This window comes from Emydura macquarii, unplaced genomic scaffold (genome assembly GCF_026122565.2).
Source record: "Emydura macquarii macquarii isolate MOO-44397 ecotype Brisbane River unplaced genomic scaffold, CSIRO-AGI_Emac_v2 contig_1483, whole genome shotgun sequence".
Classification (NCBI taxonomy): Eukaryota; Metazoa; Chordata; order Testudines; family Chelidae; genus Emydura; species Emydura macquarii.
Window position 1 is genome coordinate 6051603 of NW_027131620.1, and position 144179 is coordinate 6195781.

General features: G+C 42.8%; 1 protein-coding gene and 1 long non-coding RNA gene across 3 annotated transcripts; one reads left to right on the top strand and one right to left on the bottom strand.

The window, feature by feature from the left end:
- Positions 1 to 37503: 37503 nt before the first annotated feature.
- Positions 37504 to 121232, bottom strand: NTSR1 (neurotensin receptor 1). The gene is made up of 4 exons (XM_067554615.1): positions 120561 to 121232; positions 56852 to 57053; positions 43656 to 43746; positions 37504 to 37753 (listed from the first exon to the last, which is right to left on the bottom strand). The coding sequence occupies exons 1-4, from the start codon at positions 121230 to 121232 to the stop codon at positions 37504 to 37506; spliced, it is 1215 nt and encodes a 404-aa protein (XP_067410716.1).
- LOC137157325 (uncharacterized) lies at positions 99289 to 109072 on the top strand. 2 transcript variants are annotated; one of them, XR_010921060.1, is made up of 5 exons: positions 99289 to 99340; positions 102835 to 102918; positions 105466 to 105609; positions 106181 to 106279; positions 107854 to 109072. It is a non-coding gene; the product is annotated as an uncharacterized lncRNA (long non-coding RNA). The 2 variants fall into 2 exon arrangements; XR_010921061.1 differs by lacking the exon at positions 102835 to 102918 and having other exon boundaries at positions 99290 to 99340.
- Positions 121233 to 144179: the final 22947 nt, after the last annotated feature.

Genomic DNA, 144179 nt, shown 5'->3' on the forward strand with positions numbered 1-144179 from the left:
AACTGAGGCATTTGTTTGTTTCCACTCAACTTTGCAAATGGAGCACCGTCCCTGTGCAAACCTAAACCCAATGGAAATCAAGTGCCAATGGGCTTTGTACACATATTTGCTGTCGTGTGCATGAGCTGAGTGTGCAAAAATTGTATGTGTAAATAAGTGACACTGAGCCGTGTAGCCACAGAAGCTGAAATAAGCCCCTTTTGGCAATTGGATCAGGGTTCCCTCCTGTACATAAATCTGTGCAATTTTGGACCAGGTAGCCTAATACAATGTCTGTAAGTTGAGGAAATGTCAGAGCACATGATGTGCTGAAGGATTTAAATAATCCATCACTGAGCTTGTATAGCATAGGCATAGTATAGTGGAGCCTAGCAGAGAAGAGCTTTGAGGATTGTCCGGATAATCACAGTGCAGATATGAAGGCAATGTTGATTGTCGAATCAGTCAATAACGTGTAAATTACAACATATTGGACAATCTTCTTGATTTCTCTGTCCAGCTAGATGGACAATTTGTCTGTGTCACCAAGGTCATGAAAAACCACTTAGTCTATTTTTCAGGTCAGAACTGAAACCAGATCTCCACCCACTACAGAGATAGGTCATTGACAGGATATTTCTGTGAGTAAAATGCTACAAGTCATGTCATCTTCCTCTTCCATTTTGGCCTCTAGAAGTAAATCACATCGACTAAAAATCAAGCACCATCTTTTCTTGCTCCCTTTGAATCAATGACTTCTGATATTTCTAAATCTATTCAGCCTGATAGAAAATGAGCAGAAGCATTTGCAAGAGGCTAAGGAAACAGTAAGTTCCACATTCACACACACATTATCTAAAATGCAATTGTATCATAGGAGCACAAATGAGTACAATAAATTCTCATCCTGAGTGGCCATTTCGTTCTGTAACTTGCCAAATGCCAGATACCTGATTTAATGCAAATTGGGCCTGATACAAAGTCCACGGAAGTTAGTGGAAAGAGGCCAACTGACTCCAATGGGTTTTGGATCAAGTCCTTCAGGAGTAGGTCTTTTGGAAGGATACGAATGACACTGTTTTGGATAGAAGGCTATGTATTGCCTCCTGACATGTTGGCTCCAACTGTGACTCTGTACGTGCTAATATTTATGAGAACACACATAGGGCTCGTTATATGTTTGGTCACAGTTATGAACATAATCGAAATAAGCACTGATATAACTACCATGAGGCTGCCACTTCAGGATTATGATTCTTGAAACGATACAAGAACGAAAGCCTCATCATGCACCGGCACTAATCGTCAAAGCCGTTTGATTGTGGGAGCTTCAGGAAGCAGATTAAGTGGTTGGGTAGAGAAAGTGTGAGAGAGAAAACAATACAAATCAGGGAGACGCTAGGCAGGAAGACACAGAGCCTGAGGAGAGAATCTGATAATACCTAATTCTCATGTAGCGCTTTTCATCAAAGCACTTCAGAATCTTTACTGGGTTTACCCTCGTGACACCCCTCTGAGGTAGCATAGAGCTATTATGCCCCTTTTACAGATGGGGAACTGAGGCTTTACACAGTAAAAGAAGCCGCAGGACAGCAAGTCTCAAACCCGGGTCAACTGACGTAGGTTCACACTGAGAGGCTAAAAACAGCAGTCTAGAGACCCAGAGAGGGGGAAGGGTCTCAGAGCCCAGGTGCCAGCTTGAGTTTTAACTTCATTGTTATTTTCAGTCCTGACTGTAGCATGAACCCTGCCGGCTGGAGTCAGTTGACCTGGGCTCTGAGACTCGCTGCTGTGGCAGTTGTTTTGCCGGATAGACGGACCCTACGTGACTAAGAGACTAGCTTAGTGTCTGTCTAGCCCAGGGGTTCTCTAACTTATTTGATTGGTCCCCCCTTCTTTGTGTCTCTAGTCGTTTACGCCCCGTCCCCCAGGTACGCAGACGGCCGGGCGCTCAGCTCTGAAGGCAGAGCGGAGAGCAGAGGCTGCTGGCTGGGTGCTCCGCTCTGCAGACAGCGCCGTGCCAGCAGCAACACAGAAATAAGGGTGGCAATGTGGAAAGTGATATTCGTCAATGTCGCTGTTCCCAGCAGACTTAGAACCCCACTGCCACCCTTACTTCTGCGTTGCTGCTGCCGCCCCGGGGCTGACAGCCGGAGCCCCACTCCGCTGAGGGATTGAGGGGTGGGAAGATGAGCTGAGCCCAGGTGGCAGGGCTCCGGCTGTCTCCTTTGTACTCGCCTCCCGGGTATGCGTGGCCCTTCCGCACGAGCCCCCGCCACTCGGGGCTGATAGCCAGGGCTCTTAAAGAAAAAAAAGCACACAGCTTGTGCCTCCCTCAACACATTCCTGCACCGCCCTGGAGAGGCCCACCCCATAGTTTGAGACCCGCTGGTCCAGCCACAGTGAGTGTTTGTTTCAGGAGCAGAGCCATGGCTTCTGCATCTCCAGTATGCTGCATCCTGAGGTCCGGAAATATCATTTTTTCGACTGTGATAAAATGTTATTTAATTAAGATGCAGATTGAATTTTTGACTGGATGGGAGAACAGATGTGGTGTTTCAGCAGCCTCTCCCGCAGTGTTGCTCTGGCATTCCAGCATCCTTTTAAGGCACACTGAAAATAGTTAAAATCTAAGGGACAGTCAGGGGAGAAGAGAGAAGAATATGGTGAGCGTGTGTGTGTGTCTAGGTTAGGATGGGGAGAGTGAACAAAGCTGATAAAGGATGCTCTTAATTAGATCCAGGACATGTAATAAAATCAGGTAAAGAACAGGCCTTAGCCCTGAAGCCTTCATTCTTAATGGGAAAGAAAAGAGAGATTTGATGTAATTCAATGTATTGTTACATGTAGTCACTTTCCTGCTCTTCACCAACAAATACACAAGTGCCAGCTGTTTCAGCCAAAAGAGGAACATGCTAACTGCATTTGTTATCCACAGCAAAGTCGAAAGTCTGGCATTTGTATAACAAAAAGAATAAAAAAATGTCTGTTCCCATTCTGCATAATTAAATTCTAAGTTTAGAAACCTGACTTTCTCTCAGAATTTCCCCCAGGGTTGCCTCCAGCTGGTTGTTATGGCAGTGCATGCATCTCATATAAATTCTATCACAGTGACAGAAGTTAATTAATTTCCCCCCACCTTCTCTGTGAAAAAATAAAGCTACAAAGCAGTGGTCTTGTCACTCATACTGCACAAGATCCTATGCCACTGATGATATCCATTGGAATTTGGCTTCTGCGATCAGGCCTATTAAAAGGCTGCTGCTTCAGACTGGGCAAAGGAAATCTCTGATTCTCTGTGAAAGGCTAATGAAGTACTGCAAATATTTTGCTATCAGTTCACGAGCTAGTGTGTTGCTGACCATCTGAAAAGTCACCACACTCCATCAATGCACCAGGAGTAATAGAAGTTGCTCCGCTCCAAGACAGATATAATAGGAAACTTTTGTATGGTTATTAACTAGAACATGTCCATTATCTTAGTGCTTAATGTGTTATTGTCCTAAAATATATGGCAAACAAGTGATGATAAATATTAATGGTGTATGGTCATGGCACAAGAACCTAATACTATGGACAGGTTCTACAATGATGGGAATGGGGTAGCGTCCCAATCATGTCCCATAGTTTATGCAGTACATCCAGCATCCCATTTGTTTTATGTGGTTCATGACAGAGTGACGTCATAAAATATTTGGAAATGTTGCATGAGGTTTTGTAATAGGTGCACAATGCTTTCAGGACACCATTGCCCATCCTGCGTAACAGTGCCCGTGTGGTTTTATGCTGTGTGTGCTGCCACTTCTTCACTGGATCTCAATCGTTAATTGATAATACAAATTATTAATAACTAAACATTTACACAGGGTTTAACAGATGATAGATTAGTCATCGTTTAGGTGCTCATTTTCTGCTTATACAAATCCCGCCTCAGAACTCTCCTTTGCCATGACATCTACGAAAAAAGTTGACAATAGTTAGGCAGCTGTTGTGCAGAGACCACTGTCCTTCATGCTGACCAATATTCTTTCATCCCTTCCATCTGTCTAACTCCCTCTGTTGTATCTTGTTTTATTCTTAGATTGCGAGCCCCTGGGGGCAGGCACTATCTTTTTGTTCTATGTTTGTACAGCACCTAGCACGATGGGGTCCCAGTCCATGCCTAGGGCTCCCAGGGCCCACGGTAATACAAATAATGGACAACGTACACTGGTGTCACACCATTGACTTCAGTGGAGTTACTCCTGATTTATAAAGGCTTTTTTGGAGCTCACACTGACTTAGATCTCAGTAGCTGAGATATTGGGCTAATCATATAGTGCAGTCAGTGGTAATTTTATCTGTGCAAGAGCTGTGGAACTGAGCCAGGAAGGGAGAAGAATGTAGTTGGTGATTGCCATTGGTGAAATGTATTGTAACACAGTGAAGTTTTGTTTTTCATATAAATTATCTATCAAACCGTTTTCCAAAGGTAATGGCAGCTACAGATTTGCTACAGAATTAAACAGTAAATAAAAGCTAACAGAGAAAGCAGTGTAGAAGTGTTGGCAATGGAGAAAAGAAATGTCTGCAGAGCAGATCTGAAAAGAGATGGAGAAATAATGAAGTGTAACAAATAATTTTATGTAGTTCCTTCACACATGGCATCAGAAAATGTTTTGCTGAATGAGTGCAGAGTGATTTAGGCACAATTCCGAGAATTTTCTCTCTCATTTGCTGAGGTATTCTATTGTCAGGATAAAGGGGGAAGCCATAATAAGAAGAATAAAATATATTTCAAATGTATTCTTATTTTCAGTCCTGACTGTAGCATAAACCCTGCCAGCTGGAGTCAGTTGACCTGGGCTCTGAGACTCACTGCTGTGGCAGTTGTTTTGCCGGATAGACGGACCCTACGTAACTAAGAGACTAGCTTAGTGTCTGTCTAGCCCAGGGGTTCTCTAACTTATTTGATTGGTCCCCCCTTCTTTGTGTCTCTAGTCGTTTATGCCCCGTCCCCCAGGTACGCATCATGATGCAAAAGCAAATTGCACTCATAAGCCCTTCAGTGTCCACGTGCATACTCTGACATGTGCATGTAATCCCTCATTAGTGTGTGCATATACAGTGCATATACAAAACACATTGTGCACATACAATGGAGTTTGCATCTGCACACTTTTGCATGCAAATATCTGATAATCTTCCCCTTAATTGGAAGTGCACAGATCAAGGAATGATTTCTTTTCTTCTCATTTATGTAACAAATCTATTCTTTCCATTTTTGAATATTGTCTGCATTAAAACAATGAATTCAAAGCTATACAGTGGATTCCTTAATCATTTCTTGCCTTCAAGTGAAACCAACAAACTGCACACGTAAGTCACCCGCAGGGGAATTTAAAATATGCAGCAATATGCTGTGCAAATAGCTTGCAATCAAGAATTTCATTTTTAGGGGAATCCATAATATTGTCTCCATTATCCCTTTCATGAATTCAGCACAAATACTAATTCCAGCCTTCAAATCGAAAGAGATTTGGGGGTTTGGTGTGGAGAAATATGATCGGGAGGAAAAAGGAATTTTTTGGTATAATTTGTTAATGCTCACACATCTAGAACACAATGTTCATGTGACAGCTGCACAGCTCACAATTGACATTGCTTTTTGTCTTGGATATAATCTGGATAGCAGTGAATCATCATTAGCTGTACAAGGGAAATGATCACCTGCACAGGTGAAGGGCTGACGCCTGGCTTTTCTTTTTATGGTTGCTATTTGCTCATTACAAAATTGGCACCCACCTTTTTGTGCCTGCAAAATGAATTGTGGGTACAAATTGGAGCTGTTGTACTTCTAAGTGCCCAATTTACTTATGCAATTTTGGTGACAATGCACACAAATTAGAGTGCACATGGAACTTATTGCTCTGCTACCATGTCCCTGGATATTTTTCTCCCACACCCCTGTTCCTTTTTCTGGCCTTTCAGTGTTTTGTGACACACACAGAACAGTCTAAGTCAAGACACACTCTTCACTGACCCAGAGTTTCGAATTTTGCAAAGCAGGCCATACTTTTCCTTGGCTATGGGGACGAGACTCCCTGTAAAAGGAGTGAATAGTTGGCATGATCCACTAGTTCAGAGTCTGCCTTCAGAATAACTTAGATCAACTAGCAGGGTTTGGCATCTCATTTAATCCTCTTCAACAGGACATGCCTTGTACACAGATGTGCTATGGTGCATATTCCTACTCCTTACCCTAAACCTCCTTCATTGTCTACAAGGGCTCCAACTGGGTCTTAAGAAGCCTCATGTTTGACTGATGACGATCTCCTAGTTCATCCCCTTTACGTATGTCTTATGCATGTCAGTAGCTGGACTTCGTAGCCTGTGACTTGTATCTGAATCCCTTTCCTTATCAAGGCACTTCAGGGTTGATACATTATTACGTAGTTTACAAGATGGAAAAAAAACCCAGTTGATATAAGACATTTATTTGCTGTCACATTCAATATAATCAGAGTGACTCCCTGAAACCCCTGAGAGGAGGGGACTGGAATAAAAATTCATGAGGCCAGCTTCTGAGACATTGGTGAATAGGGCCTCCTCTCAGTCATTATTCAACAGATCCTTTTTCCGGAGGGATTGGGCGTGGGAGACCTTGCTGTGTGATTTGCAAAGAAGCTGGAAACGTCAGCTGGGCAATGGAATGACAAGTGATAAATGGGAGCTGTATTAATGAGCTTGGTGCTTTAGCAAAGGGCAAGAATGGCAACAATATAAATGTTTGCCAAGATGATGGATATGGATTCCATTAGACACAAGGTCTGAGCAGGCTCAGGTTTTCAGGCCTGGTCTACACTTACCAGAGAATTTGGTGGCAGTCAATGGGAGTTACGCAAGCTACGTAGACTTCATGACTTCCATTTTGTGTGCCGTCTTCACTACGCTGTGCCGACAGGAAATGTGTACCCGTTGATGCAGTGCTCCGCTTTTTCTGGAGGTGGTTTTAATAGATCGACTTCTGGATTGATTGAGCGGGTCTTCACTTCTGCTCAATCGATCCAGATAGATCGATCTGACGGCAGCAAATTGTAGACATAGCCTCAGAAGGTGCATGTAGGGAAAGCTCAGAGGTCTTTATTAGGGAACATATAGATGATAATGGTTTCATAATCATTAACTTGGCATCTCTATGTGAGTGAGCATGGATCACTTGGCAGCACACTCAAGCCTGGAAAAGGACAAGGTGGGACCTCCTAAATACTAAGTAAAACACAACTGCTAACAAACCCAGTGGGGAGAATAAATGTGTTTGAACCTATGCTGTTTCCTGTGGGTGAGACCTCCGTTTTTGCCAAGAGAGTCAAGGGAATTTTTTTCTCGTTGCACTTACAGTAGGGCCTTCCATGCCAGGGGAGCAGTCTTCTTTCCAAAGAGTAATGAATTATATCCACAGCACCAGGTGCAGGTAGCTAAGTCTCCTCATTCTCATTTGATGGAGAAATTACAGAAATGCAGTGGATTGCCCAGCGCTCAAAGGAAATCCACGGCTGAGCCCAAAATAGACCCTTAGGACCAGACCTTGGTCTGTGTGTGGGCTCAGCTCTCTTGACTCACAGTCTTATGATTTAGCCACACGACCTTGCCTGCCTATTCCACCCAGCTCTGGTTGTGAGGGTAGGTTTCATACAGGAAGCAGAGTCCTGCCCTGTCCTAAAGGTTCTGTGTAAAGCTGATTCTGGTACCTAGCCTTTACGTGGAACATCCAACAAAGGCCACTGCCACTCATCTCTGGTGGGCCTCATGGGATTTTGTTTTAAAGAGTAGGTGACAGGCTTGATATCCTGGATAACATTTTCTTCCTCGCTAAGGGCCCCATCCTACAAGGTGCTGAGTGCCCTTAACCCACGCTCCATGGGAGTTGAAGACACGCAGACTCTTGGAGGGGCAAGCCCCTCCCCCCCAAGGTTTTAAAACTCAAGGATGGATGTGCTTTGTATGTGCAATATTTAGTTACCCTTGCACGCCACTGCATACTTAGCTAATTTCAAAACCAAGCCTATGCTGGCTGTCGCGTTTACCTACCCAGCCTCTGCTCTAGAGCGAATTGCTTGGAGAGTTCTTTGGGAGGCTTTGCTATGAAGGGTGCAGTCTAAAATCCAAACTCTAACCTGGATAATGACGGGGCCTGCCCTCTCAGCTTGTGGTGAGGCTGGTTTCTGATGCCCACACCAGAGGGTGGATTTGCTGAAAGGCATTTGCTTTCCGGCACAGAACTTATAACTCAGATCCTTAACAGCTTCCAATATAAACTGAGTTTTCAAAAACAAAATCTGCCAGCTTGTCATGCTCATCCTTTTCCTAGGTGTGTCTCCCGGTAGATAACACCAAATGGAAACAGCTTACATCTTCCTGAGCTACTTCAAGGCTTGGATTATCTTTCTCCAGGAAAGATTTAAGGAATGTGATTGAAGCTAAGCACTATAGTAAACGCATTGATGCTAACTGTTAATGCTGGGGAAAGCAGTGAGTAAATTTTCTTCCCTGAGTGGCAGGTCAGGTATGAGCTCAAGTGTTTTAATTGGTCTCAACCTGTCGGAAATGTCAATGGTAAAACTGGATATTTGAAAAGAGAAGAAATCCTCTCTCCATCCTTTCTCCCAGCCCATCTCTGAGGGCTGGTTTGACATCCAAACATGTTTATTTCAGTATTCACTGTCAGCAGGAATGGGGGAGTGTGTGAGAAGAGGCATCCCACAGCTCTGATTCTTGGTGCATATTTTTTTTCTCTGGTTTGTTAGGGAATCATTTTGTTTTACTGCTTTTAAAATATGCCATTCATTTTCAAAGACACAGTCCCCTGTAGCTTCCAAGCAGGACTGATGCTTTAACTACAGTTTTGTCAGTATTGTACAAGCGAGGCGGCATAATCCATCAATCTAAATAAACGTCCCAAACGCCAGTAACATATGTTTTTGTACGGCATCTTTAATATGGAAATATCAGAGAACAACAGATGCAGCAAATGTACTTACACCATATGCAGCCTTTCTCACATATAGCTTCCATGGCTACAGTAATGGTATTAGCCTAGGGAAGTAAAGGGACGTGGGATGGCTTATGCATAGTAATTGTTTCTAACAGAGTTAAGGTTATGAAACAAAGATTGTTGTGTATGTAGCTCGAGCTGATTCTCTTTTCTGTTCTCTTACGTGTAAGCCTGTGTCTGGCTATGTACCGAGGAGCAGGGCTGTGAGGAGATTCAAGAGGGGAAATTTTAGAGTAAGAGATGCACTCTACTTCTGTCTTTCATGGAGACTTTATATTCGTTCTCTCTTTTTTTTTTTTTTGGCATTTTCCTTAATCTAAAACACAAGTAATCTAGTCTGAAACGCCCATTATTAGGGGAAAGATTATGAACCAAAGCCCAGAGATAAATGATGAGTCTTGAGATGGGCTCTGAAAGGAAGGAGTAAGACAAAGGGAGCTATTATTTTAAATCAGCATGTGAGATATCACCAACATTTGTCTCCTACAGCCTTCTTTGAAGAGAGAGAGAGGGAGAGAAAGAACGAAAGTTATTGGGAACCCTAACGTTGTGATGTAAAACATACAACAAAAAAGAAAATTTTTAAAAAGAGGATTTGCACAACCCACCAAAACAGCAACAATAACAAATGTAAGCAAAAAAAAAAAAAAAAAAAAGTAATAATCCACACCCACTGCCCTAAGACTGTTTGTCATTCTCATGGTATGTCCATTTTCTTTCCGGAGGGTAGGACAAAAACAAGTGGAAAACCCCCTCATATTAGAACAGAATCAAGTCAAGTCACTTGGAGGACAGCGGAAAAGCATCTCATAAATACATTTGGAAGCATTCGATTTTTATTGCTAAATGTTGTACACAAACTGACGATCCACTGATAACAATAAAAATGCACACATAGGCAAAGTAAGAAAAATGCTATATGAGAACTTCCTAGAGTTTGCTTTAAAGATTTTTACTTTGTATGTTGTGACATAGGATACTGACAATTTGTGTTTTAATGGTTCTTTAACTTTTACCTACAAAGTCAAGATGACAAACGAGGAAATTTCAAATTCAAACACAAGTGTTAGGCTCTAAGTCATGAAAACATCTCTACTTAGAGCAGCATTTAAGCATGTGCAATGGAACTTAAGCAGATGCTTAAAGTCAAGCATCCGCTTCAGTGCTGTCTGAATGATGGATTTAAAAATGTAGGCCAGATTTTTAGAGGTATTTAGCCACCTAGTGGGATTTTCAAAATCACCCAGGTGCCTAACTCATGTACCTGTCTGCATCTTTATGTGCCTAAAGACCTTTAAAAATCTGGCCTAAGTGCTTTCCTGAGTTGGGCCTTTAATTAGTTACAGTTTTTAAGATGAAGAACTATCAATATGTAATCTGGGCTACGTTTTCCTAACTAGCCCATGTTGTGGAGTTTTAATTGGGGTCACATGGTGGAACTTCTGTGCTTTCTGAAAGTACTTGTGTATTACACAAGGAGATCGTGTTTAAGAGAGCTGAATTTATAAACAGCCCAGCAACCTTGGGCTTCAAGGACACTTCACCTTCTCTAAGAATAATTCGTTCACCCTGCCACTACTTGGAAGAAATCTATAGTTTTGTGAGTTAAGGCAAAGAGGCGAACTACCCCCGAAAGTAGAATGAGTGTGTGAAGTGAGAAATTGGTGCTATTGGCTACGGTGGAATTGCTGATTAGATAATCTAGAATCCACTTCTGCAGTGCAATAGGCCACCTGGAAAATAAAGATTGGATTCCTGATAGATTTCCTAAGGTCCTTGTTGCCTTGGAAGCTGCTTCCCTCATTACCTTCTCAGCTTCAGATACTATAGCAGGATCATAGATGTAAAAGTGTCACGGATATTAATCAATTTCACATTTGCCTCTGCCCATTCTCTTGGCTATAACTTTTTAAATGTGTTTTATTATTTATATTACGGTATCCCCTAGAAGTCCTGCTCATGAACCAGGACCCTGTTTTGCTCTGCGCTGTACAGTCACAGAACAAAGAGGCAACATATGAAGACAGACAGATGGTGGGGAGGGGTGCAAGAAAGCAATGAGACAGTATTGGTCAGCGTGGTGGGCAGTGGTGTCAGTGCACCAGCTGCCTTGCTGTCAGCACGTTTTCTTGTAGGCATCACAGAAAATGAGATCTTTAAGGAGGGCTTTGAAGGATTATAATGTAATGGTTTCACGGCTGTTCCTGGGGCGTTCTTCCCTAGTGTAAGGGGAAGCATGAGAGAAAGTACTAAAGTTGCTTGCTTGAAAATGCAAGAGAGATCGTTCTCTGCTTTTGCTGGCAGTTTTGTAATTTCTCACAGCTCTGAACACGCTGCTATCACATTTTTTTTACTAATGACTGGGACCTTTAATGAGGAAAAACCATCTTCAGTGAAACCAAAATGAAAGCGGAGGACAACTTTTAGGTCAGAGGGAAAATGCTTTTGATAGCCTGTTGGTCAAGTTAGAAAGAAACCAAAATTACCTTGTATACGATTGACACCTGAAAGCCCCCTACTCATTGACCAAATTCCCGAGAGACAGAATATATCAGCCCCGTGTTGTGGCAACATGCAACTGAGAAGATGTTATTAGTATTCCGAGGTCAAACCTGTCATTTTGAATTAAACATTCATAAGGCCCAAGCAGAACTGAGACACCCCCTCCACAAATAATTGTATTAGTTTTGAATCAGCAATGGAAATAAAGGACAAACAATTATCTCCTTAAATCTTTCATCCTTTTCAGTAACATGGTGGTATAGAGCAACTGAGTTGTCTTTGTCTTGCTGTCTGTACCAAGGTTTATTAGATATTCTCCCCCGCTCCCCATGTAGAGTAGCCAATTTCGACCCCCACATTTGTGTCTGGAGTTAAAGGCAGTGTGCTTGGTTCAAGGCATCTTACTCTCTGCTGCCAAACACAGTGTGGGCCTGTGCACAGAATATCACCTCTGAAGAGAGGAGCGTGCGGGGGCTCTACCATTCATTTTAATCACTGATCCTCCCCGTCTCAATGAGATCATTTGCTTACAAATGGATGGCATATCGTGGCCAAAGGAAAGTGGAGTAGGGTAGGACATAGAGGAGAATGCAACAAAATCCCAGACCTGGAAATTCCCCTGCCCCATGAAAAAAAAGTTTTAGGGAATTTGGATACAGATCCAGACGTTGTATCTTGAGTCTATTTCTAGTCATTCACATTTTTTTAATCTATGCAGACATTAGGGAGAACACTTTATAATCTGCATAGCCAGGTTTCATAGCCAGCATCACTGATGATGAAAGACAACTAATTTATCCACAAGTTACCACTTCGTTGTTTCATAGGTCTTTCCTGATGGAGCTGCTTTCTGGAAGCTCAAGGTCTGATCTTGCAAACACTCACACACGTGAGTAACTTTATTTATGTGAGTAGTCCCATTGCTTACAGTGGAACTCCTCATGGTAGTAAAGTTACATGTCTAAGTATTTGCAGGATCCAGCCCTAAATACGGGGCTGATTCTAGCAATGGGTGAATAGGGTGGACGGCCTGGGTGCAGACCTCCAGGGGGCACTATACCTCTGTGTCACTGTTGTTTTTTGGCTCAGTTACTGTGTGTTGTGGAAAGTGGAAAGCACAAAAGTACTTTTGTAAAACTGGATGCACAGACAAATTAAAGACAAATAAAATATCAGCTGAAAATCAGCCTCTTTTCACTGCCACAGAAGGAAGTGCAATTTCAGATAAATTACACTTCAGTGAAAATAAGTTTGTATTTTATGGCAGGTTTCTTTGCATGGAGGAAATTTACTTTACAAAATAAATCATTTACACATTACCAGAATGAATAGATGCAAAACTGTGGAGAGAGAAGAACTGAATTTGATAATGTAGCATCATCTGATTGACTCTGTTACCTTGACTGAGCACAGCTGCTGTGACACAGCTATTTCATGACTATTACACTTTGAACAGTGAGATTTCAGCTTTTCTTCTGCATATCAGAAATTCCAATATGTCCTTTCCCTTCCAGCCACACCATCTTAGAAGATGGAATTTGCCACTTCTCTCAAGCTAAATGGGATTTGAAGCAATCAATTCTTAGAGGGGAGACAGAGCAAAGAAAAGCCAGGCTGATGTAGGTGGCTGAGAAGGTAGCATTCTTAGATTTCACATATTAACTTTCAATACATAGGGTCTTGAAGCTGCTCCCACTGAAGTCCATAATATCTGTTCATTTTGAAGGAAATCCACTCCTCCCATATAAATGCTAAAGTAAATCAGGTTCTGCATGGAAGGTGTGGGAAGACGAACTCCACCCCAGCCTATGGGCTGGAGCAGCAGCCTCAGCCTCTTTCTTGCAACTAGCATTGGATATTGGGGTACTGGATCACCTTAAATGTGGGTCTTGTGGCCATGCAGCCCACTGCACTGGCTTGGGTTCCAGAAAGGAGACCCTTTCTGTAGTGCACAGGGGTTGCAAAAATACCAGTTGCTTTCCCTGCAGCACCACTGTGCAGCCACAACGTGCACTGTAAGTGGTGCAGAAGGCCTTGTGTCATCTCTCCATACGCTGTCTGCACTTGGGCTCTCCTAAGGCATCCGGTATCTTTCATGGCACGTCAGCCCCAACATACGCATTATTTAATGGATATGCCAGATAAAAAAAATCTCCATATACATGAATAGGGGCTGGTCTCTGCTATGATGCTTAAACATGACTGTGAAGGATGTGGGGACTAATCTGTAATGATTTATGAGTACTGTATATGAGCTGGTTATTGAGATACTTACGGTATGGTTATATTAGGTTAGTGGAATGCTTACTGTACACCTGTGTTGGTTTAGTTTAACAGCAGGACTGTTAGGAAACTAGTAGGAAGGCAACAGATCGATAAGTAATTTCCAGGTAAGCATTTCAAGGAGGCTAAAAATATGCCTGGGCTTTTGGTACCACTTCCAGGCACCAGCAAAATCACACAACCTTTTTTTGCCACGGCTGGGAATTAACAGATTAAAAGGAAACTAAACAGTAAAAAAGTGATTCTCTAGCGAGGGGGGAGATAGTTGTCAGGGGCTGTTTGAGAGGAACAGGCTGACACAGAGACAGGTCCTGCAGAGGGGGCTGGCCCTTCTAAGCTTCTAGGGGGTGATAAGCCTTAGGTGAGAAAAACAGGCCTTTAGACTGTCTTAAAATCCTTTTTCTCTATGTTTTGCTTTGTTCCTACTGTTAAGATTAAACAATACTTTGTTTTAAGAAAGCTGTCTGGTCTCTAATAACCACTGGTCACAGGTCCTGCAAGGAAGATTTGTATGTGCTGAGCCCAGTCAGACCTGCTGAGAAATCATATTTGGTATACAGAGAACTGGAGCCTGAGCTGTGATCTAAGAGAGGGGGGATCCACCCCCAGGCAGGTGAAGATAAGAGGCCTAGTGTCTGAGGGGGGTGCTCTCAGAAGGACAAGAATGTGGTCAAAGGTGTAGTTAGCCCTGTGACTGTGACAGGGATGAAAGGAAGACTGGAAGAGCAGGGATCAGCTCTGTGACTTGTCTTCCTGGGAAAAGTTATGCTTAGCGGAAACAGCTCTGATTGGAACAAACACAAAAAATAAAATACTGTTGCTGGGAAAGGGAGAAATCTAGAAACAAATTAAGCAAAGTCTCAGCATTCCAGTGTTGCTGAAATCTGGTTTGGAAAAGTTCGGCCCCCCCCGTATATCCTGTGAAGTAAGGAAAGGGGAGATAAGGTTTCATTTCAACTAAATGCCTAACATTTTTTCTGAGTTTTAAAATAACCCTCTGATAACACCCGGAACAAATTTGCTTTGGGATGCTGTCAAGAAATACAATTAAAAATATATATTTCACATGCCAAGTACTACAGAAGGAAGTATGATTATTAACTAGAGACATATAGGCAAATGTATAGTTCCCTGAATATAGAGAAAATCATAATCCACGAATGCATTGCTGATACAGGGCACATCTACAAGAAATTAGTATATTGACTAGTTTTTCTTTGAAAGACATCTCTGTGTCACTGAGATTCAACATGGCTGTTTATTAGATCTTTACATCTCTTTGGTTTCTCTGTGAGATCCACAAAATACACATGGACACTGGTACATTCAATTATTCAATCTGTGCATGCAAATACAACATTTTTCATGCACAATCAAGGCACACGCATGTTTGCGGGCGCACCCATTGTGATACGCTTTCAAAATTTGGCCCTTGAAGCACTAGAATATGTATCTTAGCAACACAGAGCAGTTTATATGAAGCTAGGGACTTTTAGCAATGAATATTTATGTGACATTGTATCCTTAGAGTTGAATTGTATTTGAGATTGCACTTAGTCTATTGCAGTTAGATAACAGAAGGGGGTAGGCAATGTTGGCTTTAATAGGAATGGTGCCTCTTCCAAGTGTAGGTCCAAAGAAGAGAGTTCATCTGCAGTCAAATATGCAGTAGTTTTCATTTTTAAAAAACTCCAATTATAGTAACAGATTTATTACAAAAAAGTAGCAAAAACCAAAACCAAACCAAAAAACCCCAAACAGTCCAAGAATAACTCAGTCCTTAGTGTTAAGTCTTATGTTTTCTGCACACAAGGAACAAAATACTTTCTTTCAGTGAGCATGAATTTTATTTGATATTAAGGAAAACAACAAACAACAAATATAGGGTTTTATGAGACTATGTTACTGTGTTTTTGATTGTGAAACAGTCACCTGGAATTGACTTACAGCCCATCCCTACAGCAGACAGGCTTACGTGTCAGAGTGCAATAAGCAGAAAACCACAGAGTTACATAGCTGCATACAGTCAAATTTAATCTGAACAGCAGGAAGAAATATCCTTTCAGTAGAATCTGTTGGACTGAAGAATATTTGCCCTAAGGTCATAGGGGAAAACCTAGTGGTTGAGTTTTTTAAAACTAGACTGGACATAGCACTAAAGACTATCTGTTGGGAAGCATTTGCATTGATTGGGAATGGTGAATATTATGACCTAATGGACTTTTCCTTCTGTGCTTTAATGTGACTCTTTGAGCATACATGTTTTCCTTAATACTGGTATGTAAAGCATTAGTCCTGCATTGCATTATCATTTGTGAGGAATGGTGATGGATGCTCATGAAATGGAGGGGCTAAGAACAAAAACTCTATACATGCACAGTGCAGCAAGTGACTCTGGGAGCTGTCTCTGTACAGCTCTACTGTCCTGCTTCAGTTCTGACCTGAAGTGTCCTCTGCTTTTGCAGTCCTGGGCACTTGTGATCAACCCTCTTCCCTGCATGTTTCATTTTGATCACAGTCCTATGTTCTCTTTTTCTGGTCAGTGTCCAACAGCTTCCTTGCATAGTTCAGTTCTGTAGGATATAATGCAGGCATTAGCTACACCCTGTGAAATAAACATGAGAAAATAAACAGAATTGAAAATAAAAAGTCTAGAGACTTGACATTTGCATTTCCAGCCCCAACAAAACATTTTATCCATCATGTCTGATTCAGGATTAAATGTCAGTCGCTATTGCTCTAGTGCCTATTGCCAGAGAAATATATCCTCCCTGTCAAAGATTTGCAATGAATCACACACCTGCTTTTCATAAAATAGCCTTGCCATGTTGATCAAGACAACTAATGCCAAAACATCATGGCGCCTAGTGGAGGGTGGGTATGAAAAGATAGACAGAGTGGGAGTCCTGTAGAAATGGTGTGAGGAAAATGAATAGTGCAGGAAGATCACATATTTTAAATGAGTGGAGGAAAGATTTCAGGTTAGGAGGAGATATTTCAATTGATTAACACAAATCTGTGAAATCTAGGGAGAAGAATGAAATTGGAAGACAGCGTTTTTCATTAGATGAAGATACTGGTAACTCAGCTTTGTCCTCTGTGCCGGAAAACGCACCCAGCTCCTCTTGACAATAGAACGTATATAGAAACATTAAACACAAGTAGAGTATCATTATGCTTCTGCTTCTCCCAAGCTTTCCTATGACAACACTGCGTATCCTTTGTACTTCCTGTATATGTTTGTGCAGTGAAATCTCTCCTGGTGCTGAACACAAAAATTATTCAATTTTCAAAAGCAACTTCACCTTATCTGCAAAGTTTCTAGCCTGATGATGATGACTAAAAAAAATGGGGTGGGTTTGAGAGGGAGCAACGTGTTGTGATTGATCATTTGACCACTAACACTATTTCTCAAGGGGGGGGTGGGGCTTACAACACCTGTTAGATACTCTTATTCTCTTTCTCTGTGGCTCTACAACCAGGGTAGGTTGAGGTTATCATCTAGGGCCACTATAACTTCAGTTCACTAACTACATGCCTCAAGAATGTGAAAAATTTCACGCCCTACGTAATGAAGTTAGGTTGACTTAACCCCCACCGAAGAAGCAGCTAAGGCGATGGAAGAATACTTCTGTCAACCTAGCGACCGCCTTTCGAGGCGGTGGATTAACAGCAGTGACAGAAAAGCCCCTTCCATTGCTGTAGGAAGAGTCTACACTACCGAGTGACAGCGGCATAGTGGCAGACACACCCTAGGATGCAGTATGGGCTAGTTGCTATGTCACTAGACTGAGAATCAGGAAATTGGGAATATAGTTCTGGCTTTGCCACTGTTGGGTTCTACAACCTTGGGCCAGCTTCTCTCTGCCATCCCTCAATCCACCCTGTATCGGTTTTGTTTATTTCCAGGGTAAACTCTTCAGGGCAGGAATTGTCTCTAACTATGCGTTTGCAAAGCACCCAGTACAAGGGACATCCAATTTCAATAAAGTTACTTTACAGCCGTGTTAGAATACAAACCATGAAGAAGAAGAGGATGAGACGATTTTAGCTCGCACGCATGGATATGCCAGCTAGAAATGGGAAAGGTGAAGCACGCAAAGAATGTTTATTCTGACCTTGTTTGAAATTCTTTGTTGGCAAGTTTCACATTTTAATCCTTATTTGATGGAACTGGCGTCAGCAGCTCTAACGGGGCTGTGAAAATCTCTGAACAGCGAAGGGCCATTGTGATTGCCCTTGTGGTGCAGTGATTGCCATTGGAATATCTACAGTATGTGACGTCTTAAGTGGATATGTGCCATTGTGGGGAAGCTTTCGATAGACACTGGAACTTGCATAGCTAGTGGTGAAAGCAAAAATAGACTCACTTCAGTTTACAAGGTCTTTTCTGCTTCCTGTGTTTATTGTTTTCTAAGGCTTGTATGCACATAAAGGCTGTACTGGCATAGTTAAAGAAGTACAAATCCTCAGTGTGGACATAGTTACACCAGTATAAAAGTGCTTATAGCAGTATCACTTATTCCTGTGTGGGAAGGGGAATAAGCTATATTGGTATAAGACACCTTTATTCTGGCATAGCTGCATTCACACTAGGGACTGTACCAGTATAATTGTATTGGTAAAAATCACTCCCCAACCACCATATTTATATCAGTACCCTATCTGGGTGTGGACCTAAATTTGGAGGTGATGGTTTCTTTGAGTTCCTTGCTCTGCTTGACTCCTTTTTGGGCATTAGTCAAGGGGCTGTCATCGTCCTGGGACACAGTTCATTACACAACTTAAGTCACCCCGTACAGATGCCTCGTCTACAGATCAGCTTATATCCCAGGAATCAATGCATCCTCTTATGAATGGCCATTTGAAAATGAGGTCTGGAAGGGTGGTTGATTGCCAGAAGTCAGACTGTGTGAACACCGAGCAACGTTTGAAGCTTTTTAAGCAACTTCCTGTCACGTTCTCCATAAGAGCTGCAAAATTCCATCCCCCAGGAGGCCAAGCGTTCGAGAAGAGCGGGCAGGCCTTTTGGTGTTTATTCCCCCCAGCCTCTGTTAAAGTAAAACCTCATCAACTGAGCAGGCTGGACTTTCACAGATTGCTGGACAGCAACCCATGAACACTTGCTTGATCACCCTGAATCGTGCAAATTGATGATGGGATTAAATGGGAAAATCACATTCATGCGATTTCATCCACATCAAAGCAGAGATGAGCATGTGTCATGTGCGCACAGTGAGGATTCTCTTAATCACAAACATGTTCACTATTAGTGGACTCACACTGCAGAGAGAAAGACACACACACAGGAGCCAGCAGGCCTCTTCTTCATCACGGTTGTGGCGTGACACAGCCTAGGCTTTTGCACATTTTGTACATCCCCTGCCTAGGAATTGTGTGTTGTACTTAATGGAGGAACTCACTTGTTGATGGAAACATACGTGGCCAGATTATCTTCCCCAAGGCAGTTCAGGCAGTGCAAAGGAACCAGAATCTGCTCAGAGTTCTCCTTGTGGATGGACTACCTTCACTCTAGCAGGCTCCTTAGCTAACCCTTCACCCCATAATGCCAGTGAAGGGGGCAAGAGGGGGCATGTTGGAGTGCAGTGCAACTGTGCCATGCCAAACCTCAGTGCTGCAGGCTGCCTTAACTTACCCCAATGCAGATCAGCCCACAGGATCGGGGAGCCATCACTGGCTTCCTAACAAAATCCTCCCCCACTCCCATCGCTCTTTTGTGCTGAATGACTCTTTGTGGAGCACAGAATGTGGCCCACCGCGTCCAAACAGAATTACATTTCACTCTGAGCAGAATGCAAGCCCCTTGAAATGCAATGGATGAGACAGGTCGGACAGTCATTCCACTTTAGTGTAACCGGCTCCCCTGCCGTGCACAACCGAAAGGGTCTTTTAGAAGAGAAGTTATGATGCAATGATAAAACGAAACAACAAAAACGTGTTTGGACAAAGCACTCAGAAATGTATTGGCGTGAATCATCCATCACGGGTAGGGTGACAGGCTAGGGGTATGTCTTTTCCCTGTCAAGTGGCTCTGATTGCTCTGTTTGCCTGCCAGCAATACAGCCCAGGTGCTCCAGAACACACAAGCAGCTGGATAAACAGCATGGCCAAATGTTTTCTTTCATCTCAAAGCTGTGTCATCTTTTTTGCTTCTTTAAAAGACAGTCTTGAGGGACAAGGCTGGAATCCTCACCTGGCTTGCTGAGTGCTCTTGTATGCATGCCATGGCATGGGAGCTTGTGGTTATACTGGAGACCAGGGTCTTCTTCTCAGAGTCCCATTGAAGATGCGAGCAAGGAAATGGGTCAGCTTTGGAAATGAGATTTGCTCTTTGTCCCGGATGATTTATAAGCACAGCAGTTTTTGCCTCCATCTGACTTCACATTGAGAATGTGAACACTACTGTGTAATTAGCTGCATGACTGAAGTGTAAAGAACCTTATGCACCCGCACTGGTATCAGTGATGTGCTGCAGGAGCTCACACTGACAGCACATTAATATGCTTCTTGCTAGTCAAGTTGTATCCCATTCCCCTGTGCAGAAAAGAAGCACAGTCCTCTGCATGTTTGTAGGTCTATGGACCTGGTCTTCATGAAGCTGCTTGTAGGATCTAGTCCTTGACGGTTTGTTTGATGGAGTATGTGAAATATTCTCAGTTTGCAATAGCTAGTTCTATTTTTAATGCCTGTTTGTTGATTGCAATGAGGTTCCCGTTGCCACAAATATAGGATAAAGGCTAACTTCAGCAGTGCCTTGCCCACTCACCCTGGTACAGCTAAGGGTTCATTTATTCTCTGTGCTGCTTACTGATGAGACATGTCCCCAGTAGAAACCAGCACTGATGCCAAACGATATAAAATGATTGCAGAGGAAATCACCATATGGTTATTCCGGATCTGAGGCTGTTCAACATTTTCATCGCTGAGCTGGAGGTAAATATATAATCAGTGCTGATCAGGTTTGTGGATGACACATAGCACTGGCAGCATGGTAAACAAGGATGAGGAGAGGGCAGTCATCACAAATGATCTAGAGCGTTTGGTTAAACGAGGCCCATTTTAAACCAGCCAAATGCACAGTAACAAGGAATGCAGGCTGCACCTACAGAATGGGAGGCTGTCTCCTGGAAAGCAGTGGCTCTGAAAAGGATTTAGGTGTCTGTGACCTGGGGACCTCTGGGTGCCCACTGGAAGAGGGCATAGAAGGCACATAGTGTTCACCAGAGAGTGGCACGTAGAGTCTCTTACGAGAGCCAGCAGGCCACTGGTTGTCCTAATCATTGTGCAATGAATGTAGGGATAATATTTAAGTAGTTATGCATCCATACGGAAAATGATGTTCTTAAGTTCTTGGAGTTAAGGCAAGTCACCAGGAGGTGACATGGCTCGGACAGGTGCTTTTCAGGCAGGAGGTAAGGAACACTTATCTCCCTGTTTGGTCATATGTGTATTGTCTGCCACATAACAGAGACCTATTTACATACTGAGCCAACCGCCAGGAGAGGCTACAAAATCTACAGGTGAGAAAATCTACAAGAAGAAACAAACCAGCTAAGGAGTGTCCTGTTTCTGAACGAAGACAAAGGATGGGACATATATATCATGGGAGGCAAAGGAATACTTTCGGTCCTTCACCGAGGAGACAAGCTGACAGCATGTCTGTCTCATGAAAAGAGACCACAGCCAAGTATGGTGAGTATGTATGACTTTGGGTGAGTATTACAAGACATGAGATGTCTTCCTAATTCAGCCTAGCCTCTAGAATGCATGTTTGTGATTTATTTGATATGTAACCATTTGTTTTCAATACTTCTGCTTGCTACTACTTGAATCTCTGTGCTTTGTTAAATAAACCTAGACTTGATTTTAACTATTAACATATCTAAGAGCTGTGTGTTAAGCCGAGCGGTGATCTGAGGTGGAACTGGTAAACTGGGGTGTCTTGTTCCACTGGAAGCAGTGAATCTGTGACTATTGCAAGTGTCCAGTGGGACAGGGGCTAGACGTTCCAGGGAGATGCTCAGAGGGGTCAAGGGTTGGGGTGTGCCTATCGCTAACCTGTAGAGAAACAGCAGGGTTGGTGAGGCTTAGAGGGGAGCGCTTGTGTTGCCCCTGGCCAGTGGAGTTAGGAGCTGACCCCCGGCAGGCATCGGCAAGGCTGCCTCGTGCTAAGGGCAGGTGGCAGCGAGATGCTTTACAACTCTGGGTACTCCCAGAAAGCGTCACGGGATCATAGTTGACAAGCAACTGAACATGAGCTCCCAGTGCAACGTTGTGGCAAAAAGGGTTAATGCAATCCTTGGATGTATACATAGGGGAACAGTGAGCAGAAGTAGGGAGGTGATTTTACCTTTGGCATTGGTATCAGAACACTGCATACAGTTATGCTATGGACAGGACTGAGCATAACATTACCCCTTAACAAATAAATATCAACAACAATTCGGGGGGGTGGGGGGGAGTGGGGGAGAATATCTGGTAAGTGGTCCTTTCATATTTTATTATAAAAATAGGCATATTGATTTTGGATAAATATTCACCTTATCCTTCACTAAGAGACCACTCTTAACAGGGTGATAGTGGCAGCACACGAACAGCAAATATTTCCCCCTCCCATCTCTTAAAATCAATGTGAATTTATTAAGGCACCAAAATACTACAAGGAGTCTAAACGTTATATTAAAAAGCACTGCGCAGTGCACGGATAAATGATCTCCCCCCTTTCCATTGTAATGCACACAAAAATAACCGAAGGGCGATACCGTCCTGTGTTCAATCAAACTCAGGACTGGAGTCTTTGTTCCTTACAAGCACAAATGATGAAATGTGATTTCTGTTTTAATCTGGTAAGTGCCTCCAGCACTTAAGATTGGTGGCAGAGCTGCTACCATAATGAACTTCTTCCTTTTTTTCCCTAAGTGGTATTATAAAAAAAATTCTTTGTAGGAGGAACAAACAGAAACAGACCAAGTTACTTAAAGAACCATGGGCTAGATCTCCCAGCTTATCTGTACTGATTTACAGCAGCTGAAGAGCTGGATCCATATGTAATCTAACAAATGCTCAAAGTAATTATATGCCTTCTAGCCCATACTTAAGTACACTGCTGAATTAAGGCCTCAGATAAGATGCTCCCTTTATTAGCCAAGATAATTAACTAACCTGCTTCCTTGCCTGATACTAGTGAAAGGTTTTATTGCCTGGCACTTTTCACTAGCCCTGACTGAGTGGGTCAACCTGAGATAGGTTCCGAGTTCAAGAGAGTGTCACCCTGCAACTATTTAAGGCAGCCTTTCAGAAAGCTTCAGCCCAGGCACAAAATCTGATCAGACACTCTTTAGCATGAGTGTAATAAAGAGAAATGAGCAATGTGTTACGTGCCCATTGAAAACAAAAAGTCGCCCTGTCTAGAAGAGCTTACTCACTGCTGGTGTGCCCCCTCATGGTTGGGTATGGCATAGCAGGCTCGTCTCATCTAGCGCCTCCTACTGGCAGCCACTGTAGCCTGCGGTTGTCTGCCTCTTCTTATGACTCAGCCCTCCTTGGTAGTCCCATTCCATTGGAGGTAACTGAAAGTCCAGCATCCTTACATCAGGTCTGTGGCTCAGGACTCTTGCCTCAGGGCTTTAAAAAGTCCTAACCCCCTTATATCAGGGAGCTTCAAGCCACTTTCCCCAGGGATAAGCAGGGGTGTAATTTCAGAACAATTTGTGGAGCGGGAGTGGGGGCAAAGTCGCTGCATCATCTAGAATATTACATGTGATTATATTACAGCCTGCTAAGTCGGAGGGTGGGGAGAAGTGGAGAATATAGACCTATGAAAAATACCAGTGTTGTGGTGTTACAACTGTTAAGTTGATGTAACTGATTATTGGGAGAGGTGATAAGATTTGAACAGGGGACTTCTCCCCCTCCGGCAGAGTGGGGAATTGAACCTGGGTCTCCCGGGTGGGTGCTTTAACCACTGAGGTAGGTGGGTGGGGGCAGCCATCCCACCTTCTTCTTCAGACATTTTGTGTGGAGCGAGGCAGGTGCCTGACTCATTCCTGCAAGAAACGTCAGTTGCCTACATTGCCTGACTCCAGTCAGCTGGTTCCCATTGAGGAGCACTAAACAGAGCCCGGTACCTCCCACCGCCCAATTTTAGGTCACTGTCTCTGCAAGCGGGGCAGGGCTTAGCACCCCCCCGTTGTCAACATTTCCCAGTGGATAGCTCAGGCAGCTCCTTGCTGACATGCTGGGTTTGGTGGATCTCATTCTCGGGTGCCTATCTCTCCTCATTCAGCGTATAAGGAACCTAGGAGCCTATCTCAGGCTTTTTGGATCGCAATGTTGTCTCTGTGACTTTCTAGGAACCTAAAAATTAGCCATTGTAACACTGAGCGTCACAGAGTCCAAGTCCCTGCCTGGATTCTACCCAGCTTGACCAGGGACTTTAATTATGTTGTTGTTGTTGAAGCCTGGGACCAGTCAGTGATTCTGACAAGATTCTAATTCAATGTACTCCTATGGAGCAGGAAAAGTAACTATACTCTTACCAAAGATTTCACTTTTCTCTAGGCAGAGCCCCATATACTGAATGGCACTGGGATGTTTGGGTGACTTATATGGAGTTCAGAGGAGCTGAATCTCAATCTGAATCCTTCCCACGCTGTCAGATACCATTTAGGGCAAGAACATCCCTGGCTATCAGGCTGTTTGCCGGAATGGCTATTTTACTGTGTTTCTATCACTTCACTTTCTTACGAGGATAGATTGTTGGGTTGCTCAGCCTGCAACCTGAAGGACCATTGGACTTTTTGTCTAGTACTTACCCTTCGACCTGTTCAGCTTAGGTTACCTGAAAAAGAATTAAAACTCCTGCCATCATAACTTTCAGGGTCATTCGTGTGGCTTCAAGATACAGTCCCCAGGAAAGATCAGAAGAGCAAAGTAGATTTTTCATCCATCATGTCTGGATACCCCGTACAATCACTTGAATTACCTAACGCTAATCCCAGCCCTGCTCATTCAGTGTTTCCCCTGTACATTTATTTTTGGAATAACTTTTACAAAGAGTATATCTGAATCTGGGGCTTTTTCATCACACATTTCTGAAAGGCAGGGATGTGAGAAGTTCCCTTTCAACCCCTGAGTATTAAATTGCTGGAAATATGTTTCCTAGCATCTGTGACCTTTTTTGCATTTGGACATTTTATGGGAAGATATATTAGCTGAAGCGTTCCATTGGAAGGTTCGATAGCACAGGAGATAAGTAGTTGGATATGGAAAAATTGAGCTGACCGATTAATTATTAATTATTGTTATTTGAGCTGGGTGGCATTTTTTGCGTGAAACTTTTTTCAGTGGAAAAAGGCAGTTTTGGCAATGCCAAAATGTTTCTTGAATGCATGCCTATTTTGCTGAATATTTTAATTGGAAAAAAACTTCCAAAAAATTTCTGAAAAAGTTGAAATGGCCAGTTTGGGCATTTTCAAAAAGAAATGTTTTAATTTTTCGGTTTGAAATGCTTTTTTGTTGCAAAATTTCCTTTAATTATTTTTAAAATCAGAAATGTTTAAAAATACAATTAAAATGGAACATTGTGATTTTGTTGAAACAAAATGTTTCATTTGACCTGAAACTATATATAATTTTTGACTTTTTGAAACTGCCAATGAACTGAAAAATCCATTTTTTGCCCAGCTCTAATTTTTATTATTATGGTAGTTTCTAAGGGCCAACCAAGGTCTGAGGCTCATTGTGCTAGGCACTGTACATTCACATAGTAATAGACAGTTCACAAAGATCTTACAGACACCACAGAAGAAAGATAGGAAAGATCAGCTTATTCATTTAGCTTCTGATGTGACTCCAGAGAATTTAGTAGAAAGAGCAAAATAAAGTATTTTCCCTCCGCCCATTTTCATATTGTGCTCCACCAATATGAGAGCGGACATAAATTTCATATTGTATTTTACCAATATGAGTGATGAAAGAGCACATCAGAAATTTTCTCTCTCCCCCTGACAGAACATTTGTTTAATATTTATATAGAAGGGAATCAGCCAACACTTGTGGTTCTTTTACGGCAATCGAAATGTCTCCTCAAGGCAATACGTTCAGTGCAATTTGGTTTTTTTACAGCTTTGGTTTACAACCATTCTAATAGTTCTCAGATACTAAAGTGGATGATAAACTGCACGAAGCCACAATATGAGAGCAAACAAAGTGTTTTGTTCATGCTTTATGACACGCCTTTACATTTTTATGGTGAAAAGGGGGGCACTGCTTTCTCTTCCTTCAGACTTGGAAGTTTTCACAGACAAGCAGCCAAGTGTAATAAAATTCGCTGTATTTATAAATATAAAACAGCTGAACCAGCCAGTTTTTTCAAGAGAGAGGAATAAGTACCCATTTGAGGGACCGAAATGTTACAGTGAGAGTATTACCAGGGAAAAGTATTTGTGTTACATCCAGCCTAACGGGAACTCTTGTTGACTTGCCATGTTGAAGATCAACCACTATCCTTAGCTGACTTTCTATGGGAGTAGGCACTTAACTCTCTGAGGCCACTTTTAAAATTCCAGGCTTAAAGCAATATGGGAAGATGGCACCACTAATACAGCAACGATAAATAAAAAGTGGGTGGAGACTTGCACCCACCCAAGTTGCATAGCCCCATTGAAGACAACAGGACTTAGCATTGACTTCAAATGGGGTTTCACAAGGCATATGTCAGGACAAAATTTGGCCCAAGTGTGCTGGGACCATCAAAGCTGCAGTAGTATAATTTACTCTGATATCTAGTAGGTGAGATTCACTTGAGGTTCCCCAGTGGTGGAAAGCCTGGAAGGCAGCAGCAGGCTCCCCTCTTTTGGGACACTGAAGCCTCATAACCAAGAAGTAAATATTATTGTGCCCATTTTACAGATGGGCAAACCCAGCGACAGAGCAGTTCAAGGACTTGCCCAAGGCCCCAGAGCATGTCAAAGGCAGGGAAGGAATAGAAAATAGAAAATTAAGATGTTTCCTGCCTACCAGTCCCTTGTTCTTACTACTGGATGTACTGCCTCCCTGAGACTGGCTGGCAATGAAGTCACACCCATTGGTGCCACATATTTTAGTTGGCACACAGGTAGCATTTTGTATAATTTAGTTGGCTAGCAGCACTTTGGGCAGCGTATTTCTACAGGAGTTTTGTGCTTGAGTGCACAAATTCACTTCATGCTCTGTTTCATGTTTCACAGCCCACCCACGGCCGACAATAATAACTTCCCCAAGATATGCAGCCTGGCACGGCCTTATTGCTTAAATACCCTCATAAATGTACTCCAACCTGATCTGCAACTCAAATATAAATTCAATAAGGCAGAGGGGGATTTAAAAGCATTGTAAATAAAATAACTTCTGCATGCATGCTTATTACGTTTTATGGAGCCATTTACTACATTATAGCATTTGTTTCAAAAGGACAAGAAAAGTTCCCTCTTGTGAAGCATGCACATTGCTTTGATAATTTAAATGAGAAATATGGCCTAATTCCAAGTGTTCCTCGCTGCTACATACAGATTTTTTTTCTTCTGTCTCTATGAAAAGAAATAGCAACATTGAGTGGCCTTCTGGTTTCTTTCACATTGATAAGCACAATTCTTGATTGCATAAAGTTTGGCAATGCATTAGTACGGGAGAGGTTTGCATATTTTGAACATTGTTCTGTGACTTCCATGTATTTTGGCGTTTCATAGAATAGCGTGAATATGCTAAATAAAAGTGCAGCCACCATCTGGTTACTGGTGTAGGGTGACATTTTCAAAAGGGGCATGAATCCGGTCTCTATTTGTGCATGTACAACTTTGCCCAAGGCAGAGACCCCACAGGCTACATGGAAATCTCACTCCGACGGGAGAGAAGGGTTTTGTTTTATACTTGAATTGCTGAAAGAAGTTGCTGCCAATTCTTTATGCACTGTACCGAAAACTCATTTGTTAACAAAACTGGGTGAACACCAGAAAAATTGATTTGTCTAATAAATTATTAAATCTTTAATAATTGATGCTGTTGGAAAAATAGTTGCTTCCTACTATCCTAATCGTAAAGTAGCTGTGAAATGCTTTCTCCCAGTTTCAAGCAGCTGTCAATTTCAACCATGATTTAGAAGTTAATTTTCCAACCCTGATTGACTCCAGATGGTAAAGGATTTTATTTATTCTTCTAATCAGTTTTGTTGTTGCAGAAATCAAATTGTTAGAGTGGATTGGCTGAAAATATGAAGACTTTCCTGAGTGTTCTCACACCTTGCTGAGATAATGACACTGCTTCTTGAGAAGTATGGAAGAGTCAAGGCCTGTAGGCTACTTGAGGTGGAAAGTGGCACACCAGGCATTAGGTTTAAGGACACTCTTTAGCATATAGGGAAATATATGAGTTGCCACGGAGTAAACGTGTATTAGAAAAATTGCTACAAAAAGGGTAAAAACAGAGAATGAGATTGGGAAAAAAAACCAGTTGATCAAATAAATGAAAGGACAAGGAAAGTGTGGATGATCTGGTGTTTAAGGCCCTTGACGGAGACAAAGAAGATCTGGGTTCAGTTTCCAGTTCTTTCACAGAATTCCCGTGTGACTTTAGGCCAATGGTCCCCAAACTGTGGGAAATGTTTGGGGAGGGGCATGGCAGGACCCAGGCCAGCCTCTACAGGGGGTGGGGAGGGAACGCAACCCAGCTCCGCTGTCCCCCCAGCTTGGCCCCTGGTCACGGTGCCCGACCCCCACCTTGGTGTCCCTGCAGCCCTGTTCCCAGCCTTGGCTCCCAGCTCCTCTCACTGTGGCCCTGCTTCCAGCCCCAGCTAGAGAGGGTGGGTGGACAGGAGGACAGAGGTAAGAGGGCTTGAGAGGAAAAGTTTGGGGACCACTGCTGTAGGCAAATTGCTAACTCTTGCTATAGCTTGGCCCCCGCTACTGCTCTAAGTCAAATTTTCCTACCCACTTTAAGATGCCAGCAGCCTGTGGCTTTCAATTTCTGCCAGTCTCTGTAGAATACCCCATACTTGCAGTCTTGGGAGTGGGACGTTCAGGCTCACATTTCCTGAATAAATCTCTTCTTCTATAAAGGAGTTGATAGATTCATAGATTATAAGAAGACCAGAGGGGACCACTGTGATCATCTAGTCTGACCCCCTACATAACACAGGCCATAGAACTGCCCATAATTAACTCCCATTTGAACTATAGCAGACCTTTTAGAAAAACATCCGATTCTGATTTAAAAATGGCCAATGATGGAGAATCCACCATGGCTCTTGATAAATTGTTCCAGTGGTTAATTACCTTCCCTGTTAAAAAATTGCATGTCGTTTCTAATCTGAATTTGTCTAATTTCAATTTCCAGTCGTTGGATCTCGTGACACCTTTGCTAGATTGAAAAGCCCATCATCCAATGTTGTTCTTCATGTAGGCACTTACACGCAGTAATCAAGTCACTCCTTGACCTTCTTTATTGATAAACTAATTAGACTGAGCTCCTTGAGTGTATCACTGCAAGGCATGTTTTCCAATCCTTCAGTCATTCTCATGGCTCTTCTTTGAACCCTCTCCAAGTTATGAAGATCCTTCTTGAATTGTGGGCACCAGAACTGGACACAATATTCCAGTAGCAGTCGCACCAATGCCAAACACAGAGATAATATAACTTACGCACTCCTACTTAATACTCCCCTGTTTATACAGCTAAGAATTGCATTAGTCCTTTCGGCCACTGCGCTGCACCGGGAACTCATGTTTAGTGACCTGTCCTCTTTGTTACCACCCTCCCTCCACCTCAGTCTTTATGCCATCTGCAAACTATATCAGTGATTATGTTATGGTTTTTTCCCCAGTTCACTGATAAAAATGTTTAACAGCATAAGGCTAAGAACCAATCCTTATGAGACCCCACTAGAAACACACCTGCTCCGTGAAGAGTCCCTGTTTATAATTACATTCTGAGTCCTGTCATTTAGTCAGTCTTTAAATCCCCTTTATATGTGCCTGTATCACTCTAGCTTTTTAATCAAATTGTCATGTGGTATTAAGTCACATGCCTTAAAGAAGCCCAAGTATCTTACGTCAACACTATTACCGTCATCAACTACATTTATAATCTCATCAAAAAAAGATATCAAGTTAGTTTGGAGGGATCTATTCTCCATAAACTCATATTGATGGATATGAATTGTATTACTCTCCTTTAATTCTTTATGAATAGAGTCCCGTATCAGCAATTCCATTGTTTTGTCTAGGACTGATGTTAGGCTGAGCTGCAGCACTGAGTTAAAAGCCAGGTGAATTTCATATGCCTAGACCAGAGTTGAATGGGCCTCTAATGCTAGTAAGTAAGCTTTGCCATTAACCCAGATCTTCCACTTACACATGATCCTCCAAAATCTTAAATTCTTTTAAATTCTCTTTATTTCTTAAGGTCACTGAATGAAAAAACCAAAAAATCACCATACAATACAAAGGTTAATATCAGAAAGTAGCCTTTTGATTACAGTTTGGTCATAAAATACAGTATAAATAATGGCATAGTACATTTAAATAACACTTTAGATTGCTACACGGGGGGATTTCACATCCCACTCCCTTTCTTTTCCAGAGTAACTATTACAAATTAGACTCTGATGCACTCTTAACATTCATTATTTTTGACACACAACAGGCCACATAAAACAAAGCACGTAAAAATTCTGTATTTCAAAAAAATGTGTACTTTAATTTTCACCACAAGTACAACAAGTCAAGTTGCACAGCTTAAGGGATTCTTGAGCGCAAAGCCAGGTCATCATAATGAAATTTTTGGATTTGCTATTTTGCTGCTAAAAAAAAAATCCAGAGTAAAACAGATGAACTTGTTTAGCTGTAGTTTCAGAATGGGAAATACATTTAAATACCCTTTTCCCCCCTAACAGAATTACCATACAATTCCATAATTGGCAAAATATCAGAATAATACTCAAATTATTGCACACACAAACTCTGCGCTGTCATGCTGTGCGCATATGCCTCCTCTTCATGGAAGGCGTATGCTATGGGAATGAGATAGGCTAAAGGACCTTCAGTTTAAATCTGTAAAACAAATTGTCTGTAGCAGTAACACACCTTTCTTTTGTGTTTTGTTATACATTTGACACTATAAATGAAAAGATCCTGTTATTTTCCTATTTACAATGTGTCCTGCTAACCCCTCCCAGATGATCCTTCTGTTTAGTTCAGTTTTTAAAGGGGGAAGTCACTGAAGCGAAATCTCATGCACTTTACAAAAAGACAAGATTAGCAGAGCATTAAAACACTGATGAGTGCTAGACCTTTGGTGAGAAAATCCTGTCTGGGGGATATTTCTGACTAGCATAATGACACGGGAAATCTGATTTCACACACTGACAAAATGATGGCACTTTCAAGAACACTGCAAAGATAAATTAAATCTTAAAATTACATATAAAGAGGTTGCCTGGCAAAGTCTCATTAGACTCGAGTCTCTTTGAATCCATGCTAGCATTTCATATCTGTGGGTTCTAAGGCTTGATTGGAAATGAGCATTGCACATTGCTTGTAGGAAATTCAGATAGATTAATCCAGCATCTCACAGATGCTCTCTCTCTCCTCTGTCCCTATATATAATTTAGAAGTAAACAAGTATTAAAAATAATATGAAACAAAAATATTAAGGGTGAGTGAATTAATTTCAAACCCACCCCAACTTGATCAGTTTTAGAGTTCAGTTCATCCCCAAACCTTCTTAGGTTAGCAGAGACTGTGGTTAAAAAGGAGCAGAAAGAGAAAGAGAAAAATGCCAATAAAGATCATTTGTATGTACCATGCAGTCTGTATCATTTTCTTGTGCCAAACAGTGTTCTTATATCTGTAATTCACAGCACAGGCTTCTCTTTAGCTAGAAAAATTGTGTGTACTTGCTTTAAATTGAGGGCTTGAAACTGGCTGCGCACTCCCATGACTTTCAACAGAGTCCAAACCCTGGGTCTGAATATGCCAGAACTTTAGGGTCTGAAATCACATTCTGAGCTGGAACCTCCCACTGTTTCCAGGCGTTCAGATTTGGCCCGCTGAAGAAAGATCACGGCTTTTGATTAGGCCTGTCTCTGTTTTAGAATGCAGGACCAACGGTTTGTGAATGAGAAAAACCTTTGGGCAAATTCACAAAATCTCCTCAAGGGCCATCCCTTCTAAGAGCCCACAAAGGCTTATCCCAATGTCTTTGTTTTCAGTCCAGCTTTTTCCCATTTTAGCTCCAAAGCAAAGATAAACCTATCAGTTTCTCAGAATTACAAGGATTATCTGGGTATATCTCACTGGGTATATGTCATTGAGGGGATCTCGGACACAGGTGCACCTTGGTCCCTCCTGTTCTCTGCCTGTGGCACATAATAGTCTAGTCTCCTGTGGGCTGTAATACTAGGTCTAATTTCAGTTGTTGCCTTTAGTGTGCAAGTATTGGGTGTTGTTGGTAGCCTGTAATATTCAGGAGGTCAGACAAGATGATCTGGAGTCCTGTCTGGCCTTAACTCTATGGTTCTGTAACAATCCAATATTCTCAGTGCCTCTGCTGTAACTCACTAGGGAAAATCGAGGACAAGCACGTCAGACAAGACTGATTTTCATGCAATGATTTTATTCTCCCTACCAATTGAAGAATGGATAATCAAGTACATTTCAGCAGGACGGTATTTACCAGGAATATTAATGAAATTTAACATCTCAAGAATGATTTGGGGCTGGGTGGTTTCAAATGCACCTGAGTTAGGATGATAAATCCCACTGAAAGTCAATTGGATTTATTCTCCTAACATCCCTAGGTGCTTTTGAAATCCCACCCTGAATCGATGCAGCTTTTTAGGATTTAACCTAACCTTTGAGAGGTGTGGTTAAAACAATCCTGAGGGCACATGTGGGATCAAAAAAATGGACTCTTGTCCACTAGACCTAGAGTTCAGTATAGGAGGTTGTGACTCATCTTCCCTCTACTCAAACAATGTCATAGGGAGGGCAGGTTTTAGATCTGCCGGCTGGGTATTGTATGTGGTGGTTTGGTGAGATTCTGCAGGGAATATGTCCACAGCCAGTGTGCACATTACTTGCCTCAGTTCAAGTTATTTCTGCAGAGCTCTTAATCAGCTGGAAGCACGGCTGCGACACATCCTGCTACTATATCATTTCTACCTATCCCTGAGGGTAAGGCCCACCGACAGGTTGATGACTTTCTGTGTACTAACACTGCCTGTTAACATCAATGGGAGTTCCTTGGTAGCTGAATTTCCATGTTCTGTGCTGACTGCTGAAATTTCAGAATTATTTTTGTCCGTGTTAATTTTTTTCTAAGCATTCTAGGTGAAAAGACTAATCAGTTACAGGAATACAATTCTAGTCCAAGAAACAAAACAGACAGCTAAACAGGGATCCTGCTGGGATCCAGACCTGCAACTTCTAAGATTTTTGGTCCTGATTTTCAGCCTGGATTTAACTAAGCCTCTTTTATGGGAGCAAATATTATCTTACTGTCAGTTATTCCTGGCGCAATTTAGGTCATTTAGACACTGAATTACCTGATTTGGCAGCATAAATGATTTAAATTGTTCATGCAGCCAGAATTATTTGCAATTACAATAATGTTGTAGGCCCACTTAGGCTGAAAATTTAGTTCATTTCTGAGATGAAACAGATAGGCGTCCATTACTGTGTGACTTGTAAAAAATAATTTAACTTTGAAGCTCTATTTATCACAGAAATGCTATGAAAATTAATTATTCAGGGTAAGATTTTCAAAAGGAAGCTAGCTGAACATCTAAGGAAGTTCAGCACTCAGCTTCCCTATATTTCTATTGGCTAATGGGGATTTGCTTTTATTTTCTTTTTTTGAATTGGCCCTGATCTTCCTTAGCTGCTTCTGAAAAACTCACCCTCATTTTTGTAGATCATTTAAAAAATATAAAGCACTATCATAGAAAATTTCTTAAACTCTCCCAATACCTTTTTTAAACTTTCATAAAAATTTCCCTTACCTGTAATGGTCACACTTTATATTAAGGTTACATTTATAAATAGTTAATGAAATGTTAATGGGCGATGAATGGATATTTCAATAAATGATTGATCTATTGTTAAATATTGTTTCAGAGTCCAACAGGGCAATAGGTTGCTTCTTACTTTGGCTTATGGCCATCTATAACACCTTCGACTGATGTTAACCCATACTACTCATGTCTGTAACATGCTTATAACATCTATTGATTATTCATAAACGGTTTACAAATGAAACCTTCATGTAAAGTGAGACCATCCTACTTTTTGGTGTTTCTAGGTAAATTTAATAAGTTCTGTTTCTAACTAGATAGAAGTCCACTGTATCTAAACAATTTAACTCTAAACAATCTAAACAATTTAAATCTTTAAACAATTTAAATCTTTAAATTTAATTTAAATCTAAACAATTTGCTCATTCAAAAGTAATTCTTGCACTGCTTCTGGGCTTACCATGGGAGTAAAAGAAAAGGTGTGAAGCTATACTTGGAAAAGGAGACTAAAGCTTCAGGAAACCTTTTTGCTCGGTAAAGTTAAAATGGTAAGCCTCTTTCATTTAACGATTAATATTGCAATTAGCTGGCTTGTGTATTTACGTGTGTAACTGCCATTGACTCAGTAGAGTCAGAGCTATTCAGTTGTGTGTCACAGCCCCTACACTGCTATGAGCTACTGGAGATGCTATTTTAGTTCAAAGGTTAGGGGATTGTGCTGTTGAAGCAGAAAGACAGAAGTTCTGTCCTCACTGCCACGGGAGATTTTGAGTGGCCATAGTGTGCCAGCATAGCAACAACTGTTAGTGCCAAGAAATAAGAGTTCCTAGGTGACCCTGGACTAGTTCAAGAATTAACCTTGGCTTGGAATACTAGACAATCTTCCTTTTCCCCATGATTTGATGTGACTCGCACCTTTTTAAAAACGACTCTTCAATTTACTGCCTTTCAGTAGCCCATCCAAATTACCACAATTAATCTGAACACCACTTCCCGAAGATCACAACGTCAGTGAATTGTTCTGGGTTTCCTAGATTTTCCTTAGATTTAACTTTTTGTCTGACTGAATTATTGGACTGCTGCTCAAGTTTCTGATACAACCATTCGCCCAGGAGACAGGGTACCATGAGATCAACGCCTGGCAATTCAAGTGAATTTAACTATGTGCAGGTGGGCACAGGCAGTATAGTGTTAACTTGTGCCTGGGTACAGAGGAGAATACGAAGCGGCTGACTGCAAGACCTTGGCGCCAACTGCACAACTCCTGGTGCCCGTTCCCAGTTTCACGCAGCTCACCAGTGTAATAGCAGAGATGCTCCCTTAGCTTATTATTAGGTGGGGCCTGTGGTTTTGGTGTATTTTGTTGCATTAGGGGCTTGGCCGGTTGCAATGGGAGCATTAATTCAAACCCTAAACCACAGCCCATTCAGAGAAAAGGTTTGCAGATCCAAACCCAGGGTTAGGTCTGATCCAAGTCCCACTTTTTATCTGACTGCAGCCACAGTTCAAAACAGATTAGCCCCTCGTGGCTGGGCTGAATTTTTGTATTAAGTACTCGTTTAACAAAGAGAGTTTATGCCATATAATGGCTTGGATGTACTGCACCCTCTATTGGAACATGACTGACGGTAAGAGGGCCAACCCCCTCCTGTGGCCAGATGCCACTCTGTGGTGCCCTGCTACCAACTTCTCCCCTATTCAGGGCCCCTCATAACTCTCAGTCAGCTGGTAATTACAACGTTCCCCTACGGGGGTCTCATTTATTGAGCCTTTACATACTGGACCTCCAGGCCCCAACATCAATTCAGTCACTCTCTCCCCCTTTAGGTAGGGAGTCCCTAGCCCTTCTTCCTAGGAAGCTAGGAAGTCAGTCAGGTTTTGCCCAGTGTCAGGGTGGAGTCAGACTTTGCCCAGCTGGATCTTTGGCTTTCAGGCCCCCAAATCCTGCTCCCAGGACGGGTCTCTAGTAGGAGCTAAGCCCTGTACTCCCAGGCTTTATCTGACTGAACCTCAGCCTTCCTCAGCACTCTGATTTTGGCTTCCAGGCCCAAACCTTTCTCTCAGTCAGGGCCTTGACCAGAAGCCTCCTGATTACTGCCTCTCCTCTTAGTGTCAAAGTCTTCCTTGCAGGGTCCTTTTACTCTCTACCGTTTCCTACACTCCCATTCTTCTTCCTACTTCATTGCACCCTCTCACTGCTCTTTATAGGGCAATCACCCTGGTCTCTCCCAGGCGTGACTCACTCTGTAGTCAGGGTTGGCTAGCTCCAACCCTTAAGAGGCAAACCATGCTATTACCCTGGCTATTCAGACCCAACAGTTCTCCCTACTACCCCTCTAGTTTGTCAAGAGGTACCTGGTTTTTGGAACTAGGAGCCCTGAATTTGAATCATCTTGTTTTCTGTTAATCCTTCCGTCGTGTTGTCTGTGGCTAGAGATTGGTAAGCATCCCAGTTAAAAAAATGACAGGAAATACAGATCATTAGGTCGCAGAATAAGAAAACTGCTCTACAGTCTTTTGTGATCCTTGTACCTAGGACTTGAGTTTGCCCTTTGGGAGATCCCCAGACTCTCTAATAAAAACCCTGCAAATTGAGAAAAACTGGAATCAAAATGGCAAAGCAATCACCGATCTGTGCACCGCAAAATTCATGCAGATTGTTCTATGCCTCTCCTTCATCCATTAGCAACCCTCACTCGTCATGATCCAGAAATTTGCTCATCCCTTGATATGGATCAACTTTTTTCCAGTGGTGAAAATGGGATTTGGCTATGAAGCAAAGGTAAGATTGCCCTCTCAATTGTTTTGAACAACTAGATTTGCCTCAATTTAAGCATTCTAGACATTATCGTTATCATTATTTAGCATTGTTCATTTGTGTTATGACAGTGCTGAAAAGACCCAACGGGAATCGAGGCCCCACTGTGGTAGGCACTATACACACACCTCATGAAAAGATGATCCTTGCCTCCTAAGAGCACTGAATGGTGTTCTCCACGGTGACCCTAGGTGCCATCCGAATCTAGATAAGGCATTATTATTTTTTAAATTTAATTTAAATTGGCTGTTCTATTCAGCATTCAGAATGAGTTCTATAAATAACCACCTTGCTCCCTGAGTGCTACATTCCCGACTGATTCTGTTATTTCTGTTCCTGTTTCTTTTAACACCTAACAGACTACTACTCCCACCATCCAAAAACTATTGCTTTTCACTCAAAACTGCCTTGCTCCTCTTTAAAATCTTAACTCAGTACCACCAAGAGAAATGATGTTGAGCTCTTAGACTTTAGCATGGCGTCTCTGCATTCAGAAAAGATTGAAGCACAAGATGAGTTGCCTAAACTTGACATTTATAGGCTGAAGAAGAGTTATGGCTTCCCAGATAACACTGCATCTGAATCTATGCCACACTGAAGTTACACAATGCGTAAACATTCACAAGAGGCAAGGCTGATGCTTTAAAATAACCCCAAAGTTACTGGTAGAACAAAGCCTATTTGTTCCAACAAAAATCACTCTGCTAAAAACATTCGTGTGATGGTGACTATAGAGACCATGCATTAAGGTCCCAGAGGTCTCTCTCAAGTCCTAAATCCATGTTGAAATACATACTCTCCTTTGGCTTCACTCAGGTCTCAGTATATAGTTTCCCTAGTGACTTGGCTGGAAAACGTATGGTTGCTGGAGATGCTGTTGGACTTCCTGGTGAAAGTGGATCTTTTTTTCTTCTTCTTCCATGGCAAGCACAGGAACATGAGCGTAGAGAGGAAGATCTGACGGAAGTTTGCAGACACGAGGTTATAGAGGATGGGATTGATGGCAGAACTGACATAAAAGAGGACATTTGTCAACATGTAGAAGTAGTGATAGAAGCTATTAAGGAACCTGATGGAACAGAACAAGAAGAGAGAGAAAATCTGAGTGGGGTGAGGAGAGTATGAACAACTTACAATTGCATGGCTGGAGAAAATGGAAACCAAATTTTCAGCTGCTGGCCTCCTTAGAAACAAAGGGATTGCCATACTGGATAACACCTGTGGACCATCTAGTCCAACAGTGGTCAGCAGCAGATACTTCAGAGGAATGTTAAAAACAAACAAACAAGCCTAACAGTAGATATACATGGGATAATCACCTCCCCTCCGCCCCCCACACACATACACAAAGCTCTCAGCCTAATACCCTACTACTTAGAAACTGGTTTAAACACTGAAGCATGTGATTTAATATCCCACCAAGATTTGCTTTGTCTAACAACACACTTCTGAAATGTCAAACTCTTTAGTTTACAGCTGAAACCGTGTGGGTCCCAGGATATGAAAGAAAGGTGGGAGAGGTATCTTTTGATGGAGCAACTTCTGCTGGTGGAAGAGACAAACTTTCCATTTGCACAGACCTGAAGAAGAGCTCTGTGCAGCTCGACAGCTTGTCACTTCCAGCAACAGAAGTTGCTCCATCAAAAGATATTACCGCACCAATCTTCTTAGTGAAATTGTTTATCCGTTTTTCAACCATCTCTAGCCATAACCCATATATGGGTTCATCCTGTCCCCTTTTTAGTCAACTGCAAAACTTCCAGTGCTCATAGGTATGTCGGAACCAGACTATGGCCAGGAACTCATCAGCTTGATAACAAAAGGGTGGTTTTAGTGTGATATGCAAACACTTCAGTGGTAGAAGGCACAGGAATGTCTACAGACTGAAGAATTGTGTATAAGACACTGCAACTACCTTCTCTAATTGCTTATGAGAGTTGTCATGTGTATATGCCAGGCTTTTTGAAGTCAGGACAATTATTTTTAGTGGTGTGGGAGGTTGTGCATCATTCTAAGATTGTCAGCAGGATAACATGAATCCCTATTGTAGGGTTTTGCTCTGTGCAAAGGATTTTTAAGGGTTAAGCCACACAGACCTCCATAGAAAACCACTATGTATTGCCGAACCCACATCAGTGTCTCTGATTTAGTGGCTATAAATTGCTGGGATATGGCAGCGGCTCAAAGTAGCCAGAGGTGCACTTGTTTGGGAAAGTGCACATTTTCCAGACTGAAAGAGCTTGTCATTTAGTTACTTATGGTGTCAATAATTATAAAGAAAATGTGAAATTCTAGGAGCCCGCAGTGCTGGTGCCCTTTGTTCTGGCCAAGGGAAGTTGGTGTCCTTTCAAGCAGTTCCTTTCTAAATGTTCTTAAAGATCAACAAATGTTAGCTTGGTCTATTCAGTCCTCTTAACACACTTTAACAGTTTCCTTACTGTGGTTTATCCCTGTAGAAATGCATGCGATTTCTGACTCAAACACACAGAAAATCTTCACTGGTTCCTATTCACTAAGGCCACAATTGTCAAAAGTGACTAGCAACTTTGGGTGCCTTAATTTTTAGGTACCCACCATGAGGCATTGTAAAGGGCCTGTCTCAAGGGAGGTACCCACAAACAAGTATCTTTCGGAAAAACCTTGGTCTCTAAAAATCACGAATACTGCTTTATATTAAGATTCCCTTACTAAAAAGGTTAATAAATGATTAATAGATGTTTTAACAAACAGATAATCAATGGTTGTTGATCGCCATAGAGTCGAGCAGGTTGCTTATAACTATCCGTAACCATCTATAACACCTTCTACTGCTGTACTTATAACTATCTTTAACAAATCCTACTCATGTCTATAACTTGCTTATAACATCTCTCAGTCATTGATTAACCATTTATAAACAGTAACTTAATATGAAGTGAGACTTTTTGCCTTGTTTTTAATTTGCTTTTGTAAACATTAGATGGAAAAGGACCCTGGTTCATCTCAGACTGGGTTCCTCTTTGGAGCTTGTTTCAGGCCACTACAGGGCAATGGATGGAGGTATTTAGCCAACCACCATTCGATCATTCCCACAATAAACTGAATATAAAGATAATCTGAATTAACCATCATGAAACCATCCTGCTGGGAGGATGCCACCAGAGTGCAAGCCAGGCTATAAGAGGGGGTGGGATGGCTGGGGGATGTGTTCTGAGGGAGTGGAGAGATTCTTGTGGAGCAGGACAATAATCTGATGAGACAGCATTTTCAGTAGAAAGGATCCAACAGCTGGTCTAAAATCCTTGGAGTACTAATGTGGGAGGAGGTAGAATTTATAGGCATATATGGCTATGTTACATTAGTAGCTGGGGTGTGATTCCCTTGCCCGTTTACACATACTTGCAGTAGCTCAGTGAGAGCGAGTATAAATAGCGATGTAGCTGTGGTAACATGGGTAGTGGCAGCAGAGGCCTGGCTTAGCCATGCCAAGTACATACCCACCCATTTCAGAAGGGCGTGTACTCACACCACTCAACTGTGCCTCTGCTGCCACGACCAGCGCTACTGCAGCTCCACGGCTATTTATACTCCTGCGAGCTGGCATCGAGCTAGCACGTGGACGTGTACTTGAGCAGAGGAATCCGACCCCTGGCTTGTAGTGTAGATGTAGTATGGGACTCGTTTGCAGAGGTGTAGAGTGCTCCATCGCTCTACTGATCTTAATGGAAGTTACAGGTGCGGGGCATCCTTGAAAATCAGTCCTTATGCTCTTCTGCCTGAGCACAGATGAAGGATAAATAGACCTGCAATTGCAATATCTTTAACCAATCCCAAGACACAAACCTTAAACACTGTGTTAAGACTTGGTGGCTCATTCTAATCATTATAAGTACATCTTTGGTCCATAGCTAGGAGATATTAATTCAAAAGAAAAAGATTTCTCTTGTTCAGACACAGGCATATTTATTAATGATCTTATGTCAAACCCCTGTAAGCAATTAATTAACCAGCAATATTGATAGCTCGCCATTCCTACGAGAGCTGTAATTTCGGCATTTTCTTAAAATGAATCATGGCTTTTAAAAAATAGTAAAACGCAAATGGAACACATCAGCCTGTGTTAACCACTGACAAAGTTGTCTATCCCTTTTGCTCAAAGCAAATGTTATTGTTACATAACTGCTTGCTGCTTTGAGTGCTTTTCGTACAGTAAAGCAAACAAGAAATAACAGTTTGCTCCAATGCATGCCTAGAAGTATAGTTTCATGATGAAATGTAAAATCCAGTTGTTACCATGGCAGAATATACAATTTGTTTCGGTGGACTGCTCTACCGTAAATAACTGTTTCTTGTGCTTGGAATTTATGAAATTTTAATAATCTCTTAGTTTAGCTGCATTTTAGCATTGTAGAAGTTTCCTCTGCTCCCCTCCTTTCCTATTCACTGCAGGAAACAGAACTCTTTCCAGAGAACAGAGGATGTAAAATGGTTAGATTCTTCTCTGAACACATATCCTGCCATCTTCTCCTCAAGGAATCTGGGATTAGATTTTCAGAAAGGTTAGGTGCACAATTGCATGTGCAAAATGTATGCTCTATTATGTATCTGATTTGTATATGCAAAAAATTGGATAGTTGCAAGACTATATAGCTAATAGGATGTAGCTGCATGTGCTATTTTCATCTTTTATGTGAGCAATGGCAATACATGTGTATAATTGCACAGCTGTCTGCAAATCGGGCCATTGGCCCCTGCAAATGTTAATTCTGGCCATCTATCACTAAATTTAGCAAATAATCTGCTCCACTCTTCTCATAGACTCATAGACTTTAAGGCCAGAAGGGACCATCTTGATCATCTAGTCTGGTCTCCCATACACTGCAGGCCTCAGAACCTCACCCATCCACTCCTGTAGTAGGCCCATAACCTCTGGCTGAGTTACTGAAATGCTCAACTCATGATTTAAAGACTTCTAGTTACAGAAAATCCACTATTTACTCTCATTCAACCCAGCAAGTGATTTGGGCCCCATGCTGCAGATGAAGAATCCCCAGGGTCTATCCCAATGTGATCTGGGGGAAAATTCTTTCCCAACACCAAATACGGTGATCCTTTAGACCCCGAGTACGTGGGCAAGACCCAGCAGCCAGACACTTGGGAAAGAATTCTCTGTAGTAGCTTAGAGCCCTCCCTCTCTGGTGTCCCATCTCCAGCGATTGGAGATATTTGCTAATAGGGGTCACGGATTGCCTACAATGGCATGTGGACCATCTCATCATACCATCCCCTCCATAAACTCACAAATCTCAGTCTTAAAACAAGTTAGGTTTTTTGCCCCTTCTGCTTCCCTTGGAAGGCTGTCACAGAATTTCACTCCTCTGAGGGTTAGAAATCTTTGTTTAATGTCAAGTCTCAATTTATAGATGGCCAATTTATATCCGTTTGTTCTTGCCAACATTGGCCCTTAACTTAAATAATTACTCTCCCTCCCTGGTGTTTATCCCTTTGAGGTATCTATAGAGAGCTATGCCAACTCTCCATAGCCCTCATTTTGTTAGGCTAAACAAGCCAAGCTCCTTGAGTCTTCTCTCGTAAGGTAGGTCCTTTATTCCTCTGATCATCCTAGTAGCCCTTCTCTGCACCTGTTCCAGTTTGAATTCATCTTTCTTAAACATGGAAGACCAGAATTGCACATAATATTCCAGATGAGATTTCACCCAGTATAATGGTAATAACACTTCCTGATCTCTTCTGGAAAGACCTCACCTGACGTATCCTAGGATTGCATTAGCCTTTTTCACAGCAGCATCCCATTGGCAGCTCAGTCATCCTGTGATTGACTAATACACCCAGGTCTTCCTCCTCCTCTATCGCTTCCAACTGATACATGCCCATCTGATAGCAAAAATTCTGATTGTTTGTCCCTCAGTAGACCTTGCACTTTGCACTATTCACTTTCATCCCATTTCTATTACTCCAGTTTTCAAGTTCCTCCAGATCTTCTTATATGATATTGCGATCCTTCTCTGTATTGGCAACACCTCCCAACTTTGTGTCATCCACAAACTTTTTTAGCACACTCCCACTTTTTGTGCCAAAGTCATGAATGAAAATGTTAAATAAGATTGGTTCCAAGACCAGTCCCTGAGGAACTTCACTACTAACCTCCCTCCAGCCTGACAGCTGACCTTAAAGTATGTGACCCGTTGTAGTCTCTCCTTTAACCAGTTCCTTACCCACCTTTCAACTGTCATATTAAGCCCCATTTTCTCTAATTTAACTAATAATGTCCTGTGTGGAAATGTATCAAATACTTTACTGAAATCCAGGTAGATTAGATCTACTGCACAATACTTTGATTCAATCTACTTGTTTAGAAAATTGGTTATCTTCTCAAAGAAAGAGATCAGGTTGGTCTGGCATGATTTACCTTTTGTAAAACCAAGTTGTATTTGTATGTTGAAATGATGCAACTATTTTTCTGCCTGTGGATTCTCTCCTGTCACCTAGAAAATTCAACTTTTTGGAACTAAATTGTGTGTTGACATGGGCTGTTCCACCTTACAGCTAATGTCTCCGTGTCTTAGATATATACCAACAATCCACTTAGGATGGATGAAAAATGATCCAACCAAGGATTTCCTAGGGACTGTCAGAGGTGAAAATTGGTCACTGTACCAGTAACAGGTGGTAAATCTGTGGTTGCCAACAAATGCAAGCTAATGTATTCCATCACACACATCTTTGGGATCCAGCTGTTAAAAACCTGTAATAAAAAATTAAGCTGAAGGCAATTTTGAGACCTCATTAAATTCACATCTTCCCAATAAAACTTTGGGGCCAGATTCTGATTTCCTTATTAAATATCATGATACTTTGGTGATATTAGTGGAACAAGGTGGTACTCAGTGGAGTAAGGGGAGCACGATTTGGCCCTTAGATTTCTGTAGTGGCATGACACAATTACATTCTCCTTAAAAATAATGACTCACTCTGTCCAGTGATCTGAAGGAACATAGCAATACATGAGACGCCGTGCATGATAAGGAAGCCAACAGACCACAAAGGCGATCACAACAGCACCTGCAAGGTACAAAAATATCCATTGTTTTTAGCGTGCGGTGTGCTTTTCTTTACAGGCAATAAAAAGATCAGTTTTTGTGCATGTTTAACACTGTTTTACTTTTAAAAGCATCAGAATGCTCCCATGCATCATTGTGCAAATCAATAACAGCCCCAGAAGGATAACCGCGGCTTTTATCTTTTGTGGTCAAACACGAGTAATGGAAATAATGGAAAATGGTTACAAGCTGTGGGGGAGCAGCATGGTATAAATAGAGCAGTGGTTCCCAACCTTTTTGGCTCGAGGGCCACAGATACCATTTTTACAACCCTAAAGGGCCACCGGTCTCCGCCAGCAGCCCCTCTCCCCCACTGCAGCCAGATGGAAGGAGTTCAGCAAAGAGGCTGCCTCCCTCTTCACTGGTCTCCCCCTGGCTGCAACAGGGAAACTGACCGCACCCATCCTGTAGCCCTGTGCGCTCCACCTGGGTCCCTAGGCGGTGGCTCCCTGCTGCAGCCAGGGGGACGGGAGATCGGTGCTCCCTTCCCTCTGGCTCCAGCAGGGACCCCAGGCCTAGGGACCCAGCTGGAGCGCTTTGCCGTGCTCCCTGCTACAGCCGGGGGGAGGGGAGCGCTGATCTCCCGTCCCCTTGGCTGCAGCAAAAAGCCTGCAGCGGTCTTTTAACCCCGTGGCAATGCACTCTGCTGGGTCCTTAGGCAGCGGCTCCCTTTGCAGCCAGGGCGAGGAGAGCGGCCGGCCACTTTGAAAGCCCCCGTGGGCCACTTTTAGCCCACGGGCCACGGGTTGGGAACCACCGAAATAGAGGAAAAGAGATATAATGCAGGAGACGGCTATCAAGGACACTTCACATTGTTTAGGTCAGACTCTGCATCAAGCAAAAATCTGTCTCCCCGTTGAGTGTATTTGTATTTTATCGTACAGAAATCAGCACCACACTTCTTTCTTCCAGTGGCACATAGAATCAGGAATCATACGACTTCAGTAGTTCACAGCACACAGCTGTGTCCCAAGCCTATAAAGCCATGGAATTACCAGGGGTCCCACTGCCTTTGTGATCAACAAGTGATTTTTAAGGATGACTTTCGCTCTTTTTGTTCTCTTCGGACCAGCAGCTAGGGCTTGGTATTTTGTTTTCTGAGGCACAGAACTGTGGCTGGTAGTCAATCAGCCAGTCCATGTTGACTGCACAGATGCTGAATGACTCTTTTCCTATCAGTCCCCAGACAAGTTCTTTGTTCCTACAACTCACTTCTTTCAAGCCTAGGACAGGAAAAATAAACGGAGAACTTCTTAGGACGCAGCAGTGACTAATTCCTTTGGTCTAGCACAGTTAGCTCTCCTGCTGCTTTGAAGAGGTTTCCAAAGTGGAGCTGGTCTGTTTGCTGCTGTTCTGATGACGTTCTTAGGCTAACGGGCTCGGGTTTTGATTCATGCACTTACCTTTGGTTATAATCAAAGAACCATGATCATTCTAGTGAGTCTCGCCGATAAACAAGGGTAACGTAAGTGTAGCTGTTGGATCTGCAGTCAGACGCTGAGCAACTTTTATGCACTGAACAATAAGATCTCACAGAGTGGAGTTTGTCAGGAAAAAGACAGTCAAATAATCTCTGAATAGATGATAAGGCAGCAAGAGGGACCAGGAAATCAAAGTGGCTGAGAGTGCAAGAGTTCTGGAGGGTATTTCCTCATTGAGCCAACATCCTCTCCTGAACAGCACCTGAAACTCAGCCAGAGTAGCATCAAGCCCACGAAAGCCATGGCTGAAATGTGGTTGCACTTGTATCTGGCCCATCTACAGTTCTGTCAAAAAAGCAGCATACGTCTGAGATTGTTCAAAGACACCTGATGATGCAAACACCCAGCTCTCATTCATTTTCATCTCAGCCTAACTGTCAATTGTTAGGCTCTGAGGCCATGGCATGGCTGTCACGGAGTTACTTCCCTTTAAATGTTCTGAGCAACTGATTCATCACAATTAAACCACTTCCAAAGACCATCCTCTACGTGCCTTGAGAGTTTCACACTAATCCCGCCCCCCGTGTCAGCAATTTCCTCCCGTACGCCTCCCCGCCTCAAATGGCTTTGGAGAGGAATAATAATCACACTGCATTTCAGTCAGACCTAGGAGATAACCTCTGCAATGACCAATGATAATCTTTCCCCACCAATGGCTGAGGCATAATTCAGAGGTCCTGATCCTGTCAAGTGCTGGGCGACTCCCCTCACCTCTTTGAGGCACCTACTAGGACGAGGTCCTGAGTCAGAGGCAGAAGCTGGCCCAGCAGTTGCAGAAGGACTTATGGAGGCTGATGATTGACTGGAAATTGTCTCCCCTTTCGCTCCAACCCCCTTCCCTTATAGTCGCCTCACCTCAGCCTCACGCTACACCTGCCCCTCTTATCCTTTCTCATCCTGGCCTGTTCCTGCCACCTTCCTCTCTTCAACGCTTGCCTCCCTTCCTTTGTCTTTCCATCTACTAATCCCTTCCTAAACCCCACCCACCAAATGACATTTGCCATCACCCCTCTTGTCTCTTGGCTTGTGTGTTTCCCCTCCCCCATCCCGGGTCTGTCCTGCCTATTTAGATTGTAAGGTCTTCGGGGCAGGGGGCTGGCTCCATCTCTGTGTCCAGGTTGGTTGGGTTCTGGACACTAGCATCATAAACATGATTAAATAATTTTAAAAAAGAAGCCAGGAAAGAAATTGTTTTTTTTCCCCTTTCAAGCTTTTAGCCAAGATGCAGCAAATAATGGAAAATGAAATGCAACATTAATGAATCGTGAACGAGAAAGCCCAGTTGGTGGGTGCCTTTGTTAATCTATTTTTTATTTTGTTTTCAAAATCAGGGATTCAAGGAAAAGATTTCTTTTTTCTTACAATGCGTATTTCCAACGCTGTGTGAAATGACAGGAGTCTGGCAAAATCCCAGCAGGAAACCTCAGTCAAAACAGCATAAAATAACGGCCGTACAGCAAATCAGAGCTAAATATAACCATCGTATTACTTTTCATCCCAAATGTGCTTTACCGATGGTAAGGGCCAATTTGTTCCTGGTCTTGATGCGAGCTCTTGTGGGGATGGGAGACAGGAAAGATCTCTTTGCGGCCCTCATAACAGCCTGCTGCAGCTGCAGGCTTGGTATTCAGGGAGGCACCCCTTTTTCCAGGGTGTGAACAGTGCTCCAGAGAGTGGGGATTTGTTCCCAGCTCCCGTATCTACACCTGCACAGAGGGGACTATACTGCGCCTCACGAGGGGACATAGCAGCAGGCATGTTCCTTCTGAGGAATGGAGAGCTTGAGGAGGAATTCTGTCTTCTGAATACAGAGTAATCCTCCAGAAGCTCTCCCGGGGGGCAGGTCACTCATATCACCCTGTACAATGGGCCTATACTGAGAGGCACAATGGGGCCTACAGGAACTGACTGTCTCCATGCACCTATGGAGCAAGCAAGAAAGGATCGTATCTCCATTTTGTGGGTGGATAAAATGCAGCAGAAATGACTTGCCCAAAGCCACCAACAGAATCTGCCTTTGAGCTGGTATCAGAACCCAAGAGCGCCTGGCTCACAGCTCTGTACTCAGAACATGGGGCTATGGTCAGTGCCAGCCACATGGTTTGCAGTAACAGGGCTCTAGTGGGAAGGAGTAGGGGAGAGACTCACTGCCAGAAGGGAAGGTCCGGCCACGTCAGCTGGCATGTTTGTGTGAGGGCCCCCATGTTGTCTTGGCTATGCCTATGGCCAGCCAGGCCAGCCAATGGACCCTCTAAAGCAACAGAGGAAAGTTCATGAAGTGTAAACTGAGTTAGAAAGGCCCAGCAGCCCCCATTACAGACGAGACTGAAAAACTGAAGTTCAGGAATTAGCCAGAGCTTTCTTCCACTGGGTTTGAGCTGGGGGCATGACTATGATCTGGCATCCAGGCTCAGTGGAGATGATGTGTGTTTGTTGGAGGCATGGGATTTTCTTAATTCGAAGTACAGCTACAAGATGCATTGAGGTTGGCAGAGGGGATACATTTGCAGAGGTTAGCTGTATGCCCCTTGGGCATTTGAAGACCTTTCACAGATGCTGCGAAAGCCATTCATTTGGGAAAGGCTTTTTGGGCAAGGCAGGGGGTAAGTTCCGGAGAGAAAGCTAGGAGGTCTGTTACTGGTCCTTTGGCTGAGTGACATCATTATTTTAATGTGATTATTTTTTTGCTGCTGTGTGGCCACGGGTTTGCGATTGCAGCTCTAATGAACTGTTAGGGCACGCAGAGCTTTGTGATTGAAATCTAAAGAAAGAATAAAATGAAGAAATCCTGCCTTCCTGGATCCTGACCATAGGAGCTGAGGGAGAAGTAAGGCACCCTAGCATCTTATTAAAATCATCATCAAAGTCTCCAGGAGGATGTGAAGTCATTTCTTCTCAGCGGGAGGCAACTGGTGTCAGTTCATCTTAGCAACGCTGCCTGGGAACATTGCAGCACACGCAAGAAAAGGATGTTTGAATAGCTGTAAAGTTGGGAGTGACCCTAATAACTCCCAGGGAATTTGCAGGACTGAGATCCCATCTTCAACTCACGCTGTGGTAAGAGAGAAAAAAAATCCAGTAAACAGAGACATTTTGGGGAGTGAAAAGCAACGCACATCAGTCAGGCCTGCTTTCTCCTGTAGAGTTGGGGCTATTTCCCTCAGCTATGCCTTTTCCTTTATTTAGCAAAATTCACTCAAGCATGAGCTATAATTACTGCTACGCTCCTTCAAGTTTCCCAGTCATTCTGGACTGTAGCATTCTGCCAGCAGCAGCTGTTCAGGACCAGCTGTATTGTGGGCTGCCCTCCACAGAGCAGAGAGAGAATTAGACTACAGGTGTCCTCCAAGCCCATACAAGATGGACTGAAATTCTGTGCCCAAGTCTCTGGATTCTACAGCACGCTAGTGCAGCAGCCTGGAAATGCCGTGACAGCTCATCTGAATTGAAAAGTGGAGCATTTTTATGAATCTGGAAATGAATGATTTCATCATTGATGTGTCCTCTGTGCTATTCTTTTTTACATTAAATTCAATGTTTTTACGCTGCCCCCGTGTATACTAACAACGTATAACGGCTTTGTAGAAGCTGTCAGGAAGAAAATAGTGTTGTAAAGAGCCTCCAAAAGGTGTTACTTGTACGTATGCATGCGTTTACATATACACACCTATACATACACTTTTCAGGTGCTAACAGCTATGTGCATGCTTTAAAATGGTTCCCAATAGATTCTTTTGGAGCAAAGTTGAACACTTGTGCACGCACTGGTTTTAGACTGATTAAGAGACACTCACGGTTTGATTTTTTTAAAATCCCTGATACGTAGCTGGGCTGCATCTCAGAAAACAAATCTCGACTGTGCTATTTACGATGTGTGGCTTTGTGCACCTCACCTTCGAAGGCCCTGCTCTGTAATTGTCACCCTTAATCCTTATGTTTCCACTTTATTATATCATCTTAAAACCTTTCAAAGGGCTGAAGATCTTGAAATCACAGAATGTTGCCTCCATCAGCCATGGGGGCTGAAGTCTCCAGGACCTGAGTTTACGTGAAAAACCTGTTGCAGCAAAGACTGTAACTTGCTGAAATTAAGCTTTAGTTTTAAAAGCGTGTTTTTACTTTCGTTTCAGTCATTTTTGTCCTTACTCCTTGTACTCGATATCACTTAAATCTATGACCTTTTGTTTAATAAACTTGTTTTCCTCACCCTATACGTCAATTCAGTGCTGTGGTTGAAATAAGATGTTTGTCAAACTCCAGTTAAATTAATGAGCTGCAGCGTATTGACTCTCTGAAAGAGCCGTGAACTTAATAACTCCTGTGAGCGTTCCAGGAGAGGGCTGGACATTACAGTGGCAGGTGGTCTGGGGGAAATTCAGGACTGGGGTGAGTGTTGGGGGGTCACACGGCAAAAAGCAACTGAGCAGTGGAAGCAAGAGTGTGACCTGCATGCTTGCAGGCTGTTGGTGTCAGGCTGTGAGCCATTACAGCATAGCATTTAAGACACCCATAGTTGCAGGGCAGGTGGTGGCACAGCCCCTTACTGGGTTGGGTCGAACCCCAAAAGAACACATTTATATAAGCCATTTTCATCATCAGATCCCATAGTGTTTTACAAAGAAGATCAGTGTCGTTATCCCTATTTTACAGATGGAGAAGCTGGTCTCTTGCCCGACAGGCCATTAGCAAAGCTGGCAATGGAACCTAGCTCTGTTGAGTCCCTGTCTGGCATGGAATCCGTTAGGCCACATCTGGAGCTCCTTCGTGATGGAAGGCGCTATGCAAAGGTTAGTACTAAGATTTTCTCCAGGGCCCCCACATGGGGGGCGGGGGGGAGGGTACACTTTACTGGGGCCCAGAGGCCCTGCCCAGGCTACAACCCCCATTACCATGAAGAACAAAATGTTCAGGAGATTGTATGTGTGGGATGAGGGATTGTGGTATGTGTGTGGGAAGGGGCCTGTGTTACAAGTTTATACTGTTAATCGTTTTCTATTGTGCCTGGGTTAAGGTGTGGAAGATGCTAGATTGTCTGAACGGAGCCATGCTCCTCTAAATATTCTTGCCTCGTCTGCAGCAAAGCATTTACCACCCTGAATCACAAATGCTTTTATTGCAGAAAAAAACCCAAGACAATTTTACTCAGACTGTATTCTGCAAAACTGAGTCCCACAGGCTTCAGCTAATGTGGGTTTGAATACAGAGGGTGAAATCCAAGGGAAATGGCAGCAAAGGAGTGTCTCTTCGAAGATGGGAAAATGGGGCCTTCAAACTCCAGGAGGGCCAGCGATGGTGCAGGTCTTCTCTATTCTGTATCTTTGTACAATGCTCAGATATTGTTCTCGAATATTGTATAACAGACCTGCAATACATTCGCCTTTGAGAGGCACATCCAATTACTAGCTGAAAGCCCTTGTTGTCATACAGGTGTAATTTGTACAGTTTTAAAAAAAACGCCAAATAGCTGAGAGCTTAAAAATTGGATGTTAACAGGCTGAGTATCCCTGTTATGGTGGAATATCAGTTATGATGTTGTAACCTGGTGATATTCTGAATAAAAAGGCTTTCAGCCATGTTTGTAGCTGTTTCCAAGCTTGTAGCTTCAGAGTTACACACAGATAGAGTGACAATCCTGAAATCTTATTATGTAGGCTGTGGAGCAACTTTATCTGGCTAAATGTCCATGTTACATTTCAACTATTCGACTCAGTTTCCACTCACAAAATGGTATTTCAGTGGTGTTAATGAACTAGAGTTTGGGTTGCTCAAACTTTTACTTAGAAATGATGCTTTGAATTTTGTCTCTTTTGTGCCTAGGAAATAGTTTGTGGACAGAGACTGATTTCCTTAAAACACATATATTATGTCTGATATGTTTTCAATTGTGTGGAAAACCAATTTTCAGACTTTTTTTGTGTGTGAATTGTTCCTGCTAGTTAATTTATTACTCGTTATCCATGGCGTGTGGATGGATAGTCACCTACATCACATGACATTGTTTCCTGTCCCTGACTGGATTATGGAAACTTTTGAAACGGGAGAACAAATAGAAAAGAGGAACTACAGCACTTCTGAGCACAAATTTTCAGTAATCTGTGCACAGACTAATGAACCTGCAGGACTGATGGATGCTTGGCATCTGTCCAATACCTACAACAAATAACATGAACCCTTGAATCAGAGATGACTGAGATCCATACTTGCAAAACTATTCATGGTTCAATTTTTTTAAAAATTATTCAACGATTCCTGCTAAAGTGAATCTACTGAATGAGGAACTATCCTGCCAACTGTAGAAGATGAAGGGATGTTTCATTTAATTGGTTGATTTTCCCTGAGTGCTTTATAATTGCTTTAATTAAGGAGCTTTCTCTGTAGAACAATGCTTCATCCTCTGCTTGCAACCAATCACATTTTTGTGCAACGGCCATCGAGAGACACACAAAGCCTGGCTCTGCCGACTGTCAATTTGTCTGACATCATTCTCTACTTCGGCACTTGGCTCGTGTCCCTTGAGAACATAAGAATGGCCATACTGTGTCGGACCAATGGTCCAGCTAGTCCAGGATCCTGTCTCTGATCGTGGCCAGTGCCAGATGCTTCAGAGGGAATGAACAGAACAGGGCAACTTTGAGTGATGCACCCTCTGTTGTCCAGTCCCAGCTTCTGGCAGTCAGAGGTTTAGGGATACCCAAAGCAGGGGTTGCATCCCTGACCATCTTGGCTAATATCCTCCATGAACCTATCTAATTATTTTTGGACCCACTTATATTTTTGGCCTTCAGAACATTGCCTGGCAACAAGTTCCACCAGTCGACTGTGCATTGTGTGAAGAAGTACTTCCCTTTGTTTGCTTTAAACCTGCTGCCAGTTAATTTAATCGGGTGACTCCTGGGACTTGTATTATGTGAATGGGTAAATAATTCCTTACAAATTACTTACCAAATATATTGCTTACGTAAAATAGATCTCAATAATCTCTCTGGCAGTCAGAGAGTAGGGATGTGAAGGGGTGATGGCGTTTCATTGCATTTGATGGAGAGGCTTCAGACTTGCTCTCTGATTGACACACTCAACTTTCTCGTATAGACCAGGATGCAAGGCTGCCCCATGCAGGGGGCAGGCTGTCCATACAACATGAATAATTTGAACCGAACAAGCAGCCTGCTATTCTGACCTTGTCCGTCTCTCAGTTTTCTATAGAGATTCTCTGTGAGAGCGAGCCTGTTCAAGGGTACCAAAATTACCTCTGTATTTCATAGGTGAATTTACCTCCTATACAGCCACCCAGTTAGATCCAAATTTAATGCCCACATTCTAATCCCTCTGGGCTCAATCATGAATCTGGCTGTGAAGCTGCTAAAGGGGGTGGGGGAATGGGTGTAAAGAGTTCCCTTATTCTCTTGCTTGGATTACCCACAGTGCCATATCCTGCCTATGGGGAAAGCAGGTACCACTGGGCTTCTAATTCCTATTGCCTTCAATAGGGCCAGGATTTCATTCCTGGTAGACAAGGTCTAACAGACATCATACCAGCCAAAGCATTTCATCTTCAACCAATCACTTTTTTTCTGTACCATTTTTGAACTGATTCTATTTTATTATTTCCCAGTTTATACTTCCAGATTCCTCTTCTTTTCCCTTGTCCCATTAAGTTAAGACATCAAATCTGCCATAGTTCAGTTCCATTTCCAGGTTCAGGATCTTTGATTTGACCTGTATCTGAACCACAGCTCTGCATAGAAATAAAGGGAACAAGGCAATCTCTGCACTGTCTCAAGTATTATTGACTGAACCGTTTTCCATTAAAATGCTGTTGGCAATTTTGCTCTTGGCTTCATTTATAAACTCTACCGCCAAGAGTGCGTACATGTGAGCCTATCTGCTGAATAGATTTATGGACTCTGTGTACAGAAAGCAAGAAGATAAATTGTGTTAGCCATGGTTAGATCTTTTTAGGCACAATGGGCAATCAGAAAACTCTCAGCATCCCTTCAGTAGGCACCCAAATAGCCTAATTTCTCCAGGCAATTATCATGAATGCACATGCAAACCGTTGGTTAGACATCTGACTGGTCCTATGTGCTCCTAGTCATGACAATTGTCTGTGCAACTGCAACAACTGTGTGTGCAAATGGGAATCCATTATTGCACATGAAAATCTGCCTGGACATGCTTTCAAAAGCTGGGGCTGGATGTTTACCTGACACATAGTGAAATTATGCAGACTCCTAAGTGCTGCAAAATCTGTCTGAAAATCTTGCGAGGAAACACTTTTCCATGAGAATTCTGATGCATCCCACTTTAGTATGGTGGCAGAAATTGTCTTTCATGTGGTATTTTGGCTGTAGCTGTTGAAGAGTGTCTGAGTCCCCCTCTGCAAAAGCTTGTGGGACCAAATGCAGGGAAACCTAGCTTTGTTGTGTACATTTGCTCTCCCAGCATGGCGCCCTGCACCCAATGTGGAGTCGCACCCTAAAAGAAGGGGAACAGCTCTAAGTCATAGCAGGGTCTCTCTCTCTAGGTACTCTGCCTGTGTAGCCTGCTCAAAGAATGCACGGATTCAGCACATCTCCTGGCTCCTGTGGTCACACGTCCTGTTTGCTATTGTCCGCTTATGGGGCAGTGAATGCGAGGTTGCTGCCCCTTTTTAACAAGGCATTCTAGATACGCTCTGGTTTAAAGAGGCATTATTTCATGGGAGTTCTATGGCCTATGCTATGCAGGAGGATGATCACAGTGGTTCCCCTGGGGCCTCAGAAGCAATGCATCTTTCCTGGTAGAGCGTCCACGGCCAGTTGGTTCCCAAGGTACCCAGATGGGACCAAGTTTATACTGCTGTATACATGGTTAGCCCATGGAGGGGCCCTATTATCCCAGATACTGTGTCCTCATCAGATCTTGTTTGGTAGTTTATTGGCTCCCTGCATGGCCTGCAAACGGAGTAGCTCATTTTATTGGTGTAATGGTTTAGGGTCAGACTGTGGCCTTGCTGTGTATGGGTGCATGATGTCAGCTGGGACAAAGGGTGCAAAAAGCAGGATCTGTGCAGCTGCAGATGCAGTCTTCATGTTTGCCTGAGCACAGGGAATGTGTGGGGCTGGGGCTGCTCTTCACCCCAGAGGGAGCAGAAGAGGATGAGGAGGAGGTGTGGGTAGTGGACGGGTCCATGACCCTTAAAAAGCACCTGCCACATGTGTGCTGGGGAATTCTGGAACATACACTGAGTTGGATGCCCTCGGAGACAGTGCGACTCAGTAAAACCTTCCATGCAGGGCTGTACCTATACGGCACAACTATGCCCTGAGTGGCGTTAGACGGACAGATGGAGCCATTCCCGATGCTCACTGATATCAAGTGAATGCTGGAACCTTGTCCAGCCACAGAATGTGAGCTCCAGAGCAAAACCTCAGTGGAGGCAGTTTTAATAGTGGGGAAGGAGTCTTTTTATATCACTGCCAGTAAGCAGTAAATGAAAGAGAAAGTAACCCTTTCCCCCAGGGAGGAATTATAACACTATCCAATCCTTCCCATGTAATTAAAAAACCAATCAGTCCTCAGGGACTTAAGCAGTCTCCTTCGAGACCTCGAGTCATAAAAGTAGAAATCAGTGAAGAAGCAGTGAAAAAATGGGCCATCTGTTCCTGGTGAAATCAGTGGAGTTGTGCCAGAGATGAATTTAGCCCTAATGTCTCCATTAATAGACTGTCCCTATTCAGACCAGTCATTTGGTAGTGTGCTGTATTTCAAGGCAGTTTCTTTTACTCAGATTATCTTCATTAACAAGATCTCTGTCACTGTACATAGGGTCAAGTGTGTTGCATTTTCACCAGCAGATGCATGTAAAATAACCTGTTTCATAAGTTATTGCTCTGATATGAAGACTTCTGTATCATATTATTTGGGTTATTGCCTTTTGGAATGAAGATGTTGTAATCTGGAACTGTAATAACCAGAGATGCATTAGAGTTTAGACTGACTGACCTTCATTTATGTGCAAGAGAAGAACTCTGTCATTATTGAGAATACGATTTTTCCTGTAACTGGCTCCCTTCAGGCTTTCAACTCTGTAGCCATAGTTACTTCAATGAGGTTGCAGAATGTTAAGTGTATAAAGTTGTGTGAAGAAGATTGTATTGCTAAGAAGGCAATGGAAATTGTGACATTGTAACATTATTGTTTCTAATGTGCTGTGAAAATGCGTGTCAGCTTTTGCAGGTGGAAAAGAATATTTCATCAGAAGTTTGAATGAATGAAAATTCATGATTTGGTGCAGAGTTTAGGATTCTGCCATTTTCACCAACAGAAATGGTGAATAGCACAGTTGAATCCTGTATCAAAGCTGTGAATATCTGTCAAAGTGGGTGAGGTAATATCTTTTATTGGACCAACCTCTGTTTGTGAGAATTAAAAGATATCACCACACACACCTTGTTGCTAGAATATCCTGGGACTGACACGGCTGCAACAACACTACATACAATATCTGTCAAAGTCTCTTTTCACACACACAGACATTTTAAGTGAAAAACTGATTCTTCTGCACAGCTCCAATAAAGTGAAGAATATTTTCACAGCTGTTATTGATTTTACTATGAGGGAAGGAAAATAAATTGGACTAGGAAATACCATGGGGTGGATTTTGAGAAGGTTCTGCATGCAAAAACTGAATTGTATTTGCATGCGTAATTACTGTGATTGCCTATACAAACAGCATTCATTGCACATACAACTGAGATAATTGTGCACATGTTTTGCATACACTGTTGTGTCCATAGGCTAGCTGAAGTACAGATCCAAATCTTTGACTGTACAGATTATTCTTAGCATTTTGCTGCTTAGCTCTTCTTCTGTTGGTAAAACCACAAGTTATAATTAAAATGGCTTCAGTATTTTGGCCCTGAATGATTCAGGAAAGCACACTTACTTTGTGCGGCATTTTAGCACATGCTTAACGTTAAGCACATGTTTAAGTGCTTTCCTAAATAAGGATGGATTTAAAGATGTACTAAAATGCTCCCACAAATTACCTGGCAACTGTAAAACCTTATGTTTGTCATCCATTCGCTAGTGATGAGACACAAACCAAGTAACATGTTCAGCTAGAGTCAGTCAAAAACTGGGAAAACGTTTATGCAGGAAATTCAGAAGCTACAGAGTTTCATTTTTCCATTTGCCACGCGTCAGCTTTCCCAAGATTGCAGATTTGGAAAAGTTAGAGTACGGCAAAAGGAAAACGAAAAAAGAAAAAGAATGAAAAACTCTCACAACCCGAGTCAACATTCATTGTACTCATTCAGTGACAAACATGAAAAAAAGGGGAAAGGAAAAAAGAAAAAGAAAGGAGAAAAACAAAACAAATACATTTGAAAATTTGGGGGGTTGATGAAAAACTGGATAGTTTTGTAAAACCAAAATCTTTTTGTGGAAGTTTTTGGTTTCAAAAGAAGCCATTTTTCATCGGGAAAATACAAAGGTTTGAATGAAAAATTGCAACCAGAACTAACTCTGTCATCTGTTATTCTACCAGGTATATCCCAGAACACGTCGCTAACTCATACAATGCTTAGCATCACAGGTACATACGCAGGACTCTCACTCCATGCTTCAGAGCTTGCACTCGGCTGGGGTCCATGGACATGCTGAGCATCGTCTGCTGTCCTCCAATAATGCAGACCTGGTTTTCTTGTGCCGCTTGCTTGAACATGATGATGAGCTGGTTGGCAATGATGCTGTTCAGAACAGAAATGACGACCATTGGAAACACAAAGGAAATGAAAGCGTTGACCTGCAGGAGATACAAATAGCGAAGCCATGTGGGATTTCAGTCAGGAGATCATATTTTATTTCAGACGATATCAGATAAACAGCATGCAATGGAAAGCTTTTCCATACACTTATGCTACACATTTAGCTTCTGGAATGCAGGGCTTATTGCACAGCGGGGAAACTTAAAGAGTGGAATAAGTCACTCAGGTGACAGAAAATTGGATGCAAGTGGCTAAATCAATCTTTCTCCAGTTATGGTGCCTTCCCCCTATAACAATGTAATATATTGATTGAAATAAGCCATTGATCTTTTTATCCACATGACTAGCAGGATATTTCTCATCTTTCATAGCACATGGTAGCTCTTATCAATGTTTTCTGAATAGCAGCGTATTATTGTATTTTTTTCTTATCATGGGAAATTTTTGGGCTCATTTTTTTTCTTCCTCATTCAGAATACTGGCCTTTCCTTGTAGATTTAATGACAAGTTTTTTGTTAGCTGGTGATCAAATTATCCAATAACCCTTGTGCTCTAAAGGATTAAAATTGATCGGAATAAAAAGTGGAAGCTGTACGGTTTTTAATACAAATTATTTGGTTCCTGGGGTTTTGATAAAATTAAATGGAGGATCCAATTAACCAGTGATTGACTCAAGTGGAAGGCACCGTTAACAACAAACAGAAACAGGCAGTCTTTGTGCATTCTCACTGTGGGATCTACAAACTCAGCCAGGAAGTGAGTTAAACAAGCAAAATCTTCGAGAAAATTAGAAGCCTCTCCATGTTAAGGATGCCCTTTTACTCCATGCCAAGAATCAGTGTGACGGGGATGCAGCCACTTTATATTGCCACTCCAGTAACTCAACAGTCTGGCTCATCTGCATAGCACAGTGAGAGAGAAGGAGCAAGAGAGAGAATGTATAGTGGCATGAAACTTTTGAGCTGACACCTGACGAGTATATAGCAGACTAACAAGTCCCTGCCCCACTCCCACAGATTTGAACAGGAAAGCTCATTAGGTATTTCCCACCGTGATTATTATGGCCTGATTCAAAACTTGCTAAGGTCAATGGGAGTCTTTATAATGCTAGACTATGGTGATTGTGCATTTGTAGGAACTGAAAATGTTATAGTTCTAGGTGTAGGTAGTTCAGATTTATATTTAACCCTACATCATCTGCAGTATTGCAAGAGAAATACACAGTTTAGTATCTATCACTTTTGGATCTTTTGAAACCTTTGTCCAGAAAGCTCAGATTTCTATGTACCCTTTTATATTTGGTGAAACACAGGACGGAAGATGAGCTACAGTGACTGCAAGGAAATCATTTAACCAAGGGATTTTGTGGACCTCATAAACCACAAGAGCAGTGGCTGAGTAGTTTATGTTATCCATAAAGAACTGTTTCCATCTTAGACTTTTGTGAACCACAAGCCATGAACCTTAAAAAAATTAATGGATGCAACAGTTTTAAAATTTCAAAACATTTACACTATTTAAACCATTTGCTACAAATGACCAAAGCCATTAAAACAGTTTTGTTAAGATTAGAAATTATAGGGATTTTTGCCAGAGACAAAATTAGCTTTTTAACAGAAATCATTCTAACTTCATTTCCCAAAATGGTCAGGTCTCCATCACATCTGAATGGTCTAAAAAACAGAAATCAAAACCCATCATTTGAAAATCAAACAAATGGATGATAACTTATTAAAAGAATGGTTTTCTATGCAGTTATTTCCACCAGCTATATCTGAATCTATGTCATGGTGACTACCCACTTGGATGATGAATGCATTATTAATAGCATGAAGGGATGGACAGATAGACACCAACTAGTTTTATGAATTATGTATACCAGCAGTAATGGAAAAAAATAAGTACAAATATTTGGATAACAGGTACACTGCAGTTACCTTTTTGGTCCATAAATCTAAGAAAGATGTAAGTCTTGTTTCGGAGAAGAGAGAAATAATTGTTGTTACCCACTTTTCTTTAGCTAGACTAAAAACCTGTATGTAATGCATAGCAATTTGCTACAAAGCCTATTGTACTTTAACCAGCTAAAATAACCAGCTGGGTTCTATCGCTAACAATTCACATGATGAGAAGGTCTTTCTTGGCTAATGCTAGCAAAAATAATAGTTACTCTATGGTCAGTTTCTTGAGGAAACTCCTAGACACACCTCATTAAGACTATCTGCTAATTGCTTTTGTTCTGAAGATACTGTCATTTTCTAAGAAAGTCTCCTGTATCTTCTAGAAAAAAGATATCTAACCTTGTTGGTACATTATACACTGTTGGACTTTAAAAGTGCCTCACCTTTTGAATTCCACCCCAAAACCACAAAGTGTTCTGTAAATATTAAGGGGCTGATTCTCACCTGGTCCAAATTGACACAATTCCATGGAAATAAATGGAGCTGTGCAGATTAACACCCATCAACTCATGTAAGCTTCACAATACACCTCTGCTGTAGGGATAAATTTCTGACATAGAAAGGTAAAATGACTTGCCCAAACTCACACAGCAAGCCATTGGCAGATCTAAGAAAAGAACCCAAGGGTCCTGGCTCCCATTTCTGTTTCTCTAACAAATGGATACATTTCTTTCTTACCTGATGCATATTGACTGCAGTCAACAAAGGGAAATACTTTGCCTGCTCACCTGCGTTTCAGAGTTTACTAACTTTCAGCTAGACATTTTTGCCCTGCTTGTAAATTGGCCATGAACAGAGCAATCACACAGGAATCATACAACATCCTTACTGAACTCTTTAAGTTCCTGCTTCTTTGCTTACGCTTAATTGCTATTACACACTCTTCAGAAAGCCTGAGAAGCTCTCTGAAAACTTACTGACTTTCCCTTTTAAGAATTTATAATGGCAAAACAAGAAAATCAGATGTTTCGTGGAAGGCAGTTGATCCTGACTATTTTGTTTCTTTCTCGATTTATACCAAGGCTCTGATGATAAAAAAATTATAGATCCAATCAATGCTTCCCCCAGAGGCAGAAGGTTTTAATTTCTGTCCAAAATGATTTACAAGCACATACTCCTGAAAGCAACAAATGCTGCTAAAAGCCTATTTCCTTCCTCCTAGCCTCAAGTATTCTGTGGCTTTATTCTAATTGGGTTTCTTTTGAATCAAATTCTGTGAGCTCACCCCCAAAACTGAGCTGAGTGGGGGTGCAGTGCCACCTCCTTTTCAGGAGAAAGAATGGCGTTGCTTGTAATGCCCGATCCAACTTTCACTGAAGACAATGGGAAACTTGCCGTAGTCAGAGATGTAGATCTGTATGTATCTGGCTAGCACGTGTGCATGTGTGTTGGGGTCTATGCATGCAAATAGTGCTTTGGGCATGCATGTTGGGGCTGACATGCAAGGCGAGAAGCCTTTGAACATTTGGCTATAAGTGATTTAATCATTTCATGGAGTTCATTCAATGGACATGGCAACTCATTCAAATGTTATTTAAATAGTTCTCCAAGCATACATCTTCTTTAGGGGCATGATCCATGGATGCCAACTGCAAAGCTCCAGTTGAATCTGACAGAGGTCGGATCCCTCCGCCCTATTCACGATACTGATGAACGTGAGCACAACGCACACTAACTTTTACGTGCAGCACCGATGCAGCATTTATACCACTCTTCCTCGAAGCTGCATAAACATGCCAGCAACTGAACTTCCATACTTCTGCACCTCTGCTAGCAGACTTGTGTCTTTCATCTGACCTCATGCAAAGGTCTCCCCTCAGAGCAGGAGCTAAAAAGAAGTTTGGCCCACTGAGTTTGGATCTAAATTGAATCTGGACTCAAATTTGCTCCCAACTTCAGTCTTGGGTTTGTTTTGGCTCCTCATGGAAATAGCAGCAGGTGGCAATGTACGGTCCTCAGTCTGAACACCCTCGAGATTCAGGCTTGTTTGGATGTAGAATTTAATTCAAGGTCTGTGTCTACCATTACCAGCAATATTCTGATCCTATTCTGCTCTCAGTTACGTTGGTGTAAATCAGGAATAACTCCACTGAAACCAATGGATTTGTGCCAGTGTGAGAGCAGAATCATACTCAATGTCTCCACTCGGTATCACACTCTTAGTGCCATCTTAGCTATAATGTTTTGCAGAAGCACAAAGCAGTATATGGAAAGCGTCCATGCTGGCCTGCTCATGAGAAAAGAAACTCTCTGTCTGACTACTAAATCCCCATTACAAATCCAGCATGTTTGCCACTGGCGAGAGAGAATGAAACACTAACCCACTTCCTGCTGCTCTCAATCCTGTAATCAGTGTGGTCCCAAGCGCAGTCCAAGCGCCTGCTGATAGCATTTGTGAGATGGGCTTGTTCCCCAGGACCTGACTCATCTATGGCCTTTAAAGAATAATGAACACGTGAACTATCATTCCATTCAACATTTCTCCAGTATCAGCCTGGGCAGTAATACTCACACAGATGGGGAAGGTTTCTTTTGCACTATGCTCCAGAAAATGCTGAGAGGAAAAATGCTTTATGCCTGATTAATGTCAACCAACTAGGCTGGGGCACTGAAATTACCTCCTGCCTTCCACTCCCCCTCACCGTAGGAGCTGAGCTCTCAGTCACATAGAACTCATGGCCTAGCATATCAGGAGGCAGGATTGTCTAATGACTTGGTCCCTGACCTAGGCTTCATGAGACCTGGGTACAATTCCCAGCTCAGCCATGAATTTCCTGGGTCACCTTGGGCAAGCCACTCAGCCTACCCCATGCCTCAGTTCCCCATTTGTAAAATGGAGATAAGATGACCCTACTTCACAGGTGTGTTGTAAGGGTAAACTTATGCACTTGTATATCTATGTTTCCTATTTACTGTATCATTCTACCTCCGCATCTGACGAAGTGAGCTGTGTCTGACGAAAGCTTATGCCTACAAAAATTAAATTTGTTAGTCTTTAAAGTGCCACAGAACTCTCGTTGTTTTTAATACCTGCTCTGACTCACTGAATTCTTAGAAATACAGCCTCCTGAATGATGTTCCCTAGCCAATACAAAGTGTTTGCTGCCACATAACATCAGTCTTTAAAGTTGCATATATGGCCTGTGATTTCAATAGGAATCAGGCATTAACTTGTTTAGGTGCTTTTGAAAATCCCAGTAGGTGCCAATTTGTATTTTAGTGTCTAAATACCTTTGAAAATCTGGCCTCCTTTCTTCCTGTGTATTTGTACAATGATTAACACAAAGTACAAAGTGCTTAATCTGATAGGGTCTTGTTACAATTCAAATGATAATGGAGTGATTTGTTTCGTCAACCTTTTATTCCCTTACTTTTAGGTGCACCTGAAATTGACTTTTCTGACACATGATTTTCTTTTAACTCCCTGTTGCCAAGTGAGTTCTTAACTCCCACAAAAACATTGACACATTTAACACCTCACAGCGGATTGACACAGAAGATGGATTAACTGGGTTGGGGCTTCATATGCTTATGAGAAATAATACAGATGGAAATTTATAAAAATTAAATCAAATTTCAGATAAAAATAATAAATCAGCCCAACAAAACCACCTCAATAAAATCAGGCTTCTCCGAAGTTTGTTTGAACTCTGTCCATGCAGCGGTGACTGGGTTGCACAGAAGTGCAGTGATGTAAGCCCAGTCACAGCTGCATGGACAGACTAGCAAAATCACAGAGAAAGCAAATCAGAGCCCCATCCATCTCTGTTGTAGGGACTTTTCCTGTTATTGCCGTTGTAACGCTAATGCTTTCATATTCAAAACGGAAACTCCACTGGGTCCTTGCTGAGGTTTATTCGAAAGCATTCTGTTTTTGCATAATCTTCCCTCAAACTGTTCTGCTCACCTGGGTTCCCTGGGATATCACTGAGGCTGACTTGAATTTATTTGCAACATCCATAGCTAAGATAGACACATCACTTCACTTAGCGACTCTGCAGGACTTAAATGGATTCTGTAAGTTAGAAGCCCTGAAAAGTTTATTATGTAGCCCCCTCTAGTTCCAGGAACAGCACACTGTAATAGTTGGGCTACTCTGGGAGGGTTCTGCTTTTATCTTGGTAAACTCCCATTTCTCACACTAACTCTGCATTGGGCTTCCTGTTTTTGAAGGGGAGAGGGCTAAAGAAATCCCTTTGCTTGGACTTATTTTACAGGCATACCCATAGAGAGAGAGAGAGAAGTGGGTTGCAGTATTTACACCCAAAGGAAAATGAGTGCTGCTGAGCTGGACTGGGAGCACCTGGGAACTGAATCCTGCATTAATGGGAGTGCTTTGGTGTGATTACCATGATACATACTCCTACCTGGAGGCAGGACTAAAACCTGCAAGGGGAGTGTGTGGCTTAGCTGCACAGTGATCTGCCCAAGCCCCACCCCTTTTTTTAGGAGTAGGGGAGAAGCACACAGAGGGTTTGAAAGTTTCAGCTGGTCAGTCCAAATGGTATTCCCAGTGCACAGCCTGACTCACAGCCATATTTAACTTACACTGGAATGGAACAACCTTGCACAAGGACTTGGAAGACCATTGTCTCTAAACCAGCGACAGCTCATTCACAAGTCGTTTGGCCGACTGCCCTAAGCAACATAGGAACCAAGTGCAGCCTGGATAACACCACCAGGACCAGCTGTTACACAGGATGTTTATCCCCCATGATGACACTTAAGCATTGGCCTCACATATGGCTCCTTCTCTTGCCATGTATGTGCCAAAGGAAGAGAATGCCTCTGCATGAGGGAAAAATAAAGGAGGGTGATTTTCAGGCTCTACTGGTTGCTGATGAAAGAGATGCACCTCTGGCAGCACCAAGGATTGGTCAAAACCATGGAAGAGGTCAGAAAGGAAGATGGTAATTCGCATGATCATTCTGTCAAGGTGATAGGCAATGGCACCAGTGGATTATGCGGTGAACTTTTTTGCATGATATTATGTGTTCCTTCCTATGTGATCAGAATCTGTCTCTAAGGAATCACATCTCCAGATAAACCTGCCCAGTTATTATATATTTTCCCTTTTAATAGCCTGCAGCCACAAAACCTCTTAGCTGACAATTCTGAACATTAAGCACTTTTTCCACTGATGCATATGGAAGTTCAAAGCTGATCTACAAAATGAGGAGCATTAGCTGTCAGTGGAATTCTTGGCTTTCACCTTAAACCCTCTTCCTCTTGATTTCTGTGACATTTGGAAACCATTTGCATCAGACAAAGTGGGTTTCTGCCCACAAAAGCTTATGCCCAAATAAATTTGTTAGTCTTTAAAGTGCCATAGAACTCTCATTGTTTTGCTGAAAACAGACTAACACAGCTACCCCTCTGGAACTTGGAGACCGTTGTTATTTTTAAAAAAATACAGAACGTCATTGTCCTACTACTGTTTCAGGAAATGTAGACGGCCTGGTAGGAAGATTGTGATCTGACTAAGATAAGTCAGCTTCTCTTTATGGGAGCTTGATAACAACATGACACCCCAAACACCTGAATCGTATTTAAGTGACAAATTGCAGAATCTCTTTACAAGCTTTATAAAAGCTGTCCCATTGGTTCTGATTTACAATTTCCTTCCCCCAGTAAAGGGTCTCGTAAGTCAACACACCACATAAAACTGATTGTATTTTTAAACAAAATCTTCAGAATGGATCTGCAGTTCTTTGCAAATTCTGTTTGCCTGAGGATTCTTCTTATTTACAGTTCCAACCAGCTCGGTGTCATTTGGATGTGGATAGCTTAGGCATACAAATTATGGGTGAGAAAAGCCAAAAACCATGAGCACAGAAGCAAGTTGGCTTGAGCAAAATCATAAATGGGGGATTGCTGAAAATAAACAACTGTCAAAATAGACAGAGACAGATGGATAGTCGGAGCCTGAAGTTAGGATAAGTTTTTCATGGCAGAGATTGAGAACCCATCAGGTCACAGTAACAAAGTTCAAGTGTGACTCAAGAGAAAGATTTTTTTCCCCCCTTGTTACATGATAACACATGGAGGTCACACAGAGGCAAATATTTCATTTTTCAGAGCAGTCAATGCTATGCCTTCTGACACAAGGACACAGCTGCCTGCCATGTCATCTGGCTGACCATAAAATAGGAACAAGGAATGGGAAATGGCCAAAATGAAGGATAATTTCCAGCAGTGAGCTCTGAGACTGGGAGATAGCCAATTTTCTATCTTCTCTCTCTGGATGTGGGAAGTATGATTGAAATAGAATATGCTGCAGCATGGTGTGGAAAACAGTGAGTTGATAGGAACTTACCTGAACAGACAGTTTTTCTGTGCCCACATTTCCCCACATCAACTATCCCTTCAGGAAGCCTTCGGCTTTGACCTGAAACACACATCTTGAAGTGTGAGAGAGAAACTGTCTGTTAAGCTCTTGATTTTCTGCTGGTGAGGACCTTGTAGCACAGAGATGCTCTATCAATACATCAGGAAGGCTGTTATATGGGGTGTATTGATCATCAAAGGAACTTACACAGAAAAATGATAGACAATAACACCATATCTCCCATGGGTGGACACTTTTCACAAAGTGAACAATCCACATCTGACCTCTCAGTCCTCATCCTCAAAGGAAATCTGCACAACACCTTCAAATGACGAGCCTGGGAGTTTAAATTCATAACTTTGTGAGACACTAAAAATCATGAACTTAATAGAGACACTGGATTTATGGCTTATTAGAAACGTCTATAACCCACTACCCCCCTTCCTTCTTGTGCTATGACTGTGGAGTTGTTAACTAGCCACCTTGAATGGTCTCTTACAATATGTGTTTCCTCCTTGTGTTAAACAATCTGTTCCACCTGGCATTTTGCTATGATACTCTGAATACCTTTCCCAGACCTGAAGAAGCGCTCACTGTAGCTTGAAAGCTTGCTTCTCTCGCCAACAGAAGTTGGTCCAGAAAAAGATATTGCCTCATCCACTGGGTCTCTTGAATGGGAATATGGACCTTCTGGAACCCTTAGGGTGCTTCTCCATTATTGCCTTCAGCAATTCCCAAGTGGCTTATTTTTGAACTTTTTCTTATTTAGCAGCTCTTTTTAGCACAAATTTGTCAGGTTTTATTTAATAAATATTGGAACCGTGTCCAGGTCGAAAACACTGATCTGAAAGGCTGGAACAATGTGCAGGCATCACAATCTTACGTGATAAGAGCTAGAAACAAAGAAGCCTGAGATATTCAACCGGAGTCTAAGAAATACCAGCAGGCACTTGCATAGTGGAGTGAATTAGGGCAGTGGCATGAGTCTTTGCGGAGCCTGCAGACCTGTGCGCAAATCCTTATAGGTTAGAAATGGAACCAAGTCACCACATTTGCACATGGACTCAAAACTTTAAAGGGGTGGTTGGATTTAGGGTTTTGGTCTGGATCCATCTTGAGTTATAACTTATGTGAACTTGGTTGTCTCATTCCTAGTGTTTGCTTGTCAAGAACACCCCAACGTGGTTGTCAACCTCTGCCCCAGGACTACACAAGGGATTGCTGTAGGCCAGGCTCAGTGTCCATGGTCATTAGGTAATTTGTGTATGTGGAAGCTATTTTTGGATCATCCCATTCCTATCAGTCCATTAATATTATCAGAGAGCTATTAATAAATGTCAACACAATTTGTTGATTATAATGCTATTAACATACCATGCTATTACGATGCTATTACATTGCTATTAATTACAATGCTAGTCAAATGTTATTAACAAGCAATGGAACAAATTTACCCAAAATACAGAAACAAAGAATTTCAGTCTAGTACTGTGCTGACCTGCCAAACAGTGATGCTTTGTAGAAACCCACTGGTGGGAAACATTCAGAGCTGGGATTATGTAGGAAACTATTTAAAATAGCAGAACATAAGTATATTTAATTCTGCCTTGGCACAAGATGAACTAGGTGATCTCTTGAGATTCCTTCCAGCCCTACATTTCTGTGATTCTGTCCCTCCCACCCCCTTTTGGAACATGCCACTACCTTGTTGTGTGATCTAAGGAAAAAACACCCAATAGCTTCGTGCCTCAGTTTCGCCACCTGTAAAACATTGGCAATAATACTTTCCCATATTTTTAAAGCACTTCGAGATATAGCTGCAAAATATTATGGTTAGTATTATCCTCTAGGTACTAAGAAACTATAACTAAAAAAAATGCATCGGTAGCATCCATATTTTGCATCCTACACAAGACTATTTGGAAAGCTTGAATTTCTCTAGAGGGATCTATGTAGTTCAGAAGAGCTATTCTAACTGTTTAGCTCTGCATAGACCAAGAGGGCTCAGGTGCAACTTAATTCCACCCAAGTGAAACCTTTTCAATGGAGTGTTGAATATCATCTGAAGACATTTAAAATAAAGGTTATAAGGTTGTGAAACATTGTTCACATGCATGGCTATCTGATGTCAAAATGTTATAGTCTGCTATGAATTACAGATGTAACCTTTGAAGTCAGCATATGGCAGAGCAGTGACGCTAGGTGATAGCATCACACTGCGTCTCTCAAAGAGGCAAGAAGGGGAAATCAGCATTAGTTTTGTTTTTGTTTTTTCTTATTTTATCAGGAGGAATTAGTCAAAGAACCTTCCCACAGTTATACAGCAAACTGCAGAAAATATTTTAAGAGTAAACTAAGGGCCTGATTCTCTTATCACTTACACCAATGCAAATCAGGAGTAATTAACCCCCTTGAAGTCAGTGGAATTACACGAGTGTAAAACCGATTTAAGTGAGAAGAGAATCAGGCCTTAAATGTCTACACTTCAAGAAAAGGAGACCAAGCAAAAAATATGAGTGTTCCCTTTTCCCAGCTAGACAAATTCTCAAAGCTGTAAGGGGTGGGAAAGCTCAGTAAGAATCTCTGCACATTCGTGTGCTGATTCAGATCCACCTCCATTTGAATAACTCCATTGACTTCACTGACTTAAACTGGTGCAAGTTTAAGAGCACCAGGATGAAGGCGTAGAGTTGTACGTCTTATATTTCAACAGTGGTAGTTCCATTATTTTTTTAAATGGACATTTGTAGGCCGTTAGCTAGGATCGTAACGCTAGATATACTTCTACAATGGAGAGTTTGTCTAATAACCTGACACAGCAATCAATATTGACAGTCATATCCCTGCCACTTCTGTATAATGACTAAGCAAAGCATGCCAACCACAGCTGGTTGAAAGCAAGCTTTAGGAAGACGCAACACATGGCGCTCTTCCGCACACCCTAGTGACCAATTTGGAATGGCGTCGCCGGCTCATGGACTGATTTTAATTTGGATTCGCAGGGGGAAAGAACAGTGGTTTAGATGAAGGATCGGACAAAAGCCTGAAGACAACTTGCAAAATTGGCTGACAATCGGAAATCCCTGAGCCACAGCCTAGTCACAGGGATTTGAATGGAATAACTCTCACTGCCATCAAACAGGCCAGGATTTGATTCGTTGTCTGGCAAACATCAGTCAAGCTTTGCTATAGGTAATTCCATTTGCCAAGCTCAGTCCGGTCACAAAGAGCTAGGACTTCAATGGCGACTCAGGCATTGCTGGATTTTCAACACTTTTCCAACTGAATTTACATGGTTCCTACCACATTAACAAATACAATTTGCACTAAAGATGGAACCTCCTCACTGGGTTTTGTTAGAGAGGATTTTTATGAGACTGAAGATATATTGTATATTCACTCTGGCTGGTTGCTTACATTCAGGTATTTTAGTCTCTTTTTGTTGACTGATGTTTAAGTTAGGTTTCACTTACATTAAAAAAAAAAAAATCTGCATGTCGCTGTGGAGTTTAATGGTGTCATGCAATATTTCCAAACCTCACCTATGCGCTTTAAGCCCTACAGGAACTACCACTTAGAAGATAGGATGTGCTGCACAGTAGGCCTTGTTCTATATGGCTGGAGACGCAGGGGATCCCTGGATGGTTAAAGAACCCCAACTTAGTCTGAATCTGTTATTCAGATATCTACTCTATTGTCTCCAATTGCTGACTGTAGGAAACAGCTCAGCCTATGGTTACCACATAGGTCAGCTCCATAAGTGTTTGGCCAATGCACACAAATATGAAAAGGTTATGGGGGAACAACTTGGGCCAGTGGATAGAGAGCAGGATTGGGTGTGGGGTAAACTGGATTCCCTCCCTAGGTGTGTCACTGATCATCTGTAGTCGGTGACCTTGTGTGAGGCACTTCACCTCTCTGAGCCTTCTGTAAAATGGAGATCAAGGCTCTTGGGTCTGCTTTGTAAAGGGTTGTGAGGTAAAAACTGCTGTATGGGGCTAATTATTGTTCAAGGTTACAGCTACTGCTATTGTGCACATGCATATAGTCTGTTAAACTTTCTATCTGCACTTGGCACAACAGCTCAGCTGGGAAAGAAGCCGTTTTCATGACAGAAAAGGAAGACACCATAACAGCATCAGGACTCAGGCCTGCTCCTGTGGAATTTGAAATTCAGATCACAGCATCAGAAACTGAACGCTGGCTACAAAGATTTCGCAAACAACCCATCTGGTGTCTGTTTTCCACCTGTCTGCTCCACACACATTAATTGCTTTGGGATCTGCTTCTGATCCATTGGTGGGATATGACGGGTCCGTGTACATTGAATCTTCATTAATGTGACTTCTTTGTTGCAATACAGTGTTGCTTTACTGGTTACTGTGGCTTATCACTTTATACCCAGGAGCAACCAATGACGGAGTGACCTGTTGATGTCAGTTCGGATACTGATGAAGAATACACAATGTGGAGTGTTTTTAAGAACATATGCATCCTACTTGATGAGAATTCAAAACAGTTAATGATCTAGAGAAGGAACATTAATCATACACAGAGCAGACAGAAATGAACTGCTCTCCCACAAAGGACCCAACATGTGTTGCTGATGAACACATTCTGCCAACCTTCCCAATCATAAGTCTCCCTTCATAGAGAAATCACGTGCCCGTATGAAACAGCAGCTCATGCGAAACAATGTCAATGTACCTCTTGCTAAAGAAAGAATTTGCAAAGCCATCAAAGCACTGAAAGGTGGTAGCATTCCTGGGCTTGACTGAATAACTATCAAAGTATTTTCACACTAATCACAGATAGTGGCAATATTATGGTATGATGCTAATTATTATGAATCATAAATGATGGTAATATCTGAGCTACGGGGGTGATTAATTAAATTGATCTTATTTTGCTTGCAGATATGCTTGAAGACTATAGGATATTATCAATACATTCATTAGCCCTGACTTTGCTTCTCAAGGTCTTGTGGATAAACTAATTGCTTACATTTGTTCCATTATTTTGGGCTGAACTGAAACTTTCTTGAACATTTTCCCTTTGGCAATGAAAGCCTTTGTTGCTACAGCTGTTTTACAAACAGCCACACTCTAGTTCAAGGGGAAAGGGGGGGGGAATAACCATGCAACTTCAAATGACAAATTGAAATTATGCTTTAAATAATACATCAGTGCAATTGGCTTTCACTTTTGTCTGCACTCACTTTTGTAAAGAGGTCATTACTCTTCACAATTCATTTAATTTTCTATCTTAACTCTGCTATTTGCTTGCTATCTATATATTTGAATAAGTGTTCATATCATGGCCAGTGCCATTGACATTTAAATGATCTAGTCTTAATCCAGATCCCTATGGGCTGTGGAGTGATAAGACTATTTTACATCTTTCCTTTCTTCCCTTTGAAATAGGTAGAGAAAATCAGTAGCATATCAGATGGGGGCCACCTGTCAAAAAAAGAGCTAGCCTAGTTATTGTGCCCCCCCACAGTTCTGGCTAATTCTGCTTTGCTGACGGTAATAGTGATGTCCTTGTCAAAACTGAGAAGAAAATCCTCCCGCTTCCTATGCTGTTAGACATGATTGCAAGCTTTCAGTGCAACTGACACACATTTTTATTGTGTGGGCTTTGTAAACTGAGACTGGTTTAGAAGGAGCAGCCATTCCTGTCTTAATGAGAACAGTGCAGACTTGTTGCATGTATTAATGGTGTATGTTTGTGTAAATAAATCATAGCAGATGTTCCCTCAGGCCCAAGCAGGGAATTTTGCTTCTTTAACGTTTGCTTGGTATTCCATGGTTCTTTGATTCACGCTCAATATATTCATTGCAGTGAATGAGATTCTATAATGCTTGAATATTTTCTCACAGAGCAAGTCTAAATGAGCAGGCTGCAATGACAGTCAATTATCCTTATTTCTTTTTTCTCTAGTCATCTGTTAACATCAAATCTCTTCAAATCTTGGTGATTGCAGCCGATGGCTTTTGCCTGCATGTGTGTTAGAATATTTAGAGGGCCCTTGAGAGTGTTAGAATAATAAGTCAAATGTTTGTGCTGTGAAGCGAAAGTGCAAAGTTTGTGTGTTCAGGCAGAGCATTCAGGGATCTATGCTGCATAAAAGCCAGGAAACTGTTAAACTGGAGTGATGGTAGATTTCTGTGGCTTCCCTCACTTTCTCAGAGATCCACGATAGATGCATTGTATAAATGGCAAAAAGAAATATGGTCTACATGGTGGCCATGTGGAAACACAAGGAGGAGTAAGACCTAAATCCAGGAATATAGGAGAAACTTGGTGCTGTGCACCAGCTACTCCTCACAAGGAGGTGAGCAGGGTGGAGGGGCCTTGGCTTCATCCTTTACATGCCAGCTGCACAGCTGAACTGGTTCGAGGTCGGGGGGGGGGGGGGGGGTGGGTAGTAATTTGCTGCGGATATCGGTTGTTCCCTTACACTGGACATTCAGTAAAACCACAAGTAAATTAGTAAGTAGCAATTTGCTGCTGGCGTGGGACATTTCCTTACACTGGTCGTCGTATAGTAAAATCACAATCTAGCCCTAAACACAAAAACTTAATTGTTTGTTTCACTCCCATGCCAGCCTCGGGACCGGATTAAAGTATGGCCCTCAGTTTGGGCAGTCACTCAATGAGATCAGAATCTCTGGCTTCATTTAAAAAAAAAAGTTTCTAGGTCTCAGAGCGGCAAAGAAAAGATGAACGGAAGGGTAGCCAGTGTCTGCCTGAGTGTGTAAGCAGCCTGGAACAATTGTTTCAAAAGGTATGAACTGACCCATTCATTGTACCTCTGAAACTTGCTGCTTCCACAAGGGGCGAAGCATTGCATATATGTTGGGGTGGGGAGCCTGGGATTGTGTCTAGAGCCCTTGATTGCTTTAATTTGGCTCTGGTCATTCGCACTGGTATAGTAAATCAAGCTTGTGCTGAACTCCTTCTGCATGAAGTTTGAAGCAGAGATGCTAAAGAACAATTCAATCACAGGGAAGGTCCCGGAGGAGAGTTACTAAAGAACAGGAAACAAAAATTGACATTGGGCCTGATTCTGATCTCACAGACCATGCTGCAATGAAGAGGTTACGCCAGCGAATCAGTGGAGTTGCACCAGTATTAAACCGGTATAAGTGAGATAAGAAAATAAGGAAAATGCAAGATCAACTCCAACAATACCAGGGATGTTTTAGCTGTTGGTTTGCCTCCAGGAGGAAATATTTTGAAGCTATTTGAAATGGTTCACAGATGACTCAAAGTCACATTAATACAGCTGGCAAAATAACCACCCTTCAGCTTAAAATAATTAGCAGTTGACAAATAGTTTGAATTTTGAAACCACCAGGGTCTTTGGTTAACACTAGCAATTTTTATTAAAAGCAGCAATTAAAACTCAGTCTCTATGGGGCTATGAACCTTACAACAGATGTTTGGAGTTTTGCTCAATTAACCAGGCAAACTCCACCAGTTCTTGACTGGTTTGTATTGCCAGGCCCTGCCACAGCTGAACTGAACATCTTTGTTTTTTACAAGAAAATTGCTCATGGCTTGGACTACTGGATATTAGATGGTGCAAAGCCATGGGCCGAGATAAGTACGTGCTCTACTCCAAGGGCAGGCCTACACTGGAAACTTTTGGCGGTACAGGATTGTAAATGGGTTTGATTTTTAAAATATTTCTGTACTGGCAAAAGTCCTAATGTAGATGCAGTTCTACCAGCATAAAAGTGCTTTTGCCAGTATAGTTTATTTTGTTTGGGGAACTGATATAAGTTTTACAATATATGCAGCAGCACTTTTTTGCAGGCATTAGCTACATGAGACAGGTTTGCTGGTGTAACTATATATATAAACCCTTTTCTAACGCAGAGTCGATCTCATGTCTGTGTTCAAAGCCCAGTGCAAAACTCACCTTCCTACAGAAGCCTGGTCCACAAGAAATCTATGCATGATTATCTAAGCCCTAGAAACTCAGTGCATAGATACTGTGGTGATTGGCACCCTATAAATACCTAAGGCAGATAGATTTTGCTACAGTGATTAGCTATAGCCTGGAGGAATCATGGTACTCATCACTATGCCAAGGAAATCTGTGTCTGCTCTAGGACAAGTTAGCATTTTAAAACTCTCTTAAGTCCATGTTTCTGTGATAGTCCTTCCCAGGTGGACATTCAGGTCACTTTTCTTGTTAGGTATCAACAGTATTTAAAAGAGACCTGTCTCTTAGAGCTGTTCTGTAGCTTTGAAAACCTAGCCAACATCTCTAAGACAGGAGTAGCCGTCACTGGGTGTAGGTATCCCATCTGAGTTACCTTCCCATAGCTCTGCCTCTGTTGTACTTGAACTGTATTGTCAAAGACAAATCATGAGGTATAGGCCTGAGACAGCATGGTTTCCTTAGCTGATTTATGAGCGTGGAATGATCCCTCAACAAGGGGTTTCTGGGCCTTGTTATGAACTTATGAAACATAAAACACTGCACCTACTTCTGCAGAGTGATATTTTTGACCAAGGAGAGCGCAGTGGTACTTAGATGAGTGTCTCTCCTATTAAGGCCAAATCCTGCTTGCCTTAGCCTCATAAGAAATGCTGCTATAGTCAAGGAGTCAGTGTGGGAAGTAACACAAAACTGGTTGTGATCCTCCTGGTGTCTCATGTGCTAATTGCTAACTGTGGATCTTTTTCCCCAAAAGGACAGTTATTACCATCCTGAATGCATCTACGAGACTGTCAGACAAGGGGTTTTTCCCTCTAAAGACTCTCTACAGCTAAAGGGCAGGGGAACAAGGGATGCTGTTGAAATGAAAGCCTTCTTTTAATACTTTACCTTTTACATACTTTAAACCATTTCACCTTCTGTTCTATATCTTTAATAAAAGGTTAATAGGATTTTAATGGCACACCATAGCAGGCCAAGTCTCTGTATACCAAATCCCAAACCTTGGTTAAAACTATTTAATGATGGACAATAAGTGAGTTATGTTAATACTTTTGGCCCATATATTCCATCTAAATTAATGCAACAAAGTATACAGTATGTATAATATTCATCCAATGGTGGATGTTTTGGTAAGCTTTATATTAACAAAGTTTTATTGTTGCTAGCGGTGTGCAAAGGTTCAGAATTTGCACCCACAGTCTTACCAAAGGATGTAGTAGATTCTCCATCACTTGAAATATTTCTCAGAGATATGTTCTAGTTTACACAGAAGTTATTGGACTCAATGCAGAAATTACAGGGTGAAATTCTATGGCCTGTGTGGTACAGGGGCTAAGGTGAGATGATCACAATGGCCGTTTCTGGTAGAAAAGGGTGAATTACAGATTTGTTTTGGTTCCTGGATAAATCCTCAAAATAAAAGAATAAATTTTGTTTAGGGTTCAGAAGAAACAGAAATTTTTCAAAATCTTCAGTGAATCAAAACCTTAAAAAAATAGCTTTGGGTTGAATGAAACCCTTTGTTTGATCTAAAACAAAACATTTCATTTGTAATTCAAGCATTTATGAATGTTTACATTAAAAATTATGTTAAAGGAAATTATGAAATGAAAAGCCATTTTGAATAAAAAAATCAGAACATTTTGTTTAAAATTTTTTTAAATGAAACATTTTTTATTTTTTTTAAAAGGTTTTATTTCCAATTAAAACAATTTTGCAAAATCAACACAAATTTGTGAAATGTTTGGGGATTGCTGAATCTGCATTCTTCTCCAAAAGGAAGTTTCGGTTGAAAAATTTCTCCCACCTCCTCTTCCTGGCCATAAAACCTATGAATCTATGAAAAAGTTCATGTGCTTTCCTAACTTCTCCATACCAACACAGTCTGCAAAACTGGGGTGGAAAGTTAGCGAGATTTGATTTTCCAAAGAGATTTCCTGTAAGGTCAGAAATAGTGTTAGGATGGACTCTTTCAAGCAGTTTGGGCACTTCCTGTCCTGGCCATCATCAGTAAGGGGAAAATCCTGTGTCTACTTCCATAGCCATGGAGGATCCCCAACAGTAAAACCTGAGCAGACCCATTGTGCAGGCAGGGTCAAGTCAATATTTTCCCAGCATAGTATGAAGCTATGTTGCACTCAGGCTCCCTGCACAGAGTGTGTCTTACTCTACCTGTTAGGTTCCATCTGCAAGAGGAAATTAATCATTCGGGGAAACCATCGTAACATCTTCTGCTAACAATTTTCCATCAGGGGCTACCTTGCATACACTCCTCCCACCTGGACATCAGGCGTTGATTACTTTCACACAATACTTCCCTCAGTCTCTGCTGTCCTCAGTCAAAGACCATCCAACCTGAATGTGTGGAGAGCACCTCGCACATGGGGGGGTGCTACCATAAACAAACCACTGCAGCAGCAGCTGTGGAGAAAATTACAAGTTATGTTGGAACAAGTGACTGGCATGACAGCCAGTGGGAACCTGTTGTAACAATGCCCCAGCCACCACATCCCCAATGAGCTTGTGACATTTCACTAAGGGGATAACCATCCATTGCATTATCCTCTTGACAGTGCAACCATGCAACATCATGTTAATGCCCTGTACCACTTCCCATATCTACATTCAATTGCAGGTTGCCCGGGTGATGCTGAATTCCATCTGGATTACCAGCGGGTTGCCTTCTGCAGCAATACCACCTGACTGGCTCCTGTGCTGGATTGCGATTGATTCATTCAGAACCTCATCTGCAGTATTTATTTGACATCACATCCCTGCTGAAAGCAGCCTTAATGGGCAATGTTCTCTTCCGTGTATGTTCCACAGTTTTATAGGGGTATCATATGGAGCAAGAACCTTGCTTCCTCCTTCTCTTCCCTCCCCAGCGACCAGAACTGCATCTATCTACATGAAACATGATCACTGCATTGTTTTTCCACCCTCCGATACCATTCTTACCTCCATCCAAATAATCTGCTTATTACACAAAATAAGTTCATTAAAATTAATTTATTTTTGTGACACATATTTTGGTACCAGGATCTTTCGGAGGTACCAAAACAATTACGTTCAGCTCCTTTGATCTCTAAAGAAAGTTTAGGATAATGCAGTCATGTTGCTGCAAAGCATTTTCCACTGATCCATGTCACTTTTCAAATCTCACCTCCAAAGCCATTTTTATTTGCATAAATCTGAATGAAAGTGACAGTACTTTGGCCATTAGTGCAATTATAGGTCTCACCCTTTTCCACTGGCGAATGAAGTGCATCAACAGCAAAAGAGAGAATATTGGAGGGCTGAAGCTAAGGAGGTAGAATGGAAATGAGTCTGCTATGGAGGAAAAAGAATTCACTGTCATTTTAATGTGTTGATCACATTTTATTTTCTGTATTATAAGATTAAAGTATAAATGGCTCTGACAAAAAGCAGGAAGGGAAGGGTGAATGCACAATTGCTTGGGACATGTAGGACCAATTTTTTTAAAAGGAGGCTGAAGGTCCATGCACAACTGTGCACTTACTTTTGAGTGAGCAATTACTGTGATTAAGGGAGCAAAACAGGTGGCTGTACATGCAAATAGATGCTTAAGTGTGTATGTACTATTTGCATGTGAAATACGCTGATCTGCATAGGAAACTGAGATAATTACTCATGCAAATGTGCACAAACCTCAGGCCTACTTTTTAAAAAATATGCCCCGTTGGCCTTTTATAGTAATGTAAATGTGCTCTTCACAGCTGCTACTGCAGAATCACAGCAGGTGTCAGCCAATGGCAGCAAAACTCCAGAAGCCATGCTGCTGTAGAGATGAGAGACCGGTTAGTTGTGTCGAGTTTTAGGATCTCCGTAGATCTTGGTTTACCTACAGATTTCAGAGCCCGGAGTCCCGTCCTCATTCCAGAGCCTGAAGAAACTCCACAAGTCAACCCACAGGAAAGTACACAAATTGTACAGAAGAATATGGCTTTGTGATTGGAAGAACTTGCTGACTGAACTGGGCGAGCAAGCAGAGTGTGCCTGGGTGCATATGCATGTGTTTCAGACACAGCACTCTTAAATTTGGCCCAAACTGAGAAGAATACAGACTAGAGAGAATCATGCCAGCTGATTGAAGAATATTTCTGCTTCTCATGGTGATGATGAGGCAGTGTTAACTGGTTAAAAGCCTCCTGCACTGATCGGTTCCCAGTGGGACTCAGTCAGGTGTCAGAGCGACAGATATGGAGTCTTAACAGGTAAGTAAAAGAAGTGGGAGAGGAAAACTAATGCACTGGAATCCTTATGAGGTCTGAAGGAGTTACATCACCCTTTAGGTTAGGAAAACAAACCCAATGCAAAACAGATGCCAGCAAAACCAGTAGCTGCACAAGGTCACATCAATGAACTGCAAATAACAAAAAATAAAATAACAATAATAAATAACAATAAAATAGGTTTTATTCTGCAGCCTCCATCCCACTCCCATTTTCCAAAAGGAAAAAAAAAATTTTTTTTAAACATAATTCATCCATGGAACTCGTTGCCACAAGATATCATGGAGGAAAAGAGATCGGTAGGATTAAAAAAAAAGATCAGTTATTTTTGTATGGATAATGAAAATATCCACATTAGAGATTAAAACATTAATAAGAGAGATAAGCCCTCTTGCTGCAGGGTGTAATCCAGCTACTAACTCCTTTGCATTAGGAAGAAACGTCTCCTATGGGCAGGTTCATTTTTTACTACAAAATTTGCACCTTACTCTGATTGGAGGCATTGTTTGAGGTGAGATATTAAACTAGATGGACCATTGGTCTGATCCAGCATGACATTTCCTATGGTCCAATACTCCACTGAATTCAATGACAAAAGCTCAACGGACTTCAATGGTGTAGAAATGGTATCCTGTAAGAGGAAAACGTAACTTGCTTTTCCTAAATGCATTTTAATTTTTAATCCATTTAAACTAAAAGATGGAGCAGAACTCATCCTCTGAAGCCAAACACCCCACAACTTAGGCAACTTTAGAATCAGAAGCCAAAAACTGCATCTTGTGCTTGTATGGAGTAGCTAGTGGTGGTGTGTAAGGATCTGGGATGCAGCTGGAAAGAACCAAAATCATTCTCTATTTGACAAGGTGAGTTTCTGCATGGACTGCAGCTTGCTGCAGTTTACAGAAGGCCCTTGTTGCTCTGTTATATGCTATATGGAAATGAAAATAATATACTTTTTAAATATAAACTTTAATGCAAGGGCTCATCTCTAACTAAAACAATGGCTTCCCCAAAACAGAAATCGATGTTGGCTCAGGCATAAAACATCCCACTCAAAACAGTCTTGGAGACAGAACCCTTGTGGGGAAGAGGTGATCTAGCACCATCAAGTATGCATCCAGGTTTTTCCTGCTAATTACTTAGCTAAAAAATATGCAGGCAGTTTATTTTTTAAATTAAAATTAATTGTCATCCTCTTAAAACATTTGGCTTAAAGGGTGATAGTACAAATGTGTTATTGTTCTGGGGAATTTTTTGAAGACTAAAGATGCTAATTTCCCAGAGTTATGATGGGTAATCAAGAATCATTTCACTGATTTATTCTGTAAAGGAAAGGCTTTACACTGTTTATGATATTTAAATTACTCCAGATTTGCATGTCCAATATTGTCATAGCCGCAAATTGACTATTTAGGTTTTTAAAAAATTTTAAATGTATTTTCTCCAACTAACAAATAGCTTCAGGGCATGCAAATACAAAATGGAAATGCCTTTGTTTCACTGGCAAATGACATTTATAGTTTTTGTTGCTATTTATCAGTTTGCATGCCAAAAAACTGATGGTGACTACTTCCCTGATCTCCTTCATTAAGGCCATTTGTAAAAGGCTTGTGCTATTTGGAAATTGCTGGACAGCTTTGCTATAATTTTAATGTTCGTCATATCCATTACTGACGGAAAAGAGAGAAATTCGATGCCAGTTTCTGCAACTTACAGATGCAAATCAAGACAGAGCTGATAATAACCAATGAGAAAACCACAGCCGCAGGCTATATTGTGGATTGTGCATTCTATTTTTCACTATTGGCCAGCAATTTAGCAGTTAGCGTCCACATTTACATAAAGAGGAAGGGTTGTATTTGACAACACAGCCTTCATGGGCACCAAATGCACCTTGGCAAAGATGACCGACATATTTTGGAAAATTAGAAACTGCGTCGAAACGATGGTTACAAAGCAACTTGAAAAAGTGTCCTTAAAAACTCTGTCAGTTTAGGTTTGATGCTGAATGGTGGTGAACATTTACGTCTCTCACTAAAGTCAAGGGAGATGCAGTTGGAAAGCACTGCTTAAGATCAGAACTCCTTCTCATCATCCAAAGCACTTTACAAACTATGGGCCCAAACCGAAAGTTCTCAGACCCAAACCCATGTTGACATCAGCAGGACTATTGCCCAGATAGGGATGCAAGGATTGGCTCATTACTCACACAGGACCCCTGAAATACAGCCATCTCCAGAGAGGGTCTGCATCCACCACATGCCGTAGTCTAGTTCTGCGCAACACGGGTTGGCTGGGTGGCTGGGGAAGGAGTGGGGGGGATGTGGCTACAGGATCTGCTATCTGGTTCCTCAAGTTCTTCAGCTGTACAGGAGTGTCAGGCAGTGGCGTTTCAGTGGATGCAGCTGCAGATGCTGTACTTGGAGATAAAGGGCGGTGGTGAGCGATGAGTTTGGGCTGTTTGTCTCCATGAAGGCGGGCTGACTGCGGTTTTGGGCCCCTGAATGGGCTAGGTGAGAGAGGTCTGTTTGCTCATGTCTCCATGTGCCTAGGACCTTTGGGTCTCAGATCAGACCCAATATTTGAAGTCTCTGAGTGGTTAATCCCTCTCTGTCAGTGAGAGGGTGGATCTAAGCAGTAAGACTAAGTAAATAAATCAGTTGCCAGGTGAACCTTTTAAGCACCAACAACCCTTTAAAAACAGAAGCATCAGATAAAGGGTGTTTCCAAGAGCGGGGTGTGCAGGGCGGGGGGCGGCTGCACACCAGGTAGCAGAAATGGATGATGAGAGAAAAACTATTGTGAACTGTCTTGGATGTGCCCTGTTTTCCTTTCTGCTGGAAGACAGAAAAGACTTCTGGTGTATAATGCAAGCTGGTGACCCTATGGAAGAAAATACATGGTATGGAAACACAACTTTCCCCACTGTGTAGTGTCTCAGCAAATGAAGACTTCTTGGACAGTCAGATTCAGAAATTGTTGCCACAGATGCCACAAGAGGAAGGATCAGTGATACAGGAACTAGAGAGAGTAGAAACTACAGAAGCGGAATGGTGATTTGTGACCAAGAGGGGAAAAAGAGCAAGGAGGCATTATCAGATATCGAGCAAGTCAACCACAACTGTGTTTGGAGGAATGGAATAGAAAGCTACAGGCGGCATTCTTCATAGAAGTCATTGTGTTAAAAAAGCAAGCAGTTACCATGGCGTCTGCTGGCTCCCTTGACACCTTCCAGGAGCAGTGGGCACTGTCCGGGGTTTTCTATTCCGTGTCCCCTTCCGGTTCCCTCCATCTGACCATTTGACCCTCATGCCCCTTCCTGTTTTCTCATTTGTTGTCCCCCGCAATCAGTTGAGTCCTGGTTCTGGTGGCTCCTCCCCTTAGGCTGGGGGAGGGGCCTTTAGCGGTGGGCGGGCGTGGACTCAGATAGTACCAAAAGAGGTTCTTCAACTATCTTAAGAAGGCACGCAATTGTCATCGGCTACTCCACATTAATAAGAATGGACAGAGGATTTAGCAAAGGACACAAGGATGTGCCGTCTTTCTGGGACAAAAATAAGAGATAACGGAAAGATCGGGTGGGACAGTGAACTCGTCTGAGAAGTCTCCACTGGTGATGATACACATTAGAACCAATGAATGGCATCACGTGGAACTACACAGACTATAGAAAACATCAGGGATCTTGGAAGGGTGCTGAAGAAGAGGAAAGTCCAACAAGGTCTTCTTTCCTTCTGCTTCCATGAGGAAGAGAAGGCAGAAGGCAGAAAATACTGGAGGTGAACCATTGCCTGCACAACTGGTGTGAAGCTGAAGGGGTTGTTTTTGTGGAACATGAAGCCATGTTCCAATGGAAGAGGGAGTTTATGACTGGGACTGCTTACATCTCACAAGGGGGAGGGGCCCTAATCTTCTCGATTGGAGACTAGCTGGAGAAGCCAGGAGAGCATTAAACTAACAATGCTAGAGGAGGACCCTCAAGAGGCAAATGCAGTACAAATGCCAATGCAGAGGCTCACGAACAAATCAAACCAATGTGGAAAAGAATGTGAAGAGAAGAAAGTTTTTAGTTGCTTATATTCCAATGCTAGGAGACTGTGCAAGAAGCAAGATGAATTTGAAATTCTCATTGATGAGAAGAAATTTGATATAAGTGGCATTACTGAAACCTGGTTTGTATGACTGGAATGCTAAAATACCAAGTTATAACTTATATAGAAAGACAGAGTGAGTAAAAGTGGTTGGGAGGGTGGCATTTTACATTACCTGTTTGGATGACTCAGAACCATGGGATCTTTAATGCATATGGAGCAATGTGCTAGCTAACAAGGCCCAGGAGGGTGTATTGGTGGGAGGTCTGTTACAGACCACTGACTCAAACCAGAAAACTGGATGATTTTCTCCCTAAGCACCTGTCTGAAGAGTGTGGAAAGAAAAATTATGTTACGTTCCAGCGGGGTAGCCATGTTAGTCTGTTTTCAGCAAAACAACGAGAGTTCTGTAGCACCTTAAAGACTAACAAATTTGGGCATAAGCCTTCATGGGCAGAAACCCACTTCGTCAGATGCAGGCCCCAGGCTGCTAGTAGTAAAAAATCATTAGTTTCTAAAAATTATAGATAATTTTCTCACACAAAAGGTATTAAGCCGAACAGAAAGTAATTCTAATTTGGACCTCACTATGACATAAAGATTAATTAATCACTGTTCTAGAAGTTGGTGGTTGCCTAGGAAAAAGTGATCATGACCTGTTTCAATGTGGGCAAACAGGGGACAGTCCTGATTTGTAACATATATACTTGGTGCTTCACAAGGGCTAATTTCCCAATTTCTCTTGAGGTCTTCAAATCTAGACTGGATAACTTTCTGGAAGGTATGCTTTAGCCAAACACAAGTTTTGGACTCAATACAGAGGTAACTGGGTGAAATCTAATGGCCTGTGACATACAGGAGGTCAGACTAGATGATCTAATAGTCCCTTCTGGCTTTAAACTCCATGAATCTACTAATTCGTCCCCCACGATATCCGGGCACAGATAGGCCATGACATACTACACACGCATTGAACAGTAGTTGTCTATGTATGCAGGGACTCCTGTGTACTCCAGGCAGGAGCACATTTGCATCATGGAGCCGGAATGGTCAGCTGGGCAGTTGCTAGGCGAGTGCTCCATTGCAGTTGCTAGGTGAGCGCCAAGCAAACAGGAAAAGGAATTTCAAAAATTCACAGTGCTTTAACAAGGGAAGGGCATGTATCTGTGTACCTGGCCACAGGGCAGTGGCGTTCACAACTGTGACCAGAGCAGTCATGGTGGGGCATTGTGGGACACGTCCTGGAGGCCACTAAGATCGATGGAAGTAACGCAGTGTCTACACTGACACTGCATCGACTTAACTGCATCAATATTAGCGCTATGTCTCTCATGGAGGTGGAATTATTAAGTCAGCATAGTGGATGAACAGGACCAACATTTTAATGTAGATGCTAACGGAGTTAGGTCAACATAAACTGCTTTGTGTCAACCTAACTCTGTATGTAGACCAGACCTACGTAACTAAATAGCAACCACTGTAATCCCCATGAATAATTCAGAGCAGCATTTCTGTATTTGTACTTTGACTAACACAAGTGTCTGGTCTCTTCTGCACCATTTCAGTGACCAAAAAATGAGTTGCATTTCATATCAGAACATTTTAAAGAGGAGTTCATTTTATGCTGGGTTTTTAGAGAACGGGATTTACTTTTCTGAACATGAAGAGGCAAAGAATTCAGTCTGACCAGCTGAGAACAGTGAGATATCTCTATCAAATGCAATCCAAGTGAGCCTGCCAGGCAAATACCTTTGTACACATCTGTATCAATAAAGGGCAAATTGGTTTTCCAGTGAAACATTCTTCTTCTCATTTCCCTGCGTGATCATTTCCTCAAATTTCATGTTCTCTGATACCTTTAGAAATGCAATTAATTTCACTGTTTTTCTTCCCAAGAACAAGGCAGGAATGAAAAACCGGCAATTTTCATTTTCATTTATTTAAAATCTATTTATCTGATAAGTTGCAAAAAGAAATAAGACTCATAGTGGCCCCTTCTGTCCTTAAACTGAGGAATGATTTCTAAGCCTAAGAAGATATTGTTGCTACTGGGAACCGTCAATGCTTTAACTAAACACAAGACACAGTTGGTCTAGTGCCAATGGATCACAAAAACATTGTAAACTAACCATTTACCCCTTGTATTTCAAGAGAGGGGAAATTAGTAATGAACCACAAAACTAGTGATAGACACCACCCATCCAATTTGGATCCCAGTTTGGCTTTGGATACTGAAATTTCCAAACTTCTGGTGGTCTATGGATCTGAGCTTTTGGGTTCAGGCCTCTCTCTACTCAAAACCAGGAAAAATTCACCTGGGGGTGAAATTCTTGGTCCCATTGAGGTCAATGGAAAAGCTCCCATTGATTTCAGTGGAGCCAAGATTTCAACCCTGAAGTTTAGGCCAGAGGCTGGCTGATGTCTGAGAACCTTTCATGAATCAAAGCAGAATTTCAGGTGACTTTTTGAGCTAATATTGGATGAAAACTGGACAAAATTTGGTGACTTGGTCAGAAATTCACATTGGGTTCATTTGAATCCAGTGGTGGACTGATGGGGGGAGCAGGAGGGAACCAGGCCCCTGGGTGCTGCTCGGGGGTGGGGGCGCCATCCAGGTCCTTCACAATGCACAGGGGGTGGGGGGCATAGGAGGCTCTGAGGAGCGGCTGGACAGAGCCCAGGGGCAGGCAGGGGGCGGGAGCTGTGGGTGACCAGGAGGAGGAGGAACTCCCCCCTTGCTACTGCCCTGGCTGGGGGGTGAAGCCACCCCCCCCCCCAGTAGGGAGAGCTGGCGCCAGATCTGATTGGGCTGTGGGGCTGGAGCAGGAAAGGCAGGTGCCGCGTGGTAGGTAAGTGTGAGGGGAGAGGCGGCAGAGCCCAGCCAGAGCTGGGGGCAGGGTTGCCAACCTTGCATTTTAGTTTTCACTGACATGAAGACTGAAGCTGATTTATTTTACTGACATGGTAAACTTTTTACTGACATCACTAAAAATACCCTAAAACAACACAATAATGTCACAAAAGTGTGTACTTGCTCGCGATATTCTGCACACTGGAATTTGGAATTACACAATTGTTTCAGCTACAGTTAATCGATCGATCAGGTTCTTTGGGCGTGTGCAATAATAGTAAACAGGAAATCGATAAAGTCGTGGTCAGTGTAGTTTTATGATACAAGAAGCAATTCTGAATGACAACAAGCAATGTCAAAATACAAGATGTTTTATTTCTACCCAATTTCAAAGACATTTTCATTTATTTACGGATCTACAGAGAGTGTTAAAATCGTACATTTTTATACTGACTGTCTGTAAATTTACAGATGGTTGGCAACCGAAGCCACCGCCATGAGTGCCAGAAAGTCCCCAGGGCGCAGAAGGAGGAAAGCAGCATGTCCCCACCGCAGGTACAGATCACCCGGTGCCCGGGGCAGCTGGGAGGTGGCGCCATCTGGTGGGAGCTGGGGACCCCTCCTGTCCTACGTGGGGGTACGTGAGGCCTGGCGGGGGGGTCGCATTGGCCTCAGAAGCCCTGATTCATAATGTCCTGCTCTAATATCTAGGTAACACTGCCTTCCCGAAGAGCAAAAACAAAGCTTACAGTGTGGAAAAAACATAAAAACAGGGAAGCTGGGCATATAGATATCAAAAGTTGAGAGTGCAGTTTAGCCACAAATCAGTGTAGGATGTAGATGAGTATATGCGGAAGGTTAAGTACCATTTCCCAAGGGGTAGCTAGAATCTGGCCCAATCTCAATTTACATGTGTTTTTAAATGAATAAGCAGTAGCTCAGAGATGTGTGAGGAGGCTCTGTTATTCTCAATCTGATGTTAATTCTGAAGCCTAATGATGGGAATTTAAATATCAGCATTATAAATGGTTTCACTGGCATTGCGTTCAAGAAAGAAGAGGGCCGCTGACCAGCGGATGTCACTGTATGCCCAGCGCACAAGGAAGAGGAGGGAAATTCAGACTGTGAAGAACGGCACAATCTCTGGTGAGTAGCAGTGGTTTGACATGTCAGGTCGGCAGGGCTGGGTTTGTGGGTGCAGCTTGTTTTTTGGGTGGAGCTTAGAAGGGCAGCACTTGATCCACCCCCTCATTCAACCCTTTCTTTTAATACGGTCTTGAAAGTGTTTACCAGCTGAAAAGCAGAGGTAAATCAGCATGGAATTGCTCATCCCTTCATCGTAGATACCCCTACAAGGAACTGGTGTGTGTCTCTGTGGTAATGCTGGTAGCAAAGGCAAGTGCTGAAATGAATCAATTCTTCCATTTAACTTGAACTGAATTACAGGCTCAGGGAGCCATCGCTTGATTTTGTTTGAACCAGGAATTAAATGTTTTCAAGACTCAGGTCCCTGCTGGGCCTTTGTTTACAACCAGCCTGTGAGTGATATTGTCAAAGAGGAGGAAAGACACCCACAGCAAAGACAAATTTGTGCCAACCCATGGGAATTTCCTGTGCATCAGTTTTACTGTTACTGACAGCATCTCTCTTTCAGGGGCTTTTCTAGTCATTCCCTGCTTACACATACAAAGAAGTGCAGCAGACTCTCCCCAGTCTAGACAGCCCCACTTCAAGAGCCACTTCAGACTTGTCTTTGTTTTGCTTTAACCACCTTTCCCCATGTCCTTGATCCACCTGGTCTCATGGCCTTTGTCTCCATTTATCCTTCTCCCATTCTTCTTATTCACCTCCAGCCTCATCACTGCCCCTTTACACTGCTGATGCAAGAACCTCCTCTTCTGCTGCAAAACTGCCATCCAAAAAAATACCTCATCGTGCCCATTGATGCAAATCTCATTTGAAAACTTCTTTCTTCATCCTTGCCTATAGCTCTGATGTTCTTTCCCCCATGCAATGCATTGTTTCACTCTGGAAAAGCATGTAGGGCAATGGGGCTATGCCCACTTACACCAGCTGAAGATCTGGTCCACACTTTGCATGAAAGATGCATTGTATTTTCTTATATTGAAAGACGCACGTTGGCGGCTGGTGTCATAATAATCCCTTTCCCTCCACGCCTTTTACAATTTATGCAAATTCCTGCCAGTCGGTACCCACTAGAAACAAAGCAGCAAGCTCTGCAGTAGCCTTTATTATTATATGATCTGAAAACTCATACGCAGAGCTTTTTTCCTCCTGCATGGAGAAATGACTTTTTACTGAACATTTGCACATGCACCTAGTGCGAGCAATCACCAAAATCCTGAAGTCAGAATTTAAAAATGCATTGAAACCGTTCGAAGGCAGGAGACTGATTTTTGGCCCATCCGCAAGCCCTGCCCTACCTCACCACTATCTGTAAACCAGGGAACATACAGGAAAAAAGGGGAATGATGACTAATGTAACGATAGACGCCCCCTAACAAGAATAAAAAAAAAGGGCCTGATCCAAAATCCATTGGTAAATGGAAAGACACCGACTGATTTCAGTGGGCTATGGATCAAGTTGCTATATTGTTGTGTATCTGGATTATCTCACTTGTGCAGTGATTTGTTAGGGGGGTTTTTGCTGTGAAAAAGGGGTTTCTGCAAGGAAGAAGTTGGAGAAATGTTCATACTAATAAATCTCTCGACCTTGTGTACATAGTAGAGACAAGTGAAAGTATTTGGTTGTCAGCATTGGAGAAATATGAGCAGAGAGAGAGATACATTAAGACTGGTATTTTAAACAAATTTAAATGACAGCACACACAGAGTGGATTGCCCCTAAAGTACATTTTGTACCTGTATCTACTTAGATAATACTGTATCTACTTAGTTAATTTTGGCAAAAATACATTGTTAAAAAAAGAACTTGACTCCTTTCCATCTGATGTCGATCTTAATGACACAGTCCTCACTGGAACTCTGTGATCCAGCAAGAGAAGGGTGTGAAATAGACCTGCTTGAGTATTTAGATGACCTACCTGGTATTAGGAAATTTATAAGGAGAAAATTGCATACTGTCTTACTGTAATGTGAGGTACAAATGGGTTTGTTTATATACTGCATGGCAAGCATAAAAAAAAATACAAAGAAGAGCTGACAAACGTCCATGTATTATAAGGATCGGTTAATAAACTGACTGGTCCTAACTGGCACGATTAATCATGATTAATCAAGAGGAAATCTTGTGTCACCTGGACTCTGAATTGTGTTTTACATACATACTTCTTATGACTTGTGACCCACTGATCGGAGTGTGTTAGAGATCCCCTTTTATGCCCTCTCCATAGAGGATGGGAGTTTGTTTCAGGCCCTATCTACGAAGCCTTGTTGTTTAGCTCAGGCTGAAGTAATTAATGTTTTATTTTTTGGGGGGGGGGAGGGAGGGGTTGGCTCTAGAGGTTCTTGGTTCAATCTCCAGTATGTCGGCCATGATGGCAGCCATCAACAACAGGATCTACTAATAGCTACTGGATAGGTTGGAAACGCAGCATTCTGCCCACCTCTAGGTATGTAGAAATGTTACATGGTCCGGGAAGAGGGGGAGAGAAAATGCTGACTCAGCATTAAACAGGTGTGCTGGAGTGTTAGGAACCCAATGATTTTCATGGACACATCATGGCACTTCATAACTCAGAATTTTTGCAGGTTTTCCTATTGCAGCCTTATTTCCAGCCCCTCAGCCTCCATTAATTTTTGGTAGGAAACTGCTATAAGAAACTCTTAGATTTGAGAAGATTTACACGTTCTCTCTACATTTAGAATTACCCTTAAAATGGTAAAAGATCTAAGTCAGTTACTGATTTTGGCTCCTAGGCGGTCTAGGTTCCTGGTGAAATATAGAGTTAACAGACACAGCTGCTCCTCTCTAGTGTGACTACCACTAGGAAAGTATGAAAACAAAAGCCAGGAGCCATTTATCTTAATACAAGAGCCAGGAAAGAGAACCTCAGCAACTGGCGACAAACTATACTAAAAGTTGAGAGGAGGGGGAAGGACTGTGTGGCCCAGTTACTGCTCTACTCTACAACAGAACCATAATGTTCTGAATTCGAATGAAGTAGAAACCGCTATAGAAGCATAATCCAGACAGATGACAGCTGACTCCTGAATAATGATAACCTTGGAGACAATCATGACAACCAATTATTTAATAAAAAAGAAGTGGCATTTTTCATAAGATGACTTTTACTGAGGAAGTATTAGGCCCTTTTAAAGGTATAGCTTCTCCAACTAAACCCTTCGAGGTACAAACCTCCAGGATCTCAGTCAAAACCCCTGTTGATGGCAACCCCAACTACGCTCCTCTGACAAACGAGCACTGAATTATGCTAACATATTCATATTGTTTGGTTTGGTTTCACTTTAATATCTATGATGTATATGACATAAGCTGGCGATCGCTCAGTTTAGTTCCTAACAGAGGTGGCATGCAAATCAGAATAATCATAATCCAAACTCCCACAGTCCTTGTCACAAAACCCACCTTCACAATTCAGTGTCATTTGATATTGCTGTTGAGAAGCTAACGATTTAATGGATCTATGCATTTAACTACCTCTGCAGGTCTAGAGGTATTCTTTCCATGAGGCAGAGTGATGGGAAGCCAACAATTTACATTGATCTTGTTCGGTGGTCTGTCAATCTGGCACCGTTCACAGCTCCTAAAACCAATTAAAAATGAAAGGCCAAGACTTTTAGAAAATTACCGGTGATTTTAGGGTGCCCATGTTAAGACACATTAAGGAGACCTGATTTTTCAGAAGTTAATCAATAGTGACTTCTGAAAATCTAGGCCATAAAGAAGAATTAATGAAAATAATATTAGAAGAAAGTAATTGTATCTGAAGTAAATGAGAAGAAAAAGAATTTGACTTGTCCTTGCGAGGGATTCTAAGAAGCCAGGTCCATTTTAAATGTAGTTTACAGACATTAAAGGGCTCATTAATCACGACACTGAGAAGCATCTAAGCACTGTCTAAAGCAAGTCCATGTGACCTGCCTGCTATTTTGAGAGAGATTATATTATGTTACTATAGCATCTCAGCAGCTCCTGGTATTTGTTAAAACTCCTCTTACCAACTATAAAAAGCCTCTTTATTGTTTTATAGTTTATTTGGGGAACTGAATCAAATTTGACTGAATTTAGTACACATGAAAACGAGAGGCTGACTGCATGGCAGCTACTGCATGTGATTTAAGCTTTTTGGCTTCACCTTCACCTCCCATCACAATTTAGTCCCAGCCTCTCTGTTCTTATCTTGCTTACACAGTGAAGGGCTCCAAATGAGACCAGAACCTATTACAAAGACTAAGAGAACATCATTATGGTCACTCAGTCAGAGAACGAAGGAAAGAGGCAGCATGGTCTTATGAACCGAGCCAAGTTCTAGGAGTGAGGAACTACTAAATCTTGCCACTGACTCCCCGTATGGCCTTGGGCAAATCACTCAACCTTTCTGTGCCACAGGTTCCTGCCTGTAAAATGGAGTTGGATAGGATGTAAATGTCTCTGAGGGGTGCTGTGAAGATTCACCTAGAGACAGTGCTTGTAAATCCCTCTCAACATATGGGGCCACATCCTCAACTGGTGTAAACTGGTGACATCTATGGAAATGGCAACAGATTCCAGTGGAGCTATGCCATTTTACACCAGCTGAAAATGTGGCCCATAAAGCGCTGTACCAATGCTAAATATTGTGACCTGCGTGGTAGAGGCAGACAGAGACCTCACACAGCAGCGCCTACCTTGGAGCTGGCGACAGACAGCACCGCGCACCAAAAGAATCTTGTTCCCTTCCCACAGCCACTCTCTCAAACTACATCCACCTAACAGGGAAGGTGTAGGTCATTCCCATATTACTGAGGCTCTCAGAAACAAACTTTCAGTCAAGAAAGGTCTCCTCCTTACACCAACCCTTAGCTTACAGCCTACATTTTCAGATAGCGGCATGCACATCTGACTGCCTAGGTTGCTCCTGCCTTTACCAGAATTGTATGTGCAGCTGCAATGATTGCATATATAAATAACCGTTTATTGATTAGCATTTCTTTCATGCTCATCACACATTTGTGGTCCCCATCCCACAAGGAACTTTGTATGAGCCACTCTTCTCTCCTGCCTTCAGCTGATTGAAGACAAGTTTCACTGAAGTAGCATGGCAATGACATGATGATAAAGCACAACTGGATGACTTTGTTTTTGCTGATGACATTGTCCTGCTTAGTTTGACACATTTCTTAATGGAAGAAAAGATATAGTTTTTGGCAGATACAGAAAAACAAGTTGGTTTGTTCATCAACAGGGGGAAGGCAAAATATATGGCTGTCAATGTCCAGAAGTAATATTAGAGTGGACGACGAAACACTAGAAGACGCAAGTCATTTTAACTACCCAGGAAGTAAGATGTGCAGTGATGGTGACACCATGCTAGATGTCAAACAACGAATATCAAAAACAGCAAACAACTTTCATAAACCTGAAGTTATTTGGAAAAGTAGCATGATTGGCACTGACACAAAAATGTAAGTCTTTAACACCACCATGTCTGTCCTCAGATGCATGGGAATCTACTACAGAATATTTTAAGAAGATCAACTCATTCCAAAGTACATGCCTATGGAATTTCTTTAGAGTCCATTGAGGGAAAGTTTCTTGCAAAATCAGAACTTATTAAAATTGCTTGTCGTTGTCTGTGCATCCAACCTCCTCAGGTCCTTAAAGTGGACTCTGTTTGCAGGAAAGAATGTTAACTGTTGACTGTCAGGCTTCTGTGAGATTTCTCCCCCCCCTTCTTTCCCCCACCCACACTCTCCCTCATTAGAATGAGAGGTGAAGATTGGAAACGTTAACGTGTCACTGGCACTCAGACATGTTCCTGGGTTGTGGAGGTCCAGTCCTCAACTATGGATCCTTGAGGCTTTGTGGTTGGAGTGATGATCTTAATGCCATTTAAAATAATTTCCTCTCTGCCCTTTTGTCATGATAAATGATTGATGTGCATTGGTTTAAATAATGCAATAGGCTGACTCTGCAAGCAGTGTAAAGCAGTGGGTGGGAGGCAAGGTCTGAGAATGATTTTTGTCTCCCAGAGCCTTGGTTTCTGAGTTTTTATTAAAGAATCAGAATTGTTAAAAATGCCTATTATTTCCCTACAGCTGGCAAGTGTTAAAACAGAGGGCAAGAGATGCAAAAGGAAGGAAGTTGGCTTCCCTCATAAATAAGTCAATGTATTACTCCTGCTAGACTGGAAATAGAATGACAGTTCTCCCAGATGCTGATACTTTGCTTCTCTTTCACCTTCTGTAAACTTAAGTTTGCTAAAAATACCCTGTAAAATCAAACATGCTTCAGGGCTACAGAAACACCTGGAAGAGCAGCAAGGAGAAATTCAAATGATCTGATTCTAGCTACCCAGCTCAAGGATGGCAGCGTTCGCACTGCACTTTATTCAGGACCTGCCGCTGTTGTCATTTTAGACGACTGGCTCTTTATTCACCACCTCCACACTGATGCTCAGTACTGGCTCTCCTTTGTCACCTCAGGTTGATTTACATGGCATTCAGGGAGATGGAAATGGTGATGGAGCCCATCACTAAGCGTGGTCTGTGTGCATGTCTCTTTCAGCCTGCTTCTTTTGGAGTAAACCACTGCATAGATGGTCGGTGATGAAGTGCAGAGTTGTGTCCTGCCCTCCTTTCCTAATCTGCTTCTTTCTCTCTCTGAAATGCACTGTTGAGGAGGTGGGGTTTTTGCATATGTCAGTCTGCCACCCTCACTCTGTGATTGCCGACCACCCATCATTATTTATGGACTTCACTCTTTTTTGGTTTGTATATTGATGTTTGAACACAGTGCAGCTAGCCCCTTTTTTCCATGGACAGAATTTACAGTCCCCCGGCAATGAAAAAAGAGAGCTAATGAAAAGAAAAAGTTAATTGACGTTATTCTTGCACCTTTAAAATGAGAAGTAACCAAACAAAACTCAGTTCACTTTGGATTCGTGTTGACGAGTAGGTCCCCCCCTTTCCTAAACACAGCTTGAGTGCAGTTAGTAAGTGCTGTCGCAACAAACAAGGTCGTTCTGCCTTTTCTCCTGCAGAAATTAGCTAAATTAATTATGAAAATGTCACCAAGACCCAGCCCACTTTCTCCCCCTCAGTTTGCAATTTAATATCCAAGATGCATCAAGGCAAAGAAAACACACCACCAAAGTGACAGTCTGATTACTGCTTATTCTCAGTTGATACTGTAAATTGCCAATCTGATGCTATTCCTACTTCTCAAAGAAATGAAGGTCTTCAACCTCTCTCTTTAAAATCCCAACTAAAATGTATTAAACAATCACGTTTTAATGAAATGGAAATGAAAGGGCTACACAAGAGTGATGGTGTTCTGCTGCAGTTGGTGGCTACCAGCCCCATGCAATTGCTTTGATGTTAATGCATGAAGGAAATGATCAAGCATCACTGGTTCCCCAATCCCATTTTGTCTCCTTTGCTCACTCACACTGGTGTGAAGCAGGAGTATCTAACTTTTGAAGCAAACAGCCTGACACTGCTGCAAAACCAGCGTACATGAGCTCAGAAGCAGCCCCTGGTTCCACCTTTAGTGTATTGTTCAGGGCTATCTCTCCTGGTTCAAAAAGCCAAGCAAGTTTGATCTGCGTTATAAAACTAGTGTAGGCAGAACCTGGTACAAACCTTGAGAGGTTCAGAAACACCTCCTAGATCCGTCACGACTGGATGAAAATTAGAGATGAACCAAGTTCGCAAAAGTGGATTCCCTTCCTGGGATATGGGGGGAAATTTGGGTCGAGAACCAAAGCATCTTTCTTTATAATGGACTGAATCAATATCCTGGATCTAGTTTAACAAACTGGTTGTCCATCTAATGGCTAGTCCACTCAGAAGATGAGCGCCAATTTGCATCAGTTAAGAGTGACTCCTTTAGCTACAAGGCAGATATTTGTGCTTTTTGATGTAGAGAGTGCAGGGTTCAATCCCTGCTGACTATTCACAGCAGGGGTCATTACACAAACAGTCCAGAATTTTAAAGAAGCTCAGATCTGGAGATACACAGTATCCAGACATTCTAGATAGAACCTATTGTCACTGCATTCAATGTAAAAAATATGGAAACCTACTCTGAATCTTGGTAAAAATCACAAATTCTGCTCACAAAAGAGAAGTTCATTGACTTTCTCTCTTCAGCCAAAAGGGGAAAACCAGGTCACATCATTAATTCAGTTTAATACTAAGCATTTCAACTATGTCTAAACAGCACTAATAACACACAGCCTGATGGGATCTCTGTTTATTTTATCAGTGAGTTTTCACTCTGGAATTGATAATGTGACTCCAGACAATCTTGTTTTGTTCACCTTGAAACAGTATAAATGCATAGCTTTAAATAACTGGTAGCTGTGAGAGACCAGAAAGCTGGAATGAACTGCTTCCATAATGTCTTATTTGTATCGTGATATGGCAAAGATTTGGTGCAGTAATACCTACAAAAAGGCAACATATCGATTTCTAACTGTGAGTTACCACAGGTATATCCTGCTCTAAGTACAGAGTAAAAGCTGTGATCCCTATGGGGTAATTCCTGGCAAATGATGTCTTTTTAAATTGCAATTAATGTACTTTTTAATATTTTCCAAGCTATATTTTTCCTTTTCCAGCCCAATCAACTCCACTACAGCCACTGTCACAGTTAGAATTATGAATGCAAGGCAAAAGCTATTCTTATTTTCAACCTTATCTCCGGTCTCTCAGGATAATAGCTATGCTTTTCCCAGCAGCCCTTGCAATGGATTCTTTGTGATTCAATACATAAAAAGCAGCTTTCATTGAGATTACTTATCTTCATCTAACCTTCACAGAATAGCAAACAGTTGTATGAAAACACAATAAAAAATAAGCACTAGCCCTGGTTGGAAATTAATTTTCAAAATCTTATTCATTGGTATTTGTCAATACTAATTACAATTATAATACAAGTTCTAAAACTCTGAGTTTTCTCTCCATCTGCATCTCTGAGCACTACACATCAGTACAGAGTATAGAGTAAAGACAATTCAGATTAATCAGCTTGTTTTCTGTATTACAGCTACCTTTACAATAGTGCAGAATTTATTCCTTTGGCAAGTCTGCCAGGAGATGTAGTGTCCACAAGACGATGGATATTTTATTATGGCTACAAACTACTACTATTTTAACAACCTAAAGCTGTTTGGATCAGGGACTTTCTTTTACTGCCATATTCATTTCTACATGTCTCTAGAGTCTATCACAATGGGTCTATGAGCAGGGCTCCTACATGCTACTGCAATACAAATAAATACATACACATAATAATTAATAATAAAATAATAATAATATCTTTATGTAGTGCCTTTGCAAACCATATGCACTAAAGGGCAGCCATCTCTGGAGTGTGTGGTGAGGCAAGAATCACAGAAATGTATGGCTGGATGGGACCTCGAGGTCTCCTAGTCCATCCCCGTGTACTAAGAATTAAGTAAACCTAGTTAATCTCTGACCAGTGTTGTTCTAATCTATTCTTCAAACTCTTCAATGACAGGGATTCCACAACCTTCTTAGGTAACCCTGTTCCATGCTTAACTATCCTAATAGTTATAAAGTTTTTCCTAATATCTAACCCGAATCTTCATAAAATGAACAGGCACTGGAGGGAATGACTTCTAACGAAAGATGATCTGTTACAGATGGTCTTCCAAATTCTCCTTCTTAGCAAGTTTTGAGTCTTGGGAAGACATGCTGTGTTACTGTCAGCTTTGTATTATACAAGGTTATGTATAGAGGCAGCATCAAGAGAGGGAGCTGTGTTAGAGATTACACTTTCCTTTGGGCTCTGGTTAGAGTAAGACGGAGTTGCTCTCTGGGAACTGGGCATTGGTGTTGGGCTGAGCATCCTGGAAGAAGGGATTACCCTGCATGCTGTTTGACCACTTCATGTCAGGACTGGTGTGTATGTGTAAATAAAGCAAGTTACTTCCAGAATATACCCATATTTCATACAGCTTATTTCTCCTCCACTGGGAAGCTGACATGCATGGCCTCAGACATCTCCTACTTCATGACAGAGGGGCGATGCTGATGTCAGAATGGGGCACTGGTATCAGACAGGCAACAGTATGAATAAATATACAGGATGGCTGAATAATAACTGAGGGCTCTGAAAATAGTCATAAGTAAAGGCTTGATCCAATGCTCACTGAAGTCAATGGGAGTTTTCCCATGGATTCCATTGTAGCTGAGCAGACCCTAATCCTGTAGTTAGCCTGGTGGGTGGATCCCTGGCTCTATGGAGAGTTCATTGCAGGATCAGTGTCTTAGAGTAGTGGCTAAGGGCCATAACAACCTACAAAGAAACACCAAGGTGAGAGAGGAATTGTTGCAGGGAGAAATTAAGAAAGGGAAATTTTAGACCAAATATCAGGGTCAGTTGCCTGCTAATGAGATGTACTGGGCGGTAGAATAACCTCCTAAGGAAAGTGGAGGAAAACCCCTGGCAAAAATAACCCTGACACCTAGGACATTTTCCTGATTGAAATCTGCTAAGAAGTACGTCTCTCTCAATTTCTGTAACAATTCACCCCCAACACATGAATCAATGTAAAATCCAAGCCAGATCAATGTATGTGTTAATGTAAGTGAGCTACTCTCTAAGAGCATGATGATTGTACAATGGAAGCAAGAGAGAAAGAGAAATTTTCACCATCGGCTGGCAGGAGACTGAGTCTGTCCTTGGGGGATCTTCTCCCGGATAAAAGGCCGAGCCTGGAGGTTATGGCCTTTAGGCAACATGACGTCTCCAATGAAAGCTGGTGTTCCCCAGGGTCATGAATATCACTGTGAAATGTATGTACAGATAAAATATCAGGGAACCTTGCACTTGTTGGACTATATTTGGGGGCAGGGAAGACTCCCAAGTCCCAGGCATCCTTTACTGCGGAAGTTAAATGACAGCGGTTTTCCTTCGTGAAATAGCGGTCTCAGCCAGGCTTGGCTGAAAATGCTGACAAGAACTTTTGGTGAGATAAACTTCTTTAGACAGGAGGTTAACCTGTGAGTAGTTTAATCTCTAGACAGCGTGTTATGATTTTGTTTTGTATATAACTGCTTGTTCCCAATCGTCTTATTCATCACTTGAATCTGTTTTTTTATAATAAGCTTATCCTTGTTTTCATTATAAATTAACTAAGTGTTAACCAAAGTGCTGGCCCCAGGCCAACTGACAGCAATTCCAGGCCCCTGGGCAGAGCAGTCAGTGGCCCCCGCCTTCCTACAAAGGGATGGCTGAAGTTTACGACCATGGGCGGTGGACGAAGCTTCCTCTCGGGAAGGCTAGCTCCCTGTCCCACTGCTTCCATCCACAGCACTACCCACACTCTGCCCCAGGCCCCGTCTCCTCCCTGCTTGCTGCCATATCCCTCCTCCCTCCACTCAGTCCCCCTCCCCTCTTCCACACCCCCCTTCCATCAGGTGGCAAAGCGACAGTGGGGGGGCTGAGCGGGAAGGAGGGATGCGGTGGCAGGGAGGCCAAGTAGGGAAGATGGTGTGTGGAAGAGAGGATGGGGGTCGAGCAGGGAGGAGGAGAAAAGACGGACATAGAAAGTGGAGGGGCCAAGCAGGGGTGGAGGGATGCGGCAAGCGGGCTGCGTGGGGGAAGGGGAGGGACCAGGACCTGGGGGGGAGCAGGAGTGGAGTGTGGGTGGGGCTGCGGGCAGAAGAGGTGGAACAGGGAGCTAGCCTCTCCAAGGAGAAGCTTCACCCATTGCCCTTGACCAGGCCCTTTTAAAATCGCTGGACCCCATGGCAATCGCCCCCTTTGGCTTCCTGTCGGCAGGCCGGCAGGGCCCTGGAAAGTAGTTCTTGTGCAGCCAGAGGCTGGTGGTTTCAGGGAATGGATCCACAGCAGCTTCAGACAAGACAACTCCACGGCTAGGGCAGGTAGTGGTGAGGTGCCGCACAAGCCTGTGTACCCTGAGGGAGCACCACACTCAGTTTCATCCCATTGCTCCTCATTACCCCACTTGCCCTGGACTGATTTCTCTGCCTCCTTGGTGTCAGCACCTCCATATACTGGTAGATCATTATCATTACAACAATCTGCATGCAGCTGGGAGGGAGGAGCACAGGCTGCAGGAGGGAAGAATCTGGAGGAGGTACGAGGAAGTCAGTCTGTGAGCAAATGGCTTGAATGTTAAACCACAGCTGATTTAATAGGCAATCTAGTTTTACAACCATGGAGTCCTCTCATGTTATTACCCAGCATGTGGCCATGAAATGATCATTTCCTCCACACCTTAGTCCTTATTTACCTGCTTCTCTTTTTAACAAACTAGCAATTAAAAAAAACCTTTTCTCCTTAACCTCAGTTTGCATGGTACTTTGCTGACTCGTGGCTTCCTCCCTGCTCTAAGTACTCCAGAGAGTGTAACAGAAAATTTCCTGTTACTGTCTGGGGCAAAACCTGAGACTCAGGAATCACAGAAATGTTAGTCAAGGTAGCCTCTAGTTCAAGGACAATGAGACATGAACTACACTAAGTAAGGGTCAAGCATGAAAAAGTTTTTCACTAGGAGGGTGGTGAAGCACTGGAATGGGTTACCTAGGGAGGTGGTGGAATCTCCCTCTTTAGAGGTTTTCAAGTTGTGGCTTGACAAAGCCCTGGCTGGGATGATTTACCTGAGGTTAGTCCTGCTTTGAGCAGGGGGTTGGACTAGGTGACCTCCTGAGGTCCCTTCCAACTGTAATATTCTATGATTGGGGAATTGCATCATGGGCAGCAATTAAATATATGACAACTGGTACAACAGAAAGTGATGCTAAACTGAACATGAATTAGCAAGATGCTGGAGTCTGCCCTGATTAAAAATCAAAATCTTCTGAATTAAAATGACCTGGATACAGATTGGCTTTCTCTTCCTATTGCAACTACATCTTCACTGAACCAGGAATAGCTGAAAAAGCCCCTATTTTTAAGTGCATGTAATGGTGGGAAAAAAATCATTCACTGGGCTGAAATTTCTCATGCTTATTCTCACTGTGAAATGGACCTTCTCTAGGAAGAGAAGGTAGTTGAACCTCTCTGCTGCATTTTGGAGAAGCTGAGAATAGGCCACTCATGGCATGAGTGGGAGGCAAGCTCATTTGCTAAGCCTACCCCCGAGCTGGAACTCAATAATGCAGCTGAAATCTCTGCCCTTTGAACAAATCTCTCTACCCCTGAATAAACAGTTTCTAGCATGTCTGTTCCACCCTCCCCGCCCTTTTCTTTTCCTTGCCGGCTTCCTGACCACTTTTCTCTTAGAAAGGTTTAATGTCATCATGTTAGAGAGTAAACCAAAAACTTACTCCATTTCCCCATGCAAATGAATAGTCACCTCTGTGGATACATCTCAACAAGCTTGTTTAAAACCCCACTATATGGCTTTAGATATTGTTTGTGTGAGAGGGTGGGGTGTTATCACAATAACTTCAGGCTTGGTTGAAAAGTCTGTTTGTTCACAGGAATTCCTTTACCAGACACCTACTTCCTATAAAGGGGATCTACCCCCCCTTAGGGAGGCTTAATTTAAAGAGTGCTCTTCTTACTGATTGGGTCAGGCTGAATTGTAGGAAACAAACACTCGGACGCAGAGAATTGTGGGAAATGAACTCTCTAGAAAAGGAAAGGGTTTTCACACCTGTTTTCAGTCTTAGTCTGATTGTTGGAGGGCTTTGTTTCTGCTGAAGCAGAGGGGGGAACTACCTAAATATATCAATTCTGGTAACAAAATGGTTTTATGTTTGCTATTGAAACAGCTGTCTTGAGGTAGTTTGTTTGTTTGTAAATTTTTCATGTGGGGTCTAAGCGGTAAGTTTCTTTGTTAAACTTGGAGACAATAGGCCTGTAATGGTCCACCAGTTAGAAATGGTTATATACTTTGTACTGCACCCAACAAGGGCTCAGCATGTTATTAACTAGATGATCTAATAGGTCTCTTCCCCTATAAGTTCTATGATTCTAGGATAACGGCTGCCAGAGTTATCTAATGCTTTCTTATCTTGCCCGGTAGGAACGTACCTATCTGTCATGATGTTAAGATAGCATAGAAGAGAGAGCTCCTTTACTGCATGATGACTTCAGACAGCATATAGTAGACCAGGAAGCTTTTCTACTACTCCCCCGCTGTTACACAGCTAACTTCAATTCCACAGCCCAATATGCTAAATCCACTGTGGGTATGTGATCAGGGCAGAGATCTCAGTGACTGTGAGAGCTCTGCCTTCCTGTTCCAGAGTAGGGGTGGTGACTAACTGCCTTACACCCCACCCTGGCTCTGAAGCAGTAGAGGGCCTTAAAAAGAGTCAGCAATGGCCTGACTCCTATCTCAGAGCAGAAGAGGAGGCTGCTGGTGGCCATATCCCTTTGTAGTAGCAGAAACCTTCTGGGGTGGCTGTTAGAGCACCTCATCCCATCCAGAATAGGCGGGAACTTTTGCAATGTGACTTTTAGCTGTGTTTCTCACTGGGACACAATGGAAGCTCCTGTCGCAAACTGGGCATCAGCCCAGGGGTCAGGAGACCTGTGAGATTGACTCCGTATTAACTAGGCCAGCTCATTTACCTTTGCTGAACCACAGTTTCCCCATGGAAATAACTCTTCACCATCTTTGTAAAGTGCGTTGAGATCTGTGGCTGAGAAGCCCTATAAGAATGCTAGGTAGTGAAGACAGAACTGATACCGGCATATCTTAGGGACTGAGTGGAGTTGCTGTTCTGATTATTTAGACTGTAAGCTCTTTGGGGAAAGAACTGTCTTTGTTCTGTGTTTGGACAGCACCTAGCATGAAGGGGTCCTGGTCTAGATAACACTTAGTCCTGCCATAAGTGCAGGGGACTGGACTAGATGACCTCTTGAGGTCCCTTCCAGTCCTACGATTCTAGGAGTCTGTGACGGGAGCTCCTAGGTGCTGCTGCAACACAAACAACATGACTAAGTACAATTGTTTTACAGAGTAATACGTCTTTTGATTCAAGTAACTGGTTACATTTAACCTGCTGACCCCGTGTGTTGGGTTGTGTGGCTCTCTTATTGCAGGGCTGCAATTTGATTGGCAAACGCTTGCCTCATCATCAGCCACTGGTATCAGAGTAAGCAGCAATGCCAACATCCTGAACAGGCCCCCTTGTCTTATTCAGCACAATGGAGCCCAATGCAGATGCTGTGTGCTGTGCTGGAGAACAGTGATACATCCCAGCCCAGGGCAGAGTGGCATACGGTGATGCCATGTAAAATTCCTCCTGTTGGCTGGCAATGAATTTACAGCTGTTCCTCCCACACGACACATTCACTGGCTGTGAGCAGCTTGAGCAGGGCTATTTTGCAGCCCTGGTGGCATGGAGGAATAAAAAGGATTAACCAGTAGAATTAATGTGGGAAGCCCCCATTGTTTGTGAGGCTTAGTAAAGCTGTCTTTGGCACAGTGCAGCCCAGCAAATGCATTTCAACCTGCTCCAAAAATTCTGTGCTCGCTGAAGGTGATGATATAAAGGTGCAAGAGGAGCAGGCTCTATAGCAGGTGACTGGAAGCAAAGGTGGTGGTGAGGTGGGGGCAAGAATGAAAGCACCTGTAAAGAGGGCCTGGTACTATAAGGTGCTGAGCACCCTCTGCCCAGTCAGTGGTAATTGAGAGCACCCAGAACCTCACAAGAGTGGTCCCAATCTGGGAAACTTCTGCATCCATTTTTCTTGCTATCCTGGCTTTCTTTAGTTGAAAACCATACGACCAGTAATGAGAGCCCCATAAAGTAACTAGCCACAGACAGTCTGGCTGTTACTATGCCCCTGTAACCTCATGCCTACATGTTGTACAGTTATCTAGTTCTTTCTGTAAAGGTTTAAACTACTTACTAATATTGCCCAAGCTCCATCCGACTTCACTTTGAAAGACAAAATGTTGGTGAATCCAAGTAACTGTGCTAGGAGAAGTGTGAGCATGGACCTTCCTCAGCGGGGAGAAAATGTTAAAGGAGGAAGAACAGCTTTATTTACAAGCAAGCATGTGAATTAGTAAGAGACCCATCTTGTCACTTATGACCATGGAAAGTGGATGCAAAATACCACGTCAGACATCTAGTGCTTTGCACTGGTGCAAATGACAGGCAGTGGTGAATTAGACACCCCCCCCCCCCGCTCTTATTTGGAAGCAGGAATTACTTGGGTACAACAGAGCCCTGATATGCAGATTTAGCAGGCTGGAAGGGGGAGCAGACGGGAGGTCAGATGTAAAAGCTGTTAATGAAACCGTAATGAGATGTTGAGAGCCCACACCATTATACCTAACAAACTCATCACATCTACATGCCAAAGAGTAAAAGATAATTGCAGGGCATAAGAATATGTTTAGCGTCGTCTCAGATTAATTTTCTCGGCAGCTTGTATAAGATGAAAATGGGCTGTATACTTAGAGAGAACAGCTATGTTGATGGCATACTCAGTGCACAGTATATTTTACTTTTAAGTTTCCCATTTAAATCTCTCATGAGGATGGGTCGGAGGATGAGATTCTAGTACTGCGAATTACTTTGCTGGGTCGTAGCCGGATGGCTCCATCTAAGACACTGTACAGCACTATCTGTTGAAAACATCTCACGCAGGTCTGGCTGGACTGCACGAAGGCATTTTTCTGCTTACCTAGCACCACTCCTGTGCTGTTCTGAATTCCAGTGACCAGAACCTTCCATTCAGGATCTCTCCACTGGCTGTGATCACCAAACACATTGTGCCCTAGCCATATCCCCGGCCAAACCGGGAGCAGTCCCTCTGTCTGGGAGGGAAGAGTGGGTCACGCCAGCCTTGTTCTGCTAGAGGAACCCCCACCTGCCCTGTTAGGGCAACTCCCCCTCTTTGCACTGTTGGACTCCCCGTAAATCTCATGGAAGCTGCAGTTGCTTGGCCCTTTCATTTAGATGCTTAAATGGGGAGTTAGGAGCATAACTTCAGGCACCTACATTTGGAAAACATTGGCCTAAGATTTAGAATTCTTCAGGGCAGGAATCAGTCTTTGTTCCTGTCTACAGCACCATGCACACGGATGACACTATATAAAAGTAAGTCTAATAACATGATAGCTGTGCCGTTAATCTCTGTAAAGTACTTTTCAGCAGGGACAGAATGTTGTTCACATTAAACAATACCAGAGATGGATGTGCAGGTTTATTAACCAACTACAAACCACATTTTTAAAACCGCTGATTTTGTTCCTTCATTGATTGCAGGGCTCTGATATGAGCACCAGTAATGGTGGATGTAAACAGCAGGATTTAGATGCCTACGGCTGGGGCAGTCAGGTTGTCAGATGCGTAAGTCCCATCATTGTGCATACTTGCAATTGATTGTAAATTAGAGGCTGCCTTAAAAATGTGGTTTAATGTGCATGTTTCCCTGTATCCCAGGCACAGCTCTTGATGTGCTGTGAATAGAAAGAAAAAATGCATCTGTTTTTAATGTCTGAAATCTAAATATCTCTTTATACGGAGCTGTACGCAGTCATTCCATGTTGGTAAAACAATCCATTGTGTTTTTTAAAAAACTGCATTCCTATGAATTTATTGGCTATGTTAGGTAAGTAACTAAGGGATAATGCTCCTGGCCTCTGAGGTAGATGAAGCAAGAAACGGCTTTGGTGAGTGGTTAAATGTCAAATCAAAACTGGGGCATTTGTTTACGGGGGGGCGGGTGGAGGGAGGCTGGCTATTCCAGCACCAGGAAGTTAATGTTCTGATAAAAAGACCAAAAAAAAAAAAAAAATCCTTCATAACGGGGGTAGTCGCTGGGGACAGGGGGGCTGAGCCTTTGTCATGGTTTCTGGGGCCCTCATTGGGGCTGAGGTTTAGGTGAAGAGCTACGTGAGGGAGCAGTTTGTGCTGGAACAAGAGCTGTGACTGGATTCACGTAGGGCCAAATACTGCTCACTTCCACTTCACTCCTTGGAAATCAATGAGGTGGCACTGGAATAAGCGAGAGAGGAATTCAGCCTGTAGTCTCAGTTTTGGGGCTCAGTCCTGAGGTGCTGAGCTCCCCCAATTCCCAACAAAGGCAGGGGGAGTGTGGTTCTTGGGGAAGGAGGGAAGGCTACCCCCAACACTAAGCCCTTCATCTTATCTCCATTATGTCAGGACTTTAGGGCCCTGACATCTGGCAGACTAGCAAAATGTGAGAATTGCGATGTCCCATTGGAAAGAAAGGGTGTCTCAGCTCTACACTGGAACAGGGCCTCTGTGTTTAGCCTGATGAGTCCTGAGTTATTGGTCCTTCAACCTCTCACTACTCCAAGATGAGCGATTCCTTATCTTGGACATCAGGGGTGTGTGTGTGTGTGTGTGTGTGTGTGTGTGTGTGTGTGTGTGTGTGTGTGTGTGTGTGTGTGTGTGTGTGTGTGTGTGTGAAGAGTGGCAGGTGGGAGAGCAGAGGCAGGATTTCACATTTGAGTGAAAAAAGGAAAGCTGTTGTGTCAGGCCGATTTTTAAAAGACAGCGGCAGCGAGAGGCATGGATTGTTACAGGTAGCCCATGCGGTAATGGATGAGTGGTCGGCGGGGTAATGAGGTCACTCCGTCTCCCCACAGGATCTGAGCCCAAGCTTTTGGCTGCATTTCTGTGCCCTACTGACCGTCTAGCTCTGCTCTGCCCACTAATCCACCCCTGAGCAGCTTTCAGAGGTTTATTTTGAACCAGCCTGTCAGGGAAAAAGCTTCTCCCGCTCCCCCCACTCTATGGAATATCCCCACAACCTCAGGTATAGCTGTAAATCTGTGTGGCTTCCGTCTTTGTCAATAAAATAAACTCCAAGATGATAAACAGTGTCAAAAAACCCACCTTTGAAAGGGATCAGAGTCCTTATTAACTATCATATTTACACAGACATGTCCTGCTATGTGGGTGGCCTTCTCTGCTCAAGTTCCTCCTCTTCCTTTCTCTGATTCTCTCTGCCTCCCAGGACACTTGGAGGCCTGTTTGTCCCTCAGCATAACTTAGAGCCGTCTCAGGGCTGTTTTGCTGCTTGGAGCTTGCTTATGAGCGTCACACACCTGCCATACATGTGTCTTCTCTCCTACACCCATGTCACAGGAAATAAAGCTGTTGTTCTTTCTCTATGCCAGCCAGGAATTCTCCATGCTGGAAAAATCTTATCTGTTCTAGTTAAGATAGCTTTCCAGCTCTGCTGTGGTGCAAAAAGGTGGAAGCATGTGCCAGAATTTCACTCTACTGCCATTTGTCATGTGCAGGCCAGACACGTAATTTATGCATTACATGCCACCCATTCCTTCCACTTGGAGGTCAAATATCTAACAGCTGAGCTTTATTTCTCTTTTCCTTCCAAGGATAAAGAGGGCCGTATCACATTACAAGCACGTTACAAAAGATCAATGCTAGGTCTTGATGGGTAATTCAGTTTCAAAATTTTCAGTGTCAGGACAAACAGCTGTGACAAACGCTATCACGGGAGCAGGATGGAGTGGTTAAAAAATGAAATGGAGGTGAGACTTTTCCAATCAGCTTTTCTCCTCAGAATGAAACAAGTAAATTATAATGTACAAATTATCTTCAGAGGGTGAAAGGGGACCTTCCAGGAAGAATCATTAAAGGAACATTAGCAGTAAATTATGCTCTTTCAGAGTCAATGTGAGTTGCATTTCATAAAATAAAACTCTCAAAGCAGCAGACAAAATAAAATCCTATTATTATTGTTGGCATCAAACAGTCATATTAATGTAGTAATAGACCTATTAAATTCATACTCGGCATGGGCAGATATACTCCCCTGAAGGGATGTGAGATATAAAATGAGACTTCATTTAATTATTTATTCAGCACCATACATCTGTATTCTTCTTTATATTATGGTAGCATCTTGGAAAGCCAATCAAGGATCAGGACCCATTGTGCTAAGTGCTGGGAAGACACTAAAGTCCTGTTGTGCTGGGAGAGGTTAATGGCTGTCATCAAGCAGGTCTTTGACCTATATATCAATCATGGACCAGTTTAAAGCAGGTAAGCAGTCAAAGTACCCTTCTTTCAGCTTAAATGATATGAGCAATTAAGCCCCTTTAGGGAGTGAGATAGCGGGAAACAATAGAAGCCGCTGCCCAATACAAGGGGCCACCAAGCAAGGCCTGATGAGAAGCTGTGCCATGTGGGCTGATGTGCTTCCTCACTGCAAATGATGGGGCTATAGAAGAAAAAGGAGCAGACAATAAGAAGCAATTGTGAATGCGACCCGAAGAGGGAACTGAGACAGTGCTGCAGAGGGCACACAGACTTGGAAGCTGAGAGCAAAGTAATTGTCTCCTATTTGATTCGTACTGTGTTCATGGGAACAAGACTTTGGGTACATTCTTTGTAAGTAAACAATATTGTACCAAAGAATATACCTGACTCGTATCATCCATTTCTTTTCCTAATGGAAACAATCTTGCAAGACCCAGATATTGGCTAACTGCTTATACCAAAGGGGCAACTTAAAAGGTTGCCATAACCATAGTGTCTGACCACCTCACGCTGTTTAATGTACCTAACCTCACAACACAAATGTGAAGGGGATAATAGCTCTTACATTTTACAGATGGGGAAATGAGGCATAGAGAGGCTATGTGACTTGCCCAAGGTCACAAAGGAAGAGCAGACACTTGAATCCAGCTCTCCCAAGTCCTAAACTACTGCCGTAAGTACCAGACCATCCTTCCTACTCCACAGATCACAATCACGTCATACAGGATACAACCAGACAAATGGGTTGGGAGGATGAAGTAATAAAACACAGTGCAGCAGAAAAGCAGAATTCCCAGCTCTCCACTTGCCTAACCAATGCCTCCAGTGGACAGCTTGCCCTAAAGAATAGATATAGGGTTGGAAAATACGACGTGCTTACAGAAAATGACTGAAATGGGTACATTCTAACCTTGCACAATATGATCAAAAAATGCAAAAGAGTGAAATTCGATTGTGGAATAGAAATTGCCTGACTGGGGTAGACTAGTGGTGCATTTGGTCCTCTAGGCTTTCTCTGCTTTGAGAAAGGTGCAAGATATTCCAGAGTGGACAATCCTGGAGTAACTTGCTTATAGGGGAAGCTTCTTTCTAGTCTCAAAGATTTGTTAGTTTATGCCCTCAGCCATAGATTTATTATCCAATCTAATAACTATTATCCCATCTAATTAGCTGTTGACTGATTAGCCTGAAATATCCAATCTTTTTTTAACCTTCTTGGCCCCTGTTACAACTTATGTCAGGAAAGGTGGATTATGTGTTGTAGAAAAGTATTTCCTTTTGAATGAGTTGCCACACAAGGCTCAGGAGGAACTGAGTCAATATATGTCCAGAATCCATGCACAGAAGCCCTCAAAAAATTGCTCTGAAGACTTATTGAGTTGTCATCAGCATACAGTAAGCCACAGCATTCATTTCAAAGCAAAAGTGAGAATCAAAGGGCTTCCTGCAGAAGGAGAAGAATCTTCTAAAGCAAGGTCAAATCATTTTCCTCTTGATTATGTGCTACCTCTAACAGCAGTGGCCCTGGATTCCATCTGTATTCTCCAAGGGGAGTAACTGAGTGAAATGCACAAAAGGGGATTGTAGAGAGAGGCTGGGAAATGGGAGAGGATTCATCTTACTCCCAAATCTGGGCTAGCATGCCTCTTCCTCTGTTGTGTATATACTCATAGAAATGGATTTGGCAGTGAGACAACTGGAAGGTTTTATGAAAGAAATTGACAGCTGAAGGTGCAATGGGGGGGAGGAGGGGGGAAATGTAAATTCACTGGATGGGTGTAAATTCTGAATGGTGAGAAGGCAGGCAATGATGCTTCTCCTGAAAATGGTTTCTCTCTGATAACAATTATTCAATAGCACAGGGCCTGTCTCTCTTGTCAATTACAACGTTTTAATCTAGGAGTAACACCACTTAAGTCAATGATGTCCCTAGTCCTGTTGCCTCCCACAGAGCTTTGATTTGCACCGGCTGGGATGTGTCCCATTGATTTTTAATGCACGGCACTATGCCTTAACCCTACAGCTGCCTGAAACATTTCCATCCGAACACTTGACAGCAAATCGCTTCTCTAGGAAATGGGAAATCTTGTGAACATTTCCAGAGTTTTCATTGGAAAATCCCAAACCTGACATTTTTCAATGAAATGAAAAAAAGTTTCAGTTGCTGAAAACTGGGGGAAAAAATTCAAAGAAACCTGATAATCTTTAAAACAAAAAATTTTTTTTTTTTTTTTTTTTTTTTTGCAGGAGAAACTCCCCCCTCGGCCAGCTCTGGTCACCATATGCAGCACTGCAGTTAATGGAATTACACTGGTATAATACCAGTAGGAGAAAAGAAGCAGGCCTAGAGTATTTATGCAATTTGCAGAGGATTATTTTATGAGCAATTCAACCTTAGTGCACTCCACCACCAAATTTCTCCCTTTCAGAATACTAGGAAATAGAGACGTAATCCCTAGTATTTACATCTGTCACATCACTACATATTCCAAAGAATCACCTCACTAACTTTTCCCAACCCTTTAGAATGGCTCCATGCAGAGAGGTGTGTGCACAGGAATTGGTTAAGAATGAAGTGTAAAAAGAACAAGTATCTAAGTGAAGAATATTTTGGTCAAGGGAAGCAGAGTGTTTTGTGCAGCAGATGTCACATCACCCACCATGGAGGTGGAAAATGCTTGAGGATACCACCTTGTTATAATTTTGGCAGCACAAAATTTACCAAATGCATCTGTTATATAAAGACTATTCCGCTAATGGTCAAATATGAGCTGCCTTCACCCTCACTGTGATTTTCGTGCTGCTCCCATTAAACTACATGAGTAAATATTTGGATTACTGGTGGATGTGTTGCGGTGCAGAGAGCTTTCATCTTACTGCAAGCCATAACCTTACTTCTGCCTCTGTTAAACAATGAAGGCAATGGAAAAATATCCTTCGACAAAATCTATTTCAGACTTGCTGAAACTGGATTGCAAGCCTGGTAAAGGAGAGCTGCAGCCAGGAACCAGCCAGCACAGAACACAATAGATTAGCTTCTTGAAGCAGGACACGGAGTATTCCAGGAGTAGCATAAAGAGAAAGTGGCAGGTAATCCACTTACCTCACTAAGTGGCCGTCAGCGGTGAAAAAATAAACTTATGTTGACTTGTGCTCTACTGAATGAATGAAATTTGCAAGCGGCTTATGTACAGAACACAATGCTGCAGAAGTGGCTTTGAACTGTGTAGTGAAGTGAGCTGTTAATTCTTTCCTCCCTTCAAGGAAGGTCTGAATTTAGCTTCTATACAGGCCTTCAAAAAAATCAACACAATCAGCTGGAAATTGTGTTTTGAAATAAAGGGGTTACAGAGCAGCTCCTTTTGCCTCTGGCCAGTTTTATGAGGTTCAGCAGAGCACCTGTGAGAAGTTCCAATAAATCTATCACTCTTTTACATCCCTGTGTCTCTCCATGAGTTTGAATGAGCTTTTTGGCATTCACAGCCATTGTGATCTCTTCCCAGCTGCCACAACACAGCACGCAACTACACGCAACCCAAGTGTCAAAAGTAATGGCTTTCAAAGTGTCAGCTCGCCATGGCGCATTTTACCGCCATTGTGTCTATTCACAGGCGAAAACGCACATCACCACTCAGTATGCAGCATGAGCAGTGCCCGGTAAAACTCAGCCCCTTCAATCCCCCAGCTAGGATGACATGAGGGATTGAAACGTTTGTTAAACACTGCACCCTTTACCTACCTGAGAAAGAAATAGTGAGTAGTGCTGTGTGTTTGCGACACGTGCGGCTATGTTTGTCCCTCACAACGACAGAGATCCTCAGTCAGATGAGCGCATCACTAGAAGACACAAGCTTAAAATGGGACTGGTCGTGTGACATGCCAAGGGTGGGGAGATGCTTACGAGTAACACTGGCGGAGCCCTGTAGCAGGGGCACACGGGATGAAGAGGTGGAGGCTTGCTGAAGGTTCTGCAGTTTCTCTCCTGTCAGTGGGAGAGTTGGGGTGGATGCTGAGAACCTAAGCAGCAAATCTGGAACAAACAGATGGGGCAGCAACTACTGCTATCTATAGAAAAGCCAACAGCCCCCTATCCAAAACAGCACCCGTGGCTTGTTTTTTTCCCTGAATAACTCATCAGGTCAACTCATTTTATTACCAGTGTTTTAATCCAATGTTTTTGACTCTTTAAAAGGAGATAAAAATATGCCATCCACAGGAAGCAATGAGGCAGTGGATTGTTATCACAGCAAAGGCCATTCAAAGCACGTGTTAAAAGCTGTAGGTTTGCCTCCGGTTTCCTCCCTACGAAAGATCTCTGTAAAAATCAAACTGTCACACAACATCATAATAGGCAACTCTCAGCCTGGTCTGATCAGACAGTTCTGCAAGAGCTTGTTCTCTCCCCACAGCAAAAGAAAGAGAGGCCCACAAGTGCCAAACATTAGACAAGTCACTTATTGCACTTCTGGAAAGTGCTCAGCTACTAAGGTGGAGAGGGTGGTATAGGGACCTGAAGAGATAAGAACCACACACAGGAAAAAATGGATTGAGAAGGTTTCCTTTTCAATCTGTGTGCAGTCCTCAGATAAATGATAATTCACGCAAGGGCTGGATTTTCACATGTTCAGGTAAAATTGCCCACGCAACTGCATTTGTGTGTGTAAATTATGCACGCGCAGCTGCACAAATGGGGATGGATTCTCCACTGCCTGGCACTTGGTGTTGGCCATTTACACCTGTGAAAGTGGACAAAAAATGGCGCCAGATCAGACAGACTTTTGCACTCACTTTGGAGGGGCATAAATGATGATGCAAAGAGCGGGGCAGTGGAGAAGCAAGCTCAGAGGTGCTCAGAAACCTGACCCATTCGTTATTTTTAGATTTAAAACCCGGATTTTTTTTTTAAATCGTTATGTTGGAATCCGTGAAAACCTTGCAATCCAGACTCAATGGTCAATGTACGCTCTGAAAATGCAGCTATAACACATGTATTTCCCATGCAAAAAACCTGCAACTGTGCATGCAAACAGGCCATAAGGAGCAGTTTTGTGCACACAAAGGGATGCCACAAGCAGAGGTGGCCACAGGAAAGGAAGGGCCCTTTTGAAAATGTCTCCCTTACACGATCCCTATCTCATACTATTATTTAAAGTCTAGAAAATGGGTAATTTTTAGGCTACTAGTGGAGAGTGAGCCTAATCCAACAGTGTAGACACTGACTTTAGAAAGTTTCCTGCTGGGTCTGAAGGGTATTGGGACGCATATGTAAAATTAAATATCAAAGACCCCAAAAAGCACACTGAATCTTCGATGTTTAATTTCATAGAACTTAATCTTTAAAATTTGCCCCCAGATTAACATCTTTACAGATGCTGAAGTACAAGGGAGCGTTTGCCAGGCAGCAGCATTCCTTTAGGGGGCAGGGAAGGGGATTAAGTGTAACACTTGCTCATGCAACGTCGGGCATACAAGACACTCAGGAAGGTGGCTGAACAAAATCCTTCCAGATGCAGATTTGTAACCCATCACCTATCTGATTTGAACATAAGAAAAGCCATACTGGGTAAGACCAATGGTCCATCTCGCCCAGTGTCCTGTCTTCTGACAGTGACTAATGCCAGATTCTTCAGAGGGAATGGATAGAACAGGTAATCTTCAAGTGATCCATCCCATCGGCCATTCCCCGCCTCTGGCAAACAGCAATCCCTGCCTATTCTGGCTAATAGCTATTGATGGAACTATCCTCCATGAATTTACCTAGTTCTCTTTTTAACCCTGTTATAGTCTTGGCCTTCACAACATCCTCTGGCAAGGAGTTCCACAGGTTGACTGTGCGTTGTGTGAAGAAATACTTCCTTTTGTTCATTTTAAACCTGCTGCTTGTTAATTTCTTTTGATGACCCCTAGTTCTTATGTTATGAGAAGGAGTTAAATAGCAGTTCCTTATTTACTTTCTCTACACCATTGAATAGGAAATGTAAGACATGGTTCATTACCTCCCCATGGTAGCCCTGCAGTGACTGACTCCATTGCACCTATAAGGCAGTAAAATTACTTGAAAACTGCCATGAACACTTGAGGTTCAAAAGACCCCCCCACTTCCCCTACTGCAGATCCCAAGATTTCTATATCCTCTGCTGGGATAGACCCTGCTGTGTGGAGGAATGGATGAAATTCAGAAGTGTCTCTAGCTGAACATGAAGAATGGGCAGCCCTTTTTTCCTTGCCCATCAAAGAAACAACGTGAAAGATTTCATATATGATGTTCAAAGTAATGCTAGAACTAGGATTTGATCGGTTTAATGTGAGGAAGTGTAAAGATGTCAATATTGGGAGGCAACTGTAAAAATTACATCCCGCACAAATAAATATCAAAGAGCCCAAAAAGCTCTTCCCTGCCAGATATCACACCAGCATGCTCCATCACCACGACTACCAGATGGAAGCGAATCCAGCACCATATCATATCTGCACAGATTAACTCTGGTGCATGTCAGGAACGTTACCCATTTGATAGGCATCAGAATATGCCCAGGGCAGAGGAAACAGAGAAGTATTTCTAAATGTCAGCAAGTGCAAGTGCCATCTGTTTGGCTCAAGCAGATGCTGTACAGAGACCAGCGAAAAATCTATTCAGGGAGGGGTGGGGGAAAGACAATTAAATAGCTGTTTTAAATTATCCCGAAGAAGATTAAAGCCAGCTGCAGGGTTTTCTTTCTTGTGCAGAGGAGCCAGTAGATTAACTTAATCTTTTCCACTTTTTTGCAAACGGTCAGTCGGAGCAAAACCTAACAACTAAATTGATCTGCCACAACATTTCCTTGTTCTTTTATTCCCTACAGCTGACATCTTGGAAAAGAGAAATCAAATGAATGAAGATCAATACAAAAATATTATGTAAGAACTGCCATAACAGCAAACCAAGTGGTTACATAAAAAGGAAAGCATGAGTTTATTTAATTTAGATCCAGCTATCAGGACGGCTGTGGCGCAAAGGGGCCAGGATTAGTCATTCTTGGCTAATGCAACACATGGCAATGCAGATCAACTGCCTTTGTTGATGTGGTTGCTTTGAGGAGCAGACATCTCGCATTTTTAATTCTCTGCTTAACAAAATGTTTTATTATCCAAAGGAAGAATTCAAATCGCTGACCCAGATCTTTCACTGTCCTACACCTTTCAGAATGGCTTGCACCAACAAGAGAGAGTGCAAAATGCTAACAAATCTGAATTCTCACTTTGTCTGTATCACTGATAGCATTTTACCCCACTCTGCATTCGCTTCAGACAGGTGGAAAGCCCCAGTTCAGAGGTCCATGCCTACTCAGCAGAGCAATTAAGCGTTTACATCAGTCTCATTGAATTCATGGGCTTAAAGTTAAACAAGTGCTTAAGTGCCGTGCTGGACATGACCACGTAAGATGCAAGCCAGTGAAGAATCAAGCCCCATGGCTTGCCTATACACAAAAGATGGACCACTTTAGCTGTCGCAGACTAGATAAACTGTGCAACCTCCTTAGTTTGGACATATTTCTATCAGGATAATGGTGCTTTATATAGCTCTTCCCATATGGGAAGCTAAACCAGTATAAAGATGGCTTTATACCGGTATAACTACATCCACACTAGGAGTTGTACCGGTGTAACTAATTAAGTTTAAAAAAAAAATCAATCAGCCCCTTAACCGCATGTAGACCAAGCCTAGGTGACAGAAAACTTTTCTACAACAGGTTTTGTTTCCCACTGCTGCATGTAAGAGTGGTGAGTAATTTACTTTTAATATCACTAATGTTTTAAAACTAAACATTATGCTAATCCAAGGACAAGACAGTGGGGGCATTCATCTCAGTCTGTGCTGAAGTTATAGAGTTACTCTGGTTTGACACAAGTGTAAATGCGGAGAACCTGACCATGTTGTTTGAGTGGTGCTATTTCTACATACTGTGGAGAGCTTCCATCACCCGTGGCATCTTATTTACACAGCGCCCTATGTAGGCATGGCACTTTGCTGACCAAGAGAAGAAAACGGCCAGCTTTGTGCCGCTCCACCAGAGCGAGCCTGCCTGCCTCACCCAGCCCCCGGAGGATTCCCCTTCTAGACGGGCTATTCAGATGGCGGAGAGCAGAGCTGGTTGGAAATTTAACAAAAAGGCTTTTCGATGGAAAAGGCCAATCAGTGAAAACTGAAACTTTTCAAGGGAATTCACAGGTTTGATGAAAGTTTGTCAGAGAAGGTTTCTCGGGTCCAGGACGGAACGTCAGGGCGCCGTGGCAGGAAGGAGATAGCAGGAGATATACACCCCCGCCTGATTCATAACAGGGACTTGAGCCTGGGTCTCCCACATCCAAGAGAGAGCCTGCGCCACCAGGCTATTGACTAGTGTGCGGGTAGACGTCTCTTTATCCCTCTCTGGTTTTTCATTGAAAAACTTCAAATAGTCCCAGTTTTATCCAGATGCAGAATAAGATTTCTTTGTTTGTTTCTTTATTTAACGTGAAGAAATTCTTGTGGGATGGGAAAAAAAACCCTTTCCTGTGGCTCTAGTGTGGAGTCACCACAGCTGCTCTTCCAGGAACTCTCTTCTGGCTGCCAGCCTTGGGGGGACATGAGAAGAGGAAAAGGAGATCTGATTGGGAAGCCATTGCACCCCGGCTGCTGGAATGGCCCTTCTGGGCTGAGGGCGGTGGGTGGCAATTGTCAAAACCACCACTTCTGCATACACTCACTCCTGCTCTGTGCTGAACGTTCCTGTGTCAGTTCAAGATCTCAGCCAGGATCCTTCCCTATGTAAATATAGAGTGTATTGGCTGCACTGAGATCAATTGCAGTGCTCATAATAAGGGAGGGCTGAGGTTTAATTACAGGCCTCACGGAAGAAATGCATTTTTAGATGAGAGACTTGAAGGCCGGAGGCCGGGTAGCATTTGGGCTGGGTCACAGAGTCCAGGAAGTGATGAGTTTCGTTAGCAATAAGAGATGCAGCAGGACGGCAGAGCTGCAGACAACATAACTTTGATGAACATAACTAGGGGCCACGCTTAGGCTCTCCTGACTCTGTCCTGTATTGCTGATTCTCTAGTTCTTTACCCATCTAGGTCTTTCCTGAAACCTGATTCACTTTCTCCAGTTTCACTCATTAAGTTCCCCTGAGGGGACCCCGAAACAGGCATGAAGTGGAGAGCAGAAGGAAATAAAACAGAATGATCAGTTATGAAGTCTCTTCTTTTGTACTGTACCAAGTACCTTAACAGTCAGCAGACACTGTGACACATAATAAACAAGGAATTTGGAGAGATAGGCAAACGACTTCCATACAAGGATTGTGGGGCTGAGAGCTGAGCCTTTGCGTTACTATAACTGCCCGCCAAAACCTTTGAGGAGTCACAGAACAGCTCCCTACATCAGAAACAGGTGATGTAAACACGTGTGCATTCTGAGAGATCGCTCCGCACCACTTCTCTCATGTCTCAGAGCAGCCGAGCATTTAGAAATTCAGCTCTTTGCCCCCCGTTGCACAGCCATCTTGCCGGACACCTTTTCAACTGTGCTGAGCCCTTCCAATACGGCCACACATAGGCCAGGTTGTGGAAATCGATGGAATGACACCATTTGACAGCTGCTCATGGTCTGTCGCTATGTGTTTTAACGAGGGAGCTTATACCAGCTGTCCATGCAAATATTTGACACATCCACGTGTGTCAGATACTGTACATCTGGTCACAGTGAACTGCAGTCATCCCTACAGGAGGAAGCAGGCTGAAGTCAGTCCGAAGGCTGAGAAGAGGTTTTCATCATTCAGGACCTGTTATGCTTGCCTTACAAACCCCATTGATTTCTCCAGACCAATACACCGTTCCTGCATTGCTTTAAAAAGTGATTATACTTCAGTTGTATCATGAGAGCAGCTCTACGTGCTGCTGCCCCCGGCATCTGCATTAGTTCACCAAGATGTACACGAGGGCTGCAGAGAGAGCCGTCTGTGCACCCAGCCCTCTCTCTCTCTCTTGCACGTGTGCATTGCCTGTCTCCCTTCTAAGCGAGGAAAGGGCAGGGCTGTGGGTCGAGATGTTGGACTGCTGGCTTTACCGCTGCTGTAGGCATCGCAGCCTCATGTCCTCCTTCGGGCAAAGATTTTTCCATTTAGATTTTAGGGGTTTCCCCCCTTGTAGTGCATAGGAATAGGGGAGCATCCCTTGAATCGTTTCCAAGCCCTATAGCGACACCTCCATGTTCTATGTTTTAGAAGCTGCTAGAAATCGGCCCAAGCAGCAGAATATATTATGCATAGCCAGGCCTGGCATGTTTGTGTAGACATGGTTACTTGGAAGTCAGCTGTGCCTGTGTAGCTTCTTAATATTACTATTGCTGTGTAAATAGCACAAGGCACAATACCTCCTGTCCAGCAAAAGGGGAAGAGTTGAAAGGGGATGGAGGTGGGGATTTCCCTAACAACTGTTATCTGGGGTCTGGGCTGTTCCATCCCTTTTAAGATCAGAGATGATCACAGGCAGCACATACATATGTGGAGGAGGCCTGGGGGGGCTGCTGGCAGGAATGACAGATCTCTCGGCCAGCTCAATATGCGTGCAGAGTATCATGGGAGAGCTGTCCCACTGTGAGGAAAAATACAGCCTTCTTTTACAAAGACCGAAAGCAAAGTGACTTTGAGACTATATCAGCACAGGTAAATACAAGGCCTGATTATTGACTGAGTTAGATGCACAACTGTATGTGTACAAATGTTTGTGTAATTAGCTAATGCACACTTGAAGTTAATGATTGCATGTACAAATCTTGCAATTGCTCATCAAGTGTGACTACAAGTTTGCACATAGTCACACCAGTCAGGCCTGCATTTGGTACCCAGTTTCACATACTTTTTTCCTTCTTCAGTTACATGCCTGCCTTTTTTGAAAGTCAGACCCATGGACAACAGCAGTGCCATGAAATAGCCAAAAGAATTCTGGGTATTAACATGCAAATGAGCAGACCAAACATCCCTATTACCACCACGGTGAGTAGCTATCAAAACTCCACTTCAGCTGAAGTGGCATCAAAACATCAATTTCCCTGTGTGGAAATGGCTTTGAGAGGTGCTTTAGTTTATGTGAAAAATTGGCTGCAGTTTCAGTTAGAGGATGGCTTTCAGTTAAAGCATTAAACAGACCTAAATAATGTAGCTCCAATGTACTTAATGCTTGTTGCCAAATTCAAGACTGAGGCCGAAATACAAGCCAGATGCACTGGACTGACAAACAGCCTGAAGGCTGGTCAATGAAGATACACGCAAGGTTATAAGCATAAGCAGCTGCAAAGATGGAGATATATAAAACTGGGAAACATCACAATTCTAGAAGATTAAACATCAAAGGCTCTACAGAGTTTACCCCTTCAAGGCATGATGCGTCGAGTTTAAAGTCTTGCATTACTGCTAATTCAAGCCCTCCACCTACATTTATACCAGACAGTTTATCTAATGTATTACTTTTGATGCATTTATTATTATTATTTCTCCCTTACAGAGCATGTTTGAATTACTATAAAAAGATTAACTAATTAACCTTCAGTAAAGCCTTCTAAATTAAGTAGTGTGAAAGCATAGTGCATACGCTAAAGACTTTCTGTAAGTTGAACCAATATTCATGGTGTCATAGACTTTCAGGTCAGAAGGGACCATTGAGATCATCTAGTTTGACCTCCTGCACATTGCAGGTCAGAGAACCTCACCTACCCACTTCTGTAATAGACCCATAACCTCTGGCTGAGTTACTGAAGTCCTCAAATCATGGTTTAAAGACTTCAAGTTACAGAGAATTCACCATTTACACTAGTTTAAATCTGCAAGTGACCTGTGCCCCATGCTGCAGAGTAAGGTAAGAAACCCTCAGGGTCTCTGCCAATCTGACCTGGGGGAAAATTTCTTTCCAACCCCAAATACGGCAATCAGTTAGACCCTGAGCAGATACCTGGGAAAGAATTATTTGTAGTAACTCAGAGCCCTCCCTATCTAGTGTCCCTTCATCTGCTGTTTCATTATGTTCATGAATAGTCTAATTTATTTGCGGGAAAGTTTGCCAAAAACTGAAAATTTTAAGCAAATATTGACAAATATTTGCAGAAAGCAGATTTTAAATTAATACATGCCAATATTCACTCTAGAAATTGACTCAGAGATATGTTTATGCAATCAGGAAACAGTGTACACAATACTGTGTACCTGTGTGTCCAATCAGAGATATTCAACACAGCTTAAACTGGTTTCTGATTATGGAATAGTTTCAACTGATTGCTTGCAAGCCGGATGCAAGACAAAAATCTATTTACAACAAATATTTGAAAACTAATTGAATCATGAACAAGTTCAAGAAAATCATAACCTGCTTGCAGACAGGAAAAGTGATTTATTTAAAAGTATTTACCCAGCTCTAATAAGCACAATATCATTATCTCCATTTCGCAGCTGGAAAACCGATACACAGAGAAGTTAAGTGACTTGCCCAAGGCCACAGACTTGTATGTTGTGAGGGAATACACTGTAACATACTGTGCCACTCAACTTGATTAATGATTTGCAAGCCTGACTTGCAATATCTCTACTTGTTCAGTCCTGAGTTTTTTTCTGTACTAGCGTCGTATAGTGAAGAACTGCTTGCTGCTTTATCGTGTGTTTAAAAGGGACTAAACTGCCATTAAACCACCACCTTTCTTGCATGAGCAAAGCAGCATTTAAATCTAGCTCCCTAGAAGGGGAAAGCTGATGTGCTACAGCAATGAATAGGAAGCCTGCTGCGGTTTTACATTACAAGTTGCCATTATGTCCTCTTAGTTTTTTAAATTAGTGCACAAATGAAATTATAAAACCACAAGACGAAATATAAGCTTTTTCCACACTGGTCAGCTAGAGCACACAAGGTTATGCATTTTTTATTGTGTAAAAAATTAATGCCCCTGCACTTTCATGTTTGGAATAATACAACACTGATTTTATACAGCTCCAAGATATATATTAAACAATGATGGTTAAAGTTGTTTAGAAATGTATTTCGTCTGTAATCTCTGAAGAGACACATTAAGAGATAAACCCACCTTCTCAGCCCCACAACCAGCCATTGGATGCCATTTTAATCCTAAACAGAGGATGATTTAAAACACAAGATATCTGGACTTCAGCTGCACTTGTCTCCCATTAGAGATAGCTTGAATCTCCTTCTTGATAGACGAAGTTGGGATAAATGCACTGGGCAGTAACTGACATGAGAATTCCACAAGCTACCTAACAAAAAAATGGGCTGCCTGATCTGAAGATGAAAGTTTTGGTACTACACTAAGTTTTCTTCTCCGCATACATATCTCAGCCCTCTTCAGTGGAAGAAAGGGTGCTGATTTGCTTCCATTTCACTGAATATAATTCCCTCTCTGAAGAGCATTTAAAAAAGAAAAGATTTAGTGAACATACTGTTATACACTCTTTTAAACTCTAATTGGCTAGAGATTAACTCCCACACCTCTAAAAAATTATGTCTAAAGGACAAGACCCTGAAAAGTTCTCAGATCTGAGACTGGCTTCAATAGAAAAGCTACACCGGCTGATTTCTCACTTCCAGTTCATATCCAGTTTTCTTACATGTTCAGGCATATTGCTCCAGTAAATAAATATCCCTGAAGAGTTAGAAATCCCACAAAAACAGCAAAAGTAAAATGTGCGTAAGAAAACAGAACACTGACTAAACTGTGTTATTCTGCATTCCATTCCACACACTGCAGAGTGTTACATCTTCAGTTGTGTAAATTGGCAGAGCTCCTCTGAAGTCAAAAGGAGCTACTCTGATTTACTCCAGGTAAGGATTTGGCCTCTGCGAAATTCTGTTCTGTTGCCATAGGGAGGAAATATGATGATACCAGAAGAGAAATGTAATTTGAAGATTGGAAGAAAGGAAATGCAGGTTTCCTGGATACCATGACAAGCTGCAGCAGGAGCAGGAGAAATATACAGAACTCAGAAAAGTCAGAGGAAAGGCGTGGGGTTTTATTTAGTCCAGGGGCTAACTACTACTTTAAAACAGTAACATACCTGACACGTGAGGCCAAGTCCTCATGCAATGGAATTCTGCCCGTTTACACTATCTGAGGATCTGGCCCCCATTACAATGACAGCATTGAGCACTGGGGACATTAGTAAAATTGGGAACTGACCTGGTTTTCCCCGGAATTTACAGAGAGCCAAGTCACCCGTGCGGACATTAGAAACCCTTTCTGCTACTTGCTGAAGTGCAGTGGCCAGAGGCTAGTTTGGCTCAAGCAGAGGCTGGATTTTATTCTGATCTCAGCAACACCTGGATTTGCCGGGATGTAATTCCATCGGCTTCGGCGGAGTTACTCCTCATTTACACCAACGCAAGATCAGAATCCAGCCCCGTGACAGTTCAGAGAAGACCTTTGCTGCTTTTCTGCACAAACACTGCACAGGAGGGATGGGATGCTTTTGTTCCCAGAACAAGCCCGACTTCTGGATAACTGTTGAAGCTCTAAAGGGGTCAGTATGTCAGTTACTTTCCTTCTCCCCCCACCCCACCAGCCTGCAATAAAAGTAAGCACATGTTCATTTGGAATAGCACCACTTTCTCTTCTCCAGAGACCACTTCAGGGCACTTACCCTCTGCCACACGAATGCAAAGGGGGACCTAATGCTGAGCCCTGCACAGAGCAGATCTACAAAGTTTTGCCAGCTTCTTCTGTCGGCTCTTGCCCTGGCTTGCCACACAGCCTGATCCAGGGTAGGTCGGTGAGTGACCGTGCTCTGTAGTGCAGGTCTCTAGGAACACTAGCAGCTGCTAGGTTTAAAAAAAACCCAATCAATCAATCAAAGCACCTTCTCGATCACTGATCTCCAGCGCGGCTACCTGCAGCCTGCTCTTAGCATGCAAGGAAAACAAACGAAAACAGGGGAACTCACCTGAATGACAGTCTTAAGGGTCGAGATTTCCACGATGCTGGTACAGATCAGAGAGTCCGGCTGCTGGTCCCGGCCGTATATCTCACCCATGGTGAAGATCATGGGAATGGCCAGCAGGAAAGAGGCCACCCAGATGCAGCTGATGAACTTCTTGGTCCTGCTCCTGGACATGAGGCTCTTGGCTTTGAAGGGGTGGCAGATGGCCATGTACCGCTCCACGCTGAGGCTGGCGATGTTGAGGGCGGTGGCATAGGTGCAGGCGTCCCGCAGGAAGTAGTGGCCCTTGCAGCCCACGTCCCCGAAGGCCCAGGGGTGGTGCACCCAGATGAAGTTGTACAGCTCGACGGGCATGCACAGGAGGAAGATGAGCAGGTCGGAGAACGCCAGGCTGGCCAGGTGGTAATGCACCGTGCTCTGCAAGTTCTGCAGGGACTTCTTGCGCACCAGGGTGTAGGCGGTGATGGAGTTGCCGAGGGTGCCCACGAGGAAGAGAGCCAGGTAGATGGCCGTGACCATGACTTTGGAGTAGATGTCGGTGTTGACATCCAGATCCTCCTCGTCCGGCCAGCTGGAGTAGGGCTCCGAGCTGTTGGAGACGTTCCCGGCCGCCGGCAGCCCGGGCTGCAGGGGGAAGTGGCACGCCGCGGAGGAAGAAGTGCTGTTCAGGTGCATGGTCCAGCCTGGCCCGGGCGGGCAGCGGAGGGATGCTGGGCGAAGGAGGCTGCCCCGAGTGGTCCCCAGCCCCGCGAGGCGCTTCCCACGCGGAGAACGGCCGTGGGAACCGCGGAGAACCGTGGGAACCACAGAGAACCGCCCGTGGGAACCACAGAGAACCGCCGTGGGAACTTGGCTGGTTGAAGAGGAGGCGCCGGCTGGCCAGAGGTTGGGAGAGCTCGGTTCGCAAATCCACCCCAGCAGCCGCACGCAGGCAGCTCCGGCGGCAGCGGGGCTGGCAGCGCGGCGGGGCAAACTGCTCCTCGCCTGGCGTCTAGCGGCCGCCCAGCTCCCCCCGCTGGGAACAGCTCTAATGCGGCTTCGGAGGGCGATGATCTCCCCGCTGCGCGCTCTCCCACTCACACGCACACACGCCCCCCGCCAGTGGAAGCTGGGGAGGCAGCCCTGTGCCCAGCGATGTCTGATGGGAACCAATTGGAAAAAGGTAAAAGCCGGAGCCGGGCAGATCCTGCCAATTGTTGACCCTCCCCCTGCTCCAGTTGCACCATCGGCACAGAGAACAAGTCGAGTGACTCTTGCTGGACCAGTATTAACCCAGCCCCGATGTACCCCAGGGCACAAGTGCCGCAAAAAACCCGGATCCAACACGTGGGTTCCTCCTGGATCTAGCCAAGTTTTGACCCGCAGCTTCCAAAGGCTAATTCCTAAACTGGGCACAAGTCTCCCCCCTCCTGCACCAAAACGTCCCCGACTCAGGGGCACCAGTGCCATAAAAACCTAGACCGGCCCCCTGCATCGAGCTGGATCTTGGGATTTTTGGCCCCAAGCTCCACCCTGTACAATCTAAATAGAAAATAAGTGTAGCCACGCCTACTTCACTGGAAAAATCTGGACTCCGGTGCAGGCTGGCCCAGGTAGTTGGTGCCTGGATCGTGTCAATTTTTAATCTCAGCAGCCCCCCTCCCCCGCAATTCTACTGTCTAAACAGAGGGGGGAATGTAGCAGGTCCTAGCGCAGCCAAAAAACCCAGCCCCTGTTGCAAGCTCGTGTAGCACCACAAAAACGTGTCCAGTGGGGGCTGCAGGATCCCACCATTGTTTGCTCCCAGATTCCCAGACGGGGCACTTGTTGCTGTTCCTACTTGGCCAGAAAAATCCACACATCCTAGTGCCAGAGCTACACAAATACACCTCTACGGCACCTGGATCTTGCTGGATCTAGCACATTTGCACCCAGAAAGCCTGTTAATTCCCCTGGATAAAGAGACCAAGTGTCACTGCTCCTAGCCTGCTCTTTGAGATTTATTCTAATTCCTTCATTAAATATCAGCAGGACCCCGTAGATCCAGCTTTTACCTTTCTCCAAATAAAATCATCCACATGTGAATAATCCAGGATGGATAAAAGATGTGGATTCACTTCCTGCAGCCAGCTTTTTTTCCCAAGGCATCTTGACTTGGGACCTATTGCCCAGCTTAGCTGGTTAACTAACCAGGAGGACTGGTGGGGGAGATGGAATAGGAATGGTCAATACTAGAGATCACCTCTGGAAACAGAGAGGCCTGGACTTTAGGGCCACAGCTCACAGGGTGATGGTCATTTAGCAATCAAAATCATGGTTACACCAACAGTGAGCTTGGAGAAATTAATGGAACAGCCAGGGCCAGGCAATGTATCATGTAAGGAGCATGCCTGTCCACACCTGCCCTGCCACACAGGGCTCAAACATCCCACGCAGCCTAGTATCTAGGGTGAGAGGGGGAAAAAATGGGAAGGTGGATACAGAATCAGTGGCTTTTGTCTGATTGGAATAGTACCCCAGCATGGCTCACTTATCTGGGGTATGTGCATATAAATTACCGAGCTGTCTGAGGCTGCCCATGGTTTTGGCAAAATGACTCCTTGAAAAGAGGGAGCCAAAAATATGATGTAAAAATGGTTGCTTCTGTTTTGTATTGTCTTATGATAAATCAGCACCAGTGCCACAGCATAAAGGAGATGATAACGAACCTAGACACACACGCACACACACACACTCCCCTATGATTATCTATGAGCTGTGATTTCTCCCTAGCTTATATCCTCAAAATTTCAGGATTTACAGTGTCTGAGTCCCCGCCTCACTCCAGCAGCTCCATTTCAGCTAGAGGCTTGCGGAGAAACTAGACTGAATAAGGTGCTGGAGGCAGAGTCTCCTCTCATGATGTACTTCATGCAGCAGACATGTCTGTCAGCAACAGTTTGTGGCAGTATAGCAATTTCCAACAATAGGAAAATCGAGCCAGATAGTTCTGTAATCCCATTACTTACCCTTTCCAATCAGACATTTTGAAAAAAGACAGAGGCTTGGCAAGTTGGATTCAGGTATGATCCATGATCAGACTAATCTTTTTGAGAGCAGCGAGTTGTTTTTTCCAACAGTTTGCCTCATCTTACAATTTTCTTGACTTATTTCAAGGAGTCATTCGTTGAAGAATGCTGCAGAACAACAAGAGGGTGACCCTGCGTGGTGGGTTGCCTCTATTAAATATTTGAATTGTGTTTATTATCGGCGGGTCGCATAGGTCCCATGGCATTGTTTCAGTGACCTGATCAGCACCTCCACAAAGTCCCAAGGAGCTTTCCACAGATATTCCCCAATATTTACTATAAAGTCAGTGTTTTCACCAGCTTTTCTCCCACTAAGGTTAATTGACAGAACAAAGTAAAAGGGGGTACCAGCTGAATTTGCTTAAACATTGGGAAATGTTTTGTAGCTCTCAACTCCAGTGTAGCGTATGGTCCTAAAGGGTAGACAATATCCCTTTAATTTTAACATTTTGGAGTCTTTTGTTATGAAATCTCCATGAAAAGGAAAATATTTTTCATTCCCTGGGATTAGTCTCTCAAGGGCTGGTGCTTCCATCACCCACAACACCCCCCCCCCCAACCTGATCATTTCCTTCTGGCTTCCAAGGAGAAGTCTCCTAGGTGATTTCTTGAGCTGTATTTGGAATATTTATGCTGAACTAAGGAAGGCAGAACATGAAACAAATTATAATTAGTGAGGTCAGTTCCAAGGTCCCTCCACATTGAATAGTCATTTTAATCTGTCTGACGCACTTAAAGACATAGAATAGACAGATAGCTCAGCTGATCTAACAAGTGAACATTTCAACCAATGTAACATTATAGGGCCTGATCCAAAGTCGACTAAAGTCAGTAGAAATATTTCCATGTTAAGTGAACAAAATCTTCCAGTTAATCCACATTTGTTCAGATAGGCAGTAACCAGATTGCGTTGTGATCCTTCTCACAGTGGAGAATTCTTGTTCCTTTGCTGTCCTGTAATTTCATGTTAACCATTTAAGAGTGACTTGGTCTCCCCCAACCACGACTCAGGCATCTATTGGGCTATGTGTGTGTGTACAAAATTCTGTTTTGGAGGGCGTTGCAAGGTTCTGTGCATGGCAGATCACAAATATTTTGGAAAGAATACCCTATATTGCACCCTTGTGTCTTTATAGCTGTCACTGGGAGCTCAGTGCACCAGTTCCTATGCTTTACACCTCACCTCTAAATATCAGCAGGGCATTGCAATGACCAGGATAAAAAAGATGGTTACAAAAACGAATCACTTACTGAAATACCAACCCAGCTGGTTCAATTGCATCCTCTCAAAGGTACCACTCTTGCTGTTGATTTAAAGTCAACAGTTTCACAGGCCATTACAGTTCATTTTAATTTCTAGAGCTTTCAGTTCATAAAGGTACATCAGAAGAATCTGTGTCCCTTAATGAGCGGCTGGTGCATGCAGAGCATTCTCTTTTAATGTCAGCACATGTCTCCATAGGATGTTTCTAAGTTAATTGATTTAATATATGCTATTAAATACTTAGCAAGTCTGCTGCAGCCATAAATGGCTGAGGCATTTTTTGTTAGCATAAACAGAAGCTCCAGCTTTACAACTGGACTCTTGCTTCTCTTTCACAAGGCTGGGGATATCCCAAGCCCTTGGGTGAAACACAGCAACTCTCATCAAAATTTTTTTTTTCAGGGGGTGAGGGACAAAGTGGTCCTGAGGTTTTCTAGTAGTTCACCTCATTTGAAATAAACTTGGTGTCTTGAATCATGGAAGCACACAGTTTATTTCTGATTTCTTTATAGGTGGCGACAGATCAGAATGAATATTTGATATGAAAGGATTCTGGAAGTGACCTTGTTAATTATAAGGTGTTATATTCCCCTGCCACATATTAAGCACCTCAGGGCAGGGACTGTTTTATACAATGTGTTTGTACAGTAATGGGGCTACGATTTAGGCTGTGCTAAGATGACAAAAAATAATACCTGCCTTTTTTCAAATGCTCCAAATGCAGCTCAAGAACACACCCAGCCTTCAATTTATGGTGCTCACAGCAAGAGGGGAGTGATCCAGGATGAATGGGTGCTCGAAGTATCAGCCCTTGACAGACTGTTCTGGAGGTTTACTACGAACTTTCTTCTTTGCTGCTATTTTATCACAAAACTTTATAACAAGTTTTGTAACAAGCTTTTATAAAAGACTTTAAAAGGGATGCTCTTGATTCCTGAGACATTCATTTATACAAACTATGGCAAGGCTTTTCACAGCAGGAATGGATACTGCACATCAAGCTGATGTTTAGACACCTTTATGGAGCACATAGTTGAACAGGCCTACTTGGAAAGATTGCACTGCCCTTTTAAAAGCCAGACAAGAAACCCCAACACAGCTTCTCTGAGCCACAGTCAAGATGTAAGACCTGGCCTTCTTCCGCCAAATCCAAAGAAAGGGCTAAGGTGGGCTCACTTCATTTAAATGTGAGAATTAAAGATCAGGCATCCCTCAGTATATAGAAAATGGGAGCTGTCTTCCCAGAAGTCCTGACTCTCACTACCACCCATCACACCCCTCTTCCAGAGTCTTGAGTGAATTAAATAATTCCCTACGGCTGGTCCAGACCTGAGACCCAGCAAATCCCTGCACTCAGTGCAAGCAGCTGTGGTCCTTTCTCTGGCCCAAGGGAGAGAAAGTTAACCCCTTCTCTGCAACACATTGCATAGCGTCTATTGAAAACACCTTTAAAAAGCATCAAGGTTTTTTCATTGCTGAGAAGCCAAATGAAGAAGCTGGCACAGAAATGCACTGGGCATTGCTCAGGTTTCTTTCTTGGTAAAGGGATTCTGAAATGAAGTGGCAAAGGGCTCTTTCCTGCCCTCTCTTCCCCATGTCCTTTTAACCATGCAGTCTCCACGCAAAGGACGCTGAAAGGATTTGAAATGAAATGTTCTTTCCTTGCACACCTAAACTTCCACCCTAATCCCCACTGTTTGTTTCTGAACCAGGTGACCTTTTAGATAAGCTAGACACTTTTTAATATATTTCGTGTCTGTGTGTCTGGGGCTTAAAGGAAAAAGAATCACGAAACCAAGAGATGACCATCCGCAAATGTTACAGCAAGGCATTTACTTAAATCATTCAAGAAAATGTCACCCCAAAGACCTTGTCTATTAAATCTACGTGGGCTTTAAGCAGAGATCCCACTAAGCCGAGAGAAGAGGCCCACAGATTGCCAAAAGAATCCTCCTAATTCCCCTTTATGTTGACCTAATGTGAGGCAATTAAACACAAAATTTCAGAAACCACCTGCAACTTTTATTCTTATTAACCCTCCTGCAGTCTAATTTCCCCAGGCAGCATGGCTGCTGAGGAGTCGGAAATCTACAGGGGCAAAGCTAAGCAGAGAGCTGCCCTAAGAGAACGAAGCTAGTATCGTTTTCCATTAAGGTAGCAGCCTACAAGCCATAAACACATACCTGGCAGATTTCTGTCTCATCAGGCGAGGCTGATTTACAGCTTTTAAATGCATTTGCAATGAGAAGCCTTCCCCTTCTCCAATGTCCCTTCCACAATATCAGGAGCCTGTGAGCTGAGCTTGGGTTGTGAATTCACTCAGGATATGGTGCTGCTTTACAGAGAATACTAAAAGTGTGGTGTGGGCAGTGAAAGAGGAAGCAGCGGGGGACAGTGGGATATCTAAATGACCAATGCTAATGGTATTATTGGATGTTTCATTATGTATGTGCTTAGAAATGCCCCTCCCGCAATATATTGAAAAATAAAATATCGACTATCAGTCTGGATGGGGAATAAAGGTTTTCAGTTGTATTGTATCCAATTATTAACTAGATTAGACTGAAATGATTGAAGGAGAGTATTTTAAAGCAAAACAACTAACAGGCGCAATATATATGGGACTTGATTTCACATGAGAGAAACAGTTTAATTGAAATCCTTTTAATTTCAAAACTTTGCTGAATAAAGAAGCAAAGAGGATTTGCCATACCAGAACAGAACAACTGTCCATTTAGTCCAGTATCCTGTCTCCAAGGGCAACCAATGCCAACTGCTTCAAAGGAAAACAGAACCTGCCTACTTACCTTCCCCAATACACACACACATGCTTTAATATACCACATGGAGAAATGCTTCCCTGCTCTTTGCTCAGGATCAACTTAGGTCCCAGATTTGCATGTGTCAACCACAAGTTCCCGCTGTTGTTCAATGAAGGACAAGTAAGATGCCTGGTGGAAACTTGTTGATATTGCACTCGCTGGGCTAGATTCACCTGTGGTGCAACGCCATTGAAATCAGGGGCATTGCAGCATGGATGAATTTGGCCCATTCTGTCAAACTAGTTATTTGGCTGGATGATTAATTTTTTTTCCCAGGTGTTCGGTCAAATTACAGAAGATATGAACTTGATTCTAGATTGATGTCTATGCAGATTTTCATAAACCAGGCAACCAGTCAAAGCAGAGAGTAGTGAAATGTACATGACAACACTGGCAGCAGAGTTACATTAGAACTCATGGGTCTCCCTTTTCAGTAGCTATGAGCTTCAAGGCTCTTTATCTTCTCCTTGAAACTGGAAGGGGACTGTAAGAGCAGCAAGCGACTTTTTTGGCTCCATCCATCCTCCACAGGAATTCTGGGCTGGGGGTGATAAACGCCTGCAGCTGTAAGGTGGCAGGACAGAGATAAAGAGAGGCCCTGCCATGAGCTGGGATGAGGAGGATGGATTCCATGATTTTCATCTTAAAAAAAAACAACCCTATGACTTTTGACATGCTGGGATTTTTGCACATGGGTGGATGAGTATGGTGGTAACAGCTGAGCCATTTTCAGTGAAAATCTAAAGTGCTACCAGTTTAAAACCTGGGAAGCATTGGGAGCTAATAGACAGCAGGAACTTGTGGTAATGCTGTATAGACACAAAGAACTAGATCAGTGAACTCTCAGTCAAAGCTTTCATTCCCTCAGGAGTGGGGAGGTTTCCTCCTCCCTTCACACATTAAAGGATTTTTAAACGCCTCCTCCTGAACTCTGATCACCCATCCCTAGCTCCCATGTCCTCACCATACACAGGACAGGATTGAACCCTAAATATGTAGTGTGATGATGTACATTGGCTGACACAGAGAGTCAGGTTTTCTTTCAGAGCTAGGAATGTAAAATGCATTTAAGCACCTAAACTGGCCACTTAGGCACCTAAAAGGAGGACGAGGTGCCTAAAGCACAACTGCAGCTAGTCCTTATTCAACCCTTACTCCGGCAAATCCCCTTTTAAAGTGAATGGAAGTAGTATTTCGCCCAAGATCTCCATGTGGCTACCGAAAGGTGGATTTAGACACTCATGGGTAGGCACCCGAATTCGATAGTTGGAGACACAGTTTCAGCTGCCTTTGTTTTCACAGGAAACAGTGACTTCCAGGTCCCATGAACTGCTCAGGTGACAGGCACAGTCGGATTCCTTGTGGCAGCCAATGCAGCTCGAGTGCACAATATACATGATTGTACGCGCACACACACACGTACGTACCCCTTATGTTTAGCACAACTGGAATAATCAGTTTTACCACCCATACAAACATAATGAAGAAGAGTGAAGAATTCCAGCAGGACAGGGAGTTTCCCTGCATTCAAATTGAACCCATGATTACAATGCTACAGGCTGTGTGTATTGCTAGAAATGAAGCCAGTAGTTTTGTATGACTGCTAATGGTCATGGTGTTACCCGTAAGTGCTTCCTTCATTTCCAAGTCGTCTCATTTTCTTTTCTGATTCTCAGCCTTGGTTAATTACCTGTGAGAAGCCTGCCTTCATTTTGGTTGGAGACTGTCAATAGCACCACTTAGTGGCTTGTTCCACAAAACACATCGTGGTCCATCTGCTAAAACCATTCATATTTAGAAGACGCTGGGTTCTCATTTCTGACGTACTCTCCTAACTGTGTATTATAACCAGAATTTTCACAAGGGCTCAGCACCCACGATTGTAGGCCCTGATTTTCAAGAGCGCTCCCCTCCCATTTAGGCACCAAAATAGGGGGTTCGATTTCAGCTCCCCACGTGCTGAGTTCTTTGGAAAAGCTGCCATAAGTGTCACAGTAGGAGTGGCTGGGCGCTGAATACTCTTGACATCCAGCCTCATATAACTTCCTAATGTGTACAAAGCACTGCAAACAGCACAGACTTCCAATAGGAGGAGTGGGGGCAAACAACCGAACTAGTTGTTCTTCACTTCGGGGAAGGATTGTAAGAGAGTTCATATTAGGAGGGGTGCTAGGGGTCTGCTCTAGCTCCCCAGGGTCTGACTTGGATATGGATAGGGTGCTCTTTCCTATTATGAGGGAAACAAATACTTTGGGGAAATGGTGTCATAACGGGACTCTTTAACTTCCCGGTTATAGATTGGAGAATAAATGCTACTAATAGGTAGGGCCCTGGGTGTGATAGATGCCAGTATTCTCCATCATCACCGAATTGCTGGGTGATGTGGGTGGCTTGTGACATACAGAGCATCAGAGTGGATGATCTGGATGTCCCTTCTGCCCTTTAACTCTCTGACTCTAGTTTTAAGAGGCAGCTTGATAAATGATCATGAATGGGATTCTATGGCACGGTTGTCTGAGATAGCAGGGGCTCCAGGGACACAGGAGACACCTGTTTCATCATTATGAAACAGTGTCCAGTTTTGAGGAAGTTTATACCCCCCCCCCCCCCGACACCCCCCCCCGAGCTAAGACGGTTTTCTTGTGTGAATTTTCTATCACGTGCGGAAAAGACCCTGGACTAAAAAAACTTTTTTCCATGTGCCTCACTCCAGCGGTAACGCGTGATGTTCAGCTTCATAATCCTAGGCACTAATGATGCAGAAGCCAGCTCAGGCCCCCAGTTCTTCACTATGTCCAAGCTATGTTCAGGCATACGGTACAGTGGCTGTGCCAAGGAGACAGCTGTGACCCCCCTGACCCTCAATCACTCAGCTCCTGTAGAAGTTAGAGCGGCTGGGGCCCTGGAGAGCTAACATAATGGAGCTCAGCTCCACCACAACCCCCATTGTGTCCCCTCCCAGTTAGGCCAGCGGGGTGGGGCAGCTGGTGTAGGAGGTGACTATTCTGCCTTCGATGACTACACTGGGTTGATATTTCCCTGACACAGAGGGGATTCTCCAAGGGAATTTGCCAGCTGGCTTCAATTCACTTTGCGCTGCTAATGGCTCAAGTGAAGTTAGCCGAATGGAGAATCTTGGTCTTCCAAAGCACAGCCTGAACTGCCAAAACTAGTCTTATTTATAGCGTACTGCTTGGCTCATTCCTGGTATTCTTTCACTTAAGAGCCTACATCCCCCATTTTGTCACCTCACAGTCCCTGTGAACGCACCTGACTTCCAGCACCACTCAACAGCAGTAGCAAAAAAACCTCACACTTGTAGATCTTCCAAAGTGACCTGCACTCAGCAGCTCCTGTTTTCTCCCACTGGGTAGCTAAGTGGGAGCTGAGCTCTTTTGAGAATCTGGCCTATAATGTTTACACAGAGCATGTGTTTATTTAGGTATCCTTAGGCAGGTTCATTATTGGAAACTCTGATCTTAATGGGCTCTGCTGTGCGACATTTTACTCTTTTTCAAGAGCACTTACTCCCGTGAGTTACACATTGATTTTAGTGAGTCTCTTGCAGTAGTAAATGCTCACCACTGTCATTAAGGGCTTCACAGTCTGGTCCCACAGTTCACAGCACATCCCTGGTAAGGGACGCATAAGGGTCATTTCACCCATCACTACCATGTAGTCTCCTTTATTATTTTTTTTCTTCACCCTTTTGTTCTAAGTTAATGTGGTGATTTCTCAGTTTTCCTGTAAAATTCCTACAGCATGAAATTAAAAAAAAAAAAATAAATCTGATTTTCCTCTAACCAGCATGATCCAAGTTCTAACGTGGATATATTACAGAATGGTGATATCCAATGAGCCTCTGAAATCCAGGCGGGAGAAGAAGAGATGGTTCTAGCGGCCAAAGCTTATGAAAAGTAAGATAAGTAAGTGGGTGGGATTTCCAAAGTTGCCCTACAGGTTTTGGTCACATGGCAGCTTTGAAAATCCTACTGGAAATCTCAACCCAGTTTGCATAATCCCTTCATCCTTCCAGTACGGACACAAAGTGGGCTTTTCAAAAGCACCTGAGTGACTTAGGAGCACAAGTCCCATTGATCGGGTGCTTTTCAAAAGCCCACCTAAATATCCTATATTTGTCTTAATCTTTACAGAGAGGTAAAGCTGATGCTGATATTGACATGGAGAAAGCATGTGGTCAAGGTGTTGAAGACCCTGGGGTAAATATGAAGTAACTTTTCTACAGAAAACATGGAAAGTTTGTTACATTCTGTTCCAAATGGTGTCCTGGAACAGCAAATACAATCAATAGATTAGCAGAGGACATGATCTGCAATAAGCAGTGGAACACCTGTCATACATAGTCTTGCAAAAGAATATGTAAAGATAATCCAGGTTTTAGTTGCCATAGCAGGAAAGGACAGAGAGAAGGAAACTTTTTGTCATTGCTTCTCTCTCACACATACATGGACAAAACCCAACATTTTGTCATAGCAAGAAATGCTAAGAAGGAAACTAACAGAACTGAAAGAGGAAGAGTTAGACTTTGTTGGAAGATGGTGATTGGAAACCAAGTGTGGTCACTGCCAACAATGATTCCACTGTATAGCTATCACCAATAGAGACAGAAAAACTAGAAAACAACAACAAACAGCGGATATCAATGTGAATGAGTTTAACACTGGAGGGGTGGGAGGAACCTTCCTCTAGTGTGCAGAGCTGCACCGTGTAGACAAGGCCTTTGGGAGAACACTTGGGAATCCCACAATCACAGTGAGTCTGCAGGGCAGGTGATGGATGCAGAAAATGTCCGTGTGTTTCAGTGCCACTTGGATCTGTCTCTGGAGGAAGGGGGGGTCTGATGAAAAGTGGGGAAGTGGCATTAAGATAAATTACACAGGGGCAGCCTGAGAGGTTTTTTATTGTTCTGTTCTTGAAATTACTTACGTTAATGATTGTCTTAGTCAGAACACGAGGATATACAGAGGACGTACCAAAACAGGCTGCTTGTTAGCTAGCTACAGTGATACAGTGCTGCATGATCTGAAAGGATCCAGATTAAAGACCACATTGCTCCCTTCTGCTACATACAGCTGGGAGAGGCAAAACTGGCCAGATAACTCCCCTACAAGAGCTTACTTTCTGCAGCATTGAGAGCCCACAAGGAGGCGGGAGATGCAAAGCTGCTCTCCATGGTATCTATAATCCCCTGCAGAAATTAAATTTGTTAGTCTTTAAAGTGCCACAGAACTCTCATTGTTTTTGCTGTATACAGACTAACACGGCTACCCCTCTGGAACTATAATCCCCTGGAAACTCCTGAGGATAATTAAGTATAGCCATACACCCCCTGTCCTAGATGCAACCCCGGGAACTGCCGTTTTACAGGATTCAGTGCTGTACACTGCACCCTGCAAGTTCATTTTCATTTGTCTGTCAATTTATCAAAGACATTGATACGCACCAGCTCTGACACGCTAAGTGAGGTCTCTGCACACACTCAATCCACATGCATGGTTTTAGATAAAACAAATAGGTTTGACTACAGCAAGATTTTAAGTGATCAGAAATCAGATTACTATGAATCAAGAGAGTGGATCACAATGAACTAAAAGGTAACTCGCATCCTAAACTAGACTTAATATTTCAATAGCTTTTCAGTCTGTGATGTCAGCTTACCCGCAAGCTGGCTGAGATGAATCTTGCAGCCAGACCCCACCCCCCTTGTGGCCAGTTTCTCGGTGTCCTTGATGTTGCTATGTAGACGGATTCCAAGGGAGAGCTCCAGAGACAAAGACGCCTCTCTCTTTTAGCAAGTCTCCTCGACACCCCCTGGGGTCAGGTGATCAGCTAGGTCGGGCAATGGGCATGATTTCCCTCACTTGAGTCAAACGAGCGTCGCCTTATCACCTGCTCAGGCCAGTCCATTGTTCCCATATGCATGCCTCTGTGCGGCATGGACCCTCAGCTTTGCGTTTGTCTGCATCTGTTCGAGCCATATGAGAGACACATTTGGCGATATGACATAGCAGAGTTTCATATCTGTACCTATGTATGACGTTGCAGGAAACATGCTACCAGAACAATAATGTTCAGTGCGTCACGAGCATTCCTAAAATACCATACATGACATACTGTGCGTTAGACAATACTCAGTTACACTATAAGGGTGAACATGAATGATACACAGATCACACCACAAGGGTGTACCTGGGGTACAGAGTGTCACACCCCTCCTTTCCCATTCTGTGATGCTAGGAAACATTGGCACCTCCAGTGGAACCATTCAGAAGAAACTCCACTAGTTAGTTCTTGAAGAGTTTCCTATCCCCTATGTGGCTTTCCTTGATATAGGGGAGAATCTAACACTATCAATACAATAATCCTACCACGTGGTATCTCTAAGTACAGCTTCCTCTGTCTACTGAAGCTAAGTCTACAGATTCCACTGTTGGAGAAGTTTCATCTCCAGAGAAACAGGGTGAGCAGAATCCAATCCAGCGTTACAGACCTTCCAAGAGAAGATTCAAGTATAATCTGAATGTAAAATGAACTCTCTATGAAAATACTGGCCCAAATCTTGGCCCCAGGACAAGCTGCTTTGTGTTGCTCCAGTGGTGTAAAATAGCTCTAAATCATCTTAAGGAGATGGGAATTCCTGGAGTTAGTGTGGACTCCTCCATCCTTCAGATCATAGCATAGGGGGATGTTGGGGGAATACCAAAGGGAAAGGGACATAGAAGGAGTGTTCCTATGCTCCCTTGATTCTCAGCTGCAGAATTGCCCCGTCACAGCCAATGCAGGTGATTGTAATTTAGGGGGTGGAAGAGCCAGCCCCCAGCTTGAAGTCACTTTCCTTCTCCTGCGTACACTTCTTCAGCTGTGTTGAACAGAGCTCTGGGGCAGCTGAGGATCTGGCCCAGGATTTCAGAGAAATAGGTCAGGAAGGTGAAGTCTGGTTTATACATATTTCCATTTTAGTTTCCTAAAAATGATAACATTTAACTTCTGCCTGAATCAGGGAGAGATCTGGTCAAATTTCCTTTCATACTATGACATCTAAATCCTCTGGGCCAAAATTTTAGACAGGTGGGACCAGATTTACAAATGAGTTCAAGGCTAGATTTCCAAGTGCTGATCAACCAGAATTGTGTCCAGGTTCTTAACAGAGCTGTATACCCAACAGTTCCCATTGTGACACATGTCTGAATTTGGACAACATGCATCCAATGTGCTGAGTGCTTTTGAAAGTTGGGGGTCGACTGCTGAGCTGTTTTGGGAGCTGAAAGTGCTGAATAACTCTGAAAATCAGGCCCTTAAGAAATAAATCTTTGGTTAATTTGCTAGAAAGATGCTGTTTACTAAGAATGGGAATCTCAGGGCAACAGTCATCTTCATTTTAAACTTTTTCAAGCAGAAAACCCAATCAAACCCAGCTATTCTGACTCTGACGGACAAATAATTCCATCTGTTCAATTGCAAAGAAAAGTACACATTACATCTGTTCTCTTGCTGTAGAAAAAAGTGTATTTTCTTTGAAAACATTCTCCCATTTGTTTTCAGAGGAGGGTTTTATTTTTTGCCTCTAGTTTTATAGAACATTGTAAATACCTTGACAGATTTAAACACAAAAACAATGGCTTCTTTTATGATGCTGTTGGTAGAATGTATCATTTTAACTTCTTATTGATTCCCAAGGAAGAAAAGGATCTTACTGTATGTAGAATGCTGTGTCTCTGCAGAGTGAAAGCAACATATCCTGGCACATAGTACAAAGAAAATGGTGGCTCATGGGAAATGCAAAGCTTTAGCTTTTCCACAGTACCTTCCAAATGATATTTTGGACCCCTAAAATCAATTTCTTTCTCTAACGTTTTTCCATCCGTGGTTTTCTCACTTTATTTTGAAGAGGGTTTGGGATAGGAGGAGAAGGGAAGATAAGTCTACCCCCCTTGTTGAAATCACAATTCTTTTACTGGGTAAGAAAACATTTAAAATAATCATTTGTCTCCAGGTCAAAATGTTTGCAGACTTTAAAATATAAAGTCTCTAAAAACATCCTTGTCCTATCCTGTTTCAATCTGAATGGTGAAATAGTTTATTAAGATTTCCTTGTCATAGTAATGTCTGCACGGGTGGCAACGTGTTAAATTTAACTCATTATAGAGGCTTCTTTCAGGAAGTGGGGATGAGGAAGGAGAGGTGCATGAATTTACTGCACCCTAAGCAGTTTAACCAACTATTCTGACATTACAGAGAGGAGATAAGCCAGCGGAGTCACTGTGACGCAATTGACCATTTACATGCAAATGAGGGACTTCTGCTGAAAGAGCTACCTCAGGACTCAGGAACTGTTTCAAAATAAGGATACTGAGGATCAAAGAGCAATAACGATATTCTGCATTTGAATAGCACCTGCTGCCCTGAGGAGCTTAAAGCACTTTTCAGCCACGATGAATGAAATTCACCTCTGTTCAGAGAACCAGTGTAAGACCCATGCTCCACTTATACCCCTCCAAATAGGGGTCAAGTGAAATTTACATGGTGTACAGACCCTTGTGTTGGCCTTTTGCACAGGGGGGAATTCCATCACATTAACTGTGCTGCTATAACTCTCCTGATTTCATCCCAAGCTTGTGATAAGGGATTTTTTCCTTAAAGCTTCCAACTGGTGGAATCATATTATTTGAGAATCTCCGCTTCCATTTTTAAGAAAGAGTTTCTAGGTCTCATGGTTTCAGAGATGAGCTAGAAAACATCAACCCTAGAGTCTCCAACAACCAAGCGATGAAAAGAACCCTACTTTTTTTTTTTTTTTTTTTTTTAATTCTAAAGGTTTAAGCCAATCTTGTGATTCTGGGGAGGCCCAGACTCGTGATTCTTGAATGCTTGGGGCTGGCAATACTGCAGTTATCCTCACAACATCCCTGAGGCATGTAATCATTAGTATTCCAGTTTATAAATGGGGAAACTAATGTTGAAAGAGGTTAAGTACCCAACCAATTTTCCACCAGGAGCAGTCATCAGTTTTATCATTGACTCCGAGTGGAAGCAGGCACAGGTCACAAGTGATCTACCTAAATTCACACAGACCTGTGGCAGAATTGAGAGCCAAGTGTCCTGATGGTAGGTCCCAGACTTGAATCACTAGGTCATATTACTCCAGTTTTTCCTGTTTAGAACAGAGACAAGACCTTCACTCTTTTTTTATTGCAGTGCTTGCATTGGATTCTGTTGTAAGGTTTTGGAAATACTCAGACAGTTTTTTCCATTTCAAAATTCTGGCTAGAACCAGAATTGCTGAACGGCTGTATAAAAGGCTGTCATTATGGTATTTCTTGCCACAACACAAAGTAGAAGTGCTGGTAGCTCTCTGATGCAGGGACTGTCTTTTTGTTGCAGCACTCTGGTTCAGGACTGGGACTTCTGGGTACTCCCACAACACAAATAATAATGGAAATCTCAAAAGGAGGATTTCTACATGTGACATTTCCAGCCCAGCTTTGCAAACTCTAATAGTTCAATTAAGCTTCAGAGAAGAATCCAGACTTCTAGATGCTCATCTGAACTACACCCAGACTCCAATACTTTGCAGGTTCATTCCTCACTGGTTTTACTAACAGAAATGACCAGAAAGGGGAGTGGTAGAACAGCAGGAAGATTTGGATGTGCAATTTTAGGGTAGAAAAGGCATTTATAAAAACGGAAGCCTCCTCCCATTCCAAAGTGATATGGTTTGTTACTGGGCACTTGAAAGCTCTCAGTGGGATAGCCAAGTGAAGGGAGAATTGGGTGTCTATGTGGCCAAAAAAAACCAAACCTAGCTGCACTGAGCAAATGCATTAATTTCTGGGTTTATGGTTACCTGAAGCATGATTTCTTTCCTTTACCTGGCCTGTTAAATCAAATGGTGCCCAGTTTATATCTTTCTATATGATTTTTAGTCTCTTTGTTAAGACATGATTCTTGTGCTATTGCTAAGTGAGCTCCAAGCTGGGTGTTTTTCTCATAAACTGTCAAATACCACAATCAAGTTTCAAATATTTAACAAGCCAGCCATACTGTTCCTTCCTTGAAAACAAATACTGTGATAGGATCCAGCCCCAAGACACCACTGGGGAAAGAGAAAGGGAAGAACCCAGAGTGCTGTGAATAATAGGACAGATTTTTAAAGATGGGTGCACACAACTGCATGCATATATATAACTGCATGCTTATGTACTGGTGTGAAAAGAGAAAATCCTTTGCCTTTACACCAGTGTATGACTTTATTGAAGTGCTCAAAATAGAAAATGCTGCCCACCACCCAAGCTTGAACATTGGAGGAAAAACATCTAGAAACTGATTTGGTTAGATGGATGCATTCATAGAAATAATTGCCGAATGTCAACTAAAGTAGACTAATGATAGGGGATGAAAAGTAGGCTAGGAAAACTAGAAAGCCCTCTTTTTAAAATAATGACTATATCAACAAAGCAAGTGAGCAAGACATGTTTCACTGCCTGATAAACATAAAAGCACTAGTGGAGATAAATGACAGAAAAGTAACCCAGTCGTCAACTGGCACTGGGCAAAATGGAGTTCAGTTAACTAAATGATGTCTTTGAAATCTTTGATTCTCTAGACTTCTGCTTTGATTTCTCAGCTAATTGTCTAGCAACTTTTGCAGATCTCAGTCTGCTAGGCACAGCGTGTTGGATAAAATGGATAGCTCAGAAGTAAGTATCTGGTGAGAGTTATGGTCGTTGCTTTTCCTCCTGTTACACAGACTAGAAGATGACAGACTTAAATCTCTATGACACGATATCACGGAGCCGTCAAGGAACAAACACAAAAGGAATTCAGATGAAGAAACTCAACTTGTGTATGAGAGGCAGAATCTGCCCCCAGATTAGCTTGTACAGGCTTATTACTTTAAGTGCACGTAAAGACATGCACACACACATCACCTCTTTTTCATCAAAGTAGTCTAATTTTTAAAATTACACCAGTAGTCAGAATTGCTTCTCCAGTGTTCATATCACCTAGTATTTGATTTTTGTGATCTTAAATTGTCAACGCTTAGGAAGAGTTACTTACATATAATTTTATGAGTGCTTCATCCTGTGACTAACAAATGTTTATCAGATGGTGTCTCATTCGTGGCGACACTGCACAGTGCCTTGTTGGAGTGATAGGCAGAAGGCACTAGCGACACTTTGATAATGCACCACAATCGGAGTAGATAAAAGACAGTGATTTTATTTAAGCATCAGTCAGATTACCATTGCCTTATACTGGATAGTAAATCTCCCTCAGTAATTTGTTATTATTGAAGATGGTTTCAATAAATATGAGAGCTTTTTCCTTTGCATCCCAGTGAGTAAAGCACAATATAGTACCCGGTGACATCAGCATCTGTTGTTGTGGGAATGACTATAATATCACAAACAGGATTCTGAACTCAAAATACAGACACTGTAATCAGAAGTCCCAGAAAAAACTGTCAGCAAGAAACAAATAGGTATCTCCAGGAAGACGCAATGAAACTCTGACCTTATTGTGGTGGTTAGAGTGAAGGGTGTGGATACTGGTGGTTGCAGAAAACTCTTTGTGTGACCTGTGGGTAAGTCACATGAGCTTGTTGTGACTAAATCAACACAGCTGGTCAACTGGATCAAAGGAAGGAACCTCAATGGAGACTGTATGCTGCCTGTGTGCTGACCTTTGCTGGATAAAATGATACCGAAACAAAATAGCCATTCACAAGGAAAATCAATAGCAATCTAATGCTTAGAGTGAATTCTGAATGAGCAGCTCCCAGTCACTGAAATCAACAGGAGCAATGCACACAGACAGGGTGATTTGGCCCTTACTTGCTGTTATAGGACCTTGACTACCAGGTTTTCAGCCAATCCTCCAAGTTTTGGGTGCAATTTTGCAGCTGCAAATAATTGTGCCTGAAAGAAATTACGAACACAGTTCACTGCCCATAACTACTTGGGTGGTAAGTGCAATTGGCTAGTTAAATGCTAAAGAACTATGAATTGTGCCTACAGTTAATTCTGAATGTAAAGTGAAACATTATACATTTTCAGGTGCAATTTTTCTCAGATCAGACCCTTTATCTTTAAAGCTAATTTTAACAGGTTTTGTGCATCAGTGTGACACTCAGATATCATGGCGATAAGCATGAGGTAGATGGATAAACAGATAATCAGAATCCTTTGAAATGTATGTTCCAGCAAACCAAACGTACAGGCAAACAACACTAAGAACAAGACACAAAATTGCAACTCCCTGCCCTTATTTATCAGCTTAATATTTTACCAATCCATGATTCAATGACTTGGCCTTTATGAGCTGTGCATTTTGTATTCGTTTTGGTTCCTTCGAAAGTTGAGTATAACTAGCATAATAGTAGATCATATTGAAGCTCATAAAAATGACTCCATGGGGACTTATATTTTCATGCATTTTGAAGCTCTATACTTTTCACCTCTTTGTATCTGTAACTTAATGGAGCTCTTTGCTTCCTTATGAGTCCCTTAAGGGAGCCTATAAAAATCTTGTATCCCCCACATAAATTTGCATTACTTATGGTGCAGTTGTTGACTCTGATTATAGAATCTTACAGAGATGAAAGAAGCAATGGATAATTTGCCATATACAAGAGATTTGAAACCTTGTTGCAATAGGACAGCCCTAACAGGAACTAAATACAAATCCTATTGCAATATAAAACAGATACTACCTCCATTAGTCTTTTCTTGGAATACAAAGGAATTTGCAGGCAGTGAATAAGCTGCACGGGGGGATCCCATATTGTTCCTGGAGTGCAATAAAAAGAAACATTTTGGGGCCAAATTCATGATTTAAATGGAGTTATGCCAGGAATGAAGTTGACACATACCAAGTAAAATCAGATTTAATTTGGCCCCAAATTTTCGAAAGCATCTAAGGGAGTTAGGTGCCCAAATCCCACTAATTCTTTAATCCCTTAGAAAAAAACAACAACGCACAAACACTGCTGTTTATGCTACTACAGTTGTTCCCTTTTCTCGTCAAATGCCAACATGTTGCTCGTCTCAATTTAGAAAAGCAACACCACATAGCGCTGCAACACACACTGCAGTGAGCAACTCCACTGCTTTATTTTGGCATTGTGCAGCCTCAAAGATTATTAAGCAAAGGAGAAGCAAACGGAAGATTGTTCCATTCAGGGAGCCCAAGCAATCAGTCTGTGCTTTCGCCAGGACCCCTGCTTTACTCTGGTGCTTCTGGTGTATTCAGAAGGGATTTAGGGCTCAGTAACGCTCCTGATTGGAGGAGATAGAGTACTGCATTGCTCACATATTTAAGGGTTGCACTCATTGAACACGAAGTAAAAACAAAATAGAATGGGGGAAGAGGGAGGATTTACTATAAATTCTTCATTTGAACTGCTACATGGCATTTGGTGTTACTGACCCAGGCCGGAAAAAGCAAGAAGCAAATTCCTTCACTCTTTACTTACCCCTTCTAAACTATTAGCAACCAAGATGGATTATTAGTTCCGATAGTTCTCCTGTGAAACTATTATCCATTGAATCACTTTTCCTTGATAAGCTCCTGCACATCCTCCCACCAGCCTCTGCTGTAATACTCTAATTTGATCATTCCCCTTAGGATGTGAAGCTGCAATATTTTATTCCTCTGATCTGGTAACTGGTGATAAAGAACGATCATAGGAAGGTCTGAGATCGCTTTGTTCTGTTTCCCCCCAGCCATGAGTGATGACCGGGGTACAGTCTCCCTCTCTCATATGAGTACTGCTATACATGGCAGTACAATAGACATTTGTCATGCTGATTCGATTGGGGGTGGGGGGCATTTAGTAGATTGTTTGACATCAGTATGTCAAAATCATAATAATTCATGTGAGATAGGCCATGTCAGGTACTGTTAGAAAGGCTGTAATGTGCTAAGGGCAGAGGAAACAGGAGTTGTATGTTTTTCTTCCAACAGATGCCACAAAACAATGGAATGACACAAGAACACTCTGGGGATGAGGATATAAAGAGAGCTCGCTAACATGGAGCATTTGGCTTGGTAAAGGTGACATGCTGTTTCATGACACTCCCACGTTCATGGAAGGTCGTGTTACAGCCTCGTCTCAGTTCCAGTGGGTGGAGGATGGGGGGCAGCCCACAGACAGGCTGCCCAGGAGAACTCCCCACCCCCTTGTGACCCTCATTCCTCAGTAACTTGGAGGATGATCTGTAGGTACTACGGGGCAGTAGATCTGCAAACTGCACTGATCCACCTAGGTGAGCCATCGACGGAAGAGTCAGGCACGGGGGCCCTGAAGTACCACAGCATGTGAGTTGTGGACTGCTTTGCACAGTGGCCACAACTGGGGGGAGAATGCCGTCCCCATCCTCAGTCTCCTACGGAATTCCCTCTACATTAAGGTCCTTGCTGAGAAATGACACAGGTGGAAGAAGACAGTAGGAGCTAAAATGCTTCATATCTGAGCAGGCACTGAAATTGCAAAGGAAGCATTTGCATCTGCAGTTGTAAACACCGAATGATGAATGCTGAGCAGATGTTCCACTTCCAGGGGGAGAGACACAAAGCTGCTTTGCTCCTGGAAATGAATAGACAAAAAGGATAAGCTCTGTGAGGACAAGGCTAATGAATGCATGGCAGAGATCTCTTATCAGTGAGGTATAGATGCAGGAAGCCAAAGGTGGGCTTTATGCTTCCTTATGAAGCCATTTGGAAAAATGAAATCCAGCAAAGTCAGTCTCCCCTGCCCCTCACACATGCCCAAACATCCACTTGACAATCATTATCATTTAATAGCTAACCTGTGAGAGTGCCCCAGATGTGCTAGATAATAATAATAATGTACAGGGACCCCCAAATGGGGTCATAATAATAGTTTGTTTTAAATACCTTTGCCTTTCACTTAATGAAAGCACTGTGTTGTTTTTTAAAGATAAGAATATTTAATTCCTATATAGCACTTTTCAGCTGTAGATTTCAAAGGGCTTTACAAGGGAAGGTAAATATCATTGGCCCCATTTTGTAGATAGGAAATGGAGGCACAGAGAGGTTAAATGACTCATCCAAGGTTACACACTCGGTCAGTGGCAGAGCTAGGACTAGACCAGGACCCACACTGCCTGCTTGATCATTGACACCTATGTTTTAAAGGTCACAAGAGCAGGAATTTGTGATATTTTCCCCCCCTAGATAACAATATTGTTGCTGTGAGGGCATTCCCTCTCGCCCTCTCAAAGTAACCAGCTAACCTGTTGGGTTACTAAACAAATGCAAACTTGTATTATTTTCTGGTTTTCCAGTGACACCTTGTACATCAAAATTAGTGGAGAAATGGCAGAACTAAAACCCAAGAATGCGGACAGACTTGAGAGCTTCAGCGTACATTGTCTATAACGCTGATCACCCATGTGCGATCCCCATGTTTCACTCTGTGCATTTATCAGCATAGAAAACAACAGCTAATACTGCCCCAGTATTGAAGTTATGCATAGTTAGCAAGGAACCCTAAAGTAACCCTAATTTACAATGACCTGCCTTCTTTCTACACCTTTGAGAAGTTACATAGAAGTGAGTGGCACTCAGAACTATACAGATAAAACGGATTTTATGCTTTTAAACAGACTTTGCCATGAAACAGGCAGTAATATCAGATGGGGTTTAGTTGCCCTACCACGAAAGGTAAGTGAGGTAAGTTTTAAGAGTTCAAATGCAGCTAGTTTTGCTTGCGTGTCACACAGCAAAGGAACAAACTAACAGCTCAGTTTGTAACAGAAATGTACATAACCTATTATTACTGTTCAAGGCCATTGTTATTAGAGGCAGAGTCAGTTCTATCAGTGCAGTAAAGAATATAATTAACTGTCTCTAGTCCTGTTCTTCAGTTACAATCTTCCCAATGGCATCTGACTCCAGGTCAAACACAGAACTTGTTTGATACGATTTTGTTATTTAAAAGTGTATCGTGGAGACCTCTGGTATTTTAACATTGACTTGTTTGAGCAGACAGAAACCACAGTGTGCAGAGGCAGGCATGTTGGAGTTTGAGTCCTGTCAGAAGATAACAACCTTCTTTTTCTGCTCTCCCTGTGGGCCAATTGAAGTATCCATTCTGCAGAAAAAGGATCTGAAATATTCGGCCTAGATGGCAATTCTACAATCTGCCGTGACCTAGGAGCAGACTAGGGAGTCCATTGTGCAAGAATCAGAATGCTTTCCCTGTTCCCTCTGAGGTAGTGAGTAACGCCTAGATCCTCAAAGATATTTAGGAACCTATCCCCCATCGACATCAATGAGTTCAAGCCGTAGCAGCTCCTGCTTTTAGATCTGGAGAGCCCTGGTGCAGTTCCTGGTGTGTAAGCCAAGATAGCAGGGTGAATTGGAAATGGAGGAGGAATTGGAGGCCATTAATTTGCAAGGGGCTTCCTGGTTCTGCTTGCAGGCTAGTGGGCATGGTAGGGAA

Excerpts from the sequence above, each read along its gene's own strand:
- NTSR1 (XM_067554615.1), bottom strand. The coding sequence starts at position 121,232 with ATGCACCTGAACAGCACTTCTTCCTCCGCGGCGTGCCACTTCCCCCTG. Across the intron at positions 57,054-120,560 it reads CCCTTAAGACTGTCATTCAG|GTCAACGCTTTCATTTCCTT; the intron begins GTGAGTTCCCCT and ends TATCTCCTGCAG. Across the intron at positions 37,754-43,655 it reads CCTTCAGATCACTGGACAGA|GTTCCTTAATAGCTTCTATC; the intron begins GTGAGTCATTAT and ends CTGTTCCATCAG.